General features: G+C 44.6%; 2 protein-coding genes across 8 annotated transcripts; both read right to left on the bottom strand.

The window, feature by feature from the left end:
- Positions 1-13,483: 13,483 nt before the first annotated feature.
- Positions 13,484-58,418, bottom strand: LOC143164241 (monocarboxylate transporter 2-like). 6 transcript variants are annotated; one of them, XM_076346616.1, is made up of 6 exons: positions 58,360-58,418; positions 52,953-53,112; positions 52,466-52,723; positions 23,812-23,955; positions 18,056-18,931; positions 13,484-15,211 (listed from the first exon to the last, which is right to left on the bottom strand). In XM_076346616.1, the coding sequence occupies exons 3-6, from the start codon at positions 52,680-52,682 to the stop codon at positions 14,919-14,921; spliced, it is 1,530 nt and encodes a 509-aa protein (XP_076202731.1). In that variant the 5' UTR covers positions 52,683-52,723; positions 52,953-53,112; positions 58,360-58,418; the 3' UTR covers positions 13,484-14,918. The 6 variants fall into 6 exon arrangements, with proteins under 6 accessions (XP_076202731.1, XP_076202730.1, XP_076202727.1 ...); XM_076346615.1 differs by having other exon boundaries at positions 52,953-53,106; positions 58,360-58,416; XM_076346612.1 differs by having other exon boundaries at positions 52,953-53,215; positions 58,360-58,403.
- A 6,263-nt stretch (positions 58,419-64,681) lies between these two features.
- On the bottom strand, positions 64,682-75,376 carry KBTBD8 (kelch repeat and BTB domain containing 8). 2 transcript variants are annotated; one of them, XM_076346610.1, is made up of 4 exons: positions 75,254-75,376; positions 72,651-72,861; positions 70,879-71,993; positions 64,682-68,319 (listed from the first exon to the last, which is right to left on the bottom strand). In XM_076346610.1, the coding sequence occupies exons 1-4, from the start codon at positions 75,267-75,269 to the stop codon at positions 67,856-67,858; spliced, it is 1,806 nt and encodes a 601-aa protein (XP_076202725.1). In that variant the 5' UTR covers positions 75,270-75,376; the 3' UTR covers positions 64,682-67,855. The 2 variants fall into 2 exon arrangements, with proteins under 2 accessions (XP_076202725.1, XP_076202724.1); XM_076346609.1 differs by lacking the exon at positions 75,254-75,376 and adding an exon at positions 73,480-73,509.
- Between the last annotated feature and the right edge of the window lie 27,877 nt (positions 75,377-103,253).

The raw sequence follows: 103,253 nt of genomic DNA, 5'->3' as shown, positions 1-103,253 counted from the left end.
TACTGAGGCATGCACCCAAAACATGCATATCATGTGAGATGCACATATGAACATAAATATGTGCACACACAGGCGTGCACATTAACTCTGGTGCTCTTCATTTAGGAAGACGATCCCAGCTATTTGGTAAAGCACTGGGACAAATCCTGAAGGTGAACACAGTTCTGCCTGAGACAAACTTATAACTGAGGTCCTATAACACAAATGAAGTTGAAGCCCAGTTCCTGGCGTTTCGCATCCTTTTGTATTCCACGTGCTTCCCACATCTACGCGACAATTTGTCATGGCTGGTTACGTCGGCACATCATGATCAATGTATTTCCAAGGCGCAAAATGAGAGATCATCAGAGAAGTTCTGAAGTATCTGAAACAGGGAAACTATGAGCTTAATTGCAGCATTAAGCCCGAGTGTGGCACTAAGCGAGAGCTGGAAGAGCCCTGCTCCAGGGGAAGCATCCATCGAGTTGCTCCTTATGGAGGGCCACTGCATGCTGCTTTGCCTCTTTGGTTGTTGAGCAGTGCGATACCACTTCCCCCAGTATCCTCAGTGCGTAAGTGAAGTGATGGGCAGGGTGGAAGATGGATGCCCACCAGCCCTGCCCGGAGCATATAGGGTAGTGCTGGGCTTCTCATGCTGCCCGTTGCCTCCAATCTCAGAGAGCAGGCGGCGGGTTGGGATGGGAGTACCCTTGTAGAAAAGCACAATATCCTTTTCCTTTGTTTCTTCCCCCCCCCAGATCTGCATGTATCTAAGAAAGGAAAATGTCAGGCATAGCAGTAACACAGTCATCTGAGAGCAGATAGGAGTCGGGGGGGGGGGGGAACAAAACTCTAAAAGTTTATAACAGAGTATAGTATAAAAAAACAGCTAAACCAAAGCAAACAGCCTGGGGAAAGAGAGGGAGTTCTGCATGTCTGCTGCAGAGAAATGCACAAAATTTCTCTGCAAGAAAATGTATTTATCATGCTGTCAGCTAATTAATGACACCCAAGTTGAAAGTGATGGGAAAAAGCACAGGGGGATCTGAAAATACACTGGAAAGAGCATGCACGTCCAAAAGAAAAAAAAAAAGTGGGATGTGAAAAGCCAAAGGTCGGGCGGGGACCGAGCAAGCCGAAGGCAACCAAAGGGTTTTTGGTGCAGCGCCCAAGAGCAGGGCAAGGCTGATCTCTAGCGGCTGCGGGCAAAGCAGCTGCTGTCGGCTGCTGTTTGAGTGCTCCCGCTCCTCCGCGTCTCGGAGGTGAGGGGTGTCTTGCGGGGGTGTCACTCCCAGCACCGCGACCCAGAGCAGGGTGAAAATTTGCCCAGATTTTTCCCCACACACACACCTTTAAGTAACACAGCGGAATGTATTTTCTCTCGCTAAGAAGCCATCCCTTGCAGCAGAGCTCTTCATCCTGTATTGGGCTTCTTAACAAGAATTGTTTGGATATAAGAGGAAAACATTGATTTTAGAGCTTTCTAGAATTTTTAAGATTCTGGTTCAAATCAATAGTTTATTTTTTATTCTCTGTTGAATACTTGGTTTCTTTTTAGTTCCTCTGTGGTGTCCAATCTTGTTCCTCCTATGATTGTTGGAAGGAGAAAAGGTGGGAAAAGGAGAAGTAAAGCCAGACGTGACATACTTTCATTTGTTTGAAATCGTCTTCTTCCTAGTTCTAACAAAAAAAAGAAAAAGTGATGGCCTTTCACGCATAATATTTGCAGTGCTATTAACAAGAAGAAAAAAAAGACATTCTTTCTTTGGAATAAAAAAGGATGGTTCCCCTCCAATAGGAAAATGCAACTCCTCACTAAGCAAAGCGCACGCTCGTGCCACCAGCCGGACAGCAAAGCAGTTCTTGCTCAGGTGTGCACCAGTCGATTACTGCCTGGTTCACGTTTTCTGGTTTCTCAGTCAGAGTCTCTGAAAGGGCAATTGGGAAAATCAGACGCCTTTTAGCCACCACTGGTAGGAACCAGGAGGAAAGAAGGAATTCAAAACACATTTCAAAATAGACAAAAACGATGAGCACTGTGTACTGTGAAGGGCTATATAATATTGGATTTGTCAGGCAAGTCAGGTCCTTCTGGGTTGTGCCGTACCACCTAAAACCACTAATTTGTTCTCAAGCTGCAAGACCAATAGTGACGATACTATTGCTTTTCCAGTCGCTGTATGTATTTGTGTTCTACATAACGCTGACAAGTCACTGAAACACAAACCACACATTCAGAGCATCACTTATGTGATTATATATGCTCACACATCCTTAATCTAAGGGCTTTCTTTTATTAGCTCATAAAACACACAGCACTGCTGTACATTTCTGTATGTTCCATTAGCAATCGTTGCTTAATAACATTTGCTGATGAACATTGCGTAAGTCTAGAGAGTAAAGCCTACAAACTTCAGAAAATTATTTCATCCATCGCTGTCCTTTGAAACAGGCCATTTTTTCCCCTGATAAAATATTACATTTCCTTAATTAAAGAAGATATGATTAAGAATACTTCAAATTGATCTAGCACAGTTCATTCAAGGGTGCTTTGCGTATCACATCCTTCTCATCCTGAGTGGTTTTCATTCTGCCTGTGCAGCAGCTAACACCCCATGATCTATTCCCTGGCTGGGCATCTCACGACAACAGCTAATAATATTATCACCAAAACCACAACCACTTCAGGGAAAGACAGAAACACCTAATCAGCAGATAACTGTAACGCAGTGGGAAGGAGCCAAGCTGAGGGATATGGGAATTTATAGAAAGGGTGGGTTTGTTTTTGTCTTTAAGTGTCCAACACTGGTGTAATTCTTCTCCCACCAACCGCACCACTAAGATCCCATTTCTTAGGTGAGTACAGTCCCTCTGATGTTCCTCACATTTGAAAATGTCTGTAATTAGCATGCCTTAGGACATCTCTCACTTGGCAGTGGAGCTCAGCCAGGGCTAGTGGCTTGCCCTGTGCTCCTCACTGACCTCTGTGCTGCCATAGTCAATGTCCATATTTTGGCTGGAGATAGAGCTATACTCCTCAGATTGTGCTTTCAGCCCAGGGAATCTTTTTTTTTTCCCCTGCCTCTTGCTGAAATCTTTCCTTTTTGGCAAAAGCAGGGGTGTCTCCTGCAGCAATGCCTCACTAGTGACAAGTGCTTATGGGAAGAAAGAGACCTTGTTCCTCAAGAGAGGGGTGGCAAATCCCATCCACACCCAAGCCAGGGCAGGTCTCAGCCTTTCCATGTGATGCCTGTGTCCTGAAATTTCCTTAATGTCTATAACGAAATTATTTACTACAGGGCTTTTTTGGTTTTAATGTCACTTTGGTGTTAAAGGGAGGAAGGCGTGCAGGTCTTGCACAACATGGTAGTTCATCCCGTGAGTCGGTCAGGGCTGGGCTGGGCAGGGGCCTCTGGAGGCTATTCCAGGAGGGCATGGCAAATAGTCATGCTCATGCCAGCATAAACTGGGAGCACAAACCTGTGCAGAGGAAGCTCCCCAATTTTGGCACCTTTCCTGTAGCTCCTTGGAGAGGGGTTAGGGTTTTGGTGGGGCAGACACCTTCACAGGCTCCTGCCATGGCGGCACTGTGAAAAGCAGGTATTCAGGGCTCACACCCCAGCATTTCAAAGCAATCCTGAATGTTTTCTGCTAGCTTCAGAGCCGTTTTTTACATTTTGCTGCTGCTGTCCCTCTGACGGCTCCAGCTGCCAGCACTGAAAGCGTTTGCTGCCCTGTGATGAGGAGCTGTGTGACAGCCAACGGGCAATAAAAGTCCTGCAGCAGCCTGTTGCCATCTGTATGGATCCTTTGGCTGATTCATGCCTCTCTCTCCGGCAGCACAGGCCTGACACATCCTGCTCTTTCTGGCGTTAAGGAGAAGCCAGTCAACAGCTTTGCACGTGGAGGAAGCAGCCTGTAGAAAATGCCTCTTGCTGAGCCTTGCCGAGGAATCCTCCTCGTTCAGCCACGCTTGCGATGAGTAGCCCTGGCTACAGAGGCCAAGCGTCCATTCGGTGGGCTCTCCTGCACAGGCAGGTGTAGGGGAATGAAAGAATTGCCCTATTTCTACGCTGTTTGGGGCTCTTCCATAGGAGGAGTGGTGTTTCCTTCCCCCCTTGCAGTGCAGGCAGGACAGGCTGTGCTCCACCTTGAAGGAGGCACCAAAGGGAGTGGTGGCTCTTCCTCCTCTGACCCCCATCCATGTAAGGCTACTGTGCTCCCTCATTTGGAGGTCACAGTAATGGAAGACACATTTAAAAGACTTCTTACCTATTTGTATACATATTTATATAGCTGCTACAAGAGCACTGAAGTATTCTTTGTTATAAGCTTCTGCTTTTCTAGGTTTTCCAGCTCATATTTAAGTCATAATGTCATGACCTGCATTTTAAAGTAGGGTCTCTGGGAAGGGCAGATCATGGTCTGTAGCTAAGTGTATGAGTTCTCTTTGGCCTGACAGTCCCAAGTGGTGCTCTGCTGCTCTAGGAGTGTAGACACTGGGAGGGTAGGAGCCACCAGCCCAGCTGAGTGTGGGGCTCATGGATGTACAGAAAAGCCACAGCTGGTGAAATGATAATGGCTAACAGACAAGGACCCAGTGATATCTGAGCAACCCCAGGATGCTTTTAAGCCACTAGGAAGCCCTAGAAACAACCCGCACACATATACATAGGACTCTCTGTCACATGCGTATGGTATCTGTTCTCTGCATGCAAAGTGTGCACAGTCAAGTGTGTGTGCGGTGCACAGAGCGTCCAGACACATCTGGGTGTTCTGCACGTTGGCCAGAGTTGTCCTTCCGACTGGATGCTGGGGGCCTGGGCTCATGGCTTAAAATGACACTGGAGTAACAGCCATGAGCTGGTGCGGTTCGTGTCCCTGGTGCTACCTGTAGCTGTCCAGCGGCTTTGTGCCCTTCTGCAAAGCCTCTTTGAACCTACACTCACATTTCTGCTCACATTATGCAAAACAGGAGCACCTCCAGGAGCAAAGGCCTGCTGCTCTCATCAGTGCTCGCAAACGGCATGTGTCGAGGGGAAAGCCCTGCTCAGCTTGTACGCTCACCGTCATTTCTCACAGGTAATGGCTCCTGCTAAATCAGCCCCAAAACATTTCTCCAAACAGTGCTTAACTGCTTACATGCTTAGAAGTAAACCACATTTAGCTGCCTTTAACGCTTTTCCGTCTCTATTTTTATGCATTAAGATCAATTTCATGAACTTGCCTAGGTAAGACGATTGCCATCAGCAGGAAGAATGTAGTAAATTAATTATAGATGTATGTTAAATTACTTTCATTACCACCCTCAGTTCTGGGAGGGAATCATGTGAGCAGGATGACTGATGAAACAGTGTTTTTACATATTCCCCCAGTAATGGATATTTTTACTTGGCCGCCAGTGTTGATTCTTAGTTCAGAGAAACTGGATTACACATTTCAGAAAATGGGGGTTCAGCCTAAAATTAACCTCCAAACATTGCCAGACAGCTATGCTTAAGACAGACTTGCTGGAATACAAGCTGTCTATTCAGGGTCTTCTACTGGCACCCCTCAGTGATGTACAAAGGTGAACTTAGGGAGGATTCATCCTCTTTTACATTAAGCACATCCAAATACAAGGGAGAGGGAGTCACTTGCATTTGGGGTGTTGTTTCCACACACCGTCAAAGACATAACAGCTAAGACAAAAGTCAACACGTGTGGAAAGTTATTTTCCATATTCACCTTATAACAACCTTGGTGCAGGGTATTTTCTAGGGATTAATGACCAGGCCAGTTTAATGGCTCTCTGCTGAACTTCAGGCTATCAACTTTTCACAGCCTATCATTAATCCCTGGAAAATATCTAGGTTCATGATAGATACGAGTGAAAAATAATGCACTGTGTGAAGGTAAGTATATTGCTAGTGTTTCATCATGTACTGGCCCTAATTACTAACTTCAGATACACTTCAGAATACAAGTAAATTAGCAACAGCTTAGTTACACTGTAATTACAAAGCTGCTTCACTGCACTTCTATTTATATAGCATGTAATTACTATCTTCTCTAGCTGAAAGCTGAAATCATTATATAATTGTCCCTCGTGTTTCATACTGGAATGTACACAGTGCTGTATTTTGAAGGATATCTGTAACAGGTAAGTCAGAGGACAAATACCTACTGAGTAAATGAATTCAATATATTTCTAACCACTGCACGCACAATCTTTTATGTTAAAAAAAACAAAACAGAGCAGAGTTTGGCAATGGTTTGCTAACAAAAAGGAAAAGAGAAAAAGATAAACCCAAACAGTTGGGCTGTTTTCCAAAACGTTGAGCTTAGGGAGAAGGACACCAGCCTTCTGGATGTTTGGGATTTTCTAAGCCAATCCATTGATGGAGGTCTCCAAATGGCTTACCTCTGGAGAGGTGATGCTTCCGCCTTGTAGGCCTCTGTTCAAATATCGTAATACAGATGACATATTTGCACTCCATGCAGGAGAAGCCCCGCATGGCTGTAGCCCACCCTTTGAGCAGCAGGGAGATTTTGCTTCTGGTCTTAATTAATCAGCACGGTCGTCTTTATTAACTTCTTGGATGAGATATGAGGACTCATTCATCTTCCCCATGTCAACCCACTAGCACTGTTGTCCAACAGACTCTTGACAGACTTTCTGGAGAACACATCATCTCATGAAGGAGCACGTATGCTCAGAAAATCTTTCCACATAAATACTCACAACCTCAGGGTTAAGTTGACTTTTGGGAGTAACACTGAGCGATCTCAAAAAAAAAAAGTCTGAAGAACTAAGAAATATGAATCATTATACCTCATGTCCCAGGTCATGAGCTGAGAACAAACTTTATTACATGGATTGCCCTGGCTGGAAGAGCAGAAAGGAGATCCCAGCCATGAGAAGCAAGTCGTGCTGTCTCCTCAGTCCCCGGCTGTGGTCTGGGGTAGGGAGTCAGCGCTGAAGGGAGCTCCCCTCTCGCTTCACATTGTGACTGGCACCTGGCTAGGACCCACCTGGCACCATCAAAGGTGCTTTGAGGATCTCTCTTGCCACCAGATTCGAGTGGCTCGCAGTCTTTTAACACATCAATCCTGACATCACAGGGGGATGCAGCCCCTGCGTGCAAGGCTTTAGCTTGTGGATTTTCCCTCCGATCTGCTGGAGTGAGGCTGGGGCGTGAGTGCATGCATGTGCACACAAGGTAGGGACTATCTCGGAAGTCTGAAGAACATCAGAGAGATTTCCCTCTCCACGCTGCCGCTGCAGGAGCAGGCCTGCTGTGGTTTCCATTAGACTTGTAGAGGTGCCAAAAAAACCCCCGTAGTCTGCTGGGAAAATAATTAGACTTGGCAAGTTTGCTCAACAAGCACTTATTATACATAGTATTAATGGGTGATAGGTAGAGTCTGTGGTTGTTTCACTTAATAATGCATAGATCCTCCTAGATATCCTAAGGATCTCTCTCTGGAGTTGTGTTCTGTGATCAGATGGCATAACTAATGCCCGGCGCTGATTACATACTGATTAAAAACTACTTAAGAATCTCATCTGTCCAGGAAGGGAATGCCAAGCCCTGCAGTATGAGGGAAGTGCTTGTCCCTATATTTCATTTCAGTTGTACCAGTTCATCTGTTGCTAGCAGCAGGCACCGAACAACTCTGCTTTGCACATCAAAGGGGATTCAGGATACATAAGGAATCCCGTGTGTCTGAGTTTAGTCAGAATTAGACCTTGAAGCTGACGTCTTTGGTGAATGGATAACTTCCCCTCCTCAGAAGCCGATGAATTTGACCAAGGAAGCATAAAAGCACATTCTTGTTTGGTGCCTACCCGAAGCAGCAGCGTTCCCACAGAAGGTGGGAATTTCTTGATGTGACACATTTTGGTAGGACACCTTTGCAGTGAGGGGACAGAAGTCTAAAAAACTGTAGAGAGCCTATGGGAAGCCTGTGTTTCTCTGTGTTTCTCTTCCCATGGATTTAGTCTGGTGTGAAAAATGACAAATTCATGGCCTGGGGACTTGGCAGTGAAAAATGGACCATTCAGCAACGATCAAGGTGTGATGATGGGAAGTACCAGCTGAGGTGTTTGCACCGTTAGGACTATCAGCCAGTTAGTTTGAAGTAGATCCAGACTTTGGCTCCTGTATCATCTATGGGCAAAGTGCAGGACTCTGTCCCGTGTGTGCATTGAGGGACACCCCCATCCTTTCCAGCGTAAGATACTTCTTAGCTGCCTTTGTAGTGATAGCCATATTTCCTTCTTACCCCTCCTAAAATCTGCTGGGCATGCGTGCCTTAACAGGTAAGATGTAAAACAGCGCTGCATTCACCAAAAGGCTTTAAACTATATGCTGGCCTGCTGGGACTGCCTCTAGCCTTTCCCACAGCATGGGCTGGGAAACACTAATTCAGCTAAATGCAAGCTTCTGGTGTGACTTTAATAAGCCTTTGCAGAGAAGCAGTTTTTGCGGTGCTGGACATGCAGTCTCTGAAGAGAGAGACAAACACTCCTCTGCAGTGTTTAATTTACAAAAGATAGCCGACCGGGGTAGCCTCAGACACTTATGGCCAAATATCTGTCACTCAGTTACCTGTGAATTCAGAGAAATCAAAAGGTAAATGCATCTTTTGAACACTGGGAGGGACTGTTCTATTTAGAGGGTACAAACCTCAGTGCCTGTGCTAGACTCTCCATGAATTGCCTGGTCCCTGCTGCAAGAGGCGTGGTGTTGCTCCTCTGACGCTTTCCCTGTAACAGGCTTCTTAGGCTGTCCAGCAAAATTGCATCTTGAATTTCTGACTAAAATATGATCTACAACTCTTAAATAACTTTGTAGTGTTTCAAAAATGTTGAAATAGGGGAAAGCATGGTTTTAAAAAGTATAGAAACAGCACGCTATGACAGCCAAGTTCAGTGTAAAGTTAGCGTGTCTGAATAAAGTAGTTTAAAAAGAGAAAAGAAAGGGAAGTCATTAGAGGAAGCATTTTCAGTCCAAATTAATCAGTAATAATAAAGTTGAAGAGATGTAGAATATGTGTCAGAAAGTAGTAACATATAAACGTATAAACAAACAAACAAATAAATACTAAAAAAAGAAAGATTATTTTTAAATATTGTCCAAATTTATGCCTTTTTGGAGGGAGGGGACATATATTGTTTCCCTTGCATAAATACCCTCTCTAACTGTTTGATTGATGGGCTAAGGGCTTGGGTATCTCAAGCCACGTAGGATTGTGTTTAAGCCTCTAAACACCTGTGCTGTCGAACATGTGGAGATTCACCCTCTGCAGACACACCGGAGTTGCAGGCACAAATGTCATAGCAGGGTCACACTTTGACAGGCTCTGCAGGACAACGCGTTGTACCTTTTATAAAAGGAATTATATGATGCCATTACCTGCGATAGCAGGGTCTTGACCGTGGTGACATAGAAGATCCCATTTGCCTATATTTGTTCATTTTTTTGGTGTCAGAATGTAAATGAGCCTCTCCCCAAATACAAACAAAAGCACAGCAATACTTTAGTGAGTGCCAAAGCAGACGGCAAATCGAGCCTTCGTTTCCGAGCTGCACTGCCATTATGGGAAGCTTTGCTGACAGTTATGAATGTCACTCATCAAAACACCCTCACACGGTTCTGATAAGTCTAAATAGTACTCTTTTATAGCCAATGTCACTGTCACCACAGAGGGCACAGAAGTCGGCTTTGAAATTCATTCCTCAATGTAATTGGAATGCACCTGTATTGTCTACTAGGCGTTTTCCAAACACAGCCAAATAAATTTGGCATAGCTGCCACAGGAACTGTCCTTCTGAATAATCTCGTGTTGTCTAAAATGATTGCGTATTTCAAACATATAGGTTGGCACTTCATTTTTCTTTCTTTGTTTGCTTGCTTCCTTGTTATTAACAGTTACTACCAAGTTACCTCCACTCAGTCGTGGTTCCAGACCTCTCTGGTCTCCTCCTGTGTTTTGCGCTTTCTGGACATGGTTCATTCTTTATATTAAAAGGAGGCCGATTATATTTTGCTCTATTGCTGCACATATTGCCAGTGAACATCCTTCCCCTTTGCAGCCATGAGCTCCTCTGTGTGCTGAATGCAGAGGACTGCCCAGAGCAGCGTAAATACACACCGGTGATGGTTACAAACCTGAAAACTGCAGCCTCCTGTGCTCACTTAACAAGGCAGCCTGGTTTTACACTCTGTTCCTTAAGTGCTGGGTGCTAACATCCTCTTGGCTATCACCTCACTGAAGAAGGTTTTCATTAACAGTATAAAATAAAAAGCACTAAAGCGCTTCTTTGTGATGAGCTCAAATCTACAGCTGACCTTGCAGAGCTGTGTCCCCCAGCCTTGCTCGCCAGCCCTGCTCTCGGGCAGTCTGTGTTGCTCCTTTCCCAGGCCCAGGCAAAGGAGCATCTGCCACAATGTGTGATGGCAGAAAATGTCCCCTTCTAGTAGTGTGGCACTCCACCATGTGGCACAGTCACTGCTTTATCATTCTGTTAAAAAGGGAGATAGGAAGGTGTACAGGTTTTGCGACTTCAGGGTAAATGTTGAAATATTTTAATTCCTCCTCCATGCCTTTGAATTTGGAAATCTACATATAGGGAGGGAAAAAGTGAGGGGAACTATAAATAAGAATGAGTATGTGGGATGAATCTGAATCTAATCCATGGAACTTGTCACATCACCCCATCAAATGCCACTCGTGCCTCACCAGCGGGATGTGGCTGCAGGGAGTGCTGTGTTGCTGCCTGGACTGCTGGCTTCTTTTGTGGTTGTTGGGAATGATGGTTCAGCATCAAAATCAGGCTCTCGTAAAAGTTCAAGCAACCCTGGAAACAATGGTCAATTGCTTCTAATAAGGTCACAAGCTAATGAAATATAAAAGACGTCTAATAATTGCACTCCAAAGAAAGCGTTAGCAATCATCCTTGCATATCTAATATCCCAAACATGCCCCATGTGCCTAGTACATATGTTTATGGTACAACACTCACACCTCTTGACTCTCCTACACGGGTGCTTTCCAGATTTAAGCATTGTCATGTAAATATGAATATTGTGTTCAGTTTGCCACACAAATCACTAAATTAGATGCGCAGGCAGCTTCTACTCCTTCACAAGAATTTTTTCTAATGGGTATTTATTTCACATTGCAGCAGTCATTTTTAATAACTAAAAATGTTCTTAGGAAAGTTTTAAGAGTTTTCCAAGCCCCTATTACAGCTTGAGCCTGCGAGGTGTTGAATTCACAGGATTTGATTCAGCGAAGCATTTCTAGGGCTACCCACATGCTTAAAAGTACAGAGTTATTTGGCATTGCTTTGCTGCATTGATTAGTGAGATGTGGTTCGAACCCACAGCGGGGACAGGAGGCAGGGTAACAAGGAAGAGGCAGGCCACCCACCACTGACAACCAGCCATAATCGCCAAAATTGTATTAAAACAGTCTGGCTTCCTACATGATAGAAATAGTGCCATAATCTTAAAGTATCTGTTTCTATGACAGGAGGCTTGAGTAGGTTAAATGAATTAGCTGCTTAACGTTAGAAGACTTCTGAAGCCATAAAGAACTACTTATCCAATGTAGCATTTTTTGCTCTCGGGGACAGGTCAACAAAGGTGTAGCTTTTCCAGAGGATTTTCATAGATAGCTGAACAAAAAGCCTTTTTATTGAAAATGTTAGCTGTATTAACAGAGTTTTATGATCTAAAAAGCTTGCTTTGGGTTTCTGCTAGGCAAGGAGCCTTAGCATTAGCTCCTGCAGTAAGGACAGCTGAGGATCTGGGTCATTGTTCCTAGAATTAATTGATACAATCTGGTGGGAAGGTATGAAAATCATCTTGTCAGGTCCTTGCCAGGTCATTCTCAGCTGCTTTCAGACTCGCTATGGGCCCACACAACTGGATGTGTGAGTCAGGCTGGCCCAGATCACTGAAAATGTCAAAGAAACTGTGTGGCAAGGAGCTCCCGGTGGTGATCCTGGAATAAGAGGCTACGACCAAGAGTTGTACTACCATGAACAGGGAGCCATGACTAGAAACCCTATCAGGATAAATTCCTTACTGAATAGAAAGGCAGCATTACCCTACAGATCACAACGGGCAAATGTAAACTCATTTTTTTTTTAAAAGAGTTTTATTAAGTATATTAAAGCTTCCAGAAGGCATACTGGAAAATATTCAGGACCTTCTATCAATGCCTTTTTTACTGAAATACCATAGATATATTTGACAGAAATAAAGAATATTAAACATACAGCATCAAAAGCCTAAGTATATTGTATAGATTTTGTTTTTCAGAGAAAATACAAGATACTATATAAGGATAAAAGTCCTACTGAAGTCAATGGCCAAAGACCATTATTCTTTAGCGGAACAAAAGATTTCACAGAAAAAGTTTTGTACAAGAAGATATGAATGATCTAAATTTAAGAGTGTAGTGTATTTATGGAAGTATTTTTACAAGCCATTCTTCAGAGTGTGTATACAAGTGATAATTAAATACAGTTCTTCGGTGGCAAAGTCATGAAAAAAACTTTATCTGATCACATAAGGGTGCCACTGAAGCAAAGAAAGAGGAGACCTAGCCTACGGACTGGTGTTAGCTTCAGATTTGGGTGACCTGCCTCAAAAGTCCTTGTTTTTATCCAGTCACTTGGAGCTAAATTCACAAAAGGCTGATGATTCAACTACATGATGCCATGCTCAGCATCCTTGCTCTTGGGCAACAGCTGCTTATTATAAAATACATCAGTGCTTGCTGTCAGAGTCCAGATCTTCCCAGCTCAAAATTATCACCACTGGATAAGAGGCTCCTACGTGGCCTCAGCTCCAGCTCTGCATCACTGATCTGAGGAAACTTTATTTCATGCAACAGGATGGCATGAGGTCATCAGGTATTGCAGTGCTGGCAACAGGGAGGTGCCTTAACCCGGCCCAAACAAATGAGGGGCAGCTGTGTTTGGATTCCCTCCAGGATGGATGCAACTTAACCAGGTTAAAGAAAATATGGTACAAGGTTGCAGCTCTAAGACAGTGTATAAAATCGTTAGTCCTGACTAGTATGAAGCACAAAGTAAGCAGGCTGCACTGCAGAGAGGGCTGTGGTTTAATGCACGACTATCCATGGTATTTCCTATTTTCTAGCAGGGGGATACCTGTGCTCAGCAGGCAGGCTTTCAGCTCCCCTCCTCAGCTGCAGATGGTTTCCTTCAAGTAGGTGGCAGAGGCAAACTAAGGCAGTGGATCCCATTTTAGGTCTGGCATGCCTAAGCTTTATTCACTGATGCAATGATGCCCATAGCTTCTCTGTGCTTCAGTTCTTCATTTGTATAATTAATTAATAGTGACAACACTTACTGCCTGGTCAGGGTGTTTATTGTGGTTTAACCCCAGCCGGCAACTAAGCCCCACCCAGCCGCTCGCTCACTCCCCCCCGGTGGGATGGGGGAGAGAATTGGAAGAGTAAAAGTGAGAAAACTCATGGGTTGAGATAAAGACAGTTTAATAGATAAAGCAAAAGCCGCGCACACAAGCAAAGCAAAACAAGGAATTCATTCACTCCTTCCCATGGGCAGGCAGGTGTTCAGCCATCCCCAGGAAAGCAGGGCTCCATCACATGTAACAGTTACTTGGGAAGACAAACGCCATCACTCCGAACGTCCTCCCCTTCCTTCTTCTTCCCCCAGCTTTATATGCTGAGCATGACGTCATATGGTGTGGAATATCCCTTGGGTCAGTTGGGGTCAGCTGTCCCGGCTGTGCCCCCTCCCAACTCCTTGTGCACCCCCAGCCTCCTTACTGGTGGGGTGGAGTGAGAGGCAGAAAAGGCCTTGACTCTGTGTCAGCACTGCTCAGCAATAACGAAAACATCCCTGTGTTATCAACACTGTTTTCAGCACAAATCCAAAACATCGCCCCATACTAGCTACTGTGAAGAAAATGAAATCTATCCCAGCCAAAACCGGCACAGTGTTGTAAAGAAAAAGCATGCTAAAAACAGTAAGGCACTAAGATATTGGATAATAAGGACTTGTAACCTCCTCGGGAAAATTTTAAAGAATTTGCACTGTTCGACTGTAGATCAAAGTTTAAGCCCTTTACGACTAAATTCTGCCCTGCACAGACAAAGGACCTGGAAGAAAGACTCCTGTAGCATGTCGGCCTTGTGCTGGCCCCCTGCACGACATCACCTTTCTCAAGGCATTTTACTAAATGCAGAGGTCCCTGAGAAAGTCCCTGGTCAAGCCATGATGAGCCACCCCAAGTTAGTTCCTTCCTAGCATGCTCCAGCCACAAGGACAGGCCGCCTTGCTGCCACTTCACGCACAGGCATGTACCGCCCTTGTTCTGTTCAAGCAGCGCTCTCATATTGTATTTAAGGTGAGTGTAAGGTCTATTGTGCACTTCCATGAGACAGAGGTGCGAGTCACAGTGCAGCTGCCAGTGGAAGGCAGCAACAAATCCCTGGGATAATTCTGACACTGCGATCAAAGACAGTCAAAGAGTTTTGACCGCATGGCGAGAAGATCCAGCCACGACAGTACTCAATGCAAAGCCCGTTCAGGCTGCTGGAAGGGCTCTGCATTGACTCTGATGGCCATTGGCCTTTTCACTGAGTAGAGCTGTAGTACAGGGAATAACAGTAGGGTGTCAGTTACACCCTCACTCAGCCCCTCTGGGAAATGAGAAATACCTAAAGAAAAATGTTGCAGGACCTTTGGTATGCAAATGGATACTGCACTGTGTCCCAGCACTTTATAAGAAACTAGACTTGTTTCTGTTCTAGTCTTCTCCTACAACAAAGAAGAGGATGCACATGGCACAGCATAGGGCAAAATTTAAAAACCTAGTGTGATTTCACAGCTGGTGTCCACTTAAGCAACCCAGAAGTAATTTCCCGTTCAGCCCATGAGAACAGGTTTAAACTTCATTTGTGCCATTCACTTCCTTCTTTAGTCCTTCTCGTTCCTCTCTCAAAGGTTCCAGCTCAGGCCCATCCTGTGCAGTTTCTTTGTTCCAGTTATTTCTGCCTTCATTTTCTGTCCTTACAGATTTAGGATCCTCTTCTTTTGCCCTTCTTTCCTTCTCCTCCTTGGCAAGCATACGATAATTATAATAATTCATGATGAACAGGAAGGTTCCTGCCAGGACCATCACAGCTCCACATTTAATGAACATATATTTATAGTCCCCAAAGGTATCGATAAGAGTTCCTGTAAAACACATATTAAAAAAAAAAAAAGAAACTTAGAGATGAAGGCAAGAATATTGTGTTTTCAGATCCTAAATATAAAGGGACACCCTTGTGGTTTTAGGATAAAATAAGACATTCTCTGGAGTTCTGATCTCTTCCACAAATACTCTGATCCTGCAAATACTTCACACATGTTCCACTATATAGCCTGTGGGTAATTAATGTTGATATAGGTAATACTACCAATAATTTGTACAGTTAAGTAGAAGGGGACAGAGAACCTACATTGCAAAGTCTGGACTTTTCAGGCACACCTATTTTCTCCATGCAGAAACTAAGTTCTCCGATCACAGAGTCTGCAGACAGCCTTTCCATTGACTCCAACGATCTCCTACAAGGATGTCCATTTGATTTGGCAGTCCTCAGGCTGCCAACAAAAGTGGCAGCTTTCAGGAAGGCCTTTGTGAGATGGCACCTGGCCACTGGGTCTCGTCTCAGACTCTTGACAAAGACCCTCCAATTTATTCCACCACGGGTCATTCACCAGCATTAGAGGGGACTCAGCTTTTGGTCACAGCTGCCCTTTCTGCATTTATACTCGTGATGTAAAGATGAAAGGGCACTGCGTGGAACTGGAAAACATTAGTTCCAGGGAAAGCAAAGATGATGCTGTCAATGTCAGATAATTTCAATGCCAAGACAAATGTGACAGGTTCCTCTCAAAGGTTAATGCCTCTGCTACGGAGTTACAGAGTAATTGAAGGGAGACGGCTTAATTGAAATGTCAGTGTTCTCCATTATGTCAAAATGTAATGCAAATCTTACTGGGATTATGATCCTGAGCATTAATTCACATTTACTTGTGCAATACAGACCATTCTTAACATCCCAAATCCTAATTAAAGTAAGACCCACTCCTAACCTGGCCTTCACAGTACAGGTAGTCCTCCTTGAAACTGGCCCATCATCCATTAGCTCTCTGACTTTTTGGAATATGTTCTCCTCCTTAAAAAGAGGGACCTTTAATTACTTCCTGACTGACCCCTAATGTTGAAAAACTGATGATTAATTATCCCACTGCATTACACTAACAAGGGATTTTATGGCCACCAAATAGATTTCTTGATCACAAAAATAGTAATTTTAACTGGTTTTGGTCAATGGTTCTTCCTGAATCATTCCTAGATGTCTTGGTACCCCATCTTCAATGCACTGTGTTTTTCATGTTACTGGTGAAACATCAAGCAAATGCTAATTGCAACAATTTTTCTTTTTCTGCTAATCAGGATGACCTAGAGGTCTCTTAAATAGGTTTCAATGAGAGTTTTAATGAGTAGAGTATTGGAAAATTCAACAGTAAGATAGTCTTGCCTCTTTTCCTTTGAGAATAAGATAAAGTCATAAAACACACTGGGAACAATTTACTTAGTTCATTAAAGCAGAACCCTGCAGTAGGTTATTAAAATGCCAAAGAACCAATAAATTTGCTGCTTATTAAAATGGTGGGGAAAACCCTACAAAACTAATATTACTGATTATTACATAGAACTGTTTTAGCCTCATTAGCAGTCTCTGGTCATTAACTTAATCTTCCACACAGAAAATTATGTAATTCAGAAAACGGTCATTTTAAAATTGTATTTTCTTTTGTTTGTCATTAATTAAATAATGAATCTCTAAGACAGCAAGAGGATACAGCTGCTTCTGTCACACTGTATGAGCTACACGGTAATACGAAGAATTAAACAGCTCTGCAAGATGTGTCATACAGAGTATTAGCCAGATCTCAGTTTTGAATCCAGGAAATGGGTTTAAACTGCCTTCTTTCTGTGTATTCTTTAAATTTATTATGATACTGTCATATCAAAAGAATTAGCAGAGTTTAACTTCTTTCCGTCCAAATACAGACAGCACACACAACCCGATTAAACATTTTAGCATACTTAAAGGTGACCAGTTTCCCAATCAGTTATTCAAGCTTTCATACAGGTGAAATGCAAATTGCAGGACAGTGCACATAGATAGGATGGCATCTATACACTGCGAGGATGTCACCTATAAAGTCATTTAATTCATAGCCAACCCAGATCTGGTAAGGACTATACTTGAGTCAAACACCAGATTCAAATATGGTGTCTTCCAGACACGGTGTGTTCCTTGTAGAAAAAGAAGTGAGCACATGCTATAGAGGGAAAGAAGCAGAGGCTGTTAAAATCCCAGGAGATCATTGCTCCCACTTATCTTCAGATGACTGTAAGCCCTGCTAGAGGTTCCATATTGTCAGCATGGACATTTGAGGGTCTCTGTCTTTTGATATTTCAAACCATGCCATCCAAAATAAACCTTTTTTTATTTTTGGAACAGCCTTAAATCTATCAGACGCTCTGAGATGACTGAAATACATAAGTGGAAGTACTCAGAGCCTTAGAGACAAATAGCAAATACTAAGTTTGAGTCAAGAAGAGGATTTCATAGAACTGTTGTGTTTTACTGTGCTTAAACTGTGGTGGACTCCAGCCTTTTGCAACGGGGGAGTCTCCAGGAGGAGTCGTCCGAAGTGCAAGGTTCTTGGTGTTGCAGGAAGTCCACCTCTGCAAGTTCAGTTCAAGTGTTTGAATGGATCAGGGACTAAAAGATCACTCTACAAACTCTTGACTTCAACTGGAGGACTACACAGAAAGGAGTAAAGAAGAAACGCTGGAGGAGACACCTAGGACCTGCCCTCCCTGTCCAATTACTAGTGGAAAAATGGTGGGTGGGAAGCAAAGAAAACACATTTAGAGTAATTTCTTACAAACTCTGCTTGCAAGAGGCTAAATATAAGTGACAACCCAGTTGAAGCAGAGGAAGAAAATACACTCACCTCCGATAGGTGGTCCCAGCAATATCGTGCAGCACTCTGCAATGGTGACCAGGCCAACAGCGCTTGTGAACCGGGCAGCTCCCACGAGGTCCATGAGCGTTTCAAAGAGCATGGCACAAACCATGCCGAAGGCCAAGCCGAAAAAGATGGAGTAAACAACGAGCCCTGTGTAGCCAGAAGCCAGTGGGCACAGAAGGTGGCAGGTGCCATTGAAAGCAATGGAGAAGCTGAAAAAGTATTGAATCCGCGGCCTCACCCACTTGCTGTTTGCAATGATGCCAGTGGTAGGTCGGGCAATCATATCCACGATAGCAAGGATCGAAAGGAGGAAAGCAGCTGAATATTCATCAATGCCAATGTGCTTTGCATAGGGTGCCAGAAAAACAATGGGGGCAAAAAATCCCAGGAACATGAGCACGTTTCCGATCAGGTAAATCAAGAACCCTCTGTGCTTAAAGAGGGAAAAATCAAGGTACTGATTGACTTTTTCACAACAGCCTTTTCCTCCTTCCTCTTCCGTTTTGGTCTCCATGGTGATGTTCATGGGACTACTCATTTCCATGGCATCCTTAGTGACCTCTTCTTTCAGAGCATCCTTCCCTTCCTCAATTGCCTGGGTTTTGACTGGTGCTGTGGCTGCCCCGATGGGTCTGAAGAGGGCTCCTGCCACACAGCAGTTTAATAAAATTGCCCCAAGAATTAAAAAGCTGCCCCTCCAGCCAAAATTGTCAAAAAGGAACTGGTTGAGAGGAGCCAGGGTGCAAAGCATCACAGGGCTCCCCGCCATAGCAAGGCCATTCGCGATGGGTCTTCTCTTTAAAAAGTATTTCCCTATGATTATCACTGATGGCTGGAGGTTGAGAGCAAGGCCGAATCCTGGAACAGAGAAAAATAGTTGAGATATAGATACACAAAGGAAGATTTGAGACCCATTTATCCTCAGCTCATTGCTTTAGGCAAATTCACGGACAATTGGTCCACTGGTGGCTCTTCAACAAGATAGTCTGGATGCAAACTTTGCTCAAGATATCCCTAAGCTTCTGACTGCCGCATTTGGATAACCAGACCCCAGAAAGACACTTTTTGGTCAGAGAACACCCCTTCCTTTTGCACTGTAAATCTCCTGGGTGGCAAACCTAGCACAAAGAATTTGCTTCGGAATAAACTGAAACTATACCCTCAATGAATGCTGGCTGGTTTTGTCCAGAAACAGCAGCCATGTTGGAGGAGAGGATGGATCTATTAAAAAAAATGACAACTCCCAGTTTGAGGAAGGTTGTTCTGGCTTGGACAGTGCTAACACCAAAGCGCATCCTTCTCACATGCGGCTGGGGCTGGCACCCCCTTCCATGGGTGGTGGGCACCCAACACTGCTGCCGGGCAGAGAGACCTGCACAGAAAATAACATCACCCTTCTCAGCCGCTACTAATTTGGTGGTGTGAGCAATTCAGGTCTGATGCAAAAGATTAAGAGGTCTGCAAGTACACAGCAAAACAGCTACTAAGGATGCTAATTAAACAGGACCCTAGAGTGTTTCTTTTAATTAAAATTTATTTTTATTGCATTTAGATATATAAATGGTATTATAAATCTGCATTGCTAATTCAGTTAGCCAGCTTCTCTTGCACAGGTGAAACCTGAAGGCAGAGATACCAAATGCTGTGATGGTCTCAACTTTCTGTGGTTCTGTTTGAGAGCACTAGCATATAATAATCTCTTCTTTTCAAACATTTCTATGATGTGCAGTATTTCCTTAAAAAGTTAAATTTTCAGAACTCCATCAAAATGGCATTTAAAAATGATGCCACATATTTTCCACCCTATCATCCAAGAAAGAATGAACCACATTAGAACAAAGCAGAAATGTAATCCTTGAAGTGATTATACCAGAGAACATGAATCCTGAAAATAGGGTCATGCAGATTTTTTCTTGTTCATTAGTCTATATAATTAGTTTGTTTAACTGTGCAGTACATAATTAGGCATATTGCTTTACAGAAGAGAATTTAGAAAGGTCAAGGTCCTCAAAATTAATTAAGGAACAGTATCATTAGTCGCTGATAGAGTAGAATCCAACTGATGCAGCAGGATTCAACTGATGTTGGATAGCTTCAGTGTGAATGGTTATACAAAATTATGATTTTTGCCAAGTATAAGATTCATTTTTTTTAATTACTTGGAAGTTTACAACATTAAAAATAAATTGAAATGGCAACATATTAAAATTAGTCTTGATATGAAACACATTCTCAGCATGAACTTTTCCAGATAGTCCATACGTTTGGTAGGGCATGTCTTTGGGAAGTACAGCCTGCTCATAATGCATGAGGGGCCAAATTCATCCCCATGAAAGGGCTGACCTGAGAACTACGGAGGCAAAACACAGCCTTGGTTAGAGAACACCCTTGACGGTGCTCAGATATAGGAATGCATCTTCTTTCACCTGAGAAGATGCAACACGGTGGATTAGTTTGCTTTAACTCTGTGTTTCCCAGGCTGGCAGGTAAGGGCAGAAATTGAACCATCATTTCCACAGAACCATTTTTGGTAGGGACCTACCACGTGTCGTGCAGAGAAGGAAAATCAGACTGCATGCCAGCTACTCACTTAACCAATAATCAACTCAAATTTTTTATTATGTGAACATTAATTTGCCAGTCAGACAAATCTAATTTAATATTACCTCATGCTCTTCCCATTAATTAAATTTGGAGAGTTTCAAATTGACTGACTGGAATTTCAATTTACTTTAAGCTTTTGGCTGACTTTAGTTGGAAATATTTATATCCATTTTATTCCAGTCTTCAGAAACTACAGCAGCTTTTCCATGGCTGAAATTGTTACTCAATAACCACATTTTCTCCCCAAGGATATGACAGAGAGGCCTATCGATGGTGTTCCATGAACAGAAGCAAGCCCGTGCCAGAGGGAGCATCCTTCCCTAGATTAAATACATCTGCCTCATATTAGAAGGAAATAAGTGGTGCTTCAGGAGTGAGCTGTGTAGCTATTGATCTTGTTCTTACTTTATTAGCAAGGGAAGATCCTACCAGGTATTTCAATGCTCAACATTAACAGCTGAGGCAAAGACTCCAGTCTCATTAGTTAACATGCTTCACCCTAGATCCCATTTTATTTCGTGGCGGTCTAATTGGTACAGATTGAACTAAACTGATCAGTCGTTATTGCCTTGTATTAAGCTTTGAAATTTGCTGCTACTACCTCAGACTTGAAGAGGTTTCATGCCTAAACACCTATTTAATGCATCCAGGCTGGCATCTATCCAGGTCGACAGCTTGCAAACCCCATTTCTTTTTCTAAACGCTATAGGGAAACAAGTCAGGAAGAGAACATGGGGTTTAGAGCGTACGCGAAGTGCCTCGTGCAGCCCACAGCTCGGTGCCATCAAGGGCAGAGCTGCTTCAGAGCTGCCTCCAACAGCGGAGCCCGGCCCCTGCTCTGCATGCAAATGGAAAAAGACATAATCAAGAAAGCAACTGAGATTGCCATGTCTAATCCCTCCATGGTAAACAGGTATTTCCCACTCTGCTCCTCTGAAGAGATTTCTATTAATATGCCAAAGATACAGGACCGTAGCAGGGACCTCCTAGTACCAACTATCTTGTTGTTATCTCCATCCCTGCAAATTACATGAACACAGTCTTTTACATCAGTCTGTTTCGTTTTCAGGATAGTAGGAAGGAGGCTAGAAAGAGTGTGATGTTTACAGGTTGCTTTACAGTCATTGCAAATCGCCTTTACAGAAGTCTCTCTCCTCGTACAGTAACGCTGTCTCAGCTGCGTGATGAGCAGGCAGCTTCATAATTGCCCTTGAATGCTTCCATGTTAGGCCTGACCAGCGAAAGCACTTCAAGCATAATTAGAGGCATCAAGCATGTTAGCAGGATTACAAGCATCTTCCCTTCTCTGTCAAATTAATATTCCTTCCCCAGCACAACACACAGTGCCTGGAAATGATGGGTTATTAGCTAAGACCTCATCCATACAGCTGCCCTCATTCAGCAAGCAGGAGGAAAAGACGTACACAACAACAAATGTGCTTTGCTCTGAGGAAACATCACGGCATTAAAGACGAGGAGATAGGGGGGCAGTTTGCCCCTGCACCCTGTTGCTGGCACGAGGGTTACATGTGTGCATTGAGCACAGCTCATACTATCAGCTCTCTGGGGTGGGCAACGGACCAGATTTGCAAAGATATTCAGAGACCAAAAAAGAGCAGGGTCTTCACAAATCCTAGGCCCATTGGGGTTAGGCACAAAATTCCCTCCTGGCACATTTTTAGACAAGCACCTTCACAAATAGGAGTTGGTGCCTTCCTACAGCACTGTTCCTTGCCTGAGCCCTTCCGCTCACCAAAATACATATATTTTTAGCAAAGGATTTATGGTTTCCATGTGCTAATCCAGCATTAGTTAACTTGCTAGAGGACGTTTGTTTAGCAGGGAATGATGCAAGCTCATGCATCAATAAATATTGAATTTATCCATGGGAGACATTACTTATTTTTATTTCTCATTGCTTTGTTTCTGGAATCTCTTTCAAGGAATCTGCAAAATTTATTTATTCAGTAATAACACAGTTTCATCTAACTACAGTGACTCTACTTAGAAAGAGTAAGGTTTAAGAGAAGGAATCCTAAATGGGGATTTATTCACTACCGTACAGATTTAGTAAAGCAATATTGGTGTAGGAGAACAGGGTGACGAACTTCCTGTCCCAATTTACTTTGCTAGTGGCTGGTTTTATTGATTTTAAATGTTGAGCTTGCACTTTTCATGTTCAGAAAGCAGCAACGCTTAATGTGGCTGCAGAGACATAGGGAACATTCATGAAAACATACACCTTGCAACCCCAAAAGCCAATTTTGAACTCACTGTGTCACGTTTTCAGGCAGATGTCCTAGCTGCGCTGCGCTGGAAGAAACATTGGCTGTACCTTAGCCAAAATATCCGAACAAAAATGCTTATGATTAAGCATCTACACTCACACGGGTGGAGAACTCCAATCCATCTACCTTTAAAAGCAATAACCCAGCACCTGCAGGCTTTAAAGATGCTAGACTGAGCCTATGCCTTCTCCTGTTTGAGTTTCCAATATGGAAATTCGTATTTCAATACAGACAATTCAAACTGTAACTTCAATAAGGAAATACAGTTTTGTTTTTTTCTCAATAGGGAGAATATTGCGTATTTTCAATCAACTCAGTAACTACTCAAGTAGTTATTATTTTCAGATAAAGAACCTCCTAACCTCACAAGCAGGCAAAGGGCAAGTAAACTAAAGCAAACCCCTGAAATCTCATTTCATATATCTCACAGAGGGAAGATAACGCACAGTAATATAGGAACACAGGTGCTTTCTTCATAGTCGCACTTGTATCTTGAAGGGCTTGCCTCGCCCAGGGCAGAGCGCAGTCAACCTGCGTTCGCTTCAGTGGGAGCTGAGGGCACTGATGGCCATCCTCACCGTCGCCTCTGGCCGAGAGCACTCATCTGTAAAGAGCACATCCCCTGCTAAGATCCCGCACGTGATGTTCAGCCAGGAACACGGCGCTTAGCAGGGGATATGCTTTTTGCTGAAGCTCATCTGGAGCAGCTGACAAGCGAGGGCCCCTGTCCCACCAACTTTTTATCTCACCAGGTTCCCATTGTGTTTGGCTGAGGTGTCCAAGGGTGGGTGCCCAAGCCAGCAGAAGAGAACCTCTGCGGGTGGAAAGGAGACGCTTTCTTCTTACCTGTGATGAAGCCCACACAGATGTAGAGCTGCAGGATGCTGGTGCAGAAGGCAGCTGAGACCATCCCGATGCCACACAGCAGGCCTCCAAGTATAACCACAGGTCGGCTGCCATAGCGGTTTACTAAAATACTGCTAATGGGACCTGGGGAAAGAGTGCAAAATGGTTCTTGAGGTAGGTATCTTCTGACAGAAGGGCATGTTTGACACAAAGCAGGTAAAACTCTGCAATATTAGCGCCCCTGAGGTGCTGCTGCCAGCTTCTAGGGTGACTTCAGGAAGAAAATGGAAAAAGAGAGAAAGATGATCCGCACTGTGTGGAGATGGCAGCATGTCCCATGCCACACAGTGGCTGCGTAGTTGGTGACAGCTCCTGCCTCCAGGACTTAAAACTGTCATCAGAGAAGGCAAACGGCAATAACAAATCAGGCAAACACATGATCCCAACGTAGGAGCTTCTTGATCTATTATAATGCTAAACCATACACACAAAGCAGTGGTTCGTATTACAAGGCTCACATCATGAATACTGTTGCATTTTTAATGCCTCTATTTAATGTAATTCCGACACTGTTGACCAGGACTGAAGCTTCAGCAGAACGGTTGTTAATTAAATCTTAATAGCAGTCTATGTAGATAGAAACAGTTTGGGACGATGGATTAGCTGGAGCTCAAAAGAACCAGTTTGGTCTTACATTTATGTAAAGAGGTGGTTCAGGAAAGTGCAAAATTATGAGAGAGGGAAATAGCTTAACAAAGACTGTGCACACTGAAAGGAAGCACTTAAATCTGAGGAAGTGGAACACGCCAGCAGCTTTGGGCAGAGGAGCAAAGAAGGGAGGTCTTGTGTATAATAGTCTCAACTAGCTTGAGGACCAGTAAAATTCAGAATCACAGAATAATATGTCACAGGGACTTTGAAGGTCTCAGGACCAACCTCCTGCTCAAAGCAGAGCCAACTCTGAAGTTAGACCAGGCTGAGAAGTCAGAATGAGAGAAAGCAAACTGAGCAGGAAAGAGAGGTCCAGAAGTCAAGCTATGAGATCTAAGAAAAATATTCTGTATTTCTCAAAACCCCTGAACCAAAACGCTGCAAAAATGATGCTGGAAATGAGGCAGGGGGATACAGGCAGCTTTTCCTGTCTTATCTTACCTGACTACTTCTGGTGCTACTCAGCACACAGCAATGGTGTTTCGGAGCTCAGTGTGCCTGTTTGCCTTCATTCCTGCTGTTACAAACAGCCCACACCGTCCACATACAGATTACTGGAAACGGGTATTTTAAGCTCACAGGCATCTCTGAAGTGTTTGACTGTGGGATCTACCTCACCGCAGAGCCATTTGGTAGGATATTTACCTTTGCTTAAATAATCTCAGCCAGAAAGAGTGCCAGAGCTCTTTCCAGAGCCTGCAAACCACGGCACACTTGAGCACAGGAGCAAGACCCAAAAACCCCAATATCCCCCCAGCATGGCTGACAGCATCCGAACAAGTTCTCCACTGTCATAATGTGCAAGAATAAAAACCAGTAGGTATGACTGGTTTAATCTAGGGAATGAAGCCCATGGTTACATCTGTAACATGTAAAATACTTTCCACTAGATGTCTAAGGTCAAAACACTCATAAATGAAATACACACAAGCACAGTCTTAACAGCATCCCTGTAATTGCATGATCCGTGAGCTGGTCCCATCGAATGCACCATTCCATTAAAATTTCTGTGAGTGTATGATTACGTGAAGAGTTTTTTCTCCTAATCCTGTAACTGGATTCACATGCATGCATCCTTTTGCTGCACAGAGCACTACAGAATTCAGTGAGAAGTTCTGGGGAAAGAGATACATATGTCAGATCAGCACAGCAGGAAAGGGACCCCTTTCTCACTGAGTTTCCCCTGGTCAGGGCTTGGACTTGTCACGTTACGCTTGAGCTGGTCTCAGCGTGTCCTGTAATTCAATAGATTGAGCCAGTGTTCCTCGGAAAGGAACCAACACATTCCTCTGCAGCCTAAGGGCACACAACTCTTCCATTTTTCAATTTTCCACATGTCCGCATTTCTCCAGAATCAATCTAATTACTCAACTAAGAAAATGTGGTTTCAATTACTCCTCCCACTGGAAGGGGGCTTTCACATTAGCCCTAAAACTACAGGATGTCATACCATGGAGCAAAGCATTTAAAGCCCACAAGATTTCTGCCAAGGCCCTTCTCCTGCTCTGATTCGGGCAGTTCCTGGGGACAGAAGCCCCTGCTATGAGATGTAAAACAAAATGCTCACTTATGCCCCACTCTTGCAGCACCCACCTCAGGAGAAGGAGAATATGGATCCACGTCCCTCTCACTCCAGTCCATAAGCTGTCCTATTGGCTTCACCCATCAGTAAGGATGGGTTTGGACCATGACAGCAGATGTTGAACTGGAAGGGGCTGAGGGTGGGACACATTCTGCTCTGCTTCCCGGCTACTGGGACAACGCGGGGTAGAGGCTGGAGTAGATGAAAGCAAAAGTTCGTACCCCAACCACTGGCTTTACAAATGAGAGCACCCTGCCTGTGCCCCTGGAGCACCCTCCGTGAACGTGCAGTGTCCTCAACCACATCCCAACTTCCCAGTGATCACTTATTAAGCAGCGAGACCACAACTGCTCCCTGTTCTTGTCTTGTGTGATCTCTCAGCAATGCTTTACAGCAGGTCTGCGTGACTTGATCAGCAAACAGCCTTCATCTGCTATAACCAGCGTTATCAGTTTTACAGGGGGATAATCAGTCCAACTTGTTTGCCAGTCCGGGTGGGAGAGCTGTGGTCTCAAAGGTGTTATCTGCCTGGGCTGGGCTGAGCTCACAGGGAACTGTGACAAATTTCAGAAGCAACATAAGCCTTTCTCCTTCACAGCCTGAAACCTTAAGTCCAGGCCCTGTGAGCCTGCTTTGCTAAAGAAGCACGGCGTACAGGATCACAGCACACACTTGTGAGTCACAGCATTTGATCTCCCTGACCAGCCTCACCCACATAGGACTGAGGGTTGGAGACCTCTAAGATACTAAGTGCAGCCAGTTAAAGGAGAAAACAGGAGCAGAGCATCTGGACTAAACCTTTCCAGCCGCTGGAGAATCCACAGCGAAGGCCATGATGAGCACTCAACCTGCAGGGAAAGCATCAGTTAGACCTACACTTTACAAGACACCAGAGAACCCAACCCAAGGCCTCAAACAGTTGGGAAACCAAACTTCCCTGAGCTGCTGCAGCTCATAGGGCCGAGGTTTTGTAATAGTCCTGAGCAGACCTTTCAAATGCACTGAAGCAAATGCAAAATCACATCCCCAAAATTACTTCCACTTAAGTCATTTGGACCTACAGAAAGGTCCATAGGCTTTAATGGAGCAGCCTTTCAAAAGCTGTCCCATCTCTTGGCAGAAACCAGCGCACGCGATATGTCACATAGCTTTGCACACTTCAGCACGCAAACCCCGCCAATTTGGGCAGGCGTACGAAGCACAGACACGTACACCTTCACCCTGCCCAGATGTCTTCAGTGATCAGCACCACACCCAACAGATCTAAATGCACCTCTCCTGCCCTGCTCTGCCACATGCCACCCATAGTGTATTTCTCACAGGGGCCTGATTAGCCATCAAACATTAGGTAACTTTAACAGCAGTGTGCTGGGGAGCTTCAGAAAACGTCAAATAGCTCATGTCAGGGCAGAGGAATTAAGAAGAGGGAACAACAAAGCCAGCACCGCAGTTGTGGGAAATAGGAAACACGATTACTGCTTTGCTTGCAGCTATTGCAAAAATTAAAAGTGTGACAGCCCCTGGAAACATGGTGGAATTGAAAAGTGGGACCTGTCATTTACCAGTTATTCAGCCTGCATGAAAAGAATAAAGATCCTGTGTATATTACCACACAGAAACCAATTATGGTAACGTGTACAGCTTAGATCCCAAGGCACCTTTACTTGCTATACCTGCCTGGTCAAACGTGCAGGAACCACAGGCTCCTTGTCCTGGCATCCAAACTAAATCATCCTTCCTTCCTGTGAGCCAACGGTGGGAGAAGCTAACAGGAGTTGGGGTGATTTTTGCCTCTTAATTTTCAGAGTCAGGTGAGGACAGGGCAAGAGACACAGCTGGCAAAGCTCTCAGAAAGCCACCATTTACCTGGCTTGACCTTGCAGAAGCAGCCACACTAATGCTGTCTAAGTCCCTGAAAAGTCATGGTGACGAGCAAAAGCCATCTCAGCTGCCGAGCATGTCCCTGATGCATGGCTTCTCAGGGACCCGAGCAGCCAGGGCTAGTGTCACCCAGCCAGTGCTGTCCCCACAGCCCCACCACCATGGCAGCATTGCAACTTCTAATGAGGAAATTAGAAATAAAACTTAATCACGCCCTTGCACCACAACACATTCCAAGGATGAGGCTGACAACACAGGGGTGGTAGCAGCCGGTGCTTCACTGTGGGAAGGGGTGGCATTTCCACCCACCCAGCCTTAGGAAATGAGGCAGCCCCTTCCACAACCCAGCAAGTGGCTTCCTCCCTCCCGACGAACTTCCAGCCGCAGCCATCATTTATCATCCATCGCAAGGGGATGACACGAGACAGCAGAGGACACAGGGGGATGCTGAGCCTCATCCTGCTGCTGGCTTCGCTCAGAGCCATGCCTGTGGCTCTGCACCTCCCCTGGCTCGCAGGACACTGCTGGGGGACACGCTCTCCAATGGAGCTACCATCATCTCCTGGATAAGAGCAAGGAAAGCCAGCTCAGAAATGCCTCACTTTACACCCCAAGCCCTTGCAGAGCAGGGTGCACACAAAGGGGTTTCTGCCTGCAGTAAAACTCTGCAGTCTGGAGAGCAACAGTTGGCACCAAATATCCCCAAAAGATGCTGCTGGGTTCATGGCACTCCTGGAAGACTGATGTAACGTAAAGCACTATCCTCAGGCTGTATAAATCATGCTGGTTTAGTGCCTGTCCTGTATAAAGCCTCTCTTTTCTCATACCTGTGGCAGATTTCCATTCGTTGTTACCTAGTACATGAAAGGCCATGTCAAAGAAGCTGATCTTGGTGGCAAGCAAAACACAGGAACTCGCCAGTGGGAAATAAAGCAAGCCCCAACTCATTTGTTAGCTTGTCCAATTACTTTTCACCTTGAGTTTTGCATCTGCAGAAGTGAAAAGGACCCTGAAAAGGAGATTGTAAAACCATAAAGAAAATGCAAAATACCCTGGACTCTCCCCTCTCGTCCTCCACAAAGCCAGGCCATCTTGTCATTTATTCTTTTTGAGCTGCTGAACTACGATCCAGAGAGGATCATAACGCAGAGTTGGCATTTAACAAGAAATATCAATCCAGACTGGCTTAAACTCTTGCAAGTATGACAGTGTTCAAAAATTAGACACCTGAATTGCCTTTCTGTTTTCCTCAATAAGCCTTATGAATTTTTTATGAGTAGCAAAACTTCCCGTGTTGGTGCAAAACACCAATGTATTTTTAACAAGGACTAAAATGTTCTTCTCTCCCATACCTCTGACCATATCCCTTATTTGTCAGGTTTGGTTTCTCATTTTTTGTAACTTAACCTAATACTAACAGAAACAGTTTTCCCCCTTTTCGGTGGAACCTGGCTTGGATTAATTTCTACTGAAATATTTCTGTGCAGGGCTCTCGGAGAAGCAGCTAAGAGCTGAGACCCTGAAAGACAGACCCTGTAACCCAGAGGCCTCCATGCAACGTGAGTTTTTTCCAGGTTTCACAAGACTGACCTTCTGACAGTGTAAAGTGGCACAGAGCCATTGCAAACATCATATGTCTGCTGGTAAGACCATTTGATGGCCATGCAAATGATAAAATAGCAACCCTTTAAAATAGTCCACTGCATGGACCCCAGAGCTGGCAGATTTGGGACCACCGGTGCCCCCATCGCTGGGGCTGCAACGTGCAGCTCAGCTTTTCCCACTTTTCCGCAGTGACAAGCGGCTCTGAAGAGCTGTTACTGTACAGGGACATTGGTCAGCACCAAAAGAACTACCCAGATAGTTAATATTTTCCAAACTGCTGTGAAAACACAGATAATACTAAGGAACTCAGCACGACATGACTGGCGTTGACTATGTGGAGTCGCTGGGGACATAAGAAGGAGCAGAGCATACTCAGCTGGGAAGAAAGGGGGGGAAATCATTTATACTAATAAAACAAAGTCTATTATTACACTAGTAGTAAAACAATGACAGAAGCAGGCCTGCAATTTCCTCAGTAATAATCTCATTCCCTCAGTGGAATAACAACGCTGCCTTTGGCCTCATAATTTATCCACCAGGGTACCAGCCCATTGTAACAGAGCAACCTCCTCATTACCCCGCAAATGAAAGCAAGTGCCCCCACGTTATTAACATGCTGCCAGAATCTACCAGCCTCCCGAGGCGGAGGGGATCAGCATCAGCAATCAGCACCTGGTAACAATGCACGGCCCGAAAGGGAGGTGGCCTGAGAAAACACGGGGCACAGTCACAAAGGCAGGGGGAAAGGGATGAGAGGGTTAAAACCTGCAGCCTCTTAGTCTTTTGCCTCGCTAGAAGAGAATTCCAAGGTCCAGGACCTGGGTGGCTCATGCTCTTAAGTGTTTGTCACCAGGGCTTGGAGAACTGCTGCTCACCAGCTGACCCATGTTAAATGAGCCCTGCATGTGCCTGCTCCAGATCACCAGAGGAGAAGAACTGCTGGTACCTGGTAATAATACAATGTATTAATAGTCTCAGCTGCTTGGTTCAGATGGTTTGTTTTGCACCTGCAATGGCTGAGGAGCCCACACACAACTGGTTTTTCCTCAGGCAGTGCTGCTGAAGACAGGACAGCCATGCATGCCAGTGCTGGAGGACAAGCGGCAGCGAGCAAACGCTCCAGGTGACAGCCATGGTATCAAATACCCCTCTGTCAGACCCCAAAGGACAGCTTCCAAAGACCTGTCCACCCCTAAACTGCCCCAATGTCTTCTGTTAGTATTACTTTGCACTGCACATAATCATTGTTAAATAAGGAAGCTGAAGTCCAGCATATGCAAGAGCAGCTCCAACAGCTAACCAGTCACCAGAAGGTGCCTCTCTTTCTTCCTCGTAGGCAAGGAAAATGGTCTGTATATTAAAGGGGGCAATGGCTGCAGTTTCAGCACAACCCCTGTGAGATGCATAAGCCAAGCATGGGAGAGACTGCCTAGACATGTGTTACTCGTCATCAAATTGGTCGGTCCAGGCTCTGTGGTGCTGGGTCTCCCGGGCAGGATTGGCACCGTATCCAGCTGAGAAGGCAGTGGGTGTAATGATCTGGTGCAGAAACCAAGCCGCGGCAGCCCTCCCTCCCCTGCACCCACCAGGCACGTCCTTGGGAAGCCAGGGACCCTGACCTCCCATCAGAAATACGTGCGTTTGCCACAGCAGCATCCTGATGTTAAAAAAAGAAGAAAAACAAAGCAGACGAGGCCGAAGCTTCAGAAAGACAAAGCGTCCTCTTCCTTATCCAGCAATCTTATCTGATCAGTGCTTCGGCATTTCAATTTCCAGATTACACAGCTGACATGCGCTGCTCCTGCGGCACGCAGAGAAGCCACAGGCCAACAGCTCCAAAATTGGGGCTGGAGCCAAGGTCCTTCGTGTCACTTCGTATTTAGGCAATTAAATAACCGCTCCTGCAAGGGGATGGCGTCGCAGGTGCCGAGCACACAGCTGCCTGCGCTCAGTGGTTTCCCGGGGCTGCTGGTTTGGATCTCACCCACACAGCAGATCACAGCCCCTGACCTTCAGAAGGTCACGACTTCACGTTTTTTGAATTTCTTTCCCATGATTTTTTTTAGCTAACCTTTTGCTTTGGCAGGACCGCAGACTTTTATCCCTTCCGTCCTTTGAAGCCCAGCTGCAGAACATGAGTTCCCTACGCAGCTGAAACACCTATTCCCTGAGATCAGCAGCCCTTTGTTACTGGTCTTAACACGCTGCTCTACAAGCAAATTGGCCCCTACCTGGCCATGCTCTCCAAAGGGCTTTGTCCACCTCCTGGAAGCCCTACGTAATTTGACCTGGAGAGCCATCCAGGGGCAGAAAAGCTGCAATGCTGTGGGACAGGTTGGCATCAAAGCTCTCGCACTCCTTCCTACGGCAGCACACAAAACGCACGCTGTACTGACCGGGGGAAGAAGCTTTCATATGTTTGAACTTCACTTGGGGCAGTGGATTATAACTTACTCCTGGGCTTAACATCTGCCTGCGAAGCATTAACAACCCCTCAACCAAAACTCTTCGTTTTCTTCTTCCTAGTTCTTATTAATCTCGGTTTTTATTAAGTCTATCACAACTCTATTACTGCTGCCTGGTGACCTTGCTAGCTCCAATGAAGGGCAAAATGATAAAGCTTTGTGACCAAGTCCACGAACACAGAAATATTTCACCTAAACCTATAGTGCTATTATTGCTCTTAAGTAGAACAGGGCTATTTAAAAAAATAAAAAATATAAGCACATACGTGGTGACCTTGCAGGGCTTGAGTGCTCTCTGAGAGTCAGGAGAAGTATATGAATCTGCAGCACCATCCATTACAGAAATCAAATCATTCCTCACCCGTCTTTCTTAACAAAATCCACGATCATAATGGTGTTGCTACCTCGGGAATTGCCCCAGCATGGGAAGACGTCTTGTTTCAATGACACGGGGAGGCTGATTGACTCTTGGTGGGACTCCAAGAGGTGGTGACAATAAGCAAAAGGATGAAGTCCAGCACTGGGCAGCTGAGCCACGGGTACGCAGGGAGCACCTGCCTGGGCTTGGGCCACAATGGCAGGATGCCAGATATCCATCATGGATAAACAGAGATACTCCTTTTGTTTCAGCCTACACAAAAGATCCAGGTGGAAAAGCACATGCCCAGGGAAATCCTAGCTTGAGAATTTTTGTTGAACCAATGCTGTTAAGCACATAAGTCTGGGGACAGACTTTTTAGTAGGGCCTGTTGTGATAAGACAAGGGGTAATGGTTTTAAACTAAAAGAGTAGATTCAGACTAGATATAAGGAAGAAATTTTTTACGCTGAGGGTGGTGAAGCACTGGCACAGGTTGCCCAGAGAGGTGGTGGATGCCCCATCCCTGGAAACATTCCAGGTCAGGTTGGATGGGGCTCTGAGCAACCTGATCTAGTTGAAGATGTCCCTGCTCATTGCAGGGGGGTTGGACTAGATGACCTTTAGAGGTCCCTTCCAACCCAAACTATTCTGTGATTCTATGATTCTATGATTAAGTAGAGAGAGCTGACGCATGATACATTACTGCAAATATTGCCTGTCCTCCCCTCCTCTCCCTCTCCTGTCTCATAACCCTCCCTCAGCACTAAAGGCTGATGAAGGAGGTGCTCGTGTCATTTCGGACATCCTTGGGTAACTGAGGCATCCCATGGGGTGGTCAGACACAACACAGGACCCAGAGGACACAGGTGGTGGATTTCCCAGAAAGACCAGCGAGGAGCCGGCTGCGCACCGCAGATCCACACTGCATCCGTATGGGCTGAGCATCTCCGAATGCAAACCGTGCCCAGGTACTGACCCTTTTATTTCTCTGCTAAACCCAAGCTACAGAAAGTGATGGGAAGCCCATAGTGCAGCCACCCAAGCACAATGCACAAAGATCACCCCTTTGCTTTTCAGGAGTGAAGCCACTCGTGTGGGAACTCGCAGGCTTGGGGCTCTGGGCTTCTTAAAGAACAAGAAAAAGCCCCAGCACATGCTGTGGCAGCTCATTTCTCAGCAGCAGGGGATGAAAACAGTAGCAACAGCATGTGAGCTCAGCATCTGCAAAAGAACACGTGCCTTGCAGAGATTATTTCTTAAACCAGACGACAGCCCCGTACGATGCTCCACACAGGCAACCTGCTCTCACGCAAACAGCTCTCTTCCCCTGCCCAGCCGCTTGGGACTCCACACACAGAAAATCTGCTGCAAAATGCTGGGCAATGCACAATTTTGCCAGGCACCCCCGTCACCGAGCTTTTAGCAGGTAAAGCCTCCACCAGTCAGGGCACATCCTGCCCTGGTGCTTGTGGTCCATCAGGCAATGTCTGAGCCTGGGCTCTCTTACCCACTTGCTGCTTGTCCTTGAAAAAGCTTCACACCTCCCTTCCCGTGCCTCAGTTTCCCCTTTCAGTGCTGTGGTACTTCACAGCTATTTGCAAGCACTTGGGATGGGTGGAGAGCCCTGGGTGAGGTCTTCTGGAGGCAGAGAAGGTTTTGATGAAGTATGGACCAGACCAGAAGAGAACATTGGCAGTTTTGATTAAGTTAAAAACTGCAGAATCAAACTCATTATTAATACAGCTTTACGCCACTGCATGTTGTAAGGTGCTTTCTAAACCTGTCACTGCAATTTATCATGCTAGCAGTGTAATAAAATACAGCTATAAAATTTTGGATTAAATGTTCAAGGTCAATGGTTGACTTTTAACTTCCCAATCTCTTCCTTGCTGCTTTAGTAGATGCTCTATTAAGCAGTTACAAGCTCTGGGAGAAAGTTTCTTTGGAGAAAAGATTCAGTTGTGGAGCATCTCCAGAATTAAATCTTTAGACATTTCATCCAATTACAAAACAATAAATAATAAATAACAAGAGTAATAAACACTGGCTGACTTCAGGATAAGGCTTTTACTTCAGAAATGCTCTCATTTTTCTTGTGTTTGCAAAAGGTGGCTTTCTGCTCCTGTCTTAGCAAAATAGACAGAAGGTGATGCCCTAATTTTAATAGAAATTTGGATCTGTAAGAACAGCACTCTAGAGATTTTGGGGGGAGTATTACAGCAGCGTATAGCGAGACTGAGACCAAGACTCCATTGCACTACGTACTGAATAAAAACAATGTATGGTCCTGATGCAACTTAGCTTTTTATGTATTAAAGGGCAACAGAAGCAGAACATATTTACACCTACAAACTGTATACAAACATGCACAAGGCTTGGCTGCACAGCAATTGCAAAAGAAAGAGTGAGATTCTTCCAAATGAGGGGGAAAAAAGGTCCTATGTCTCCTGCTCTAGCCCCAGCTATTCAAGCTTATCAGCTGAAATGACTGTGTCAGGATCTGGTCTCTGAGTTTCACTCAGATGACTTCTGTTGTTTCATTACAATGATGAAAAGAGCATTTTGGGCACATAGTCACCATAAAAAAACCCCTGAAATTGCAGATACTGTCCTAGGTATTAAATTATTCTCTCTATTCTGGCACATGTGCCAGAAAGCCGGCTCATTGTTCCAACTCTAACAGTTGGCTATAATAAAAGGCATTACTTCTTCCCACAATCCTTACCTCTCTTATAGCCCTAGAGGAGACTGTAACAGCTACAAGAACATTGCTGCTATTAAATTAGTAGCATCAGTATTTCTTATTTTTAGAATGTTTGGCTGCTTCTCCCTGATGCTGAATAGGGCAACTAAATTAGTAGCAAATTAATATTGCTTATCTTTTCTTTCCTGGGAGCTCAACTGTCTCCTGCTTTCCCTGGGTAACCGTTATCTCTGGGGACTCATTTGTGGCCTAGCTTGATATGTGTCACCCTTAAAAATGAGAAGAGGGCAGCTCAGTTTGGTGTTGTGAACATGATGCAGGCACATGGCCCAAGTCAGGAGGCGTGAAGGCCAAAGGTTTTCGTTTTTGCAATGATATTATTTAAGATTGCCTCCTTGAACAAAACCCATCCCTGCCCATCAGGCAAGACCTTGGGAGCCTTGGTTTTGTGTTGGCATAGCAAAGTCCAAGGAGGCAGTTTGCAAAAGAAAACCCTGCCAAGGACATGCAGCAGCACGACGGGTGCCTTATGATGCTCCACGTTTTTACAATGTTGGTGTGTCCTTGCCACCCCCAGAGCCTGATACCTGGGAGTTGAGCTGCAGCTGAAGAAACCTTTAGGGAAGGATGGTGGCATCTCCACTCATTCCTTATGGACAGATCCTGGTTCCTTTTCTTTACAACCGGCAAAGACTTTGCTCTGTAATACTTTTCTCATTTGGGGTAAGGAATGAGCTCTTTGCCCATGACCAGAAAAAAAAGTAGAAACATTGCAAAACAGAAATCCTTCTTTATCAGATTAACAGGGTTTCACCCTGCAGGATTTGGTCAGAGAAAAGCAATGTTCCCTTGTGCTCCTCACTCACTAACCTCCCTGTTTGCCCTCCGCAACTGGAAACATGGAATTGCTGAACATGAACACTGGCGAGAACTACAAGTACCGTATCATAAAGTCCAGGCTATCCACTTTACTGCACACTAATCTGTTTTACTACTTGTATTACAGTGACAGAATTGTTTTCTGCAACCTAGTTCAGATTAAGAAACTGGGGGATAAGACACATTAAAACTTCTGCAATATATATTGCCAGAGCCTTGGCTGGTGTAAAACAGCTTCCTAGGGGAATTAAAGCAGAAAGTGAAGGGCAGAAACAGTCTCGGCTGCTGATTTTTCAGTCTTAGTCTGAAAAACTGGCACTGCTCTGGTGCTACAAGCCACAGCCTCAGGTGGTCACTGTAAATCTGCATCCATGCTGTCAAAGGCAACAGAGAAACTCCAGTGGAGATTTGGGCTAGTTCATGTGAGCATTTTCAGAAAATACGGTTCATTTGCATTATTTACGAAATGCAAACATAAGCTCTGTAACACAGTAAGCAGCACAGCCTAAAAACAAGTCCCCACACCAACAAGCATGCCAAGGAAACGAGGGACTGTCTCCTGAGGATGTTTGCAAACAACAGCTGTTGTCAGTGAGAGCATCAGAACCTCCGCACCCTGCCAAGGCACCGGGCGGCACAGCTGCCCTGAGCTCCCCGGGACGGAGGGAGCCGAGCAGGGTGGCCGGGTCAGTCCTCGCGGAGGACATCCCCGTGCTTGGATGCCAGCTTCGCTGCCCTGAGTCCTGGCTCCGAGAGCCACGGCACAGCCCGGAGACGTGGCCGAACACCGGGGAGGGGACAGCAATGCTACAGCCTTTCCCTGAAGCCAACTGAGCAAACAGCGGAGCCTGTGCACTCTTGAGGAAAGCTGTTGATCTGCGTGGCCACCTTCCAAATCATGGCCATTTACTGGTACTGGAGCAGGGGGAAGGGGTGGAGGTGAGGCAAGTTTGGGGCTTTCCTTTCGTGGCTGTGATGCCCACACCTGACACCAGCAAATGCACCACTTGGCCCCTCCAGCCCCCCAGGACACAGGGCCTGATGCCTCGCGTAGGAGATGCTCAGTGCATCTCCACGCGGGCTGTGACAGTTCTGCCTCACCACTGATTTGGGAAAGGAAGGGAAGGAAGGGACAAGCCATGGCAGTAGTTACCTGGTTTAGTAACTCTACTAGTTACTCAGGACTATCTTGAAAGCTTACTTTGGCATTTTTAGAATTTCTTTTTTTCAGAAAAGATTAGAAAAAATCCAGTGTTAAATTACTTCCTAGTTTTTCAGCAAAGTAAATCAAGCTTTGCCGCACAGGCATCCTAACAGCTCTAACAGGCACTGCAGCAGAGCAAGACTTTGGCAGCTCACAGGAACCGGCGCCCCGTTCCTTCAATGAGAATTTCCAAATCACTGAAGTCGTTCATAAGTCAAACCCGCTCTGGCGTTAAATGCCCAGTCAATCAAATTAGATGTGTTAAATACACTCCTGGGCACGTGTGTTTCATTTGCTCCATGTTCTGCAAACTCCCATCGCGGCCCTGTCTGCAGCCACTGAGCAACTCGGTGTCTCAGCCTGGATCGCTGCAGAGGGAGGGATGATCAAACAAGCATAAATCTTATTCAAGAGCAGAGCAGAGGAGAGAAGGACATAACTCTGAGCAACTGCAAGGCAAGTGGGAAGGTACAAAGGTACAATCGCCTGCAATTAAGTCTAACAGTGCCCAGTTGTATCATCCCCCATATTACTGTATAATAGCATAAGGGAGGGTAAAGTTAAAGCTCCTTGCAAAAAGGCAGGAGACACTCAGTTAATTGGGATAAAAGTCCACTACAACATCCCAGGTACAGAGCACATGGCACCGGCTTGAACACTTGGAGAGAAAGAGAAGAAAGTGGGTTGGAGAGTCTGCAGATGGGAGGAGGCAGAAGCGATCAGAGCAGCATTTCACCTGCTCCAGCGCCAGCTCGTTGGCCGTGACCCGCACCCCGAGATGCTCAAGCCCCCCATCTACACCCCTGAGAGCAACTTCAGGCACTGTCAGGTGCGGGGTTAATCTGCAGAGCATGTTCCTCACTCGGTCATGGTCAGGCACGAAGCATCTCTTCCATACCAGAGGGTGGGGGGACACATTTTTATTGGAAGACAAAGCAGAGCTGGCAAAAACCCACAGAGGCAGCCAGGGAGCTCCCAACCTACAGGTAACTACTTCGGCGCATTTATTGCAGCATTATGAGACAGGTGATGGGATATCGCTCCAGCACATGGCAGTCTGTGGAACGGACATGATTTTTGTGGCCGCTCCATCAAGGTCTCCCCCCACCCCATGGCAGAGCAGGGTTTCCCACTGCTTCACTGTGGATGATGGTGGTTGAAATCATAAGATCATCATCATGGTGCCTTAAGTCCCAGCTAACATCTACCCAGGACTGAGTGCAATGGAAGAAACGGCATTTTCCCAGGAAGAAGGCTTGCACTGTACGATGCCCTGAGCTACTGGGAAGACAGAGGGAAATGCGTTAGGGACCCAGCCATCAGGGAGAGCAGTGGTCCCTGCTCCCCATGGGACACATTTAGCACACTCACCTATATTAAAACCTCAACCACGGCCTTCCCAACAAGTGATGTCCTAATTTTAGTACCAGACCACGAAATTTACAGCAGCCTCCACTCATTCGCATACTTTTGGTACCAAATATTAGCCATCTCTCTTTGACTTCCAAACCATGCAGCTTCCTAGACACTGATCTGTAGGCAACGGAACACACCAAAGGCATGGGCTGCCTACTTTTCCTTTTTTTCCCACCTGACTACTTCAGAAACATTCCTCATAATCTACCCCAGCCCCCTTAAAAACAGCATTTAAGTAGCATCTAAATGACAAGCGGTCCTTTCGCCTGCCTCCCCACGGCAGTGTTTCCCTCCCCCACCGCAACCCAGTTGCTCCTGTTCAGCCTATACAGAGCACGACTGTTCCCTTTTCACTGCAGACTGCTTATTTATATCGCTGGGGCTGAGGCAAAAGTGCTTTTCTCTGGATTTAATAACAAGCCCCAGTGGAAATCTATCCCAAAGCTGCCGCGCTCCCCAGGGCTCAGGCTCAGCATCCTGTCAGGGAGGCCAAGGGGGTGGCCTGGGACAACAGCACTGGCTTAAGCGGAGGATTTATCTTTCTAAATCGCTGCTTGGGTTTTGCCCTCAAAGTGCTCCATTTGTGGGTTTTCAAATAGGAACTCAGCCCTTGCAGAGCTACTCTCCGTGGGACCAAACCTTTGCAGTGGGTTATAATAGAGTGGATTACAATAGGCTCTGATTCAAGCATCGCTTCCACTTTACAAACCTTTACAAAGCATCTTTACTTTCATTATCTACTGTGCTCTCCAAAAAGCACTACAGTGCATTATTAAGGAAAAAAAAGTCCTTTTTAAAAACAAAGAATATTTTCAGAATCGTTTTAATAGCCAGGATAAATATTGATGAAGTTTCCTACAATTACAGAGCGTGGTTCCTGTCTACCTCCCATTGCAGATTTAATCAAAGGCAGCCCAAGTTTTTCATTGAGTCATGAAAGTGGTATCAAAATCATAAAAAAAGAGCAAAGTTATATGCACTGCTTTGCAACTGATAAGAATGATTGACTCTGGCTATTTCATTGCTGTGATTATAAGCTGCCACAATAAACAAGCAGCTACTTCGTTTATTGCTCTACTCCAGGCTCAGCTTTGGCTGAAACCCAGACCCAGCTATTTCACACCAGCCTATTCTCAGGGCTTTTTCACTGATGCACACGGAAAGCTTTCGTAGGTAATCTTCTGATTTCTGGGTAGGGGACCACCGCTGCTACCCTCAGCAACACGCCAGGTCCAGGCCATGCTGGTACTTCACAGCCTCTCGGGTGCAAAGTTACCGACTTGTGTCAAAGCAGGACAGGAGGATGCCAGTGTCTCTTCGAAACAGCTCGCCCGTCCCCTTGCCACTCGGATACAAGGAGCAGGGCTGGTGCTGCCTGCCTTTGGGGGAACAGAGGTGCTGTGTGACAGGGCCAAGGCCACGTTTTGTTTGTGGTGTCAGAGAAATCCCCCAATGCAGCCCGCAGCTGGCAGCGTGGCCGGAGAAGGGGATGCAGCAATGGAACACACCATGCAGCTCAGCCTCTGGTGCACAGAGGATACTGCACCCCTTTAGGGCTTCCGCATAACACCGTGCCCATGTTAGTGAAATGAGCCCTATTTTGAAAAGCAGCAAAGGTGCTGCAAACCCAGCTGGAAATAAAGGGGATGTCAGCACCGAACTGGTCACAGACCACATTTTCAAAGACATATGGAGTCCCCCACAGGCCCAAAACGCACCCAGAGGGGTCAAAAGATGCCTGCACCCGCTGAACCCAGTCACAAATTCGGAAGGCACCAGGCCTGTTTGAAAATCCCAACCAACATCAATTTACCTCCAAAAAACTGCCTCTTAGCCCCTTTAGGCTCCACATAGGACTTGTTTCCCTAAAGAACATTGGAAACACAATCAGAAAATAAACCTGTTGCTAGTGCCCGTGCAGATGGACACTGCTGCTTTCCCTGCACGCTGGCCCAGAGCGGAGATTTCTGGCTTATTTTTGCTTTTACAAGAAAACCGTGCCGCAGGAGCTGGTGCAGGTTTACTCACCTGCACCGTACGTCGTGGCCAACATGATCGAGGAGACCCACGCGATCTCGCTATAGGACGTGCCAAAGAAATCCTGGATTTCTTTGAAGAAGATGGCTACGCCTTTGGGGAAGGCGTAGGCGAAGCCAATAGAAATGAAAGCACCGAAGACCACCACCCAGCCCCAGCCGCCGTCCGGCGGGCCGGGGACTCGCCCCACGCTAGTGGGGGGCGGCATGGCCGGGCTGTGCGAGCGGCCACCCAGCGCTCCTCGAGAAGCCCTGAAAAACAAAGCGCAAAGGCGCAGAGTCAGTCCCAGAGATGCTGCTCCCCCAGATCCCCGGTCTGCAGCGACAGCATCGCCCCAACGCAGCTTCAATCTAGCTCTTTATTTCTAATGTCGCACCCCCACCCCTGCCGTTTTGTGTGGCCATTTAATGCAAAGAATATCAGCCATATGGAGTCGTGCCTCCTGGCATCCGTACTGGGGCTGGGGGGAGAGCGGGACGGTGCCAGAAATGCCCCGTGGAGGTGGACAGGATTAGGAACGGCGGCTCCGACCCGCTGCGCCGCCCCACTCGCGTGTGCCCAGCCCCCCCCCCCCCCCCAACCCCACCCCCGCAGCCCCTCGCCAAGGCAGGCTGGGCCGCAGCCCACGGACACGCGTGGGAACCCCACACCCCCCCACGCGGCAGCACCCACCTGCGGGAGCGCGGCGCCAGCGCGACCACTGACCCCCCCCCCCCGCGGCCGCCGGGACGGGACGGGACGGGACGGGGCGGGGGAGCCGCCCGCACCGCCCCACGCGGGACCGGCCCGCCTCGGCCCGGCTCCCACCCCGCCCCGGCAGACGGGGACACAGACCAAACCTCCCCCGGGTGTTACACGCCTTTCTGCTTTTCCCCTTTTCCCCCCCTTGTTTTTCCTCGCCGCCCCCCCCCAAGCCGAGGCCACCCCGCGGGCGTTAATTAAACCATCCTCAGTTATTTAAATGGAAATTATCTTTTTCTTTTTCCACCCCGCTGTGTTTTCACCAGCATCCCAGCTCTTCACTCCCCCTTACAAAGTTGCGGGCTGCTCTCCTGTCCCCGTACCGCTACATCATTGCAGACTTGTGCAGTTGTCTGCCCCCTGTTTACGTTCGCCAATTTGCTGTATATTCTAGTTTTTACATTGAAGTCCCTTTGGGGAAACGTTAGCAGTGTTTGCTTTTGCTGGAAAGTTGCAGTTTTGCTACCAGACGTGCATCTTGCTCGACCTTGCCTCCCCCTGGCTTCAGTAACAGCCCCACGGGTCTCGGAGGAATTCAGCTGCGTGCCCTCCCGGCCCCAATTTTGGGGAAATTCATATGGAGATGGCAGGTGAGTGTCAGCGCCCTGTTGTCTCCCACTCTGCCTCCAGCCTTCTGGGAGAGGGAGACCTTCTTCCCTCCATGCATAACCATGAAGATTGGGGTATGATTTGGGCAGATTTATGTATCATTTATTTACGAATCATTTTGGCAAAAGACGTTTTGCCTGCAAATCAGTTACACTACCTGCACTGCAAATATGACCCTTTCTTCCCAGTTCCCCTAAGCAGAGCTTCCATTCCCCCTTGGCTCCTCTGTATTTTAAGGCTCAGACCAACTCTTCCCCAATCCCCTATAAAGGTGTATTTAGTCTGTTTTCAAAAAAGACAACCTAACACTCAAAAAACAAGTCACGCTAGTTAGGTGTGTGGAAATCAGCTGATTTTAAAATCTGCATGTAAACACTGCTGTTTACAGTATACATTGTATACAAAAATGTTCACATTTTTCTTTCCTCCTCTTCTTCTTGAGCAGAACGCCGACAACGTGGCGATGTCACAGGGGGCAGTGGGCTTCCCCCTCCCGTTCCACCTAAGACAGGAGGTCCCTGCCTGTCCCCACCCTCTGCATGGGGGTGCCGGGAGCCCTTCCCAGACTGTCTGGGAAAGAGCAAATCCCTGGGCTCGCGAGGGGCTCTGTAAGGCTTTGCTACTGTCCTGTCTCACGCCCTGCTGGGCCTGTACACAGCTCTTCCCTCCCCAAGGACATGGGGAGACAAAGCTTGCTGGTCCAGGCTGGTGGTTCTTCTCTAATTTTGAATTAGATTTTAACAGCGGTACCACTTTTGGTTCGGGTACAAACATGTCAATCTCTAATGAAACGAGAAGGAGCTCCCTGCCTCCCTATTTCCGCCGTCTCTCCAACACTCCCAAAACACATCCTGTGTCACTCTAAATCACATTTTTCTACATACGCAATTAAGCAATAATGGGGGGGGGGGAATCAGTGCCTTGCTCAGTAATTTTCCTGGCACAGTTAATCTAGAACTTTAAAGATCTCCTTACAACACGTCTGTAAGATGTTTTATTACTACTATTCCTTTCTTTCTATAAAACTGAGTAAACTTAAAACGACCAGAAGACCTTTACTCTCAGGTGCAGGGTCACAGCGTGATGACCTGAAGAGTTTTGTTTTGGTACAGCCCAGACCCACTTTATGGGCCATAAAGATACCTGCTTTTACTGCATCGCTTGTACAACGTACAGTCCTGCATGCACGAAGGCGCAGGGTGCAGGGGCGGGCAGTCTGCCATCGCAGGAGACAATTAGTCTCTCCAGTATGAAAACCCTGTCTGCAGCTGAACAAGGGGATGGCCAAGGGGACGGGGCTGTTGTCTTCTATTTTGCTACAGAGGGATGAGGGTTTGGATTAGTGGAGTTTTTCTAATAAATGGGAATTAAGTTTGTTTCAGCAGCTGGTTTTGGTGTTTTGCCAAACATAAAAAAATGGGCCCAAATCTAAACAAACACACCTGAGATTGAACTTGGGCACATCCTTAGCATCAGCGCGGAGCGTGGGGAAGGCAGACGGAAATCCCTGGGAGGAGAGCGATGAAGAAGCAGCTACAACTCCAGCCATGACCTTGGCTGGAAGATGGGACAGTTTCCTTCTGCAGAAATGCTAAATTTGGTGTAACGTTGAAGAACTTCCTCTGCAGCAAACCCTGGCACGACACCTTCTGGGTAAATGTTCACACAAACTGGTGGCAAACTCAAAACTAAAGCAGGAAACCAGTTGCAGCAGGAGACGTTGGGGGGGGGAACAAATTATTTCTAAAGATGTCTGAAATCGATTAGTCTTTGCCCTCGTGTCGCTGCTCTGAAGAGATGCTCACAAACAAAGCACGACAGCCTGAGGGCAAGCAGAAACAGCAAGCAGAAATCTTGGGCTCACGAGGTCAAAAATGACTTCCTAGCAATTTGGGGAGACTTGGGCTCATCTCACAGTAACTGCCTATGTGAGTGCTCCCCCTCCACTTCGGGAGCACAGCCCCCCCAGAGCCGGGCTCCGCTTACTCATCCACAGACAGCAGACGTTTCCTGGAGGGCAGGTTTTTTAATTTGTTGGCAAGCGGCAACAAAATTGATTAAAATTGCAAAATACCTTTTCAAATGACTCATTTCCCTATTGCAGCCCTCCATGTAAATCAGTGACTGCTATTGTATTCCCAGCGCTCCACTCGAGGTATTGAAAGAAGAGGGGCAAGGGGGGGAAAAGGGGCCGGGAGCAAGGCAGAATCTGAAACTCTTCCTCTGTCCCCAAAAGGGCCCATTTTCCAAACTTTGCAAAGCTTTCCGTGACAGTTCCCATAGATATTTTAAGTCATGATTTTTAAATCAAATGAACTAACGTCCTTCACTTATTGAAGTCCAAGGTTGGTTAAACAATATTCAAAATATAAGGATACCAAAAAAAAGTGACTAGTGTTGACAATGTGGGTGGTTTTTTTTCCCAGGGAAAAAAAAAAAAAAAAACAACCTGGGCTCCCCTGAGAATGGAAAGCATTTCTATTTATTCTCAGTGGACCACTTTGGTATTTGGAAAGAATTTTGTTCGAAGCCTTTTACGCAAGGCATTTTATTGCAACCAAAGGTAGGAGCTACAACTCTATAACTCCAACAGTGTTTTTCCTTCACTGAGTCTTTGAAAGTCAATTAAAGACTTTAGAAATTGCTTCCACATTAAAGAAAAAAATCCATTCCTAGCTCTGCTGCATCAAAACAGCATCGGGTGAGTGGGCACCTAAAGAGGCAATTCTGTACTTCTTTAAAGCGTCTGTGATTCTCACTTCCACGGCATACCCCATTTCTCAAAACTATTCCATTGTCATTTTCCATTTGCTCATAAAATGCATCAGCAGTGAAATCCAATCCATAACCACGGTTAAAATGGAGCTTCTGAATTTATGAATGAGATTATAAGCAGCAATTGTCCGCAAAACCAAAGGGCTGGCCCCCGTGGCCCAGGGTGTGATACCATTACTTTCCTCAGTGCAATCTGTCTTAGGAGACAGATATCCTCGTCCTCTGAAAATAGGCCCACACATTTATGTTCCTAATAATATTCTTAACTTTTTCCAAGGGATCAATCCATACTAATATAGATTATTATAGAATCATAGAATGGTTTGGGTTGGAAGGGACCTTAAAAATCACCTAGTTCCAAGCCCCCTGCCATGGGCAGGGACACCTTCCACTAGACCAGGTTGCTTAAAGCCCCATCCAACCCAGCCTTCAACACTTCCAGGGATGGGGCATCCACAACTTCTCTGGGCAACCTGTGCCAGTGCCTCACCACCCTCATAGGGAAGAGCTTGGGAAAAGGTTTGACTTCAGCAAAATTCTTGGCTCTGGACCCCAGCCAGATGCAATCATGAAATGCAAGCCTGGGGACAGATCAATAGTTCCCTCCACAGCGAGTGCAGAATTACCCTTATCCCCCCGTGCTCTCCTCACCGCTGAGCGTGACTGTGTTGATACAACACATTCCTCAGTGTTTAGCCACAAGACCTCCAGCATTCAGGGATTTACCACTAATATTTTCATGCTCGAGGTTTTAATTAAAGGGAACCTAACTCTGCCCGCCAGCTCCTGGGGCGCCGAGCAGCAGGAGGGATGCGGGCAGCACCCCACCAACACAGCAGCCGGGCATGCTCCAAATAGGGCACGTGGGCCAAGCGCAGTCAATCTGCGTCCCCTGACATTCCTATGGCTATTTTAGGGAGACCTTTAATTTCCACACAGCCTCTCCACAGCTGTGTGAAATGCTGTGCTGCAGGCAGAGCCACCAGCCCCACACGTCCCTGCGCTTGGTGGCGGGGTGACACTGTGCGGAGCCAAGGGACATTGGTGCTGGTGCTGCTGGGAACCACCCAGGACACTGGCAGAGCCTCGTGGCTCTGCTTTCCACTGAGTAATGTTTTACAAGGGGGTCAAGGAGAGGTCAAAACAGAAAGTTATGAAATGTCAAACTTGCTTTTTGCTCAGCCCCAGTATTAATAGCGCGGAGGCCAGGCAGACAGAAGGATTCATACGACATGAAATAACTCTCTCCAGAGCCAGCAAACCTCTTGGATGGCTCCAGCCCTGCGTCCATGCCGTCAAACCAACCAGGTGCATGAAGCATCGCTGCTGGCTGTGCTGATTTCCTGGAGATCATAAAATAAACTGAGCAGCGATATCACTTCTGTTTTTCCCCTGTTGCGGGAGTTTAATCAGCAGCCCAAACCAAAACATTTGTGTTGCTAAAAAGATGGCTACAATTAATCTAAATCTAATAACTGGAATGTTTTCACTGGGGAATTAAAACAAATTATTCCTTTGCTATTGCATCTTCTTCTCATTTACATTTTAATCCCAGTAGGATCTTGCTCTGTTATATTTGGAAAATGACTGTATAGAAAGGGAAAAACAACATGGTTGAAGTACTCAAAGATGCATCGAGAATTCAGCTATTAACTTTAATGGCAGAAGTCTGGCAATGCCAAGCCCTGAATGATTGAAATTTAGCACAAATACTGTGGGTTTTTTTTTTTTTCCAAACATCGCTGAATGCAGAGCCTGGTGGCATTTCAGATTGTGCACACAAACACGGGCAAACAAACAGCTGGGGCAGAAGGTTGTGTTGAAGGTGTAATTACACATTAGCCAGAGCAGAGCAGGTCACTCTTTCATTTGTACCGAAAGTAAAGGGGACTCTTTACTACAGGACATAGTGTGCAGAGAAAAACGTCTGTATTCCCACCCCGTGGTTCTCCACTCCCAGACTCAAGCCCTATTTTCCTTGCTGTGAGGTTTTACCACAGGATAACGAGTTCATACCTTTTTGCTCAAGGTAAACGCATAGTGAAGAAAGGCACTTTAGTGTTGTCAATGTAAAATTAGTACCATATCCCGTCTTATTCCAATTTGCCTTACCTACTTTGTCTACCTGTTCTTATTTTGAAGCAAAAGCACACACAAAAATAAAGCATTTACATTCCTGCCCTGTTAAGGATGGGAAGTCCTGGTAAACACGAACTGTTGTCACACAGGTACCACCCTGTTGGTCCCCAATTCCTGTCACGGACTACCTGATCCCACCTGGTTACACCAGCAACAGAGGCAGCGGCTTCCTCCACCCCAGAGCATCTTCTGCCACTTTCAGCCAACTTACTTAGAGTCACTGCAAAATCCCAGTTTTACTTAAAATAATTATTTTTATGTGATCCTGTGCATCCCTTTACTTACAAAGATGTGAAATGATGGTAATGTACTAGGAAGGCAGCAACAAAGGATTTATCTGTGGAGTTGTTTCCAAGTGCACTATTTGCCCCTGCCTTGAGTTACCCCAACACATATTCCACGTGATGCCTGCTAAGTATCTTAGACCTGTCTGCTTACGATGCTACTTTACTCATCTTTCCCCCTGAATGAATTTAGCTGATCTCCACAAGGTCACAGCTTGCAAACACGGAGAGATTTTCTGGGTGATGGATGTACCCTCCGTGCACTGCAGCCCAAGCATGTGGGCTTGGGCTCACCTCCACTGAGCCCACGGGTCTCCTGTGGCTTCTGATGGAAATATTCTTGTGAGAGTTTCCTTACCCATTTCAGTGAAAAGGAACCAGGTTAGCAAAGATCTGCAGTTTAGAGTGTCAAAACTAATCCAACGAATTGTGACTGCAGGGTCCAAACACATCCAGCCCCTCCACAAGCACCTTCTTCCAAGGCATGGCCCTAAGCAGCTGTGGCACAGCTGGGTCCAGAAGACCACCGCTGTCTCCAGCCCATCTCCAAAGCTGTCCTGCCACAAATAAACTCTCAAGTAGTGGTCTACAGGATGGAAAGAGGATCACCTGCCTCAGGGCTGCCTGAATAACACTTCAACAAGGTGGAGAGCTTTAGATCTCATTAAACCCTCCTGATGTTTGAGAGAGGAGAGATTTTGCAGGGATGCCATGAAGCCCCACTCCAGAACAGCAGAAAGCTGGCACTGCACGGTGCGGGCTGAGTCTGAATTGAGGGTCAGCAGCTCCTTGGCTTGGGGACAGGGGAATGTCACACTGGTTTGCAAGTAGTCTCTGGGACATGTTTGCAGGTCATAGTACTGAGCCATTACATAATGCAGGTATTTTCCCAAAAAATTAACCCCACCTCACCCAAGTTCACAAGGTATTAGAGGGATAGTCAATTAAAGCTACAGAAAACTATCATAAAGAGGCAGCTGGGGCTTTGCTGGGTTTTTTTCCCCATCAAACAAAACTCTTGTGACAAGTGATCATAACTCCACAAAGGCTTCTGCTCTTGCTGTGAGTTCCCTCAAGAAACCTTCCTCTAGGACTGTAGCATTCCAGGAGCAGTTACTGCTGTTTGCTGCATATATGTAAGGCACCTTTGATTTGCTCCAAGGACAAGGATGTACCAAGCAGAAGCCAATTTTGGCTGATACGGCACAGCTCTCATCACCAATGAGGCTGCTAGACACTGGAAGAGAGCGGGTGGGAAGCAGGACTGCAGGATAAAGTCTGCAACCACTCTGCACATAACCAGCTCCTCTTCATAGGATGGAGGACACCCAGCAAGCTCCTTCATTACCTTTCAAATGTAGTTAAATGTTGGGGTATGGAAACAAGAAACAGAATCAAACATGGGAAGAGATTAGTTCATGAGTCACGCGGTGCGGCTAGCTGTGTATAACCCTCTGTGCCCTTAACACAGGGTGATGCAATACTCAATATTACTGTAGGTAAACTCAGCTGGTCTCCGGTGCCTGCATTTTCTTGTGTTGCTTTGTCCTTCTGGCTGACCGTTGTCCAGCAGATCAAGCACGATGCTTTAGTATTAACTTTCAAGGTCTTACACAGATTGCTCTTTAGGAGCTTGTTGAACTTTTGACACTGTACATCCATGTTACCCCACAAGATCAAAAAGAGGAGACTTTTGGTCCAAGTGTAGTATTTGCTCAAGCTTGCTGTAATCCCGGGTTTACAGACTGACCTTCCCAAGAGCCCCCTAAGTGCCACAGAAATGACTCCTCGTAAGACAGGCTTCAAAGATGAACCTATTATCTAGGTCGTGTTTATAGGGCACTCCATCACTTAACATTCCTGGAGACCTTTGTGAAACCAAGTGTTTACAGACAGAGAATTAATTTCTACAATTTCATTCGGTTCTCAGCCCCATTTCCTAAATACCATGCTTGGGGCTGAAATTTTCCAGGCTTCTAATGCTATAGATCAGCAGATCAAACTTTGCAGCTGAAAGATTAAATCCTGGCTGCACTAAAGGTGATGGCAAGGTGCCTGCTGACTTCAGTGCAGCCAAAGTTTCACCCAGAAACGATATTCAATGTTAATATTTGTTGAAGCTTTTTTTTTTTAATTACTCAAGTGCAAAAAAACACACGCTGTCCTAAAAGACTACTTTGTAAACACTTAGCTGTACAATTTCTGAATATTGTAAAACTAAAGTTAGTGTTTAAAGGCATAATTCTCCCTGAAGGGATCCCCTGCATGCCCTCAACCACTCTGGGCAGGCTTTGCTGGTGCTTTCCTCCTCTCTCAAACACAGCATGCAGCTTCACTGGATGCTACAGAATTGTTCTAGATGTAGCTGGTGTAGCTGAAAGGAAGATCAAACTGAGTATTCAATTACTTATGCACTCAAAGATATTTATTCTCCGAGATGAAACTCCTAAATCTGTTGTTATTGCCATTCCCTCTTCTATTACTATTAGCATGCTGCTGCTTTCAGATCTATGGAGATGTCAACACCATTTACTGGAAACAACAACTGAAAGATGAGAACATGACAGGGAAATGTTTAGAATTATTAATCATTCACAAGAACAGAGGAGATAATTGATCTTCCTTAATTCTAGAAGAGTCTATAATCGTCACACAGGGATTTTTCCTAAGACTTTTTTTTTCCAAGATCTATTTCTTTCATAGTTTGTTTGGTTTTTTTTTTAACCCAGATGCTACAGTGATTTAAAAACTGAGTGAGGTGAAGAGCGACCGCTACCACACCACAGGACAGATCCCCAGAGAGGAAGGGTGCTCATGCAGCAATAAACACAAGTGTTTGTGAAAACGCCAGGAAAGGTGGGACAGGCAGGACCCCCCTGCCAGCACTGAGTTCTTAACCCAAAGTCTGCGTAAAGGTAAATGCAACGCTGAAAAGGAAAAAGTCATCTTGCTTCACAGCATCTCATTTTTTCCTGCTTATACGGACACCCTCCTGTTGTTACATGCAACATCTGGGAAAGTCAGACGCTTGCACACTCGGCTGCAGCTTATAATGATAGCTCTGCAGCAATAAGATTTTATAAAAGTCTGTATTTAAAGATGGGAAGATCAATGATGAAAACCACAAGTTTTATACTGTAACGGCTTCTTCCCCCATCAAGATCACTGACAGCAGTTCCCTTGCTGTACTCTCTGTATCTTCATTCGGGTGTCGAGGGCCCTAACTCAGGGAATGTGGAAAACAAAAAGCCAGAAATCTCAACCAATCTGAGACATCTCTAATGTTCGGTGCTCAGTTTCAGACATCCAATTTTCAGAGGGCCTGAACAGCCACCCTGAGGAAACAAGCCCTCTAGTAGCCCCACACAGCCTGAATTGCTTTTCAGTCTCTCGCTCAGTCTCCGTTAGCCCTTCTCAGCTCCTGACATGAAACCACCAGAGCCAAACAGCAGCCACAGGCTAAACATTCATTGTTTCAAGGGGAAATAGGTGCTCAGTAGAGCTGCTGATGTAATAAACCTGGAAGTGAACCTTTCTGTCCATCTGCAGCAGAGACCGTAGCCCAAAGAGCCCAACGAAACCTCCTCGCTGCCTGGCCGATCAACTCCGGCCAGACCTGAGAAGGCTCTTCCTGCAAGCAGGGAAGCAACTCATCCCTCACACCTCTCTGGTCACGTGCATCCCAAACCCCAAGCGTGCCAGCCAGCCCCGGTGGGTTAGCTACATCGGTACTTGCCCACTGGGAACAGGCTGAGACCAGCTGCTGGCTCGGTGGCAGTAGGAGCCTTCAGTCTCTCCCCTGACAAGGGCTGGATTTGAATCAGTAAGTAAAAAGTCACTTGCTCCCGTGCCAGCTTTCCAAGGCACGCAGTCATCTTGGGAATCACATGCTCAATAACACTAGGCATGAGCTGTCAAAAGAGTAAAGACACAGGTTGTCCGCGGAGTCACAGGCATTGCTCAGGGCACTGACAGAGTGACGTGTATCACTGTCCCGAGTGCCAGGTGAGCCTTACAGAAATTTTCTCCTTTCACCTTAATCCATCCCATATCAGATGACAAAACATCTCTGTTTTTTTATTGCAATGTAAAACCAGTTCCTAAAGTACACGAGACGAGTATGCGCGACTTCTGTACACAGGGTGTACCCTGGCGTTTGTAGCGTGTGACCCAGGAAGCCTCCAAACCGCACCGTCCTGAGGGTGACGGGGCACCAAGAGGACCCCTCCATCTACAACTTGTTTGTAATATTCTTTCCCAAAGTGTGTGTCACAGACCTTGTTTGAGGAAGAATACAGGTTTGGGTAGATGTGAGTCGATGCGGCTATTCTTGTGTTCTTAAGTGTTAATCCTATTACGTTTCACCCTTGCAAAACAAGCTAAGAAGAACCAAGAGCCTGCTAAAAGCCCAGCAATAACCTCCAGCAGCCGCACCTCACAGGCATCAGCAACCTAAAGCAAGATGGTCCTCTGCTAACCATTAACAGCAAGATACACACCAGCTCCTCAGATCAAAGTGGCAGACTGATACTTGGCATCAGTATCTGAGGCAAACATCCCCCTGAGAATTTCCACTTGGTGATTTCATTATGAGGACAAGCAATACCTTCCCACAACCTTTGCACAACGGCAACTTTTGCAGCCGAGGTGCAAGTACTCAGTGAATGTTTTAACTTGAAGTAACCAGTGGACACATTTGTCCTTTCAGAAAGATTCTGCAGAGAGAACTCTCAAACATCATCCCTTAATAAATGACTTGCAGCAAGATTTTAGCAACAGAATTAGGGAATATTTACATACTATCTCAAGATTTACATGCATGTCTGCCATGCCTGTTCATGAGCAAAACTTCAGGTTTCAAGTTTCCAGCATCTTCTCTACAATCATGAGTGCAAGAAGTACATTTTTTTCTTTCAAAAAGAAAGCCAAGAATATGAACAGAACCGAAGATGCAATACTAAATATGCTGAAATAACTGTCCAAGACTAAAATAATTCCACCATGGCCAAGCCTCCACCCACACATAGCAAGATTTCTGATGAAATAACGAGAATTGGTGACATCATATATGTTGTCAATAAAATACTCAGCAGTACTGGTTCTCTCTGTTTTGCCAAGGCACATCATCAGAAAACAGAGAGACAAACTTGCAGTTAGAGCTTTCCAAGAACTTTCTCAAAGGAATATATTCACCCCTCCCCTTTTGGTGTAGAGATCCGACCTCCTCTTTTCCAAAGAAAGATAAGGTCTTGCTTCACTTACCTCCTCCGTAGGTGGTAGCACACATGATGGATGTTACCCAGGCAATCTGGCTGTAGGAGATGCTGTAAACAGCCTGGAGCTCTTTAAAGTAGATTGTGAAAGCTTTAGGAAAGGTATATGCAAACCCAATCGAGATGGAGGCTCCGAACACCACTGCCCACCCCCATCCGCCATCAGGGGGTACGTAGCCCAGGTCTGAAGGGACTGGAGGAGACATGGTCAATCCAGATTTTGGAGCAAAAACGACTTTCTGGTGTCCTGCAGAGCAAAGGATATGTGTGTTTTACAGTATATACATATCGTGTTATCAGGCATCATTTTGAAGTGTAGTAAAACAATTTAGAGGTACAGAGGATCACCCACTCTTGAAGCCTTGACCTTTTGCTGGCTATTAACAGTTTTATTGTTCAGTTGTAACACAATCAAAATCACCCTTCCCTCTCCAATAACCCTGTCCATCCCTTCCACCTGTATTTTAAATACACACCCTCAAAATACTCCCATGGCTTCTGTGTTCAGGGATGGACCTCATTCAGAACCGAAGTTAATGCCTCCATTTTCTCTTCCACATCCAGCCAGTAGCTCGGTGTCTCACCTCGGGAGATGGCGTCTGTAGGTTGCCCCCGTCACAGTTGCTCAGCCTGTCCCTCCGGAGAGAAGCAGATGCCACAGTTGTACCGTTTTTAGGGTAAACGCATCATTGTGTATTTTTCAGATGTGGGTGGAAAACCTTATGATTTCAGGTTATCCCTGCTTAAAAGAATAATTCCCATTACGTGAGCAGCAGGCGATCGGCCCCACAGTGTGTCCAACTCCCCTGTTCTGCAGGGGGACGAGGCTCTCTTGGCTGCTCGCTTCCCCCGAGCCAACAAGCAAACTGCAAGCAACTGCTTGCAAAAAGAGGCTGAAGTTTCTTTCTACTTAGGGGCAGCAATTCCTCTTGTGCCTGGCGCCTGCCAGGCTAGCAGATTATGCTCAGGAGCAACACAGATCAAAGAGGGCATTCACTCATTTGCATTCTTCCCATTTTCCCTGGCCATTAAAATAAAACGAGGGTAAAAAGAAAAGAAGTAAATCCTACGTGCCTCTCAGGAGTTAATCCACAAGTCTCCTCTCAAGGTCAAGACATTAGATCAGAGGGGAGAGGAGAAGGTCCCGCAGCAAAGGGTACCAGGTAGGTACACCTGCATCTTTGCAGATAAAAGGTGGTTTATTGCCCTTATATACTGCAAACTCAGAAGCAAGGGAAGCTGATACGAAAAGGCATCATCAGAGCTAATGGGAAGGAGCAGACACAGATACCAGCTGGACACATTTTGCTGAACCTCAGGGGTAGTAGTCAGCTAACTAGGGAGAGAAGGACCTTTGCTTGTCTTGCAAAAAAAAAAGGAAAAAACCACCATAGGAGAAGTACAGCGTCACTTGCATCTACTTGAGAGTCCACTGCCTCTTCGGAGATGCAGTTTGGATTCAAACTGTAAGTAGGGGGACACCACTGGAACAGTAGAGGAAAAAAATATTATTTTAAGCAAGTGATGTGCCTACAGATATATGCCTGAACTCATGCTTTCTTTCATCTACTTTTACAGCTGTTAAGTGATAACACTAATATGGGGCCCTTACGCTACAGGCTTCAAGCTCCCCCTATGTCTGGACAACTGTTGCAGGTGCGGTAGATGGAGACAGATTATCTCCTCTCCAGCCTCAGCAGCATGCTGGGGCACCCCCAGATTGTGAATTGAACGTACAGCATTAAGACAAGGAGCTGAAAGCCAGTTCAAGAACACTGTATAAATATAATGAGATCTGGTTCGTAAACTCTCAAACTGCCACAAGCATTTATTCCCTGCTCCTCTCGTGAAGACGTTGTCCCAGAGCCTCCCACTTCCCATTGTTAATAACATACCATTTAACTCAAGTTTATCTACTTCTATTTTATAATGTTTTTGTGCTGATGGCATTATACAGCTGAAAGGCTTTCTCCTCTTCCCTGGTGTTATCCTCTGATGGTTTTACTGAGAGTAATCATATCCCTTTTAGCCCTTACTTCACCTAGGTAAAGAAGCTGTGTTTTTCCCCTCTCCTTAACAAGGACCGTGGGAACAGAGAACCTACCTTCCCCTGGTTACCCGTGTCCACACTGCCCATCATTTTGGTGGCAACTAAAGGTGGCGAAAGGGAAAACAGCCCCAACCAAGGAAAATACCACACTGCTTTTGGATGAGGTTTCCACATACATCAGGAAATATAGGGGTGAGTTTAGGAAGCCCTTTGTAAAATACTTATCAGACCTCCATTGAAAGTTCTCAATTCCCCCTGAACATAATTGTTACTTTTTCCTACCACAACCTTTCTTCACTCTCTTTTTTATCAGGGACTGAGACTGTTCACCTCCTTTTACATTTTATTTAAGGGAGTTTATGTGATCCCATGCTCAGTGTTGCAAAGGCATCGCTGCTGGCTCTGGAGGCCCTCAAAGGTTACTCTGGAGAAGGATCACCACACATCGGTCTCATCCTCCTCCTCCTCCCTCAGCATCCACTACCAGCCACTGTGGGCAAGAAGGACTTGTGGTCAGATCCAGTCTAACAGCCCATAGCAATTGCATTGCACATGTGGCTGCAAGCTTTGCTCCACTGAGACCCACGTGAGGATTCGTTACCATTTATAGCCCAGGATCTTCACTGGAAGATGAGAGGAAGGTGTGGTGGAAGTCCTTTTGCCTAATCGCCCTTCAAATTAAAGTCAGTTTATTCCACTGCTTGTCCAGGATTATCACAGGTACATCCGCACAGGCAAGTCCAAGCAGGCACGGCCACTGCTCACGTTTTGAGGTGGCCACACGCCTGCAAGTTTGGGGCAGGAGCTGTGCAGCCACATGAGAGCCGTGCTGTGCTCCAGCTGGTGTGCGTGGAAATGGGCAGGTAGAGAAACCCATGTCAGTCTGTACCCCCACTCAAAAGCACTCTTTAAATGGGCCAAGGGCTGCTGCACTCGTCACTTAGTTGCTCCGGGGGCCACCTGGCAAATGCACACGTAAGAACTACGCAACTCTTAACATAAAAGAAAACCCCTATGGCCCTAGACCTCTGTCCAAAGCAGACGAGCAAAACCCAGTTGTAACTGGAGAAAACATTAGTCCAAAATACTAATATTTAATAAACCCAGTCTTGAAGAACTCTAATTTCTACCTGGATAGAATTGTAACCAGGGTTGCAAGTTGTTGGGTTTTCTGAGATTTCATTGCTATATCAAGAGAAGACCAACTAAGAAGTCTTTTACAACAACAAAATAATAAACAATAATGAAAATATCCTATTACACTATGAGGGATGCTATGTTATAATTTCAGCAGCAAGGAAGATTGCACTTGCAAAGTTTCTCCTGTTCTGATATTAAGTAACAAAATGGTCTGATGGAAAAATAACGTTCCATGAATTTCTATTACAGGCATCCAGAATATATGGAACAAGTTATTCTGATGCAGAATCTATTATCCCCCATCATCTAAGGTTTTCCATAGGAAAAAAATAATTGTCTTTTAGAATTGTTAGCTATACTTCATTACTGTAGGGTGGGATTTTAAAAGAAAACCCAAGTTAAAGAGTAATAGTGGTGATGTTGGAATGACTGTCCATTGACAAGATGTTTAAGAGCTTTTATTCCTTATCAAATACGGATTTCATTGCACTGTTTCCATTTATGGTTATTCTATGGAATTTGGTATTCTCCATAATATTTGAATGGCCTAAATTCCCAAAAACATTGACATATCCTAGAGGTTCTGAAATTAGACAAAATAAAATTAAGGGGTGAGCATAGTGAGGACATTTCCTTATTTAACATTAAGTTTGGTATTCACAATCTACCAAAGTTTAGGATATGTGAAAATTCTCAGTCCCCTCAAATTAAAATCTTTTTTGGCAGTCCTTTAGAAAGGTTGAGCCTGAACTTTAAATATATTTTCAGGGATTAACAAGAAAGGTTATTTTTTATTACCACCAATTCATTCTACTTGTAAAACTGTGACTAATTGTACACCACCTTTAAAAGTCTGACATTATGAATATATTTGTTCATTTAATTTCATTTTCTGTTTAATAGGAGATTTATTGAGAAGGCGTTAGCATAAAATCAGATTATGGTATCAGCTTCATTCTCCAGGTTTTCTATATCAAAGCTAATTCTTACATAATACAGAAAACCAAAAAGAAGAACTGACGTTAAAAGAAAATGTAGTGTACACTAAAAAATAAAAATCACATCAGTGGACTCTTACTTTCCTGACTGTAAAACAAGGCTTCTAAAGGCTAACTTGGAGGACCGAACTTTAGGGATTAATTTAACAGAGTTTAATAGCCTGAGCAATGAACAGACAGCAATGCGATACATTCACATTCTCCCCTCGTTCCTCCTGTGGCACCCCCATGGTTTGTGGAGACATCAGCACTAAGGAGGGCCCAGGACCGTTCTGGCATGGTGCGTTACCCCTTCCATTACCACCCACTTAGCCACGTCTTTGTCACCTTAAAGTTTCTCTGCACCAGCCCCTCATCTTCTACAGGTTTGCTCTTAATTTCCATGTGGCACCATAGCAGCTCCTTCTCCAATATCTACTTCAAGGAAATCTTTTACGTTTCGATTTTCCTTTTTAATAACTGTCATCTAAACTGTTTGATGTCCTCTGGGAAGCCCTTATTTTCTGATGTCAATGCCCATTTACCTCCAGGACCATGCTTGGTTTTTCCCCTCAGTATTGCTCAGGCCCTGCCACACTACTGAAGTAGAATTACAGACCTATAATTTTCCAGGTCATATTTAAACCAATAGAGACATTACATTTCATTTGATGTTCTCCAGTTGCATTTCACATGGAATTTCATTTGTCAGCTCTTTGAGATCATCCCATCTCACCCCATCCTTGACAGGTTTTATCTTTGCTTTACCCAGAGGGCGCTGAAACCCCTGCCTCTTTATTCCCCTTTTATTGTAGCAGAGGAAAATCCCGAGAGTTGCCTTTGTATAGCCATAGTCTGACTCAAATTCACTTGTAGGCTCTCTCATTTTACCCCTCTTTCCTTTTCATGAAGTTATACACGTCTGGACTTCCCATTTCTCCACCCACCATTCCCTATAGGCTTCCTGCTTTATTCCTGTTACTTTTTTTTTTAGAGTTAGTTATTCATTGGTCACATCCGGATCTTCTTTATCCACTATTCTTCCCCTCTCTTTAGGAAACTGGCTAAGCTTACTATCAACAACTTCAAAATAAAGAAATTCCAGGTCTCTTGCACAATCAAGGCCTGTACGTCTCAATCCAGCTGGTATTACCAGCTTCTTTCCTTAATTTATTGAACTTTTGTCTTTTGGAACTAACATATACAATCACAGTCCTCCATTCTGTAAGCCAAATCAACTGGGGAGTATTCTCGGACTACACAATTATTTTCTACAATATTTGTTTTATTTGGTTGGGGTTTTTTGGTTGTTAAATGAGAGCACCATGACAAATCAAAACCAAGTCTAATGCAGCTTCACCTGTTGATCCAGGGACTCCCTGGTGCCAAGTTTCCCTCAACCCAAGCAAGCCACCACGCACCAGACATACAAACTCACTAACCGCCATTCAGTGGGACTGCTCTCTCTTCGGCAGAGGTGGGTACCGCTCAGACTCCCCTCCCGGTGGCACTCCGGTTGCTGGCTCCCCTGGCAGCGACCCGCTCAGCTTTTAAAGCCACGCTTAACTCTTCCCCCACCCCAGATGCAGCTGAGATCAAAGGTTGAGATCAGAGGCTGTATCCTCAGATGCGAGACCTTTCTGTAACTTGCAACACCCTCTGACAGCCGACCCCTCAAGTTACATCCAAAGGCAATCGCATCCCACATTAACTAACCTTTCATGAACAGGGATGGCCCTTCGCCCACCAGGGACAAATTCAGGGCAAACACTCCATTTGCAGTGCTCAGAGTGCTGACCTCTCTCAGATCTCTGTGGATGTTAATAAATTATTTGTCAGATATCCCTTTTCCTTCCTCCTTCTCTTCCCTGTACATATTAACTTATTCTTTCGTCATGACACATTTCTGCAGGCTCTGCTCCCACTCTCCTCCGGGGATATTTGCATATGGAGAGCCCCTATCTTCGCCCATCCTGCTATAGCAATTTTAACCTTCTGGCTGAAATCCTCTTGCATGACCTCTGGGTCACCTAAAATCCTGTGTCAGGCTTATTTTGATAACTCAAGAACAAATGAAGGGATTCACAGGCCATGGCAACACTTATCAAGGGGTGAATTTCACCCTGGAGTGAGGGAAGGGGGTACAGAAAGTTCCTGAATTTCTTGCCAGTAACCGAGCAGTTGACTTGGACTAGTGAGCGAGCAGTGTCCACAGCGCGAGTCCACGCTTTGCGGAGGTTTATATAACCCAATTTCAGCAGGAATGTTTCCACAAGACTTACGTTGCAAATCCCCATTTGGGGGGATTTAAAACATTCCCCTGCTGTGTTTATAATCCAGACGCTGCAACGTACTACTTAAGCACAAGAAAAAACAGGAAAAAAGCTGACTGTAGGCGGGCCAGGGTAATGTTCTCATCCAATCTGAGTAGAAAACCCAGCAGAAAGGTAAACAGAGACAAAGAGAAAAATTATTCATCCAAGCTAACTTTGCAAGTCAGCATCTACTGTAGCCCATATTTCCTGCCTTGTAGCCACACGCAGTTATCCATGCTATTTCGTATTGCCCCAGCAAAAACATCTTCCTTGCAAGGACACAACGAATGCTTAAAACCATGCACTAGCTCCCAGTTTACATTAATAAGAAAGGCTGCCACCAGTGCTGTCGCAGCCAGCTGAGATGTTCTTCTCACAAACACTGGACGCACAAAGCGCACCTCTCATTTAAAAGGATTTTCTACCAACCAATAGTAACAGCATGCTCAAAAAATCTCCAATGGTCGAAAGACAGCAAGATAAATTCTTGTGAGAAATCCATTGAGGGCTATTAAATACAAAGATGCCACCTCTGGCATTGCAGATTCCAAATTGCTGGAGACTGGGGTGTATTGACGGCTAGCTCTGTTCTTGTCTCCCCAGGTATCCACCATTAATTCACTGTCAGGGAGAGAATACCAATTGGACATACCAAGTCTGATCGATCTTACGGTCCAGCTCTTTCTACTTCACTGGTCATGGCTTCTACCAGTTATTCTTTCTAAAAATGTTTTACAACCAGAAATATAACAAGCATACCTGGTGTTTTTCTGTCTTCTAAATGGAATAAATCCTTAAATGCAGTTATAGGTGCTATGAGAATTCGTTACAGATTGTTCAAGATGCATGTGGTCCTCTGTGCGCTGTCCCATAGGAGGTCATCAGAAGCTGCCTATTGAAGAGGCTGCAATTACACCAGACCTAGCATACACGGGAGTAATTTCTTTCAACACTACACCTTTAGGAATAATGTTATTGTAAAAACTTAATGGCATTGCAAAAGGTGAAATTCCTTTAGACTTTTAGAATTAAGTAGCTTCTACGCTGCTGATCTTCTTCCAAAAACGTGCTTTCTCCTTTGCTTGCAGACACTTGATAGTTCCTTTGGCTCTGAGCCATTTTAGACTGATGCTTTACCAAATCAAAACACGAATTTGCCTTTGTTAAATTATATTGTCCCTCCTTCCACCTCCCTGTTAATAGTAATGGCCTAAATTATAAAGGTTTTCTGCTGATAGCTATTGGGCTGTGACCATTTGTATGCGCTTCAGACACAATAGCAATTCAAACTATTGAGACTGCTTTTCAAAATCACTTTGCAAAACCTTGGTCACCTCCATCGGTGGTTGAGATGGACAAAAGCAGCAGAAACTCCTTTACTATTTCATTGGCCTATGAAAAATTGAAATGTGAATGACTAATCAGATGGCTCTTTCTTTTAACACTTGCTCTCCATATACTAGTTTTGATGTAAAATGCGGTACATCTTTTATTTCTTTTGTTTAAGAAAAACAAAATGCAAATTTGCAGAGTAAATACAATTTAAGCACTTCATTTATTGGCTGTGGGAGAAGGTTAATTTGATGTTCACCAAATATTCCTGCCCCTGAACTTTCCAGAATGTTTGAAGAAATCTGTTACTGAAGGAATATGAACAGAATCAAACTGGAAGGTAATAAAGTAATTCAAAATTTATCTGCAAATATTTTTCTGCAGCTGATGTATCACGTACCATCTTGACTTCAAATTAATCTACTGAAATTTAGAATTGAGTTTACAGATAATCAAAAACTATATATGTATCCTTAAAAAAAAGAGTCAAAAGTTGGTACAAACCGAGCATACAGTTCACACTACTTACATTTGGACCGGACATTGCCAGCTTTCTGCTACAGTAAGAGCTGCAGAGCAGAGGTCACATGCAGGTCTAAGGAGACACGGGAACAGAGAGAGCATTCTTTTAAATGGATTTATTTGGTACTATTTTGGTTGTTTTCCAGGTATGTTATCATTGCTAGTACTCAGTGACACTTAAAGATCTAAATAAGCACATACTGTCTTTTAACAGGTCAGACTCCACCCTTTAAAGACAGTAACTGAGGCTGTCAGGGCACACAGCCTCCTGTTCCGTTAACCTGTTGCGGCTGCGGGGCCAGGCTGTCTCCTGGTCCACAGCCGCAGAAAGCGGTAGGACGTAGGAGAAACCTGTGACCCGCTTTTATAGAACTGCATGCAGCAATGGTCCTTCCATGCTGGGAAGGCCTCGCCATCACTCAGGTACTATAAAGAGTAGGACATCATGCTTTATCTATTTCCCTTTTCTTCCTCTTCAGGTAGATCTATGCCTTCTTTACTCAAAGCTTATGACACGCAGGAAGCTGCCTAGCCCTTCAAAAACAGTCAAACCCAGCCAAATGTTCTCCAAGTGGGGATTTTTAGCATCTTCTCCATGAGGAAACACAGTATTTAGGGTTTTGTACCTATGCTCGATCACTCTCACTGTCTGCTATCACACACACCTCAACTTCTGAGATGGTGTCTGGTTTAAATTACATTTTGTGGAGGGACAAAGCTTTCAAAGTTGTAAAGAGTCTGTACAGGTTTTGTGTGCAATTAGTTGGCTAAAAAGGAAAGAGGTCCCACTGCTACCTCCCGTAAGGGACAGCTGACAAACACCACCTTTGTTATGCTTCAGAAAATCCACTACGGAGAGATACAGTAGAAATCAGTTAGTTTTGCTGCTCCTGAAATAACTTGTTAAACCGTAGCTTGATCATGTAAACTTAGCTAAAGTTAATAAATGCTTGCCTCTTACAGTGGATGTTTGCATTATTATTTGTGTAAAGTACAGAAACATGTAAATCAACAAGTGAGGCACATGGGACCTTAACTAGATGTTAAGAAAGGGGGGAGATTCAAGCTTTGTTAGTCTAACTCTTCCCCCTTTGAGAGGCAGAGAGGGAAGTACATGTTGCAAAGAGATAAGGAGAAAGCAACGGTTGGGTGGTTATTTCTCCATCTATTGACTGCATATGAGTGCCCAGCTGTGAGATATTCCCCCCGCAGGCAGCATACATGAGTGTACTTCTAGAGACTGAACAGAACGCTTTGGGGCTATGAAGAACCAGAGCATGGATTCATGCAAGTGAATGGAACAAAGTTGTGCATGCCATAATGCAAGTTACCATGCAAAGTTCTGGCATCCGTTGCTGTGCATTATTTCACATTATAATGCATGCCAAGCGTTAAGAGGATTTCACAAGAGCTACTAGGATATTTGGGGCACTAGGGGCCAATTCATCTACCTGTTTTCGCCCTGAGAGCGGAAGAGAAATTAGAGAATCAAAGGACACGGTTGAACTACTCCTGTCCCAGTTTTGGCTCCGGTCCCTCTCCCTGGCCATTACAAACCCAGACTGCCTTCCAGATATGACTTTTATGACTTAGCTGAAAGTTTGCAGACATCTCCATAAACATCTTTTATAAAGCAGATATCAGCTACTGCTTAACTCATAGATACACTGACATCTTTTTGAAGGAGCCATGAACACTGCAGCAAAGCACAAGAACCATTTAGACGTATCTGAAGAGTGAGGCGCTCACCAAGGCTTCTGCTACAACTGCTCAGTTCAGTTTCTTTTCCCCTCTGGTTAAAAAAAACCCTTATAAGGAGATAATTCCAGTTAGCTTCTGAAGCTTTAGCTTTGTCCAAACTGTGGACTCCAAGTTAATTTGATTTGTCCCCAGGAAGCCGATGCAATTTGGTTATCTTTTTCTTGCAGTCTCTTGTTATTGTGCTTTGAAATAACTTTTTCCCTTGGGGATCACAGAGGGAGGTCTCTTTTTTGTTCCTGTCAGCTTCAGCTTTTTCTTGATTTCTTTAAGCCTCAACAGTGCATTACATACTAGCATGTTGCAAAACCATAACATGGCACTAGAGGATCTTCCATTGTAAGTTCTTAAGAGTTTTGGACAGAGCAAAGGTGCTCCAAACAAAGGAGACAGCAGACAGGGAGGCTCAGGTTAGGATGCTTTTACCATTCAAGTATTTGGTGACTGCAACTGCAAATTCCATGCTGGGGATGGACAATTTGGACTCTCAGTCACTATTTTATTAGCAAACTCCAGAGGTGGCATAAAAGTACAGCCAAACCTAGTTAGACCCGTCTGCCTAACAGCAGCTAGTAGTTTTTCATGGCCCCAGCTGAGTTCTCAGATGTGGAAGCAAGTAGAGAATGCATACAGTTTAGTGTGTGTTTTTGATTTATTCAGCCCACTAAAATAAGTTAAACACCAAGCCTACCTCCTCTGTGCTGCCTTCATCACTTTTTCTGCGAGGTCTTCAAGAGGATGCATCCCTGGTTTTTAACAGAGCGATTGCAGACCTGGATAGGAACACAGGAAGGCAAGCAGTGCCTTTGCTCTGCTGGCTAATTTTTCCGGAGAAGTCTTCCCAGCAACGGAAGGCTGCAAACAGAAAAGATATCAAGATTGTCTGGTACATGTTATCGTAGGTTGGAGGAAAGGAGCTCAACTATACAAGGAACAATGCCGTGATCACACAAAACCAACCAGTGATTATACAAAGAGGCTGGGACCCTTGGGCCCTGTAACTGGAGAGCTGCAGACTGCTATTCAGTCTGACTGGAAGGAGCGTACCATTCTGAACCGGTGACCAGGAGCGTGGATCGGTCAGCACAAACTCACCCAAGGTTGGGATCATCTTGCAACAGTCTCCAGAAAGGTGGGTACCGCACTGCATAGCTCACGAGCAGTCTGCCACATCAGCCCGCCACACAGATGGCCTAGGCAGCCAACCCGGTCTGACTTACTGATCACACGTGGCAGAGTTCATCTGAACATACACAATCACCACTAGCCCAGACTCCTGAATTGTTTCTGCTGTGACCAAACTGCCAAGGTGAACAGCCTTCAAATCGCACCCAGACAAGTTTACAGGCTGGGGGTGAGGGGCTGAGGGGGTGGGAGGATGGAAATAACGCCTGCGAGAACCTGACAAGGAGTGCCTTCCCAAACAAGAGAACTTCATGTTGTTTTCCTAGGCTGCGATGACTTAGCATCACCGCTGAAGTCATTAGTCTCTGAAAGGGAACAAAGGTTCTCGAATAAAAAGTGTAATTTACAAGCACACATGCTAAGCACCATCACTACATCAGAAGCCACATACAATGCTGGAGTTTTGTTAAACAGCCAGGGGAGAGGAGGCCTCTCGTTCTCAGCTCTGCAGCAGACTCCTTTGCAACCAACATCACTGTGCTCTCTCCGTCCCTTTTACCACCTGGGAAGTAACTTCCCTGCTAAGTAAGGATGCTGGGAAATTCAGTACAAAGTGTTTCAGGGTTTTCCAAGATACGGTATTATCAGACTGGAAAGCCCTACTTGACAATCCTGCTGGGATGTCAGCTCCAGCCAAAGGTGGAAGGGGAAAGATGATGTCACCTGCGTGTAACCAAATGAGAAGTTAGACCTGAATAGCCACAAGGAATGAAGACAAAAAAGCAGAACAAAGCACTTTCCACCTCAAGCAACAGCATAGTGCTGCCTTAAAAAAAAAAAAGTGACATTACATAGAGCTGAGACACACAAGTGCAGAAATAGAAGAACTGAACAAGCATCAAAAAGTTGTATCATCGGGTTAATTCAGAAATTTACTCTACTAAAATGCATGCAAGAGATTTATCACAAAACCAGTTGCACTCCACTGTATTTCAACAATAGGTTTATTTTAAGAAACATAACATGACATTAAGTAAAAATGCAAAATTGTGCAATTATGGCAAAATGTTTAAAAATCCACACATTTGCCCTCAGAGGACTACAGTACTTCTTACTAACATACCTGAGCACTGAATGTTGGATGCCATTTCTAAACAGCCTTACGAACAGGGAGCTCTTCGATTTCTTGTAGAACATACACACGCCACATGTTTGGTGCACCAAAACTGCTTTTAGTTATTCTAAATTTTACTGATGGAATCAAGTGGAAATTACAAAATGTTCCCTTCTAAAGTAACTAATGATTTTGGAAGAGATTTACACTCACGTAAGTCCTTACAATGCTAGAAATTCACTTAATAAAGGGAAATAAATGAATGCAGAAAAAATACCATGTGGGGAAAGTGTACAGATTACTGTTTAAATATTATCAGTACCTTTGGTGCAATTATTTCTTTTTTTGTGCTGTGCAAGTTTATTTAAGCCTGACTCTAAAGCAAAACTTTACCAGGAATCTGACTTTCAGCAAAACGCAGAAGCATTTAAGACTTGGCAAAATGTCACAGCTACATTACTGTCTCAACAAAATCCTCATGCACAAGATTTAGTATATTCTACTCCCACGGCAAGTTCCAGGATTTAGCTTTTAAACACATTACAGACTTGGATCACACCCTCAGTTTGAATGGTTAAACAGAATGGAGATCTTCGTACTTTAGTGCAGATAAACAAAATAAACAAACCTACTGCAGAATTAACCACAGCATATTGTACTTCTATACATCACATGACCAGTCAATTGCTAACTCAATTCTATTTCATAGTTTCAAGTAATATATTGAAATTTGTTCTACTAAATAAATATAGAAGATTGTCAAAAAGCAGCAAGAAATCTTGTAAATATTCAACCAAGCTTAAAAAAAACAAAAAACAAGAAAAAAGTTACATAACACTTTGCAAAAAAATGGTTTTACACACAAATGCAACACTGTTAGGGAGGGTGCTTCAGAAAGCTTGCAGCTAGAGGCCTACAACAGCGCAAAGAGAGCTAGCCAAGGACTAAGGATAATTTTAAAAATGAAATTAGTTGTACTTTGAAAAAAACCACTCTTATTCTTGGCTATGGATATATAAAAAACAATATCCAGAAGAAAACTAAACAAAGAAACAACACACCTCAACACTGTTGGAAAATGCAGTCTCAGCAAGAATTGTCACCTTCAACTTCAGAAAAAAAATTCAGGCGCTCACATTTGAAAGAAGCGGTTTGGTGAATCTCTGGAAGATGAGGTATGTAATGCAAAGAGGCATTTATTTTTTTCCTTTTCATTTCACAGTTTTTTGTTTGTTTTTGCCTTTTAAACATTTTGTGCAAGAATTAAGAAACAGAACCAGGCGAGTATTTTCATGTATTAGAAAGATTCCTTTTGGGAACAGTAAGACCACATAGTAAACAAACATTATCCAAATCCTCAGCCATGCCAGGGGGATAAACAATGAGCTAAATATTTGGCTTACTGAAATATCAGCTGTTAAGCCAGATAATGGTAAGCACTTACAGCCAGTGATGGCCACTGCCATTTCAAGTTAACTGGTTTACTTAGGTCAATTTGAGAAAATAGGGAAGAGTAAGATAACATACTCTCAGCTCTGCAAAAATTAGAGCTGTAACAAATTAAACCTGGCAAATTACAGCTGACGGGGGTTTTAGGATTCATCTTTTCCCTTTTAAATCCAGTTTTCACTACTGAAGTAGAGGCTGAACTTATTTACTTCTTAAAAATAAGCTAAATGTTAAATACATAGAAAAAAGTGTTGCAATATATTGGATCCCTAGTCTATATTTGCATCTAAGATTATTTAAGCCATGGACACTTATTGTCAATTTTGCTTTAATACAATGGATAATGAAGACAGCTCAGTAGTGCAAATTTTCACATTATAGATCAGAATGAGATAGAAAGTATTTGAGGGCTTGATTGCGGGGAGAAAAGAAAAACAACTTGTAAAGTTAAGCCACACTTTCCCAAATTACTGGAGCACATGCCAACTCTGCACACAGCACTGTACTTCAGTGGAGACAGAATGAACACTCCACACAAAAAGAAAAAAACATAAAATCAATATTATTAAGGCCATATCCTGTCACCATTCTGTGCAAGAATACCACTGCAGTAAAAATGTTATGTTAAAAAAGATAACATGATGACAGGACAGGGCCTGAAGATGGACACACACTCCATGAAAAATAACAGGCTGTCTTAAACAGTAGCATAAGGCTAGCCCATGTCAGACAAACAAGTATTAAAAATGTACTAGCACCATCAACTTTTGGGTTAAAGCCCTTTATGGGATGGAAAAAAGGTTTTAAGCAGTGTTTAAAAAAATGGTTTTACAGCACTACAGCTATGTGGCAGAAAATAGGTGTTAGGATTTCCCCCCTCCCATCATTAAGCTCAATTTTAACAAAAATTGACAGACAGGAAGGGGTACAGTAATCTGAACAGGCCTCCATCCGGGGCAAAGGTACTCCATGTTTCAATTCTGACTTGAGTTCTTCTCCCAAACTGTAGTGCACAAACAACATCACAAACATCTTAGCAGACTTCAAAAACAGTATATAAAAAAAAAAAAAGATCATTATGAATCAGGATCTACCATTCCTCTATGTACTTTCAATCTAAAATTAAAGAAAAAAAAACAACTCAGTGATATTGCCTCAAATTTTACCCGTATTTAAAGAAAAACGGAAAAAAAGAAAAGTCACTTCAAAACATCTTGGACATCCTTAGCTATTAATGCTAGATTTTCTTTCACTGTAGTGCATAGTTATCCTGGCTCTTCCACTTAATTTGCTCTTACCACAAAAACACCCCTCTAGTATGACATGATTAAGTGTTTACCAGAAAAAAAAATGCTGATAATTGCACTTTGTAACCTCCTTCTCATTTCTCAGGAAAATATCAGTAAATATGAAACTGAACCAGTAATTCCCTCCCCAGACTGCAACCTTTAAAGAGCACCCATCCCCATATACAAAAAACTGTCTGTTTCAGCTTACAATAAATACTGACAGAATTTCTTTGTTTTCTTTTAAGACATGTTTTCTCTAGCATCAGATTACCACTGAAATCACTAAGGCCTGTTACTGAAAAGAAAAATTAAATAACTTTCTGAAGACACTGCGGATACAATTTAGCAACAACACATTCAAAATGCCGGCCTAAATCCCAGAGCCTATCTGGAGTCTCATACACTTTTTGCCATTGGTCAGTAACCTCATCATACTGGTAGAGTGAATTCTTCCTGCTGGTTCTGAAAACATGTTCTTCAACAGTGACTTGAGTAGCTCTGACAAACAGATGGAGTTTATTTTTGAGGAGTACAAGTTTTATATACGGATTAATGGACTGATCACATGGAAAGTCTTTTTTTCGAGTCCACTTATTTTGTTCAATGTCATAGGCCTCTACGGTAAACATACGTTGATGGTTTCCACAGGTTCCGGCTATGTAGTAGATGGAGTCATTGTATACAGTTGCCAAGCCTTGGATTCTAGGCACAGTCATTGGGGTCAAAAATCCCCAGTAATCCTTCTGAGGATCATAGCAGAGAAAAAATTCCCCTGAAAAGAGAGGAAAAATAAAACATAACTTATGCTTCATTTCCAGAACAGCAATTCTGCAGCTATTAAGCTTTCAGGTATGTTCTTCCACAGACAGAAACAGTCTACCAATTTTTAAAAGCCTTGATCCCATAGCAAAAAACCTAGCACCACGCCTGCTTTCTTCCAAGCGCATTACAAAAATATTAACAGCATGAGTAAAAACTACTTTGAGTTTTATTCCAGCTGAAGAAGAGGGAATTTGAAGCATATCAGAAATACAATGTTTTACATATTTCCTAGCTATCCTTTACTACTTCTAAACCATGCTTAATAATTTGGGACAAAACCTTTCAAGATTCCAGTCTTGAAATGTCTGAAGTATTTGTTTCATTCTTTAACATCTTCACAACACGTCATCTACAGACTGCGGAGTCTCAGAATTCAGTGCTTGAAAGTTGCTAAATCTGAGCAAATAATTGTGTCTTGTACTACACACAGATTTTGAAGCTACTTGTATCAGGTAGCTGGGTTACACATTTAGGTTGATCTGCTTAAAAGGATGCCAGGTGAATACTTGCATGAAGCTACTGATTCATCATTAGTTTTGCAATTTAGATTATAAAACACCTCTTCTGTTGACTGCCCAGAGTAGCGTCTACAGACTGTAGATAATGGAAGTTCAGAAGACTGCAAGCTCATGCTCTGCAAACTTGATGCAAAGAACATGGATAAAGACAACCTTGTCCTTTGTAAAGCCCAGGGGAAGAAAGGCCTAACATTTGCCAAATATTAGCATAATTCAAATCATATATAATTTCACATGGCTATTTCAAGAATTTTAACCAAGCTGCTGTGTAACCGAGCACCTCAAGTATAACAAAGAATACAGAAATAATACAGTAAAATGGGTGGAACATAGCTTAAGAGATTAAGTCTTACAGATAATACATTTTTTGATTATTCACTTTTGTTCCACAGTGTAATCTCCTATGACTGATGCTTGTGTTCCATTGGCATTTTAACACTCTCAATCCTTATTGACTACTTCAAACTTTTGAGCTTTCTCTAGAAAAATTATTGAAAGTTAACTTTTTTATATTACTTCAGTGCAACTCAATCAAGGTTTTATCTACCACACTCAAATAGAAGAGTTGCCTATTTCCCATAACGCGAATCTTTATAATTTGCTGGTTAGCACAGTAAAGTAGCTTGCTTATTTATGCAAGTGTTGAGTTGTCATTTAAACCACTGAAGCACAGAATTAGTGCAGCTAAAATTTGTAAACAAGATGCACTCTTATTCTACAGGTTGTAATAATATCCACTTTTTAGCAGTTCTAAGAAACATTTAAAGGATGAACAAATACCAAGTTAAATATTCTTCAGCATTCCTTTTTAACCATCTAAAGCAGACGTCTGACCCAATAAAGAGACAGATAGAGAGAACTCGCTAGTGTAAGAGAATTACTTAAAGCCACAAACAACAAGAGTCAAACCTGATACAGAAACAATGAAAGAAGAAAAAACTCTCTGCAAATCATGTGGAAGCCCACCAACCTTACCGAGTGGCAGGAATGCAAAGTCAAGCAATCAGGTTGACTTCTTCCGGTAAATAACAGTGACCTTACAGTATTCTCTATCCTGTTTCTTCCCTGCGGTCCACCTTTGTATGGAGAGTGACCCAAAGAGGGAGCTGGTATGGATCTAAGACCCCAGCTTCTGCAGGTGTTTACACAGAGGTGACCCTTAGCAAAACATAACCAAGACACCCCCTCCTCCTCTCTTTCCACTTCTTGGGACTCTTACTACATCCTCATAGACCAGTCTCAGCACTTTTAAGTGTAGACTGCTATATGGCTCATGCATACATACAAATACATATTTTATATAAGGTCTCCATAAATAAAGGTAAGAATAAATTATTTGATCCATTCCCATAATGATCCTTTTTATTCATTTAAGAATCAATATCTAATACACCAATAAGTCTGATCGTTTACCGGAAGAAAGGATGTAAAGGCAGTACTATAATTACTGACCAAACAGAGCTATCTAGAAAGAGATGTCATCTTAGTTACCAGGACGACTTCAAAAAGCAGGGTAGGGCAGGAAACAAAGGCCCACAGTGGTTAACTGACTTTTACAAGTCACCAAGAATACAGACACCAGGAATTTTCACAGGTTTAGCTACATAAAATGCAAAGTGCTTTTTCATAGCGCAGTATCTTTTCTTCAACATTAATGCATTTCACCCAGATAAAGAAGAGTTAATAAAGAATTTTCACAGTAAAATTTAATACTATACTGTTGCCTTAGAACACCACCAAAACTGCCATTTGTGCAATAACTCAATACTACAACTTAGTGACACATTCCCAGGGCACGAGAACTCAAGCAGCAACCTCACTCTTCCTCGCCCACTGCTCTCCCTAACTTTCCTCCCACCCCATTGTCCCAGGGCACTCTTTAAATGTCCAGGAAACTTGGGTGTTCTAAGGTGCTCAAGAGAGCGCAGACAGTTGGATTGAGCAACCCCCACTTCCAATAAAACACCACGTAGTCAGTCAAACCACCTTACCCTGTAAAACATAGATGTTATCCTTATATTCCACAGCACTATGAAACTCCATTGCTACCGGCATTGGACAGACAGCTGTCCAACAGTTCTCTCGGCTGTCATAACACTCCACAGACTTGAGTGAGTTTCGCCCATCTCCTTCATAAACGCGACCACCTATTGCATACAGTTTACCACAGCAATGAACCAACTTGCAGCCTATTCTGGCTCGCAACAAAGGAGCTTTCGGAATCCACCTATTGCCAGAGTGATCATACATCCAAAAATCACTCTCTGCTCTGTGGTCAATGGAGACCTCGCTGCTGCTTGGTCTGTAACCACCCGCAATATAAATATCATTATCAGGAGATACAAGAATTCCAACCTCCCTCAAGTCATTTGGTGGCTTGCATAGTTTAAACACTCTCCCTGTGACCGAATCTAAACAAGGCACTGTTTGCTTCTTTCCTGAGTGTTTGTGGGCAGCATCAAAGCATATGATCATTTCAGAAGCGGTCATTCCAAGCCGTTGTGTATAGCCATTGGCACTATGTTGTCCCTTTTGTACACAGCTTTTGGCCATAGCCTGTGCAAACATGGGAGGGATTTTCTCTAAAAATGTCTCTTCCAACAGAGGCATACGGATGCATTTGGCAAATATTTCTGGAAGGTGCACTTCTCTCTTATTTTGTTCATGCTCAAACCACCTTATAATGCTGTCATAAACATGTTCTTCTTTGTCTACATTTAAATCATCACTGTCGAGTATACTTATCAGTTGGTCTTTTCTCAACTGAAGAAATTCTTGCTCTTTGGTGACACTCAGAAACTTTTTACGAATGTAGTCTTGTGATCTGTCTTTGAGTTCCTGATGACCATAGTGATCAGCAAAGATAAACACCCCAATGGAGTTCTGTGGGTCCAAATGACTGATCATATATTTAGCACACTGGTCTTGTATGGAAGGGATCTGGAAGATACTAGCTGCAGTGAACAAAGCTTGAACGTTGGCCTCTGTCAGCATTACTCTGGAGGTATATGCATAGTTCAATACTAAATGCATTGACTCTGCTTCAACACCAACTATACGAACTTCTTTCTGGGTACTCTCTGTAAGGCCGCTAGTGAACATAGATCTACAAAAGAAAAATATTTAGCAGTTTATTTGTAATTACCTTCTAACTACAGGTATAAGAAATGAAATTATATTGTACAGCTAATCCCAGTGTGTTTGCCCTTCTGTCAGCACAAATACATTTATCACTGATGTTACACTTTCCTGTTTGGGTACCCAAATTTAAGATCACTTCTAGACTTACTGAAACAAAAGTGGCAAGCTGGAATTTCTTGCTTAATTATCTCACTAACCCCATATTAAAATTCACTCAGTTTACAGGCAAAGCTCTTGACATATCCAAGTCTTTGCACTCAACTTTCAACGTGTTATTTCAGATGCATGTTCTAGCATGCTAGAATATATACCTTTAAAAGGAAACAAGTAGTTTAACTATGCTGTTACTGTATCCAAGATAACCTCAATACTGGAGGCATTTTTGTTTGTTTTTTTTTTTTTAAATCATGTGACGTTTTCTCCAATGAAACTCTCCTTCGACAAACAGACACTGATAATTCATTGACATTAAGAGAACAATAATCTTTACTTACTAGGGGCACCATGTTATCAATAGTTACATGGAATATTAGTATAGGTGTGGTTTTTTTCTAATTTTCATTTAATGAAAATGAGTTATAATTCTGCTTTTCATTACAACTAGAACAATGGACTATTGTACCTGAAATAAGGACTGATTGCAGCAAGAACATTCCTGTGACAGGAGAATGTTTTCCCATGATCCACTTCCACTACGATATCTGTCAGTTGTCCTTCATCATACATGGTTTTAAGCTGTTGAAGAATACTACAAGCATGGAAGGGGTCCATTCCGCTGCTGACTGTGTTTGAAGAAGGAATTCCGTTCAGTGTTTGTGAAAACTTACTTGGTTCTACAAAGAAAAATTGAAACTGTTTAACAAAAAACAAACAAACAAAGAACCAACCCCCAACCCCCCACACACACACCCCTGCAAAAAACCCCATGCATGAACAAGAATTAGCACAAATTAATATTCCATACTTCCTCACTGTCACCATCCATCAACAGCAAATCTAAAATTTTCAAGGGTGAGTAAAAATATAGATACCTCAATATTTTTTTTCCCTTTTTCCAATGTACATGTAGGTTACCATTAACCTATAAAATTATATCCATTAATATTAAGAAAAAAAATCATATAAACGGTTCATATTTATTACATATCACTGGGGAGGAGGGAAATTAAGTCAAGAATCACAATGCTTACTCACTTACAAAATGGGGAAAAACAAAGAATGCAGAAGAATAAAATAAGCCCCCAACCTACATCACCATTACACAAGTCTACATGTACGTACTTAACTTCACACTGAAACAGGAACTGGCTACTAACTTACACAAGTGATGGTTAATAGCATAGACTCATGAAGAAACAGCCCTACAGTAAATATGTTGGGCAACAAACTTAAATTCACATAAATTTGTATATACGATTACATGTTTTTCTTTACAAATAAAATACAATTACCATTTAAAATTACTCAGATATGAAGGAGTTCGCATATCATTATGAAAACACAGGAAGTGGCGCATATGCTTCTAAGTAACGTGATATGCCTAATGAAATAAATCCGAAAGTAAAAATTGAGCAATGTCTCACACACAAAAATCTGTTTCGTAATAGCAATGAAATTTTTTACGCAACAACAACAAAGGAGAGCTCAAAAGAAAAACATTAGGTGGTAAGAGCTGCAAATCAGGTAAAGCTGCTGACTGCAACAGAGAATGCTTCCAAAAAATTTTGGGCAACACAAAGGGGCAAAGAGGATAGCGAACAACAACTGTTGATGATGAATAGGAGACTTAAATTCTAACTCGTGGTGATATACAATTTCTCTCACTCAGAATTCAGACACAGCTTTGAGCACAGTCACAATTAAATCAGTAGGGATCTGCTGTTGGGCACGCATTTCCCATGGCAGGCTTAGGGCCAAATATTGTCAGTGTCTCTTCAAAGTACTGTTAGGAAAAGTCTTCAAAACACTTTTTTTTTTTCCAAATACAATAGTAAATACTTAAAGGTAAGGTCTACAACAGGGGAGTTTATTTTATCACAGCAACTGAGCTCCAACATTCAAAACTAATCAATCATTAGGGGAGAATTTGTACTTGTACTTGTTCAGAAACAACGTTAATCACTAGCGAGCAACTTCCAAGTAAATAATACTTTGCTATATCAGTTCCAAGACTTCCTACCTAGCAAAGCTTTGATGTACAAGAAAACTTTGATGTAGCTGCCGTTGCAGAACAGTTTAATTTACTTTTTAACAGTGAAAAAGATGTGAAATAGTTCTTCTCTAACCCTGCCAGTCACTCAAGCAATGAGCACATGCAATCAAGGCAGCTTCCAGCGCTGCTGGACTCAGCCAGGAACAGATACTCATCCCTGTATTCCAGTTTTTCTGTTTAATCCTTGACACTAACCACATTACAGTTTTCACCCCGTAAAACCTTCCCAGTCGCTTTCATCACCTTCATTTTCTCCCTCCCACCCCAAGCATCTTTTTCCTCTATTAATATTCTTCTTGCACCTCAAAGTTTCAACTGTTGAAACTCCCAGACATCACCCCAAAATACTCTCCACGCTAATTTCTCAGACACCACTCCCTTTTCCACTCCCCATATATCCACCTTCATAGAAGCCTTTCATCATGGACAACCCCGCTCCTCCCTCTCGGCTCATCTCCCCTCACACAGACCACAGTGCGGGGTGTCCCTCACAGGAAACCCTCCTTCCACCCTAACAAAGCACAGTACCACTGCACAGCTCCCCTCACGCAGTACTGCTCTCTCCCCACATACAGGCCCTCACTCCGGCGTCCTCTTACCCCATACCCCTGACCCCAGCCCCCACGGACACCTCCCAGGCACCCCTCTCCGCTATCACCTTCCCCATCCGGAAGCGACACCCCACACTGCAGGCCCCTCATCCCAGCACCCCTGCCCCAGGGCCCACCCTAGGGCCCGCCCACCCCTCACAGTCAGCCCCTCAGCCCAGGGGCTCCAAGCACCCCTCCCTCACATGGTGCTCCCCACGGACACCCCCCCCTCGCAGCACCCTCCCCGACAGTCCTCAGCAGAGAAGCCCCGACACCCCTCCTCTATGTGCCCCCCACAGAGACACCCCTCAGCACATAGGCCCCAACGCCCCTCAGCAGCCACCTCTCCCCGGGCGGCCCACCCCACAGGCCGCTCCCCCCCTTCAGCCCGTTCCCCCACCCCGGCGGCCCGGCCGCACCGACCTCCTAACGCTGCCATTCTCGGGGCCCCGCTCCGGCAGCGGGAGAGGGGGGCGGCCCGAAAGGAAATGTCACCGGCACCGCTTCCCCTCCGCCGCTTCCTCTCCGCGGCCCGCTTACTCCCGCGGAAGCCAACCCCGCTCCTCGCACCGACCAACCTGGGGCGCGCGGATTGGCCGCCGCCCCCGCCGCCTGCCGGGAAATGTAGTGCAGGCCCCTGGAGGCGCACCGCCCCTGACGCGCGGGGCATGCTGGGAGCTGTAGTTCCTCCGGGGCGGGCTGCCCGGGAGTTGTAGTTTCCAGGAGGCGGCTGGGGAGGGGCGGGCTCTCAGGGCGCCTCAGGGCGGAGCGGCCATCTTGGGGCCCGCAGGCAGCGGCGTGCGGGCAGCCCACAGCGGCTTGCCCCACAGCGCTCTTCTCTCCGGGCACACCCAGCAGAAATGGCCTCTCCGCGTAAATAAATCCCCCCCAAGTCCTGCTTTATCAGGACTTGCGCTGCCTCTCTCCTGTCCTCACTGACCTGCGCCTCCTGGGGCGAACCCTCCTGAAGGGAGTCAGTGGTGTCGCCCAGAAGCTGGCTGCCCGGCAGGCCGGGGAGAGCAGACTCCGTGGCTGCTGCTGGAAAACCAGCGGAAAAGGGGAAAAAGAAAATGCCTGCTGCTATCCTAATGCTGCAAAGACATGGTTAGGGGCAGGGCAGCATCTGGATGCAAGACCCAGAGCTGTGCAAGGCTGAATTGATCTTTAATGAAAAACGTATAATCAGCCACTTAGTCTGAAAGCTCATCACTCTAGGAGTCTTTTTTATTTTTCCTGTGTTTATACCCCCCAGCACCCTGTGGCCAGCCAGATCAGCCGTACCAGCCCTACGTAGAGAGCAGCTGAATGACTCCAGCAGACAAGCGACCATTTTGTTGCCAATGACCTTTAGTATCACAAAGCACGTTTCTCTCCATCCGGAGATGAAGTGGCTGATAGTCACTGGCTTTTCCAGTTTTCTGCAGCAACTAGCCACTGGTTTCATTCTTGGTAACTGAGTCATTATCAGAAGTTTGCTGTGGAAGAGGTTTTTGGGGTTTTTTTCTTCTTTGTGAAACGCAATTAATGAAAGAAGAATTAACAAATAATGGGAGCCTTCTGAAGTCCAGTATATTTTTCTGGGTTTAATCAAAATAGGTTTAATACAACTTTGCAGCTTTTAGCTGGGAAGTTTTGTTAAGAAAAAAACACAAATAAAACCAATTTAAATAATATTTTTAAAATACATTTCCCTTTAACTCTCAGAAATGGGTACATCACCAATGCTCTAAAGCAGATGAATTTAAAGGCAAGAATAGTACCACTCGGTGTCATCTGACTGCTGCTTATGTGGTTTTCCTTTCACTTGCAAGGCATAGCTTTTCCCTAGTTTAGCAATTATCAGTGGTGTCCAGGCTGCTGTCGATAATAATACGACACAACACAGGAACGGTAGAGATTCTGATGTAAAAGAAAATAGAACTTCACATCTGCAAATTGATTCTGCAGTTTTCCAATTTCCCCATGCAGCAATGGCACGTCCTGCGAAATTGTCCCTAGAAATATAAAATGAAGGGAAGGAGAATACCTCCACTCTTACCTTTTAGCAAATGTCGTTGCCTGGTACAGTTCATTTCCTTTGGTGTGGACGCTTAGGCCAGGCTGGATTAGTGTTCAAAACGCAGAAGCGAAATGGAGAATGTTTTTTAATATAGATACCACATTGAACTGGTAATTCAGAGCGCAAGCTTTTCTTGAAATAGCTTACCTTTGTAAGGTTTTTGGTGAAGCAAATAAATTGCCATACAAACAGGTTTAAATACTCTCTAAGAGGCATCAATATCAGCACTTTCTCTTATTCTGAAGTCTTTTCTCAAGTGTAATACGCCATCGCCCACTCCCCTCTCTGGAAACCTTCATTAGCACTCCCTAGCACGCAGAAGATTTAGCATAGCGTAGCACTCCCATGGAAATTCAGGGACCTGGCTTTTTCACCCAGCTCTGCATATTACTTGCTGGATCTCTCAGGTACAAAATGAGAAGCACGTTGTTTGTACCAGTTCCTCAGAAATCCATGGCAGCACCTAACATGTTAAAGCTAGGTATTATAAATGGCATTTGCATTACACACAAATATTAGAACCAGTTCTTTCAGAAATTGCAAGATGCTTAATGAGTTCCAGCTCCCTTTCCTTCTGCTGCACCCTCTTCTTTCTCTCTTCTGTAGTTGTTTTGCGTGGGAAGCAATGCAGGCCCAGTATTTGACTGTAGAAGTAGAAATCAGAAAATTAGGTCCTTGGCTTGGTGCTGACACTAATTTACTGTATGCTGTTGATCAAATAATTTGATTTCATGGATTCTGGCTTCCCATGAGACAATGGGGAGCTGTGAAACCCTTAGAGAGACATTGTTGTAAATTCCATTATCAGTATTATAATAATTTTTGGTAGCGTGGTTTTGTTGGGTTTTTTTGGTGGTGGTTTTTTTTTTTTTTTTTTTTAAATTCTGGTCAGCAATGCACTGAAACCGATGATACCATTTTAAGATTTTGCAAGAATCCAAAATGTCCTGGTTATTGAGAGACCGGGATGCTTTCACTTATGCTTTAATTTCACACCTAATTTATCATTCCTGCAGGTACAGCTTGAAAACATACAGCTGAAAACACTCAGTGGAGAAAGTGGTTTCTTCCCATTTGATATTCCAAAGGTTAAAAAATAAAAATGAAATAATATCGATGGAGAAGGAACACAGAGTCCACGTCTGTCTTTTATAAGCGATGAGAAACATTGCCCCCCTTATGAACTCAGAACTGGCACTGCTTGTTCTGGGATTCTTGCCTTCAGAATAAAGAATGTCTTTGTCGTGAGCCCAAGCAAGAAAAGAGGGGAAGGAAAAAGTTTCAGGAGAAAATGAGCAAAATACATGCTTTTTCAATATTTGAGAACTTAGAAGATACCAGAAAAAAGTTTGAACAAAGAATTAAGTTATTGAAAGTGTTTCCCTTCTTCATTACACCTACAGAACAAGTTAATTAGAAAACTGTGGTTCATCTACCCTCAATACAGGGACGAAGAGAGCATCATATCTTTGGCAAATTGTTGGTTTGGGTCATCTGGTAGGGAACTGCCCGAACCATCCCCAGTGCTCCTGCTACACGAGATGATGCAGAGAGCACTTTTGGAGGATCCAGCTCTTGCTACACAGTACTGGGTAAGACTTTTCATGTTTTCTCCTGCTGGCAAAATGAAGATAATAAATGCAACTGGACCAAAATTTAAATAAAAATATGAATAGGGGTTTGTTCAAGCAGCTTTAAAAGTGAACAATTTTTAATTGACATGAATATTTCCATTTTGTATATCGTGTTTAGTTTAAAATTGTAAGAAGAGGTCACTGCAGCCTCTTTTCCTTTTTTTCTTGGCCCTTCCCGGTATGGTGTTTTTTCGCTGAAAAGTGGAGGGCATCGTGAAAGGAAGGGCCAACCTACCCCCGCACACACCACACAGTCCAAACAAAGGAAAGTAAGGTTTGCAGGAGGTTGACAAGATTTTAGTTTTTCACAGCAACATTTTGAATGGTCACTTTTTTCATTAATCTCTTAAGTTTCAAAAAAAAAAAAAGCATTAATTTCCAGCAAAATTGTTTAACTATAAAATTTAAATACAACACTAGTAAAAAATATCACTATTCTTTGCTATCTCCCAAATATGTCTCAATTACTGATATTTACAATTCTTTAGTTATTTGTATGTGTTAATTCGTACTGTGAATCTGTGAGAAGTAATACAGCAGATACAACTGCACTCTGAAAACCCCTCATATTTTAATTGGAAAAATCTTGACATTCACTGTGGAACAATCTAACCTTGAAAAACAATCTTTTATCAGTTTGTCTTTAATGCATAAAACACTGCTCATTTTCTGCAATTCTGTCACCAAGGGGCACATTAATTTAGTTGCACAATAATTTAATACGTTGATACGTTAATTGAAGCAGAGAGGTTTTTGTTTAGCGGTTCCAAGAAATCACGCATTTCTCGTAGAATCTTTAAAAAGACACTTCTTGCTGCAATTTAAGTAGGGGGAACTGCGGATCATTAGGGGAAGTTGCCCTTCAAAGCCGATCGATCCTGCCATACTGAGCACAGTGGGCATTACCTCAGAATAGAGGGAAGACTGGCAGGGGGCAATTAATGGGGCAGATATTGGAGTGCCTTTTCTGATTACCTCATACCGTACAGTGGATTTGGCCTTGCTGAGACAGGCTGGTAGAAACAAGAACCCTGATGAGATATGGCTCTGCTAATGTCAAGAAGTGCCACCTCTAGCAGCAGGAGCAACTTTATTGAAACCATCTGTTGTTTTGGAAGACACATGGGCGCACACACACTCATACTTCCTCCTCCCAAAGTATTTAACCTTTCTTTTAAGGCTGACTGAAATCGCACAGCTAATCCCTCCTTAATCTCAGAATGACAGGCTCTACTGTTTTCAGCAAGTCCCAGTAGCTACCGAAAACCCGTGTGACTGACGTTGTTTAGATGATGTGACAGTGATGTATTCTGGAGCAGTCACTTTAGAACAAAATACCCATTCATCCACCATCAACAAAGTTTCGCAAGAGCAGTCTGCAATTACTAGGAGCCTGACAGAGAAGGCTTGGGTACCTGCGTCGAGATGAGAAATCTGTACTCCGCTGGATCTGCTCTACACAGGGGACAGAAACAGGAGATTCAGTGAGTTTGGTCCCAGGAAACCTCATTTTTCAGCATATATAACCCAACAGCGATCTCAAAGGAAACGGCCCTGTTTGGGTTACAGTGGACTCAGAATAGGAGCCCTGTGCCAATTTCTCAAGTCTCTAATTTTCTTTTTATGATGATCCCTCCTTAACATGCCAGGACCCTTAAGCTTCTCATGGCTGTGTTAGAGGTGTGCATCAGAGCCCGGGTTGCCAACAGAAAATGTGGCACTACCAGAGCATTCACTGAGACTGAATTAACTCTAGCCTGTTTGCAGTAAAGTATTTCTGTCGGTATTTCATGCACATCTGTGCATGTTTAATTTCTTATTCCTAAAGCTATGTTTAAAAGCATCGCTTAAAAAATAACTGGCTTCCCAGCTATTTGGAACAAACACTGCATATCAGACCTGGAGTCTCCAAAAGCCCTCTTGCCAGCAAACATGACCCATATGCCCCAAGCTTCTTGGCCACTCTGTAAAACAAACCACACAGAAAGGGGAAATACACCCTTTCTAGAGCAGGAAAAGGTGTATTTCTGACCTTGTCTCCAGAACGGGATTTCAGCAAGTAGTTTAATCTCATCTCCAAACCCTTCTGGCTACCTCCTCTCCTCTTCCAGAGGGCCCAGATCAAACAGACCCTTGCAACAGTGGAAGAGGTAACAACAGAAGAATAATGACTTCTTGCTGCCGCTTTTCTCCTCCATCCATTTTTGCTTCTACCTACATGTGTGTGTGTGTGTTACTAAAACTCTGCAGCTTGCATGGAAAAACCCATACAGACCTCCAAAGAAATCGGTCACTAATGGCCTGGCCAGCTTCAACAGTTAAGAGCTGGGACTTTAATGCACTAATGTAGATGTAAACTGATCCAGCCACGGGAAAGGTGCGGACACTTCCCAAAGAGCACAGATGTCTAGAGAAAGGGGAGAGCAAAAAATAAAGTGCTGCTTCTGCCTGCAACAAACCGAGAAGGTTAAGAGCAAACTGGTTTTCCTCCTTAATTGGGGGAGCTGGCATAGCTACGACCACATTTGTTTCTTTTTAGGGAGAGTACAGTAAACTTGAATCACTCACCACCATCCCATATTCCTGGGCCGTTCTGAAGTCATCACTCAGAGCTGCTGTGTTTTTTGGTTCTTTCTCTCTTCAGTAACTTTTTTTGTGTTTTAAAGACCTTGAATGTGGAAAAGAGAATCCCTAGAGCTGCAACAGGAAGGAAACTCTCTCTCCTCTTCATACTTTCAGCCTGAAGAACACTGTAAGCTTAATACACTGGAGTTACTTTCATAACTCGGAAGGCCTGTTGCTTAAAAAAAAGTGTCTCAGACATCTAACTTTTAATGGCTATTTTTGAGTCAATACTATCTGACAACAAGGTGGGGCAGTGTGGTGTTACAGACCTATTCACTGAATGCAGACAGGTAACAACCATAGACAATCTTAACATCCTTGAAAGGGTAATGGATAGCATGAATATTTTCGTAAGTGCCCCTGTATTTGCTTTTTTATATAGAGGAAAGCCCACTGTGTCAGCTTTCATAAGGAAATAAGTTTAATACATGGTATTAGGTTTTTTAAGTAATAGGCTGATACAGATGTCTCATTACCAGCCCTTATTTACTTGACCCGCCCAAATTAAATTGCATAATTTATATTCTATGGATTCAATTTGGAATATTTGACTGTTTATGAAAACTTCAGTTTACATATTTCTTGGCACTGGCAATTTTTAGTTTCTGTTTGTGGCTTTAGATCGTTTACTCATTGTGGTCAATAGGTTTATTATTGAATGGAGGGACACGAGCTGAGGTCCAGGGAGAACGCCTAGTCTGTTATTGACTGTAAAAGTATATTTAATGGTTATGTACTAAAAAGAATGAAAGGTTATTTCCTTTAAAATCTCTGTGCAACAGAATAAATCAGATAACTGAAAGTCAAACAATGGGTGGATTCCTAGAAGTTATTTGCAAATACTGTGTTAGAATATACAAAAAGGAAGATGACTCATTCTGGAATCTAAAGTAGTAAGATGGACAACAGGGTTTCCCCCTCAGTTGACCCCCCCACCTTCTCCCAAATAAGGTCATACAGGTTTTGCTCACTAATTCATTTGCCAAGTAAGACTGTCTAACTGCGGTCACTCAGCTTTAATCTGGCCCAAGGAGATACTAGCAACACTAAAGCTGCAATGATGCCAGCTGTAATACAGACCAGCCACCCAATTTAGGCTCCAAAAGCCTCAATGATTAAGCTGCTCTCAGGTCACTAGGCTGGTCAAATTTTAGCTAGCTAGACTGTCCCCACACATTCAGCCATTGCACCTCTGAAGCAGAGGAACCCTCCCAAACTGAATTCTTTTTAGTATCTATCTTCATTTCTCCTCTAGAAGTCTGTCTTGCTGATATGTGGGAAATAACTGCCAGTTTAAAAGGCCATTTTGAGAAATGCCTTTTTGAAAATCCTGACACATGGTACAGCTTTAAAGCCTGGAACTGTGTTCCTTGTACTCTCTCTGGGCAGACCACTTTCATATCCTCTTGGATGGAACACTTTCATATCCTCTAAGCTCACATATTTCATGGTAATAAGCTGCAGGATTTAACTGTACTGAGACAACATGCCTGCTCTTTAAGCTAGTAGAATAACTATTTTTGCTTGGAAAGCTCTTTAAGATAAAATGGTTTCTATGATACTTGGAGCTAGCAGGGCATACACTTTTTTTGCTATTGGATGGGAAGAGGAAAGGTTTCCAAGACTTCAAATCCAATCATTTAAGAATTACACTGAATATCACTGCATCTTGACTACTGATCTTTCCTAGGCTTGTTTGATAAATAGATGATAAACTAACATATAAATAAAAGTAGAGGTTTGTACGTAGATACCTGTATTATCCTGCCGTGAGATGCATTCATATGTAACTTAATTCTTTTGGTCTGTTACACAAATTCAAGAACAACTACCGAAGGCCACACTGGAGTCAAAAACCAGGATTCTTATTTGTCAGGCTCAGGATGGGACCATGGTGTGCCGAAATGCAGAAATTGCCAGCTGTTGTGCCCCCCAGCCCCTTGTTCTGTATTTAGGACTCATTTGAGCTGCACACAACCATTTCTGTTTCAACCATGTGAGTTTTCGCACTCAGCCCTCCTTAGGAGGAAAGTAAGAAACAAATAGCAGGTCAACAATTTGGAATTAGCTACATCTTGGAGAGATTGTGACCAGTTTCAATTACTGGGGCAGCACATGGTGAGAGACACAAAATCCATCAATTGAGCAAAGAAGGGAACTGCAAGGTCTGCCAAGAGACTGCACTGCCAGTGAGCCAAGACAATGATCTGGCACATGGGGGAATGGGAAGCTCTACTTTTGAGGCCACATCTCAAAGGACTACACGTACAGATTTATTTTTTTTTTTTAATTAGCACTGTAGTGCTAGGTCAGATGCTCAGCTGAAGAAGTCTAACCCCCTTAATTGGGATTCTGGTGCCTTTTGTTTTATGGGTAATTGGTATTACATTAAGTACTTCTTTGCATAGCACATGCCCACCAGTGCACAGAAGCTCCATACAGCAGCCTTTCCCTGCCTCATCCCAGGACAGGGCATTCAGCACATGCACAGGGAAAAGACAGCCTGACCCACGGGCCTGATTCACTATTTTCCACCCTTTGAATGCACTCGCCATAAACCAAATGGCTTTGCCCTGAGACACATGCCAGGCGAGCCTAGAAGCACATACAGTTCCCATAGGAAGTCTGAGGCAGCCACACCGATCAGCAAAGCACTCACCCTGGAGGATCCATCACTACAGGAGGACACATCTGCACCTTTTTTTTTTTTTTTAAAGTCTAACTGTGCCTTCACAACTAAACTTGCTGATCAGCCAGAAAGCAAGCCTAAAATGTCACTGCAGGTACGGCTGGGCCAGCGAGGGCCCCGCGTGCCCTTCAGCTCCTTGTGTCATCTTCAGGCCATCTGTAGCAACTCCTCAGCAGGCTCACCAGTCCCTACCAAGACCTGGCTTGGGAAGTCTTCCTCCGCCTGCTGGGAAATGGCCCATGACTCCTGCTGCCCCAAACAAACTGGAAGGCAAAGCTTGTCAGCAACACAAGGAGCATGGGAATTGAAGGGCAGGGAAAATGAGTTAAGACATTCATCCCTTTTTCAGATTCATCGTGCCTGCTTGTCATCAGCATGAAGAACACTCGGAGCTCAGTTCTTTCACTAATCATAGCAATAGTATAAGTGCTAAAAGGGAAAGTAATTTTAATGCCACTTTCTTCTTGCAGAGACTGTTCTCATTTCTAGCATGTGCTGTGCAGGCAAGATCTCAGGGTAGTCACTCTTATTCACCATTCTTTTTACATTTCAAATGAGGGGAAATTAAAATTTTCCTCTATTTGCCAAAGAAAGTAGCAAGTGCACTTTGGGGACCTGGTAAGACAATTAAGTACCATTTTTAGCAGCTAGCATATCCGCTCATTTCAGCTAAAAGATTCAAATCTTTATAAATAAGGATTTTATAAATTCAGATCTGAATAAAGTCTCATCTTTTTATCATTAAAAAAATTTAAATCCAGTTCTATCATAGTCAATTTAAGTGTCCCTTTGAGGCAAAAGGAATGCTGGGAGAAAATTCGCTATGAGTCAGTCACTACTCCACTGAGTAGTGGAAATGAAACTTGGGGGCAGAACTTAATTCTTTCAGTGACAGAAAGATGAACAGTTGGGAAAGCAAAAGCATGTATCTGTTGAGGCTGGCCCCTGTCTGCTAATGGTAATAGTTTTCTATAGCTTCCTGAATTTATATACAGACTATTGATCCTGGCATTACAGCTTTCTTGTCAAGAGTAATGAACCAAAACATACACACATTAAACATAATATACATAATTGAGACATTTACAGAATACATTAAGTATTGTACATACTTCGCCTCAAATATATAGGCCTGGCATTCAGCTAGACAGAGGTGGACCTGGAAATAGATACAACACACATGCTTAAGTGTAGGGCATCTGTTTCTTTTAATATGTTAAAAGCCTTACCTTTCAGACAGAGGCCAGGCTTAGCTCCCTGTCTCATTGTTCTCCTCTATCTAAAGCTGAAATGCGGGATTAGTTCCACTCTCTGAATTCAATGCATAGCTAAGTTTACCTGATGTGACTTGAGGACAGCTATTCAACAGGGAGATTTGAAACCTAATAGTGGAACAGGAACAGAGAAACTCCCCAGCGACTACAGTGCACCAGCGTGTGAAAGCTGGAGCTGTCATTTCAGCCGCATGTCAGTGTGGAGCTGTGGACTGGCTCTTGGCAACCACGCACGATAGAATGAGCTGCAGTTCCAGGAGAAGAGGCTTGAACAGTATCAATAACAGAAGGAAGAGAAACTCAGTGCCAACATTTTGGAAAATTAGCTTGATTGGAAAGTTCGCATTGCAAAGTTTGGGATTTAACACAGCAGTCTCTTTCAAAATCCATTTATTTTTCTAAGAGCATCCTGGTTTTGTTTCTTAAATGTTATGGCATAGAGAGGAAGAGAAAAGAAGTAGCAGTGGCAAAAAGGAGATAAGCCAACTCTAAGTGCCAGAGGAAGCTGTGAATGTCACACCACAGTGCTCCACACTCAAACAGCTGTGGCCAGGTACTGACTTGGGTCACCCCATCCCCTGCCAGACCTCACCTGGTATGTCAGAGGAAGATTCAGGGTGAGAGAAACAGCATGGAAAATAAAGGGAAAACACAGAACAGCGGAGAGCAGAGATGCCTTGCAGAGAGGGAATTTGTTTCCTACAGCAGTGATCTCACTCCAACCTTTCCTTCACCAAATAAGTCCATAGAGCTCTCCGCACACATCAACATTTCTCTGTTAAGTCTGTCAGCATGACAACCCAAACATACGTGATACACTCTTGCCAACAGGACTTGGCTGCTGTTGCATGCCAGTGATTTTAGTTTACTCAGACACAAAAGGCTGGTGTGGATCCACAGACAGTTAAAGGAGCTGTGTTACTGATTTAGTGACCTCTTGGTCAGAAGGAGCTCCCAGCCAAAGTGCCAGGCTGGTTTCAGTGGGCTGTCTCCTATTGTCATCCTATCTGCTAGGGGTATTGCAAACCCCTTGTCGTTCCTCTATTGTCCTCTTTCCCTGAGGTATACAGGACAGATGCTTCATGGGATCGCTAATTCAACTTTTCACTTTTAATTTAAACAAAAACCCCAAAACTAAAAAAACCCCAAACACTACTTCACGTGACCCCAAGATGGAAGCAAAGAAAATACACCCCCAGCCCTGCATTTGCTAAGGTTGGCATTCCCTTTTCACTTTGCTCTGAGCCAGACCTTCGGCTTTTGCCTCCATCCTGTTGAATTTGAGCTTTGCTGTTTTACACCAGTGGAGCATCCTTACTTAGGCAAAGCTCAGGAGAGCTCCAGGATGTAATGAATGCAGTCCAACTTCCAACCAACAATATTCATTTCAAGGCCAGGATCTGTCAAACTTCCTGTGCTGCCACACATTACCTGCCAAACCTTCCCACACTTGCGGACTGGAACAATACCAAAAGAGTTGATTAGAGGTAGTCAGTAAATAACATGGGATGAAAACAAATTAGGTAGTAAAAGGACCCTTGAGAAATTAGGAAAAAAGCTCTATAGCCTTTCAACTTATTCATGATTTACTAGAAAGTCGTATAATGTAGTAGGCCTAAGAACTAGCTAAAATGCTTCTAAGGCCAAAATATCCCAATTTGAATAGCTAAGTTGCGTACTGAAAGCCTGGGGAAGTGTTTGAAGTAAGCTAAAAAGAAACCGACACTCTCCCTTCCCCCCACCCCAAACCTTTGATTAAAAAAGCAACAAAAATGCTAATCTTCTATGGTTAAGCAGAAAGGCTTAAAAAGTGGCTGACAAACAACATGAATTATTCAGGGACAGGGTTACTGCTATTCTACACACATCACTCCAGAATGTGAGTGCAAAGCCACACAAGCACAATAATTTCTATGAGTGTTACAGTGATAAAATAGTTTCAAATAACCCCCATTAATTGCATCAACATAATATAGCCTTTCTGGATCTTTAAGGATCCATAAGAGACTCTCTAAAAATGGAGGGCCTGATCCCAATCTAAGTTAAACAGGTTTTATATATTAGGCAACTCCAGTGGGGCAAGTATTACTTTATGTTGAACAGGTGTGGTCAGAAGCAGCCCCATTCTTCAATCTGATATTGGGCAAGCATCCAGGAGGGTTGAAGAACAATAATCAGATGAACTATTTAGAGTTTCCATGTTCATAATCATCAACATCTTCCCTAAATCCAGAAGAAACCTTGTCTCCTTGCAGGCTAAAGTTGTATATATATGTGCATAGACACATTTCTTTAGCAAGAAAAGGGAAGGAGGAGCAAGCAGGCCTGTTTTAGAGCTGAGTGACTAGAGCAATTGCCCAGATCTCAGACCACAGAAGGGAACCTGTGCGTTAAACTCACTACATGCGTTTGGGAAACGAGAAGGCATTAGCAGCCTCCACAAGCCTACCCTTGACCCAGCTTCCAACCTAGGTATCTTGGGGTCTTGCTGAGAAGCATTGGGATGCTTTTGGCTCCACTGTATCTTCCTTTGCCACTCACCTGCAGGCCCCCTGCTGCTGTTCTGTAAACCCTTTGGCTTGCTGGGCAGTTTGCTGCCCTGTAGAGCACATTGAGGAAACAAGCTGTGGCCTGATCAGAGGAATCAGGATAAAGGACTCATTAATAAGCTTTTCTAAGGTGGCTGCACATGGCCCAGCATCTCTGAAGCACAAGGTGGAGAGCAGGGCAGCAAGTCCTTGGAAGTATCTCTGACCAGACACCTACAGAACCAGAGGCCACACAGAGCCACATCAGCCTGGCCCTATGCTGCTGAAAGTCAGCATCCTCAGAAACAACCACAGAGATTTTAGCATGTATTAGTAGCTCTGCAGGGGACTGGCTTTTACCCCAACACACATAAGACGGTCCTAGGACTTACCTTAGCTTTGTGATCCCCAGAGTACTGCAATACTTGTAGTCCTGTTAAGGATCCTCGAGGGCCAGAAAGCCCCTTTATTGCCACTGATACCTACACAGCTGTGATTATAATCTCGAGGGAGACAACCTGGTGCTGGTCTTACAAGGAAAATCACCTGATGCTGCAACACATCAGGTTGATGAAGAAGCCAATGTGGTAGCAAACAGCAATGCTGTTAACTGCACAGCTGTATGCAATGATTTGTTTTCTGTCAGTGGGTTTTGGGAGGGGATGGAAAGTAGAAAAACAGTCACAGAGAAGCTCAGTTACAAAAAAAACAAAGGTAAAGCTTCCAATTAAACACATCGCAGTCAAGTTAAAATTATAGGTGACAATTACTGTAACTTGATTAGGCACAATAGCAAATTCACTTCCCTAAATCACTTTCACAACTCTCCGAGGAGGTCTGAAAGATGTAGTATATGAGGTTCATTTAATTTCTAATGTAGTAATTATCACTACTGAATAAAAAAAAAATAGCAGTGACAGACCCAGGAAATAAATTTAGCACTTGAGGTTTTAATAAAATTTTTATGTGCAACCCCGTTGGTTAGAAATTGTTTAATCAATCTTATCTGGTTCACAGACTTTCTGCTGAGCTTTTGCTTCATGTTATTACAAGGCAATATGCCGCAGCACCTTCCTAGCATCCCAAGTTGCAAAGCCTAAATGCTATTGCTATCCAAAGCTAGCGCAAGCTCCTCTTTCAGTTGTGAACACCCACAATTTTGTTCACGTGCTGCCGGTTGTTTTCAGGTTATGCAGCTGGTCATAAGTGCTGGTAACTCAAGAGCAGGGTCCAGCCCACTCTGCCTGGCTGCCATAATGGGGTCTCTGCTCTAGATGGTAGCTTATTTCTATGGCAAAGGTATCTAGGGTGCTTAATCAGGTTTTCAAGATATTGGTGTGTAGGAGACACTGCCAGTCCTTTCTGAAGGGGCTTCATGTTCCAGGCTTTAGTATAACACTTCCAGAGGTATCCATCCCAGCCTCTCCTGGCCCCTCCAGGATCATCCCAGCTGCAATCAGCACACCCAGAGGCCAGTCCAGTGGTTTGCACAGGAGTAGTGGAGACAGATGAAGAAATTAAGTCCAGGATCCACAACTACTGGGTTTTCTGAGATTTTTCTGACTCCAGAGGTTTTGCTTAAAATTTGAATTTTCCCAAGCTCCTAGGCATAGGTAGAGAGAAAGCTGAACCCAGATCTCCTGTCCTGCTACTTGCAGGGTCACTACCCTGCAAAAATTAAGCTGAAATGGTTTATTTCTGTTTGCAAACCAGGTCAGTGTGAGTAGCAGAGAGGTTAAAATGCAGTTATTAGTATCTAAGAGAAAAAAAGACAGTGTATTAGCAGGAATCCTGGCCTGTTTCTTTATTTCTCTTATGTAACCTAAAAAGTCCATCTCCACTGTTGAACAGAATTACTCTCGCTGCCAGGCTGCTTAAAATACTCACTGTTTTAAAGCGTGCCAATATGAGTTCCTTAGTGCTGTTTTAACTGGGCATTGGTACCATTCAGAAATCCACAGAACGAGCATGGCCAGGCAGCCTGTGCAGCGCAGACAGGACTGCCGGCAGCACTTATTTGGCTTTCTCCATTTTTGCCCATCAGAAACAGGTCCTCCCCCTGCCAACGGGATTTAGCTCTGATCTTTCTCTTCGCTGGCACTCTCTGCCCAAACACACAGAAAATCAATCATCCGAGTTGTTGGTTTTTTTCTTTTTCTGTTTGCAGTTAGTACACTAGTAATTCCTGGAGTGACCCAGTGGCTAACAGGTAAATTGATAGCCTGCAAATCAATAAAAAAAAATCAGTAAATATTTGGGCATCATCATAAACAAAACTCATTCAGGAGATTAAAGCAGTACGACATGGTAATTTGAAGTGAGAGAATAAACTGCTGGCCAGAGAATTAATGTAACTTTCTTCAATTGATTTATTTCAAGAAAAAATGTGCAGTAAACAATATTTTGCTCTGCTGCATGTTGGTATGGTTCATGACATGTCCTGAAAATCTTCTGAGATGCAGCCAGCCAAATCAAGCCATCTTCATCTGACCTGTGAGGATCTCTCCTCCACTTTGCTGCTTTGTAGTTCCCCCTCCCATTGGACGCATACCCTGCACCCTGTCCCCCACCTGGTGTGCAGTGGCAGAGGCGATTTCTGCCTGGGGTGCACTGCATAAGGACCCATATTCCCCACCTGCAAAGGAGGTTTGCTAGGTGAATGCGTCTCTGTCCTGGTTTTGGCAGGGATAGAGTTAATTTTCTTCCCAGTAGCTAGTACAGTGCTGTGTTTTGGATTTAGGACCAGAACAAAGTTGATAACACACGATGTTTTAGTTGTTGCTGAGCAGTGCTTACACTAGTCAAGGACTTTTCAGCTCCCCGTGCTCTACCGACTGAGCAGGCTGGAGGTGCACAAGAAGCTGGGAGGGGGCACAGCCAGGGCAGCTGACCCCAACTGGCCAAAGGGACATTCCATCCCATGGGACGTCATGCTCAGTACATAAACTGGGGAAAGCTGGCTGGGGGGGCTGCTGCTCGGGGACTGGCTGGGCATCAGTCAGCGGGTGGTGAGCAATTGCACTGTGCATCACTTGCGTTGTGTATTATTATTATTACATTATTATTATTGTTATTTTATTTCAATTATTAAACTGTTTTTATCTCAACCCACGAGTTTTTCTCACTTCTACTCTTCCAATTCTCTCCCCCATCCCACCGGCGGGCAGGGGGAGGAGTGAGCGAGTGGCTGTGTGGTGCTCAGTTGCTGGCTGAAGTTAAACCACAACAGTCTCCAAAAACCCACCTCTTAGAATCATAGAATCATGGAATCATTAAGGTTGGAAAAGACCTCTAAGATCATCAAGTCCAACCGTCGACCCAACACCACCATGTCCATCTTGACACAGCCTGTGGCCTCCTGGTCCAGCCTTTGGTCCCTCTCTGTCAAGGTTTTAATGCTAACCCCACTGAGGACTTTGCAGGCAGGTTCAGGCAGGAGGGGCAGTGGCAGGACTTGTGCCGTGGCACAGCGGGCAGGAGGCTCTGCGACAATGCAGCCAGCACCGTCCAATGTCCTCCAAAGCCTCTTGAGACCAAGGGTCAAAGATGCGGGATGCCACAAGTCCTGAGTGATAAACTGGGAGCCCCTTAGAAAACGGATGATCAGAGTTAGCAATCACTTTAACCAGGCACCCAAAAATCCCCATGACCTTCAAAAATCCTAATCTTTGCTTTCACCTGTCAATGCAGCACCAAAGCCATCAAAGCCATGACAAAATGATTAATTAAAGCACAACTGAAGATAGGAATTTTCTTTCTTGACTTTTTAAGTTGGAGTCTGTGTGTCATTTTGACACACTAAACAACTACAGCATATAGATACTCGGTGCAATTATATTTTGACAGCCCATATGGGCAGGATGCTGAGTGAGCCCCAGCGCAGGAGAGCACAGAGGGAAACTGTCCTCGAAATATCCGGGATGCAGAGAAACCCTTGCCCGCATCTTCGCTCAGAGCTGGCGGCGCTGCTGGGATCCGAAGGCCACTGCTGCCATCTGGCGTCACCGTCACCTGATGGAGGAGAGCTGGGACGTTGCAGGCTGGAGAAGTGTTCACTCAAGCTGGATAAATGAGAGGTGACTTGGGCCCAGACACTGAGGAAGGACAAAGTCTTCCTTGGCAAAGGGTGGCTCTGCACCGACATCTGAGCCACCTCACGTCCAGCTCCATCTAAAAGGAACCAGCTTGTGTGCTTGAAGATAACAGAAAGAGACATAAGAAAGGAGAAGAGAAATTGCTTAAAAGGCTTTTTTCTGAGAGGAGACGCAATCTAGCAGGGTGAGTTACGGATCAGCAGCTGTGGTCATCCTGCTCCAGCAGAGCCACAGGGAAATGCTTGTGGAAGGGGGAGGTTTGCAAAGCTGCAGAATGGAGGGGGAAGTTCAGGTCTCTGGGAGCTCAAACTGGAGCCATGTCAGGAGGAGGAGGCAGCGGCTCAGTAGTGATTAGGTCTCCCAAGCCTTGGTCTTAAGTCGTTTTATGTATGAAGGCAAAGTTCCCTTAAGGCTAAAATGCATCCTCACTGGGGAAGGGGGACCATGTAGAAGAGAGGGTGGTGCTTCCACAGCCATTTGTTGTTGTTCAGCATTTTCCTGATCTATCTTTTGTGTATTTGCCAACCCCTAGATGCCCTACAAGCCCTGGCCCTGTAACCACGGCATCTCTTTCACTAAAAGACAGCATTCATACAAACATCCTTTGCACTTTTACAGCCCTAGGGACCAGTCCTGCTCCCTCCTTCGTCCCAGCACGTTGACCAGCGTGGCAGAATGTGCTCTCTACAATGCCAAGTTCAAGTTTTAAATTCACTTTCCTCCCTTTCCCAGTGCAATGCTGACTCCAGGCTGCCAGAGCAGCATTTGTCATATGGGGCTGCAGAAACCTGGATTCGAGACAGCATTTGGGGCTGAGCAGAGTGCTTGGCTCCTGGGGACAGCATGCACAGAGGGTCACCCCAACTGTAGGAGCCTGGCCACAGCACTGGGTGCCACCACACTGCCCCAGCTCCGTGCAAGCACACATACAACCCTCTGCAGCGCTGGGTCATTTCGGAGCCAGCCGGGGGACATTAGTGGCATTGATTAGGTGGCCATCTCCAGATATCTGATGCAATTTCTCCTGACATGATGCATTGATGTGCATCTTTTCATCAACTTAACTCCCAGGAAAACAAAATAAATAGTGGAAATCTGGGAAAAGGTTCTTTTGCATTTGCCATCAGTGTGAGAGCTTGCAGGGGTGCATCCTGGAGCTGCATGTGCATTTCTCCATGGGAGTTTTCCCTTGTGTACCAAAATGGGCCTGGGGGAAGAGTCAGGCCCCAGGGAGCACCAGGGACCCCTATCTTGGGCTCCAGGGCCAGCTGGCTGATGGGTTCATTAAGTCTTGGGTGCTCCTGAGGGCTAAACCCTGGCAAGAGCCAGGCTAGCAGGGGTCATGTGTTTCTGACTTATAAGAAGTGTTTCTGGTACATGAAGGAGTGATTTATTTCAAAGAGATCAGTGACAAAGGAGATGTTTGTGCCTCTTGTCACTGTGAAGGACAACCTCTCTTGGCATGGGCTAGTTGTTGAACAGACACTGTTCCTGGATGCTGCAAGACCCAGGTGACATCCTAAGAGATGGGGCCCGTGGCCTCCTATTCCCTCAGGAGACAATTATATTCAGGAGGGAATCAAGCCAACAAGCCCAGGTGTCAATTTTTTAGTGATGGCAACAGAAGGACTCGCTCATCACGGTCCCTTTTGCTATCTACAGGTTGGAAATCCACAGCTTCTCGCTGAACTGCATAGCACTAAAAGCAGCTGAATCAATTCACCAGCAATTACAGATCCAGGGCACAGATTTGCAGCAGGAGAGATGCTTCAGGATCTCTCCTGAGGGGTAGTGATAAAGCTAAGTTTAAGGCTATTTCCTAAAAGTTATTCTCCTGAATGCCCACTTTTCCTGCCCACTCCTAGGTCTCGCAGTCTGCTTAGCAGCGATGCACACCTGCGTTACAGCCTTTGCATGGCCCAGCGTTTGGTCCAGGCAGCCTCACGGGAGAAAGTCCCAGTTGTTGAGGCTGTTGTCCATCTCAGCCCCTGCAGCAGAGATCTGCTTTAAGGCCACTTTTCCCAGAGTCACAGTGATATCCAATTATGCCACCCCACTCATTAGATATGGTTATGGCTCCAGTTCTTTTTTTTTAAGTAGCAACCATGGTGCATGTTAGCAAAAACCCCACAGGGGCTGGGTGTCAGACCTCATCGACAGGCAGGGACCCCCAAAGTGGCTCTAGGTTTGGACAGCTGTATGGTAATCATAATCTGGGTTTTGGTCCTCAAATCTCACTTGTCCCCAGGGTTTTGTGAGCCCTGTAGCCACACAGACACATCTGTGCATTTGCATAGGCATAAATGAAGGGATACGGTAGCAGTGGTTTAATCCCACAAGGACTTAGACATGGGCTTGACTTTACACACTGTGAAGACCTCCAAAAAAACTGAGGGAGGATGATAAATGGGGATTAGGATGTTGGCCAGGGGTGTGGGAAGAGCTGTGTTCAATTCTCTGCTTTGGCAAAAACCTCCTTCGCTGTTTTGAGAAAATCACGCAGGTCCAGTGCCTTGAAGCCTCGTGGGAGTTACTCTTTTACATCCCCAGAGACATAACCCGAGGGCCACAGCTGTAAAATGAAATTGCCCTGCCTCCCAAAGGTGCCCTGATGTTAAATCTCACGATGGGACTCAGGTCCAAAGCTAATGGGGCAAGAAGGACCATACGTCAAGAGGCAGATGGGCTTGGGGAGGGACTGGAAAGGCAAACAGCCTGCACAACCTGGTGCAGACTAGTTAAACCATGGAGCTGCTTCTAGAAAGAAGAAAATATCTCCTGGGAGAGTCAGTGTGGATAGAAATGGGGCTTTGCATTCATTCCCTAGCTACTTTCTACATCATCCCAAATCTCAGTGTGGCCAGTTCCCTGCAGTATCCCTGGCTCAGGGGTCCGAGCGGGCTCCAGTGCCGCAGTCACAGGGGGCCCCACACTCTCTTGCATCCGGCAGAGCCAAGGAACCCCAAGAAGTAAATACAAAATTTTCCAAACCCTTCCATTTGCTGCAATTCCTGTTCTTCAGGCACTGCCCCATAAAAAAAGATCCACAAGTTAAGCATGAAATAAAGCCAGCAGTAAGGGAATAATAATTATTTGATCAGCTCCCATGGTATCAAATAGCAGTAAATTGAGCTTCAGTTAAAAAGCAGACAATTTTCAGTGTTACACCGCTACATTTTCAAAGCTAATTTAACTATTCCATTAAAAAATGAAAACATATTCAAATTAAACCACCCATAAGATAGGAAAGAAGGGAAAAAAGCCTCGTTGGAGAGAGGACATGAAATGCATCAGTAATTTCCCATCGGGCTACAGTTCCCTTAACTGACCATGACAGTCAAAGATGAAATAGAAATTTCTATATCAAACAGGAACACAAAGGAGAGCTGACCTTTGATCAAATGTCTGTTTGTAGTTTTGACAAGGAAATTTGCATTAAAAGAATTTATGCTGGACACTTACAGAAGAAGTTAACTCCCAGCATGTAAAGGAAGAGAGAGGTCAAACCATCCTTAAACAGCCTGTCAGATGAAAGCCATGCTCTCCTCGCTGCGGAGCTATGTGAAGTTTCGAGCCATTCAGGCTCTCTTTCTAAAAGCCCAGTGCTGCGGGTTTTGCGATGCAATTTTTCAAAGCGGTATTTATGCAGGGGTGGGAAAAACCTGTTTCAGGCAAACAAAGGCTTTCTCACACAAAGAAACCTCACTTTTAGCATAGCAGCAGAAGGCATATAAAAAAATCAAAAAGCACCAATTAATTATAATATTTAAGCTATGGGCTTAGCTGATCCTCCCTGTTTTCCAGGAAGAAAAAAAAAAAAGGAAAGCAGGCTGAGAAGGGAGGTCTGGGTCTGTTTGGCCCCAGAGCACTGGTTTGCAAGGGAGCTGCAGCGGGGTGAGTGCTGCCCTGGGGCTGCTGGAGAGCTGCTGAAAAGGCACCACTTCATCATCGGCCTCTTCCTGAAAGCAAATGTGAGCTCACAGCAATGGTACTCTGCCTGGAAGGTGGCAGGTGTTGAAATGTTCAGCCGAGAAATATCAGTTGAACGAGGTATTTTGAGGTGGTTACATAAATCAGAGGAATTTGTGGAAATCCGTAGGAACAGGGAGATTTTGGTTTTATCTTGTCAGGAAAATTACTGCTGCTTATGTGAACTCTTACTACAACTGCACGCTAACAGTAATTTTCATAGAGGTTCTTAATAAAGGTCCCACACTGTGCACCTAAGAGATTTACTAGATTCCTTTGGCAGAAGATGCCTTCCCCAATACATGTGATAATCTCTTGGATTGTCTCCTTTCTTCCTTTCACTTATTTCTTTAATATTTCTGAGGTTGCCCAGTTTCCTCACAAGCCTTATTTTGCAGCCCTTAGTTTCACTCCTAATTTTTCCCCAGTAAGGACTGTGGGATTGGGATGGATTTTGAATGCTTCCAGATCTGCCTCATCCGGGGTCCTATACTGTGGTTTATTACTGCAATAATAAACACTTGCATGCCGTGATCTATTAGCAATCACAAACACAAGTGATTTAGTTTGTTAATTAAAGATAGCACTGAAGATCTCCTGCATTTCCCCAAAGGGCTGCCTCTTTTTTGCCTATTAACTGGAAGTTAAGACTGATCTCTGCTTGCCCGGTGGGAATGCCTCCCCAGGCAGGTGTTCAGGGGTGTCTGTTTTCCAGCCGGCTGCGAGATGCCTGGTGCAGCCCAGCCGAGCATCCTGGGTCTGGCCAGGAGAGGTCAGTGAACACACACACAGAGCCCACAATCTACAAGTCTGGCAATAAAATTACTGTATTTAATGAAAATAAGCATTGGCAGTTTCAGGCTCCAGAAATGGGAGGCATCGTCCCCTGGTACCAGAGGCTGATACCAGAGTCAGTGCAAGATGCCCTTTGGGGGATGCACCAAGGCATCAGCATGGCCTGATCCAGGGGGAGCTGGCAGCTGATCAGAGTCTAGCAAGCCCTCCAGATGTGCTCCCTGGACCAGCAGCTGCTTCAGCCTTTCCCATCTGCTCGACTGGTTATCCTCCAAGATAAAAATTTCTCCTGGAAACATGCAGGAACCAGGCTATAAAATTTAATTGCGCAGTCCTGCTAGGGCTGCCAGCAGTGGAGGTGAAAATCTCACCCAGGGTCTCCAGGTGCCAAGTGCCTTTGGAGAGAAGAGCACTAAACGCTTTGGGAATGCCTTGGTTGCAGGTGAGACATCTTAAACTGACACATTTTCCATTGGACAGTCTTTCTGCTTCCTTCTCTGCCTCCCAGCCTATTGACTTGCAAGAGCCCCAACATCCAATGCTCGGTAAGGGTAACAGTGGCCTCCATGCTGCAAAGGGGATGTGGTGACACCAGAAGATTGCCCTCCAGAGAGGGGTGGGAATGGGAAGAGAAAAAGGGCTGCAGTTTTATGGCGACAGCTAAGTAGCCAAGATTTCTCTGCTGCATCTGTTCCTTAGAGTCACCAGCGTCATTCCTGGTTCAATTAATTTTACAGCTTTTGAGGACTCTCCATGAGCCCAAAACATCTATTTCCTGAACCTATTACGGTGTGCTGGTTATTTCAAATATTCACATTCTCAGTGTTTCCTCTCACTGTGGTTTGAGCTTTAGTTATAGATTTCTTCTATTGCTTAGTGTAGGTCTAGTCCCAAATCCTTCAAAATTATAGGAGTCTTTTAACAAACCAGTTTGAATCAAGCATCTACTTTTGTCATCAGTGCAACACTATCAACACAGGCCATTCCTTCCAGTGTGGGGCCCTTTACAGGACAGGGTTACAAATACCATGTTGACCCTTTAACATATTTAGGTAATGGATAGTAGATACATGGTGATAACAGGAACACATGCACACTTGTCCTGGGGACTGTCAGAATATTAAATTATTGTTTCGGAAGTGGAGTGAAATGCTTCTGCTGGGAGCAGGTGCACAGCTCAAATGCTATTGTGGCATTTAGGTTAGGAAAGGAAATCTTCTGGTAAAAAGCTTACAGAAAAATAATTTCCAGCACCCAGAAAGAGCGAGATTGGGACTTGTGACTGAATTAAAACTGAATTAAATCTCAGAGGGGAGGATCTGGGCTACGATCCCCACAAGCAGCACAAGCAGTCTTGCCTTCACCATCCTCTTTCTGCTGCTTTCTCAGTGCTCAAAAAGAAAGACTTCAGCTGAGCAACTTCAGCTGCTTTTCCTGCTGCTTGGAAACTAGGAGCAGTTGATTTCAAGGAGATACTATCTGAGTTCATTGGAGCTATACCATTTCATGCCAGCAATGAATCTTGTTCTCGAACTCCAGCTATCAGAGATGCCATACAAGAAAGAAACACATGCCCTGTGTTTCCAGTCCGCCTGCTTCTTTACCCCAGGACAGGGGTTTTCATCCTGTGACCTCTGTTCAGGGACCCCAGGGATGGTGTAAATGGTGCCTGGAAAAAAGCCCATATTCAGCCAAGTGAGAGCCTTCCAGAAACCCCAGGACTGAGTTGGTGATCATTGGAAATCATCTTTTAGGAGTCTGGAAGAGTCTCCACCTGCTCCCGGAGGCCTGGGCATGCACAAGGGCGAAGGAAGCCACATACTGAGCATCCTAAACTGCTGCAGCTGATTCCCTACCGTAAGCAAAGAGAGAAACTTAGGGGTGAGAACTTACCGCAGTGCTTGGAAGGCAAAGTCCAAGTTTAATGGCTAAAACTTGTCCATAATAAATGAATTTCCACCCTGGTTCCTGACTGTGAGCTAAAAGAAGCCAAAAACAGCTTATGAATTATTACTTGCTGGCCTCTGTGACCAAAGGTCTTGCTGTTGCAGGAAAGCAAAACCATCTGGAGCAGAAGGCTGGGAAGGATGAGGCTACCCAAGGCTAGGGCAGCTTTCTGAAACAAACCATATAAAGCCACAGGAAAAGAAAAAAGTTGTTCTGCTTAAAAAACCAACCAAACAAAACCAACCCCCCCCCTCCCCCCAGCCAGAAAAAGCAGCACTGCATTGAAGAAGCAATCGACCAAGCTATGTTTAGGACATGGAGCAAAGTGTTTCATCTTAGTAGGTAGGTGGAGTTGGAAGCAGGCTTTGCCTGCAGTGCTTTGGGGGCACCGAGCAATGTCACAAGCAAGAGGGGGTGGTGGCCACTGTGGCCAGTAGTCACCCTCGTTGGAGGTTCCTGCACGGGCTATATTACATCGCTGTTAGTTAGAGAGCAGGATGCCAAGTCATAAAAATCCAGATGTTCAAATAACACACATAGCCTCAGCCACTAACATTTTACAAACCAAGGAGCACAGCAAAAGCAAAGCATTTCTGTCAAGAGCAGCTGATCTGAAATCAAAGAGCAAATTGCTCTTAAAAAGCGAAGTCGCTCAAACACCAGATTACAGCTGAGAGAGAATGGCCGTCCTTGCTGCAAATGCAGTGGAAGGAGCTGATGGGGAAGCAAAGAAAAAGGTGAATACCATTTCCCCAGAGTGAGAAGTACCCAGAGGAGGATTTATAACTTTGGATTTATCAAAAGCATCTTAATCTGACAATAAGTCTCACTTATTTGGGGATGGGAGGAAATGAAATCTGCTGTGCTTGTGCTGGTGAATGAGAAGGAATCACGAGGGAGGGTGTCAGAGCACCTTCACCTCTCGTACCACTTCCATCAGGGGAGTGAAAAGAGCAAGCAGGAGAACTTGAGCGCTCAGAGGTTGACATGAAGAAGTCCAGCTGGGATGCCCAGGTCCGGGAAGGACAGTGGTCCCTCCCCGTGCACAGGCTGGGGCTGTCCAGGCAGGAGACCACCCCGCTGTGCCTGCATGTCCGGGAGCTGGGCTGGCCCTGCAGTTGCCTCCTGTGAGCACTTCCTAATCCACCCACTCTAATCCACTCCAAACGAGCCGCAGGAGATGAACTCGCAGGTCTGCGCTGCCTTCCTATCTCTCCCGGGAGAGCAGCAGTGCATTCAGTGTGCAGGGACCGCGGGGAGGGCAGGACAGCCAGAGGCCCCTGCACACCTCCCCTTTTAGCATCTCTCTGCAGGTCTGGATGGGAGGACGAAGCTCCAGCTCCCTCCAGTTGGCCAAACCCCCAGAGCCACCCCAAAGTCCCTCATGCACACCATGAGCAGGTACCACGGGCTAGGCACAGACAGCCCACCTCCGTTAGCAGCAGCTCTGCAGCTGGTGACAGCAAGCTCAAAGCAGTTTATTTTTGGGGGTGAGCTGACCTAGCTCTCAATATCCAAATATTTCACTCTGGGGAGGTGCTGTCTGCTCTTCTCCTGTGCCCTATATACTCTCTGTGGTTTGGTTTGCAATCCAAAGCCATAGAAGCTCTGAATGAGGACAGAGGGGTGTGCCCATCTTATTTCAAGTGCAGCCTTCTGCCCGTGTACAGGCTCATCACGAATCCCTCCAGCTCTGAGAAGAAGCAAATTAAGTTCACAGGAGGTGGAAAGAAGCGGGTGGCCTTCTGGCCTGGCCATCCCTCCCTCCTCCACCACCATGATGGGGACAGCGAAGCCAAGGCAGTGTCAGAGCTGCTTTCATGTCCTGCCAACACAGTCCCCATGGCCCCAGCTCCCTCTGGGGAAGGGGTGGTGGGTCAAGGGGCCCTTCCCACTCTGGCACCATTCCTGGAGGCAGGACTGGGGCTCAGCACCCCTTGGCAGGGCTGTGAACCTACTGGTGTGACTTGTCCCTACTCCATCCCCTCTTGCGACCACTGAAAGCATTTTGTTTTCCTCCCCTGGATGGTCCTTGGCTGCATCAGCTCTTTTCCTTGCACAATTAGGAAGGCAGCCAGAGACTATCATCACAAAAAGGAGGTTCCAAATAACCTCAAAAATAAAAGATTTCCAGAGCACACACCCATAAGCACCGGTTGGGAAGAGCTCTGTTATTCCAGAAGACGTTCAAGGACACACTTAAGCCCCACTGAAGCCTGTGCTCCCCTGTAGAGAGGCCATGCTCCTGGAGCAGAAGGTGGAGAGATGCTGCCTGGTCCATGGATGGTATTTCCAGCCTGGCTTTTTGGTTCCATTTCACCATTATCTCATTGCTACTGAATCAAGCTGAGATCAAACAACCCTCAGTCTCTCATCCTGCCAGCGCACACCGCAAATGTCCCATTCAGAGCATGGCCAGGGCAGCCACAGGCATCGTAGAGCTCAGCTGGAAAGGAGGGAAAGCATCGAAGAACCAAACCAGATGCATTTTGTAAGGAAAGCTGGCATGTTCCTTGTGCTTTGCGAGAAGCAGGTTCACCTGGAGGAGTGCAGAAAGTTGAACCCCTGCCAGAGGAATAATCTGTTAAACTTCCTAATGAATATTTCTGCAACACAAAGTCTCTTTGTGGATTTAAATTAATCTAAAACACATTCATTAATTCATAGCTAAGAATTGAATTCTATTTTGTTGCTGACCTCCATGTTGTTTGTCTGTAACTAGATTTCCCCTAAAAGGCAGCAGCGCTATTTAATCATAATGCCAACCTTTGGATCTACTTCAGCAGCAATTACCCTGAGCTTTGACTTTCATATAATTTATGTTTCAGAACACATCATAAATAAATCTTTCTTCTCCTTTCAGTATGTCTGTGTGAATGTGTGCGAACCCACGGAAATACAAATCGCTGCTTATTTATCCCATTCAGGCTGCGTGAGTGAATGCTGCAGCCCCGGCCACGCATCCCCGGCCACCCCAGTCCACCCCATGGGGACACTTTCATGTTCTTGTGGTGTGAGAGGAGCGCTGTGTGTGCTCATCATCGACCTCCACCAGCAATACCACCAGGCAGAGCGGTCCCAGAGATCCCCTAAGATGGACCACAACCAGCCTGTGGACCACAGCTGAGAACCTCCCGATCCAGGACACGTCACTTTACTTTCCTGGGACTCAATGCCCAAATATATTTTAAAAAAGGAAGACACTTTAAGGAATATTTATTATCCTAACTGCTTGTGTAATAACCATCCTTACCCCTTAGACTTACTAGGGTGCAGCCAGTCATCCCATCTTCAATTAATGGTGGCAAGTCTTCTTGTCCCTTTTCTGTTCCTTTCAATAAAGCACCATTTCTTTTAATGGAGAATGGTTTAGCCCCTTGCTTAGATCAGAAGAAAGATGAGTTTAGTGCAGGTTTCCGTTAGGAAGAGCCCAAGACAAAGTCTGAAATCCAGCAGTATGAGATTCCCAACCACTCTAATAAATTTAACCCCAAATCATCAAAAATTCCATGAGGTTTCTGCCCTTTTGGATGCAAGAAAATCCTGTAAGGAGGTCTGCTGTTTAGATGCATAGGAAGTAGTACTTGGGTTCTGGACAGGATTTTTAATGCTCGTATCTGCTTTGAAATTCAGGAAAAAAATTAGTTCTGGGTTCCAGTTTTGCCCACTCTGGATTTTCAACCAGATATGAACACGTCAGCAAAGACCTGCTCCCACAAGAATGGGCTCAGGTCCTTCACAAATAACTGGTATTTCCACTGCCACTGGGCAAACACAACCCAAATCCTGCAAACAGCATAAACGCTTCATGCCTCAGCCACTGGCAGCCGCGCTGAGAAACAGCACTGGTAGCTACAGAGAGGCAATTAGCAGAAGTGACTCATACTAGAGCAAATCTGGTGGCAACGGGCATGTTTAGATACCATGGGTTTGCACCAGCAAGGGAGTGTGAACCCTAATCATGCTGAGAAACGCTCCATGCATGGTGGAAACACCATTTGAATGCATAGCAGCGTTTGCAGGTCTGTGTTCACAAGGGAAAATAATAACAAAGGTGCAGCATGAGCTCGATCACGCTGTGCTCTTCCAGCTGGTGAAACTAGGAGTCATTTGCTCTCATTGAAGTGCAAGGATTTTAAATGTATCTGCCAAGACTGGCAGGAAGGGGGGAAAAGGCTGCAGAAATCTTAAATGTGCCACTAGCTAAGACGGGTCTTCACAGAAGCAGTGTTCTTTAGTTTGTTATGGATGAGTTTGACCAAAGAGGATGGCAGATTGCAGAAATTATTACGCATTGAATTTTTTTTAATTATTATTTTATCCTAATGTCAAAATGAGACTAAAAAGCGCTTCTGCAGGAATCTGAGGTAGCCTTGCAATTAAATTCAAGTTGCTTTCATGAAGAATGACAGCCCAGCCATGGGAAAAAAAAGCTGCAAAAACAATGCTCAAGACTGTCAAAGCAATCAAATAACACCCGTTAACTTCTGCTCAGGAACAAAACTTCAGGCCTCTCCCAAAACCTCCTTAAATAATCAGCTTTTGCAATGCTGTGCAGATGGAAGATAGCAGGAGGATGGCTGGTGTGGGCACAAGCTAGGTTCAGGTTGTGCCCACCAGGTGCTTCGCTGTGGTTTTTGCGTGCTTTGCATGCTCGTGTAGGCTCACTGGAGTGCCTGAAAGAGCAGAATTTGGGTATCTGCACTCAAATGTGAAAACAGACCCAGTTGTTTTCCGTGTCCCCCATCCCTGGATGCTCCTGTGCATGGGATGTCCCTGAGGTGCTCTGCGTTGTGCTGGGACAGGTGG

Source organism: Aptenodytes patagonicus, chromosome 8 (genome assembly GCF_965638725.1).
Source record: "Aptenodytes patagonicus chromosome 8, bAptPat1.pri.cur, whole genome shotgun sequence".
NCBI lineage: Eukaryota > Metazoa > Chordata > Aves > Sphenisciformes > Spheniscidae > Aptenodytes > Aptenodytes patagonicus.
This window is presented reverse-complemented; position numbering and strand designations above follow the sequence as displayed.

Excerpts from the sequence above, each read along its gene's own strand:
- LOC143164241 (XM_076346616.1), bottom strand. The coding sequence starts at position 52,682 with ATGTCTCCTCCAGTCCCTTCAGACCTGGGCTACGTACCCCCTGATGGC. Across the intron at positions 23,956-52,465 it reads TGCTACCACCTACGGAGGAG|GTCCCATTAGCAGTATTTTA; the intron begins GTAAGTGAAGCA and ends CTCTTTCCCCAG. Across the intron at positions 18,932-23,811 it reads CTGTGTGGGCTTCATCACAG|GATTCGGCCTTGCTCTCAAC; the intron begins GTAAGAAGAAAG and ends TCTCTGTTCCAG.
- KBTBD8 (XM_076346610.1), bottom strand. Across the intron at positions 71,994-72,650 it reads GCAATCAGTCCTTATTTCAG|ATCTATGTTCACTAGCGGCC; the intron begins GTACAATAGTCC and ends TTTCTTTTGTAG. Across the intron at positions 68,320-70,878 it reads TAACATCTATGTTTTACAGG|GGGAATTTTTTCTCTGCTAT; the intron begins GTAAGGTGGTTT and ends CTCTCTTTTCAG.